Genomic DNA, 117,577 nt, shown 5'->3' with positions numbered 1-117,577 from the left:
GCACTTTCTCTGGCTCTGTCTCCCTCCCCCATCCCTGGTTCTCTATTTCAGAGACTGAACCTCCGAAACCCCTAGCATTCATTATCGTTTTTCTGTTTTTCTCAGCCTGTCACTCCAAATCCCTCCAGTCCCTCCCTCCTCTCTTCCTCCCTCCTGTCTCCTTGCTCAGATGAGTAATGGAGGATGGTAGTGAGGAGGTCTGCAGCATTCAGGGCCCAAGCATAGAGTCTTAGAATATAGTCTGAAGAGGAGAACTGTCCATTAGGGTGCTACAAAAGGCCCTAGACTTCAGCTGTGGTCTTGACTTCCCACTGCAAACTGATAGTGCAGATGTGTAGTTATCTATGTACATACACATCTAGACATCCAGGGTGTAGGCACTGCAGTGGTGTAGTGAAGGGTATAGAGCCCCACGGTGGAGGTGTCATAATACCCATAAAACTTAGCGGTCAAACAGGGAAATGGTTCCAATCGTTTTTCCACTATTCATTTTTCCCCATAGGGGATTTTGCTAATTAGCATTTTCGATTCTGAGAGTAAATAGAGGCAAATATATTGATAAAAGTCACCTTGTCCGAGAGATATTTACACGGTTATCAAAACGTCACGTCAGGGTAAGAATACACGAAACAAAGACCAGGCTATCAAAACATCATGCCAGGGTAAGAAGACACGAAACACAGACCAGGCTATCAAAACGTCACGTCAGGGTAAGAAGACACGAAACACAGACCAGGCTATCAAAACATCATGCCAGGGTAAGAATACACGAAACACAGACCAGGCTATCAAAACATCATGCCAGGGTAAAAAGACACGAAACACAGACCAGGCTATCAAAACATCACGCCAGGGTAAGAAGACACGAAACACAGACCAGGCTATCAAAACATCATGCCAGGGTAAGAAGACACGAAACACAGACCAGGCTATCAAAACATTACGCCAGGGTAAGAAGACACGAAACACAGACCAGGCTATCAAAACATCACGCCAGGGTAAGAAGACACGAAACACAGACCAGGCTATCAAAACATCACGCCAGGGTAAGAAGACACGAAACACAGACCAGGCTATCAAAACATCACGCCAGGGTAAGAAGACACGAAACACAGACCAGGCTATCAAAACATCATGCCAGGGTAAGAAGACACAAAACACAGACCAGGCTATCAAAACGTCACGCCAGGGTAAGAAGACACGAAACACAGACCAGGCTATCAAAACATCACGCCAGGGTAAGAAGACACGAAACACAGACCAGGCTATCAAAACATCATGCCAGGGTAAGAAGACACGAAACACAGACCAGGCTATCAAAACATCACGCCAGGGTAAGAATACACGAAACACAGCCCTTATTTTAAGTGTTTCTGAAACCCCCTATGGGGAAAATGAATGGTGGAAAAACGATTGGAACCATTTCCCTGTTTGACCGATAGATTTTATGGTTATAATGATTCATACTGTGGTACTCTATATGCAGGTATATACACACCTTTTCTTCAGTGAGCATTGCATATACACACTTCATAATTCCCACTGATGTGTATCAAAGTAGTGTAGTGGAGGTATATGCTGTATCAATTAATAAGGTTGATGGAACAGATGAGAATGTTTATCTTAAAATGTTGATAACCTATTATTTCTGCACATGTAAGTGCAGCGATGTGCACATGGTGGTTAAGCCAACATGCCAATGTTCCAGAATGTCATCAGCTGGAAAACACTGTTCTAAAACGTACACCACACATGCAACTGTTTTCAGATGGAACGGCTTCCCCAAAACCTTCTCAATGAAATGTTAACTAAAGTAGCCTATGTCTTCCTGTCCAAATGATATCATGATCCAGTGGCCATTTGTTCTGCTCCATCTCATGTGTGCTACACAAACCCTGGTTGCCTGTACACTTTCATTAAAGGATAACGACACAACAACAAAAAATATACATTTCTTCGATTTTACCCAGTCCTCAAAAGTGGTCTCCTGATGTGACTTAAGCATCCAATGTTGTTGTTTTTCTATTTAAAAGCGTGACTTTAAGAGCTAAAACCTGAAAAAATTGGGAACAATCAGAAACCTGTTCATTTCTGACTCATCTATTTTAATGGTAGTCTACTATTAGCCTACTCACCGGCACAGCTTGGGTTGGTCTTACTGTGAAAGACCAATATGGCATTGATCATTTTAGGTCATTCAGAGTACAATTCTCATATGATTTTTCACACAGGCCGCCATTCCTTCGCCGTGCGGTCCGTTTGGGAAATGTTTTGGCAAAATGAGAGTAAACCCACTTCTCCACCACTACACCAGTGATCACTTCAATGAAGCATCTCCATTGAAAACATTTAAATGTCCAAGAATAGGTAGAATCTGAGTCCCAGAAACTGTCCCAGGAAGTGCAAGCACGGTAACACACACATAGACATCACCATTGAAATGTGCGGTCATATTGATGTTCCACTCCACTGCAGGCTTACCATAATAGACTAGAACCAATGAACACCGAGCATAGAGGTCCCCATTAATCTCATCCTGTTTAAATACCTGAATGAGTGAACTCCTGTCAGTGACACACCCAGCCACTGCCTTTTGGGTAAAGGGCATCTGTCATTGTGCTCTCTGCTCTACTAAAGTCCATTGAAATTGTCCTGATCCATCTTCCTCAATAAAAGCCCTGCATTCAGCTGACGGGATTAGCAGCCCTGCTGCCTCATATTCCAATGATGGATCGCAGTCGTTCAATTATTTATACTGTAAAAGCACTAACTGCCAGGTGAAAGCGATGTCAGCATCCCTGTGCAACAGTGTGAGCAGAGTGGTGGACGGTTTGTTTTTTTATCTATGATATGCATGCACACAGGGACTCTCAATGGAACTGACGGAAGCTTTTATGTTGCAATAGCAGCGTGTGTATGCATGCACTTTACCACTATGCAACATGGGCTGGGATGATACGGTGATACGCCGTGTGTGTGTGTTTACTGCCACATAACATAGGCTGGTATGATAAGGTCATACTGTGTGTGTGTGTGTGTGTGTGTGTGTGTGTGTGTGTGTGTGTGTGTGTGTGTGTGTGTGTGTGTGTGTGTGTGATGGTAGGTTTACCCCCCAGAGATGCCCACCAGGGTCCTCACCAGCAGTTGTTAAATATTTACACCTCAGTCAACCATGCAGAGATAAGCAAAATGCCTGTGTGTGTGTTGGTGCTACATGTCTTGGTCTGTGTTTTTGCATGAGCTCTATCGTTAGTTTTTCTTTCACCTTATCTGAGCTCTCTCTCTCTGGCTCAACACGTAGGGAGAACATCTTATCTGAGCTCTCTCTCTCTGACTCAACACGTAGGGAGAACATCTTATCTGAGCTCACTCTCTCTGGCTCAACACGTAGGGAGAACATCTTATCTGAGCTCACTCTCTCTGACTCAACACGTAGGGAGAACATCTTATCTGAGCTCTCTCTCTGACTCAACACGTAGGGAGAACATCTTATCTGAGCTCTCTCTCTCTCTGACTCAACACGTAGGGAGAACATCTTATCTGAGCTCTCTCTCTGACTCAACACGTAGGGAGAACATCTTATCTGAGCTCTCTCTCTCTGACTCAACACGTAGGGAGAACATCTTATCTGAGCTCTCTCTCTCTCTGACTCAACACGTAGGGAGAACATCTTATCTGAGCTCTCTCTCTCTCTGACTCAACACGTAGGGAGAACATCTTATCTGAGCTCTCTCTCTCTGACTCAACACGTAGGGAGAACATCTTATCTGAGCTCTCTATCTCTCTGACTCAACACGTAGGGAGAACATCTTATCTGAGCTCTCTCTCTCTCTGACTCAACACGTAGGGAGAACATCTTATCTGAGCTCTCTCTCTCTGACTCAACACGTAGGGAGAACATCTTATCTGAGCTCTCTCTCTCTCTCTGACTCAACACGTAGGGAGAACATCTTATCTGAGCTCTCTCTCTGACTCAACACGTAGGGAGAACATCTTATCTGAGCTCTCTCTCTCTGACTCAACACGTAGGGAGAACATCTTATCTGAACTCTCTCTCTCTCTGGCGCAACATGTAGGGAGAGCATCTAATCTGAGCTCTCTCTCTGGCTCAACACGTAGGGAGAAAAATGGAGAGGGAGAGGTGTAGAGAGGAGGTAGAGAGAAAGAGACTGTGTGGTTACGTGTGTGCATGCGTGTGTTTGTCTGTGTCTCTGTGTCTGTGAGAGAGAAAAAGAGAGAGAGTGAGAGCTGAACGAGTCAAATGGATAAATGTCAGTCAGTGCTTCATCAGCTCACAGCGTGCTCTCCCTCCCCAAATGCCATGTGTAAGTCACACATCCAGGGCCGTCAACCAGCCTCCCAGAACACTGTAATAAGATTACGGCTCTGCTGCATGCCACCGTGTGTGTGTGTGTGTGTGTGTGTGTGTGTGTGTGTGTGTGTGTGTGTGTGTGTGTGTGTGTGTGTGTGTGTGTGTGTGTGTGTGTGTGTGTGTGTGTGTGTGTGTGTGTAAGGTAACTCAGTATAAACTAGACTGACACAAATCCAGGCAAATAAGCTCTGTTACTCACATAAAAACAGATGAGGTGAAAGTAGGCATCAGAATAGATTTCGTCTACCTGTTTTTAGTCTCCTGAGTCAATATATATATTAGGACAGCCTCAGTCTCATATACACTACCGGTCAAACGTTTGGACACACCTACTCATTCAAGGGTTTTTCTTCATTTTTACTATTTTCTTACTTTGTAGAATAATAGTGAAATACATCCAAATTACGAAATAAGACATATGGAATCATGTAGTAACCAAAAAAGTGTTTAACAAATCAAAATATATATTTTTTTGATATTCTTCAAATAGCAACCCTTTGCCTTGATGACAGCTTTGCACACTCTTGGCATTCTCTCAACCAGCTTCATGAGGTAGTCACCTGGAATGCATTTCAATTAACATTTCAATTGTGCCTTCTTAAAAGTTCATTTGTGGAATGTCTTTCCTTCTTAATGTGTTTGAGCCAATCAGTTGTGTTGTGACATGGTAGGGGTGGTATACAGAAGCTAGCCCTATTTGGTAAAAGACCAAGTCCATATTATGGCAAGAACAGCTCAAATAAGCAAAGAGAAATGACAGTCCATCATTACTTTAAGACATGAAGGTCAGTCAATGCGGAACATTTCAAGAACTCTTAAAAGTTCTTCAAGTGCAGTCGCAAAAACCATCAAGCGCTATGATGAAACTGGCTCTCATGAGGACCGCCACAGGAAAGGAAGACCCAGAGTTACCTTTGCTGCAGAGGATAAGTTCATTAGAGTTATCAGCCTCAGAAATTACAGCCCAAATACAGTGGGGCAAAAACGTATTTAGTCAGCAACCAATTGTGCAAGTTCTCCCACTTAAAAAGATTAGAGAGGCCTGTAATTTTCATCATAGGTACACTTTAACTATGACAGACAAAATGAGAAAAAAAAATCCAGAAAATCACATTGTAGAATTTTTTATGAATTTATTTGCAAATTATGGTGGAAAATAAGTATTTATTACCTAAAAACAAGCAAGATTTCTGGCTCTCGCAGACCTGTAACTTCTTCTTTAAGAGGCTCCTCTGTTCTCCACTCGTTACCTGTATTAATGACACCTGTTTGAACTTGTTATCAGTATAAAAGACACCTGTCCACAACCTCAAACAGTCACACTCCAAACTCCACTATGGCCAAAACCAAAGAGCTGTCAAAGAAACAAAATTGTAGACCTGCACCAGGCTGGGAAGACTGAATCTGCAATAGGTAAGCAGCTTGGTTTGAAGAAATCAACTGTGGGAGCAATTATTAGCAAAATGATAACAAGGGGTCAAAATGGGGGTCAAAATGATCACAAGGGAGGACCTAGTGAATGACCTGCAGAGAGCTGGGACCAAAGTAACAAAGCCTACCATCAGTAACACAATACGCCGCCAGGGACTCAAATCCTGCAGTGCCAGACGTGTCCCCCTGCTTAAGCCAGTACATGTCCAGGCCCGTCTGAAGTTTGCTAGAGAGCATTTGGATTATCCAGAAGAAGATTGAGAGAATGTCATATGGTCAGATGTAACCAAAATATAACTTTTTGATAAAAACTCAACTCGACATGTTTGGAGGACAAAGAATGAGGAGTTGCATCCAAAGAACACCATACCTACTGTGAAGCATGGGGGTGGAAACATCATGCTTTGGGGCTGTTTTTCTGCAAAGGGACCAGGACGACTGATCCGTGTAAAGGAAAGAATGAATGGGGCCATGTATCGTGAGATTTTGAGTGAAAACCTCCTTCCATCAGCAAGGGCATTGAAGATGAAACGTGGCTGGGTCTTTCAGCATGACAATGATCCCAAGGAGTGGCTTTGTAAGAAGCATTTCAAGGTCCTGGAGTGGCCTAGCCAGTCTCCAGATCTCAACCCCATAGAAAATCTTTGGAGGGAGTTGAAAGTCCGTGTTGCCCAGCAACAGCCCCAAAACATCACTGCTCTAGAGGAGATCTGCATGGAGGAATGGGACAAAATTCCAGCAAAAGTGTTTGAAAACCTTGTGACTTACAGAAAACGTTTGACCTCTGTCATTGCCAACAAAGGGTATATAACAAAGTATTGAGATAAACTTTTGTTATTGACCAAATACTTATTTTCCACCATAATTTGCAAATAAATTCATTAAAAATCCTGCAATGTGATTTTCTGGATTTTTTTTTCTCATTTTGTCTGTCATAGTTGAAGTGTACCTATGATGAAAATTACAGGCCTCTCTTATCTTTTTAAGTGGGAGAACATGCACAATTGGTGGCTGACTAAATACTTTTTGCCCGACTGTAGATGCTTCACAGAGTTCAAGTTACAGACACATCTCAATATGAACTGTTCAGAGGAGACTGTGTGAATCAGGCCTTCATGGTCGAATTGCTGCAAAGAAACCACTACTAAAGGACACCAATAAGAAGAAGTGACGTGATTGGGCCAAAAAACATGAGCAATGGACATTAGACAGGTGGAAATCTGTCCTTTAGTCTGGAGTCCAAATTTGAGTTTTTTTTGTTTCAACCGCCGTGTCTTTGTGAGACTCGGTGGGGGGTGAGCGGATGATCTCCGCATGTGTATTTCCCACTGGGAAGCATGGAGGAGGAGGTGTTATGGTGTGGGGGTGCTTTGCTGGTGACACTGTCTGTGATTTATTTAGAATTCCAGGCACACTTAACCAGCATGGCTACCACAGCATTCTGCAGCAATACACCATCCCATCTGGTTTAGGCTTAGAGGGACTATCATTTGTTTTTCAACAGGACAATGACCCAACACACCTCCAGGCTGTGTAAGGGCTATTTTACCAAGAAGGAGAGTGATGGAGTGCTGCATCAGATGACCTAGCCTCCACAATCACCCGACCTCAACCCAATTGAGATGGTTTGGGATGAGTTGGACAGCAGAGTGAAAACCCCCTGGATGAGTAGGTGTGTCCAAACCTTTGACTGGTACTGTATGTTTGTATTACGGTGTCCATATTAGTGCAGCCTCAGTCTCAGCAGGACTTTTAAGTAAGATGCCAACAATCTTGTCTACATTGACTAAGAAAATGTAAGGTCTGAGGGTGAAAGGTTGAGTTAATTCTCACATGGGGAGTCTTCCTTCACGTCCTCTTTCAGAAGAGGTCATAGTGACAAGCACCTCTAACACACAATGGTAGTCTATTGTCAAACAAGAGTTATGTTCCATTCACACACTGAGGCGTATTCCAACAACTTCATTGCACTGAAGAATACTGTTATATACACTATATCCTGTTTACCTCACATAATGGGCCTTGTGTAAATTGGTGACCCCAAATGAGAAAGACACAGGGTATATCCTACATGTACTGCACAATGTTGGTTCCTTCAACAAACGCTCACAGTCTCACGTCACAATTAGACTTTCATCATTTTGAAGTTGTTCCAAACGCACCATTTTGAAGTGGTTAAGGTTAGACATGAACTTTGAATGATTAAGGGTAAAGGTTTGAGACAAAAATCTCAAAAACAACTTTCTATCATCGGATTCGAACATACAACCTGTTGCACTAGAGGGAGGTTAGTCATTAACTCCAAATGGTTAACGTAAGGGTTAAGGTTTGGGACAGGCTTAAAACAAAAGTCTCAAAAATTACTTTTATCACTGGGTTCAACTTTCTGCAACAGTAGCAGATGCTTACACCCCCATTCACCATCCCCAACACCCAAACAAAACGAAACCTACTTAAAAGGTAACAGCTCTCACAATTGCCCCTAGTGGCCTTTTCCACGTCATTTCCGGACTTCCTCACACATGGATGGATGTCGAATACAGACTTGTATCATGGGTGACCTGGTGCCTTCAAAGCAACTCCAAGGTCTGTGTTTGTCTTTCTAAATTCTTTGGTCTACTACTTTAGTCAGACGTAGAGTATATGGTTAATGTGTAGGTCTATAACCGAATATAGCCTGGTTTCCCTGTCTATTCGAGGAGCCCACGAAAACGACTAGACGTTTATGCTCTAACTTATTTTAGTAGACAGTCCGAGATGAGCCAATTACCATATTTATTTAGCCTCGGATAAATAGCTCACCTTTCAAACGTATATATGGCTTGAGTGACAGGGAGGGAGAGCCTATTGTGGTCCAATGATTTGCATATCTCCTCCTCTTACACACCTTAACCTGTCAAATCGCCCCTTTGGCGGGATCGTCAAAGCCATTTACCTTATATAGCCACGCACGAAGTTGATTGACAGTATGTACACGCCCCTCCACTCGCTACTCTCCTCCCCGTTTGTCTTGCGATGCCTGTAGCCTACTACCATCCTGCCCGAACATTTTCCTACGGAAGCGGAGCGCTGGGGAAAAGTCTAGTGGGGATGAGCAAGGTTACTACCTAGCAATATCCTACGGATACACATGGAGCCTCCATCATCTCTGCAAGTTTGCGTTTATCACCAAGTCTAAACTCGTTCATTAGAGTCTCCAGCAAATAGTGAACCTATATATTTCCTTCTTTCGGGTCTGTTTATGTTTCTTTCTATGCATTATATTTCCTGAAAGGCATGAACGTGGACATTTGATTAGGTGCAGCCGGATTCCTTTTTTTTCGTGGAACAGTCTCCTTTCTGCGCTCTGCACATAGAGTATCACCATGGACGTTTTGGCGAATCACGGTATTTTTCAGGAACTCCAGCTCGTGCATGACACCGGCTACTTCTCTGCGATGCCTTCGCTGGAGGAGAACTGGCAGCAGGTAACTATATAGTTTCGATCGTTAGCTATATTAATCGTTAACTGTAGCTATATTGCTGATGGTGGTTTGGCAAAGCCACCGAAGTGCGCCCGAATCACTGACATAGGCGTCAACTTTCCTCCAATATCTTGCATCACAAGTTCAGAGAGAGAGGTATTATAGCCTAAATGTAATAGTAACTTGTCAAATAGATGAGTCTATGAAAGGAAACCGCTGCGCTATTGCAATTAAATCTTCATACTAAGGCAATTTAATCTGCACGATGTATTGTTAGGCTATTGTTAAGAATATTACCCTGTGTGATTAACTTGAAGCATGTAGTCTAATATTAACAGTGTCGCAATGTAAACTTGTACTAAGTATGATTGTGTTATGATATTAGATCATACCGGCGGAGTGCTGTTCTGTGTTGAGCCGAGCGCAGGTTGTTATTCGCTGCCGCTAATGTATCCTTCACCGGTGCGCATGGTCTCAGCTGTCAACAGCAATTAGGGAAAAGCGGTCATAATTTCGACAGGGATGATGTAGATCTCTGAATAATAAAACCAGAGCTTTGTACATAAATAATACATCTGCTTCCGTCGGATTACTTGTTTTGAAACCCTCGGCGGCATGAGGCGAGGAGGTTCCCCATTCAAATGCATAATGTATTAACGCAGATGTATAGGGTTGCCGTTCGAGATAAGCCAGTGGTCTTTTTACAAGATGCTGTGGAAATGGGGAATAGGAAGAGGGGGATTATAATGGGGGAATGATATGGTCCAGGAGTCAAGCCTCGAGGTTTCCGAGTCACATTGTGTGATAGTTTTTATAAGCCCAGGCTCTATGGTGAAATGTCACGCCGGGGGACACATGGTGAAACCAACGTACTGCTCTACTCTCCGTAGGGCTGCAGGCGTTATTCAACTCTGGTCTGCTGGGAAGTAAACTGTTTCACTTACTATGCAAGAAAGACAACATATACACGTTCAGGTTTCTCTATGTGCATAAAGTCTCGATGTTTCTTGTTTTACGCGGTGCGTGTAAAGGCATTTAAAGTAGCACGCGGTTTCCATGCAGCATGCCATCCACCTGCGCTGATGGAAGAGGTTTGGGATGATCATTTTCGCCACCAGCATCGCTGGGCTGCAGACAACAGCAGTGCGTGGTCATTTGATGCCGGCTACTTGTGCCAGTAGAGTTTTTGTGTGTAAATGAAGGCTAGTGGTCCATGACCATGGCTTTACCCTCTCTAGTCACCTTCTTAATTGGCTTCCTGCTGTCAGCCACTCAAACATCCAGACTTCACTCAAGATCACTGTCCAGTCACACACCAGATATTACTGCAGTAATTTGAAAGACTATGTAACCATTGATAAATGTCATATTACTGTATTACTGACATGGCTCTGCTCTGGCCTGGAGAATAATACCTCTCAATCTGGTAGAATCCTGGTCTGGTGAATAAAACCTCTCATCAATCTGGTAGAATCCTGGCCTGGGGGAATAATACCTCTCATCAATCTGGTAGAATCCTGGCCTGGAGAATAATACATCTCATCAATCTGGTAGAATCCTGGTCTGGAGAATAAAACCTCTCATCAATCTGGTAGAATCCTGGCCTGGAGAATAATACCTCTCATCAATCTGGTAGAATCCTGGCCTGGAGAATAATACCTCTCATCAATCTGGTAGAGTCCTGGCCTGGGGGAATAAAACCTCTCATCAATCTGGTAGAATCCTGGCCTGGGGGAATAATACCTCTCATCAATCTGGTAGAATCCTGGCCTGGGGGAATAATACCTCTCAATCTGGTAGAATCCTGGCCTGGAGAATAATACCTCTCATCAATCTGGTAGAATCCTGGCCTGGAGAATAAAACCTCTCAATCTGGTAGAGTCCTGGCCTGGGGAATCAATAGAACCTGGCCTGGAGAATAAAACCATCAATCTGGTAGAATCCTGGCCTGGAGAATAAAACCTCTCATCAATCTGGTAGAATCCTGGCCTGGAGAATAAAACCTCTCATCAATCTGGTAGAATCCTGGCCTGGGGGAATAATACCTCTCATCAATCTGGTAGAATCCTGGCCTGGAGAATAAAACCTCTCATCAATCTGGTAGAATCCTGGTCTGGAGAATAAAACCTCTCATCAATCTGGTAGAATCCTGGCCTGGAGAATAAAACCTCTCATCAATCTGGTAGAATCCTGGCCTGGAGAATAAAACCTCTCATCAATCTGGTAGAATCCTGGTCTGGAGAATAAAACCTCTCATCAATCTGGTAGAATCCTGGCCTGGAGAATAATACCTCTCATCAATCTGGTAGAATCCTGGCCTGGAGAATAATACCTCTCATCAATCTGGTAGAGTCCTGGCCTGGGGGAATAATACCTCTCATCAATCTGGTAGAAACCTGGTCTGGAGAATAATACCTCTCATCAATCTGGTAGAATCCTGGCCTGGAGAATAATACCTCTCATCAATCTGGTAGAATCCTGGCCTGGGGGAATAATACCTCTCATCAATCTGGTAGAGTCCTGGCCTGGGGGAATAATACCTCTCATCAATCTGGTAGAGTCCTGGCCTGGGGGAATAATACCTCTCATCAATCTGGTAGAGTCCTGGCCTGGGGGAATAATACCTCTCATCAATCTGGTAGAGTCCTGGCCTGGAGAATAAAACCTTTGATAAATCTGGTAGAGTCCTGGCCTGGGGGAATAAAAGCTTTGATAAATCTGGTAGAGTCCTGGCCTGGGGGAATAAAACCTTTGATAAATCTGGTAGAGTCCTGGCCTGGGGGTATAATACCTCTCATCAATCTGGTAGAGTCCTGGCCTGGAGAATAAAACCTTTGATAAATCTGGTAGAGTCCTGGCCTGGAGAATAAAACCTTTGATAAATCTGGTAGAGTCCTGGCCTGGAGAATAAAACCTTTGATAAATCTGGTAGAGTCCTGGCCTGGGGGAATAAAAGCTTTGATAAATCTGGTAGAGTCCTGGCCTGGGGGAATAATACCTCTCATCAATCTGGTAGAATCCTGGCCTGGAGAATAAAACCTCTCATCAATCTGGTAGAATCCTGGCCTGGAGAATAAAACCTCTCATCAATCTGGTAGAATCCTGGCCTGGGGGAATAATACCTCTCATCAATCTGGTAGAATCCTGGCCTGGAGAATAAAACCTCTCATCAATCTGGTAGAATCCTGGTCTGGAGAATAAAACCTCTCATCAATCTGGTAGAATCCTGGCCTGGAGAATAATACCTCTCATCAATCTGGTAGAATCCTGGCCTGGAGAATAATACCTCTCATCAATCTGGTAGAGTCCTGGCCTGGGGGAATAATACCTCTCATCAATCTGGTAGAAACCTGGTCTGGAGAATAATACCTCTCATCAATCTGGTAGAATCCTGGCCTGGAGAATAATACCTCTCATCAATCTGGTAGAATCCTGGCCTGGGGAATAATACCTCTCATCAATCTGGTAGAGTCCTGGCCTGGGGGAATAATACCTCTCATCAATCTGGTAGAGTCCTGGCCTGGGGGAATAATACCTCTCATCAATCTGGTAGAGTCCTGGCCTGGGGGAATAATACCTCTCATCAATCTGGTAGAGTCCTGGCCTGGAGAATAAAACCTTTGATAAATCTGGTAGAGTCCTGGCCTGGGGGAATAAAAGCTTTGATAAATCTGGTAGAGTCCTGGCCTGGGGGAATAAAACCTTTGATAAATCTGGTAGAGTCCTGGCCTGGGGGTATAATACCTCTCATCAATCTGGTAGAGTCCTGGCCTGGAGAATAAAACCTTTGATAAATCTGGTAGAGTCCTGGCCTGGGGGAATAAAACCTTTGATAAATCTGGTAGAGTCCTGGCCTGGGGGAATAATACCTCTCATCAATCTGGTAGAGTCCTGGCCTGGAGAATAAAACCTTTGATAAATCTGGTAGAGTCCTGGCCTGGAGAATAAAACCTTTGATAAATCTGGTAGAGTCCTGGCCTGGAGAATAAAACCTTTGATAAATCTGGTAGAGTCCTGGCCTGGGGGAATAAAAGCTTTGATAAATCTGGTAGAGTCCTGGCCTGGGGGAATAAAAGCTTTGATAAATCTGGTAGAGTCCTGGCCTGGAGAATAAAACCTTTGATAAATCTGGTAGAATCCTGGCCTGGGGGAATAAAAGCTTTGATAAATCTGGTAGAATGAGTGGTAAATCCAGGCTGACATAGGCCTGGTGTAGTTTCAAAATGTTGTACTCTAGAGACACAGCCTATTGTACTTACAATGTATATGCTTGCAATATTTCCTAGATGTTTGTGTGAGTGAATGAAAAATGTCTCAAGGTCTGGAGTTGACATCCCCAGACCAGATAAGTCATTATAACAGACCTGTCTACCTGACGGCAGCCACTCAGGGACAAGCGACTGGCATTGTCCACCTCCATGGAGAAATATTGCCTGTATAAAACACATACAACTCTGCCTGGCACATGGAACAATGTTGTCTTAATGCTGTGGCCCACAGTAGACATGTGATGCTTTAAGTGATGCTGTGGCCCACAGTAGACATGTGATGCTTTAAGTGATGCTGTGGCCCACAGTAGACATGTGATGCTTTAAGTGATGCTGTGGCCCACAGTAGACGTGATGCTTTAAGTGATGCTGTGGCCCACAGTAGACATGTGATGCTTTAAGTGATGCTGTGGTAGAACCTTGGTTTTAAAGGGCACTGCATGTTAGTCACCACTGGCGTTGTCGTGGTGTTCCCTCCTCCCTGTCTACAGGGCATAAATCAGGTGGTTATGGCACCAGCTGCTAGGCCTACAAGAGGTGAGACTGCCCGACCATAGAACATGAATAGGACGTGCAATACAATACACAGATTCAGCACCCAACCATAACCTGAGTAGGAGCACATTGCCTATTTTGTCACATGACTGACTGACCAGCTGTCTTGATAGAATTTGTAGAGTGTTTTGTTATTCCCTGTCTACCCAGTTGGTAGATGTAGAATTATCACTGGCCACATCACATGGACCTCATGGCTACACTGTAATACTACAGCCACAACACAAGGGCTGGCTGACATTGACCTACAGACACAGTCTGTCTGCCCTCCAACACACTCACTTTGTCCTTCAGGGTTCACTCACAATAAGGGATGTCTAGTCAGTACTCAGGCAACATGGCCGAATATCACTCTACTGTATCAGAGATGTGCTTGGTTTCTAAATGGAGTGAAAGGGATATAGCATGTCTGTATAGAGGAGCTGTGTGTGTGTGCGTGCATGTGTGTGGAGATCACCAGCAACCGGGCAGGTAGCAGTGGTGGTTGATGATAAAGAGAGGAGGGAGGGAGAGATAGAGGGAGAGCAAGAGGAGTGACGAGAGGAGATGAGGAGAGGGCAGGAGAAGAAAGCTGAGAGGAGAGGAGAGGAGAGGAGACGAGAGGAGACAGAACAGACGAGACAGAACAGAACAGACGAGACAGAACAGAACAGAACAGGAGAGGATGGAAGAAGAGAGGAGATGAGAGAATAGGAGGAGAGGGAGTACAGGCAATAAGGAGAGGAGGAGAGGAGAGGAGAGAATAGAGGGAGAGAGAGTAGAAGAAAGAGGAGTGAGGATAGGAGAAGAAAGCAGAGAGGAGAGGGAAGGAGAGGAGAGGGGAGAAACGAGAGGAGAAACAAGAAGAGAACAGGACAGAAGAGGAGGAGGAGAGGATGGAAGAGAGAGTAGAAGCAAGGAGAGAGAGTAGAGGCAAGAAGAGGAGAGAAGGGAAAAGGAGGAGAGGACTGGAGAGGAGGAGAGAGTATGAGGAGAGGAGGAGAGAGTAGGAGGAGAGGGAGTACAGGAGAGAGGAGAGGAGGAGAGAGTAGAAGCAAGGAGAGGAGGAGAGAGAGTAGAGGCAAGAAGAGGCTGGGAGAGGAGAGAGGAGGACAGTGAGATAAAGGAGTGAAGTGCCAAGCATGCACATTTGCTACTGCAGGGTTTCACATTTCACAGTCCACTGGGCCAAGCCTGCAGGAGCAGATAGATGTAGATGTAGAGATAGAGAGTCAAAGAAAAAGGAAAGCATGAAGAGACAGACATGGAGCTGGACTGACTGACCGGCTTTCCCTTTGACTGACCAGGGAATCTGCCCCGGAGTATCTCTTGTGTTATCCTGACCCTGTCTTCAGCCAGCCGGCTGCGTGCGTGCGTATGTGTGTGTGTGTGTGTGTTGTAATCCTCAGTAGGGCCCCAGCTGCTTTCTCACACAGCATGCAGACTGGAGGAGGAGAGCACTTACTCTCCCTCTCTCCCTCCCGCCCTCCTCCCCTCTCTCCTTCTCTCCTTCCCTCCTTCCCTCCCTCCTTCTCTCCCTCTCTCCTTCCCTTCCTCCTTCCCACCCTCCTTCCCACCTCCTTAGCTCGTTCATATGAAATGAAGAATCAACTCCCAATGGGATTTTCAGACTGCAGCACTCTGGTTAGTGTGTAAGAGGACGTGTGAAATCACACACACACACACACACACACACACACACACACACACACACACACACACACACACACACACACACACACACACACACACAAATACACACAAACACACACACAAAAACACACACACGTGTGAGGACATGACCTCTGAGACTGTGTTTCTGATAAGCTCCAGTGTGTTGTGAGTGCATGTTCTGTATGGGGAGATACAGGATATATCTAGCTTATTCTATTTCTGTCTTCACCACCAAGCCTGCAGTCCTCTCTAACTTATTCTATATCTGCCTTCACCACCAAGCCTGCAGTCCTCTCTAACTTATTCTATATCTGCCTTCACCACCAAGCCTGCAGTCCTCTCTAACTTATTCTATATCTGCCTTCACCACCAAGCCTGCAGTCCTCTCTAACTTATTCTATATCTGCCTTCAACACTAAGCCTGCAGTCCGCTCTAATTTATTCTATATCTGCCTTCACCACCAAGCCTGCAGTCCTCTCTAATTTATTCTATATCTGTCTTCACCACCAAGCCTGCAGTCCTCTCTAATTTATTCTATATCTGCCTTCACCACCAAGCCTGCAGTCCTCTTTAACTTATTCTATATCTGCCTTCAACACCAAGCCTGCAGTCCTCTGTAATTTATTCTATATCTGCCTGCAGTCCTCTTTAACTTATTCTATATCTGCCTTCAACACCAAGCCTGCAGTCCTCTGTAATTTATTCTATATCTGCCTTCAACACCAAGCCTGCAGTCCTCTCTAACTTATTCTATATCTGCCTTCACCACCAAGCCTGCAGTCCTCTCTAACTTATTCTATATCTGGCTTCAACACCAAGCCTGCAGTCCTCTGTAATTTATTCTATATCTGCCTTCACCACCAAGCCTGCAGTCCTCTCTAACTTATTCTATATCTGCCTTCACCACCAAGCCTGCAGTCCTCTCTAACTTATTCTATATCTGCCTTCACCACCAAGCCTGCAGTCCTCTGTAATTTATTCTATATCTGCCTTCACCACCAAGCCTGCAGTCCTCTGTAATTTATTCTATGTCTGCCTTCACCACCAAGCCTGCAGTCCTCTGTAATTTATTCTATGTCTGCCTTCACCACCAAGCCTGCAGTCCTCTCTAACTTATTCTATATCTGCCTTCAACACCAAGCCTGCAGTCCTCTCTAACTTATGCTATATCTGCCTTCAGATATAGGAGCAGTCTTCAATTCAGCCTTTCACTTATGGAGGGATTCATTCAATTCAATTATAGTATTTTTCCATACATTTTTCATTAATTTCTCAATTCGTAGTGAGAAAACCCTGAAATATTGTCAGACGTGCAGTAACTTGTATGATAAATCACTATCGTCATCTGATATGATGCAGATCTCTACATTTCGAAGTAATGAAGCGACGTAATAGCAATTGTATCAAACCATCTCAAAGGAATCGGCAAGAAGAAAGAGGTTGGTGAGCAAAGCTTTGTCCCAGGAATCCAATAGATCATCACCATGTGGAGGAGAGGACAGAGATTGTCCTGAGATGACATCACTCATGACACACGCTTTATGAAAGGGAGCTTCATGTGGTTGAGCGTCATTTCTCAGGAGGGCGTTACTCAGCGCTCAGGAGACACTATCTTATGACTGAGCGGCCATTTCTTAGAAAACAGGAGGACAGAATTCAAGAGGAAATAGGCTTTGGTGACCTGGAGCAGAATAAAATAAGAATTTCCATCTCAGATGGACTAATGAAGTTCTATTCTAGTTGCTGTATCAAAGTCTAATAGAGTTATATTCTAGTTGCTGTATCTAAGTCTAATAGAGTTATATTCTAGTTGCTGTATCTAAATCAAAACAAATCAAATCAAATTTATTGATATAGCCCTTCGTACATCAGCTGATATCTCAAAGTGCTGTACAGAAACCCAGCCTAGAAGCACGGTGGCTAGGAAAAACTCCATAGAAAGGCCAAAACCTAGGAAGAAACCTAGAGAGGAACCAGGCTATGTGGGGTGGCCAGTCCTCTTCTGGCTGTGCCGGGTGGAGATTATAACAGAACATGGCCAAGATGTTCAAATGTTCATAAATGACCAGCATGGTCGAATAATAATAAGGCAGAACAGTTGAAACTGGAGCAGCAGCACGTCCAGGTGGACTGGGGACAGCAAGGAGTCATCATGTCAGGTAGTCCTGGGGCATGGTCCTAGGGCTCAGGTCCTCCGAGAGAGAGAAAGAAAGAAAGGAGAGAATTAGAGAACGCACACTTAGATTCACACAGGACACCGAATAGGACAGGAGAAGTACTCCAGATATAACAAACTGACCCTAGCCCCCCGACACATAAACTACTGCAGCATAAATACTGGAGGCTGAGACAGGAGGGGTCAGGAGACACTGTGGCCCCATCCGAGGACACCCCCGGACAGGGCCAAACAGGAAGGATATAACCCCACCCACTTTGCCAAAGCACAGCCCCCACACCACTAGAGGGATATCTTCAACCACCAACTTACCATCCTGAGACAAGGCTGAGTATAGCCCACAAAGATCTCCGCCATGGCACAACCCAAGGGGGGGGCGCCAACCCAGACAGGATGACCACATCAGTGAATCAACCCACTCAGGTGACTCACCCCTTCCAGGGACGGCATGAGAGAGCCCCAGTAAGCCAGTGACTCAGCCCCTGTAATAGGGTTAGAGGCAGAGAATCCCAGTGGAAAGAGGGGAACCGGCCAGGCAGAGACAGCAAGGGTGGTTCGTTGCTCCAGAGCCTTTCCGTTCACCCTCCCACTCCCGGGCCAGACTACACTCAATCATATGACCCACTGAAGAGATGAGTCTTCAGTAAAGACATAAAGGTTGAGACCGAGTTTGCGTCTCTGACATGGGTAGGCAGACCGTTCCATAAAAATGGAGCTCTATAGGAGAAAGCCCTGCCTCCAGCTGTTTGTTCAGAAATTCTAGGGACAATTAGGAGGCCTGCGTCTTGTGACCGTAGCGTACGTGTAGGTATGTACGGCAGGACCAAATCAGAGAGATAGGTAGGAGCAAGCCCATGTAATGCTTTGTAGGTTAGCAGTAAAACCTTGAAATCAGCCCTTGCTTTGACAGGAAGCCAGTGTAGGGAGGCTAGCACTGGAGTAATGTGATAACATTTTTTGGTTCTAGTCAGGATTCTAGCAGCCGTATTTAGCACTAACTGAAGTTTATTTAGTGCTTTATCCGGGTAGCCGGAAAGTAGAGCATTGCAGTAGTCTAACCTAAAAGTGACAAAAGCATGGATTAATTTTTCTGCATCATTTTTGGACAGAAAGTTTCTGATTTTTGCAATGTTACGTAGATGGAAAAAAGCTGTCCTTGAAATGGTCTTGATATGTTCTTCAAAAGAGAGATCAGGGTCCAGAGTAACGCCGAGGTCCTTCACAGTTTTATTTGAGACGACTGTACAACCGTTAGGATTAATTGTCAGATTCAACAGAAGATCTCTTTGTTTCTTGGGACCTAGAACAAGCATCTCTGTTTTGTCCGAATTTAAAAGTAGAACGTTTGCAGCCATCCACTTCCTTATGTCTGAAACACATGCTTCTAGCAAGGGCAATTTTGGGGCTTCACCATGTTTCATTGAAATGTACAGCTGTGTGTCATCCGCATAGCAGTGAAAGTTAACATTATGTTAAAGAGGTAAAATATATAGTGAAAACAATAGTGGTCCTAAAACGGAACCTTGAGGAACACCGAAATGTACAGTTGATTTGTCAGAGGACAAACCATTCACAGAGACAAACTGATATCTTTTCGACAGATAAGATCTAAACCAGGCCAGAACTTGTCCGTGTAGACCAATTTGGGTTTCCAATCTCTCTGAAAGAATGTGGTGATCGATGGTATCAAAAGCAGCACTAAGGTCTAGGAGCACGAAGACAGATGCAGAGCCTCGGTCCGATGCCATTAAAATGTCATTTACCACCTTCACAAGTGCAGTCTCAGTGCTATGATGGGGTCTAAAACCAGACTGAAGCATTTCGTATACATTGTTTGTCTTCAGGAAGGCAGTGAGTTGCTGCGCAACAGCCTTTTCTAAGTCTAATAGAGATATATTCTAGTTGCTGTATCTAAGTCTAATAGAGTTATATTCTAGTTGCTGTATCTAAGTCTAATAGAGATCTATTCTGTTATATTTGCTGTATCTAAGTCTAATAGAGTTATATTCTAGTTGCTGTATCTAAGTCTAATACAGTTATATTCTGTTCTAGTTGCTGTAGCTAACTCTTGTATCGTCGTCAGACACTGGCATGACAATGAATTGACAGAGAGGGACTGGCTAAACCTAACACAGACTGGACCACCAGGCTAATATAATGTATATAAACTAACACAGACTGGACCACCAGGCTAATATAATGTATATAAACTAACATAGACTGGACCACCAGGCTAATCTAATGTATATAAACTAACACAGACTGGACCACCAGGCTAATCTAATGTATATAAACTAACAGACTGGACCACCAGGCTAATATAATGTATATAAACCAACACAGACTGGACCACCAGGCTAATCTAATGTATATAAACTAACACAGACTGGACCACCAGGCTAATCTAATGTATATAAACTAACACAGACTGGACCACCAGGCTAATCTAATGTATATAAACTAACACAGACTGGACCACCAGGCTAATCTAATGTATATAAACTAACATAGACTGGACCACCAGGCTAATCTAATGTATATAAACTAACACAGACTGGACCACCAGGCTAATCTAATGTATATAAACTAACAGACTGGACCACCAGGCTAATATAATGTATATAAACTAACACAGACTGGACCACCAGGCTAATATAATGTATATAAACTAACATACACTGGACCACCAGGCTAATCTAATGTATATAAACTAACACAGACTGGACCACCAGGCTAATATAATGTATATAAACTAACAGACTGAACCACCAGGCTAATATAATGTATATAAACTAACACAGACTGGACCACCAGGCTAATCTAATGTATATAAACTAACAGACTGGACCACCAGGCTAATCTAATGTATATAAACTAACACAGACTGGACCACCAGGCTAATATAATGTATATAAACTAACACAGACTGGACCACCAGGCTAATATAATGTATATAAACTAACATAGACTGGACCACCAGGCTAATATAATGTATATAAACTAACACAGACTGGACCACCAGGCTAATATAATGTATATAAACTAACATAGACTGGACAACCAGGTTAATCTAACGTATCTAACACTGAACAATAGAGTTCAGAGTGCAATTCAGACCAGATACAAAGACTGACAGCAAGGAGATTCTTAATGAGATTCCTATTGCACTGTCAGGGAGAAAAATGACATGCAAACAAGCATTAGAAGGCTGTTGCTAAAAGCAAGCCCTCATTATTCAACTGGCATTCAAGCACTCCACTGTGAATAGTTTCATAATCATCATTTTGTGTGTGTGTGTCTGTCTGTGTCACCCTCTGACCTCAGAACACATCTTTTAAGTGATCAGACCACAATGCACTCTGCCTGCTCCTCCAAGAGGTGAGCTCGTCATTCAACAAGCGAGAAGATGATTGCGAGTGATGGGTGGGTGATGCATTGAAAAGGAGGCGACGGAGAGGTGGAGTGTTGATGAAGTAAAGAAGAGGATGGAGGGAGGAGACGATGCGTTCATTTGTCTGGCTCGTCTCATTCAGAGGAGTGACTGTCACGTCAGTAGCACCCTCTTGGAGAGACGATGAGAGGAGAGGGTGGAAGAGGGGATGAGGAGGAGGAGGAGAAAAGGGGAGGGAAAGCACATCTTTATGTATGGATTCTGTCATCTCCGCGCTGGACGAGCACGTTGAGCATATTTGGCAACCCTGCCCTGGGGGGATTTGATTAACAGTGGGGAGAGGGAGCCAGTCATTTATTCTCACACCAGACTCACACATGGCCAGGCAATGACTTTCACATCATTTGAGTGGAGATGGGAAGCTGTTACAGTGCTTTAGAGTGATCCGACATGCCTCGTCGCAATTCATCCTGGCATTGCAACCAGAGCGAGAGAGAGGGCTCAGACATTTCCGACATGTCCTTAAAATTTGGCATTTTGGCAATTCTTCTATCCTCTCTCGGTCTCGGTCTGTCTTCCTGCCTGTCTGTCTTCCTGCCTGTCTTCCTGCCTTCCTGTCTGACTGCCTGTCTCTGTTTCGTTCTCTCTCCTGTCTGTCTCTCACACTCAGCATCGGTGAGGAACTGGAAGACTGAGAAGGTTCATCATTGTTGTTATCTAAGACCATGGAGTTTTGTTCCAACTGAACACAGTGTACCAAGGATACATGGTACTTTACTTGTCTGCCCTATTCTTCTATAACCTTTAACCCCAGACAAACGTTAGTGGAAGGTGTCCTAGCATGCCAAATCAGTGATCAACCGCTGTTGACAACCAAACACAAATCAACCTCAGATCTCTCTAGTCTAGTAACACCTGTTGCTAAGCAGCCGGCACCGAGCACCAGGCAGGTTTAGGATCATTTGTTTGTTTAGTCTGGAACAATAATCCCACCTACCCATGGAACATCGAGGTCTAGAGAAGGGAGATGTCAAATCTGTTTTCTCCATCCTCGTTTATTCCATTCCTCACCTTTCTGGTAAAGTGGATTGGAGGAGAGGATCCCAGGACCCTGCCCTCTGACCTCCTCCTCCTATGCTCTTTGAGAGAGAGGAGAGGAATGGAGGAAACAAGGACGGAGGAAGCAAGGATTGACATCTAGTAACAGCCAAAGAGTCCTTTACTGTGATGTGGAAGGAGAGAGTTAAACAGTAGTGCACTTTAGATCAGAAGTAGTGCACTTTAGATCAGAAGTAGTGCACTTTAGATCAGAAGTAGTGCACTTTAGATCAGAAGTAGTGGATATGAAAAGGGATGCCCTTTCAGATGCACCCAGAGACAGAATGGGGAAGCCGTACAGACAGGAACATAGTGCAGGATAAACGTCTGTGGCTTAGGCACGGTTCAGCCTCTGTCATATTGGTAGTTACCCATGGATGACGGTGAGGGAGATTGGGATATAGAGTTACCCATGTATGACGGTGAGGGAGATTGGGATATAGAGTTACCCATGTATGACGGTGAGGGAGATTGGGATATAGAGTTACCCATGGATGACGGTGAGGGAGATTGGAATATAGAGTTACCCATGGATGAGGGAGATTGGGATATAGAGTTAGCCATGGATGATGGTGAGGGAGATTTGGATATAGAGTTACCCATGGATGAGGGAGATTGGGATATAGCGTTACCCATGGATGAGGGAGATTGGGATATAGAGTTACCCATGGATGAGGGAAATTGGGATATAGTTACCCATGGATGAGGGAAATTGGGATATAGAGTTACCCATGGATGAGGGAGATTGGGATATAGAGTTACCCATGGATGAGGGAGATTGGGATATAGAGTTACCCATGGATGAGGGAGATTGGGATATAGAGTTACCCATGGATGATGGTGAGGGAGATTGGGATATAGAGTTACCCATGGATGACGGTGAGGGAGATTGGGATATAGAGTTACCCATGGATGATGGTGAGGGAGATTGGGATGAATGAGAGAGTGAGGGACTGATCACATGAGAGAAAAGTTCAGTAATGGGAACATGGAGGCATGTGGTTAGGTTCAGAATGTAAAGAGACCTTGGCTTCCTTTACTGAGAAGAGGTAGGATGCTGAAGATGTGGTGGTTTTGAGTTGCCCAATAAGAGCAGGGTGTGTGTGTGTGTGTGTGTGTGTGAGGTTCCTGTGTGTGTCTTCAGCTCTGTGGCCCAATATGCAAACCCAGCGGTATTTCCATATGCTCTGAGTAATCATTTCCTCAGTTCCAACACGACCTGGCCGCTCTCCAGTCAGCCAGTGTGTGTCAGGACCTCGATGTAATGTCCTCCCCCCTCCCTCCCTCTGCTGTCTCTCACTCAGAGCAACGCAGGCTGCTGGCTGGACCCGGCTACTGGAATACAATATGCACCATCAGCTGTAGTGCATCAGTGGTGGTTAGGCTACGGCTATACTATAGACAGTAATGCCCAGGCTTTAGCTCAGAGGGCTAAGTTCAGACCTAGATTTGAACCCTGGTCAGTTACATTGTGGTTCACCACAATAGCAGCTACAGGCTGACTCTGCTGGGATTGAAGGATAGGAGGGTGGCTGGTTTTACAGAAACTAATGCTAGGCTGCTGAACTGGCAAATGGTCTCTATTTAGTCTCCAGACTATCTTCTCCCCCAGTGATTTGATGAATCCTGGGGCAAGTCATTCCTCACAGTCTTATTCTGACATCAGTGGCCTGGTTTTGATCAGAACTATTGGTCTGTCTCATTGCACTACCAGTATAGACCTATAGAAGGCCTATATTTGGCCAAAGAGGACCCCATTCAAGCAGTTGATCCTATTTACTGTAATCTTGTGACCCCAGTTCCTGTCCTGCAGCCATTTTAGAGCAAATGTATGTCTATGATGTTCTGTCTCCCAGGCAATATACAATAGACTGCATCCCCCACCTCTCCCTGGCCCACTACTGTACACTCTTGGCCTAGATAGACCATAAACATTTGGTTATTAAAAGGAGGAAATTAATTACCCAGTCAAACAAATGGCTTCGGTGTAACGTTGGGCGCCTCAGACAGTTCCAACAGGGGGAAGTTATTTGGGTCGCTAGATATTTTAGTCCCGGTGATGTTGCCGGGAATACCTTAGGGAACAGACTGGGTTTTATAAGAGAGACCATCAATAATTTTGAAGTGTGTGTGTGTGTGTGTGTCTGGAGGGGGAGACGGTGTGTGTGTGTGTCTGTGTGTCTGGAGGGGGAGGCGGTGTATGTGTGTGTGTCTGTGTGTCTGGAGGGGGAGGCGGTGTGTGTGTGTGTGTGAGAGAGAGAGTGAATGAGAGAGGGAGCTATAGCAAGGCAGTGATCTGTGTACATTATTACCTGTATGCTTCTACATGCCCTACTGTATAATGATGTGTTCTTGTCGTAGCCGGCTGGGACCACTCTGTCTATGAGGTTCAGTGGAGCAGGTCCCAGGTGTCTGCTGGGACCACTCTGTCTATGAGGTTCAGTAGAGCAGGTCCCAGGTGTCTGCTGGGACCACTCTGTCTATGCAGGTCCCAGGTGCCTGCTGGGACCACTCTGTCTATGAGGTTCAGTGGTGCAGGTCCCAGGTGTCTGCTGGGACCACTCTGTCTATGCGGTTCAGTAGAGCAGGTCCCATGTGTTCACTTAAATCGCAACTAGTCGGAATGATTTAAGCCTGAACTGGTGCAACCAGTGAACCCACAGCCAAGGGACTGTGGGCCGGTGTTTTCCTTCCAAACAGTCCCCCATAGCTCCAACCAACCAGGCAACATCAAGCACAACTCTGCACACAGTCCATTATGGGAAGCATTCATTCAAACACTCACCACAAGCACATGTGACTGATCTCTGTGTGCAAAGTGAATGGCGCTCTCTCTGTGAGTGGTGAACAAACACAGGTAATACTAGCCCAGATATGGCTCGTAGAAAGGTGAGTTGGGGGAAGGTTGTGTTTGGGTTGAGATGAGGTCGTGTGCTACATGACTAATGTGGGTAACAAAAGATCCCTGTACCATGAAAGAGTTGTTTTGTCTTGAGATGTGAACCTGTGGTTTAGATTGGATGGGGCTCTGGGACTGACTTTTCTACCTATATGAATGTATTAATGGATAGATAGTATTTGTCACATGCGCCAGATACAGGTGTAGACCTTACCGTGAAACTCTTACAGACAAGCCCGTAACCAACTATGCAGTTCAAGAAATAGTTAAGAATATATTCGCTAAATGAACTAAAGTAACAAAATAAAATAACAATAACGAGGCTATATACAGGGGGTTCCAGTACCGAGTCAATGTGCGAGGATACAGGTTAGTTGAGGTAATATGTACATGTAGGTGGGGGTTAAAGTGACTGTGCATAGATAATAAACAGCGAGTAGCACCAGTGTAAAAACATGGGGGGGGTCCAGTCAGGACGGTGCAGCTGTAGAAATTATCTTTATAATCTGGGGACCCATGCCAAATATTTTTTGTCGCCTGATGGGGAAAAGGTTTTGTTGTGCCTTCTTCACGACTGTCTTGGTGTGTTTGGACCATGATAGTTTGTTGGTGATGTGGACACCAAGGGGCTTGAAACTCTCGACCCGCTCCACATACGGCCCTGTTGATGTTAATGGGGGTGTGTTCGGCCCTTCTTTTCCTGTAGTCCACAATCGGCTCCTTTGTCTTGCTCACGTTAAGGGAGAGGTTGTTGTCCTTGCGCCACACTGCCAGGTCTCTGACCTCCTCCCTATAGGCTGTCTCATCGCTGTCGGCGATCAGGCCTACTGTTGTGTTGTCAGCAAACTTAATGATTGTGTTGGAGTCGTGCTTGGCCACACAGTCGTGGGTGAACAGGGAGTACAGGAGGGGACTAAGCACGCACCCCTGAGGGGCCCCTGTGTTGATGATCAGTGTGGCAGATGTGTTGTTGCCCTTATCAGATAAACTTTAGTCTCACCTTTCATACTATACTGCACTAATTTCCTTTTAAATGGGACCTGCCTGCCAATCCTGAACCAATCAAATACGAGCTTACAAAACAGGCTTCCAGGCCTGAACCAATCAAACACCGGCTTACAAAATAGACTTCCAAGCCTGAACCAATCAAATAGAGGCTTACAAAACCGAAATCCAGTCTCTTGTTTATTTTTACAGTGTCTGACTCATACTATGCCCTTCGTCCATGTGACAGACAGCTCACGCAGCACACACACACAACACACACACACACACAGAAGCAAACGTCTGGTTGTAGTGCTTCTATCTTCACTAAAAAGATACTCGGCTATTAGGAAGAGGCTCGGCTATTAGGAAGAGGCTCGGCTATTAGGAAGAGGCTCGGCTATTAGGAAGAGGCTCGGCTATTAGGAAGAGGCTCGGCTATTAGGAAGAGGCTCGGCTATTAGGAAGAGGCTCGGCTATTAGGAAGAGGCTCGGCTATTAGGAAGAGGCTCGGCTATTAGGAAGAGGCTCGGCTATTAGGAAGAGGCTCGGCTATTAGGAAGAGGCTCGGCTATTAGGAAGAGGCTCGGCTATTAAGAAGAGGCTCGGCTATTAAGAAGAGGCTCGGCTATTAAGAAGAGGCTCTGTTATAAAAACAGGTTTAGTTATAGGGAGGAAATTGGGATTAAAGTGCTTGCACTCTGTTTCAGTATTTCACTGAGGAGGCAGACTCTGGGCAGAGAGGGGTGAGCAGGTTCAAGCAGAGTAGCGTGCTTCCTTCCACGGCACAGTCCTCAATCAGCACAGAACACTAAACAGGCTTTTCTTCCGTTCTATCTCTGGAGGAGAGCCCACTGCAGTGGCAACAGAGGTATGTTGTTCAATATTTAAGCAGCTTGGCTAATCTGTGTTCCTGAGGTTTGTTTTAAAAGCGTTCCTGTGTGAATGAAGACGGGGGAGAACGACACATTATCTCTTTCTTCTGGCTCATACACCCTCCCAGTTAAATCTGGGGGAGGGAAGTTGTGCTCACACACACACACACACGTGTAAACAATTTTGACCTCATGAACTTTAACCCCGTCACCTGAGGCCCTAGCAGGGTGTGGTTACCTGCTTTCGAAAGATCCCGCCTTTTTTCCCTCTTGAACCTTAATTAACCTCATTGGAAGCGTTTCTCAATGCTGTAATCAGTGGTTGGTGGACTTCATCCTCTTGACCCCTAGTTAACCTCAGTGGGGGCATACCGCAATGCTGTGGTTGGTGGACTTGACCCTCTTGACCCCTAGTTAACCTCAGTGGGGGCGTATCTCAATGCTGTGGTTGGTGGACTTGACCCTCTTGACCCCTAGTTAACCTCAGTGGGGGCGTATCTCAATGCTGTGGTTGGTGGACTTGACCCTCTTGACCCCTAGTTAACCTCAGTGGGGGCGTATCTCAATGCTGTGGTTGGTGGAGTTGACCCTCTTGACCCCTAGTTAACCTCAGTGGGGGCATATCTCAATGCTGTAATCGGTGGTTGGTGGAGTTGACCAAATGCCCCCACTGAGGTTAACTAGGGGTCAATATCTCAATGCTGTAATCAGTGGAGATGACCCTCTTGACCCCTAGTGAACCTCAGTGGTTGGCAATAATCAGTCCCATGACTGGCTGTGAAATAGCCTTTCACAACCCCTTTCTTCAAACACTGCACATCTGTAGACATCACACCTCAGCCCTCACTACCAGACTGTGTTTGACCTGGGCAAATCGTTTACATGTTAGTCCTTTAGCAGATGCTCTTATCCAGAGCCACTTACAGGAGCAATCAGGGTTAAGTGCCTTGCACAAGGGCACATCTACAGATTTTTTAAACTAGTCTGCTCGGGATTTGAACCAGTGACCTTTCTGTTACTGTCCCAATGTTCTTAACCGCTAGGTGCCTTGCCGCCCGTAGCACCGTGCAGCAGACAGAAACAAAACCTAACAGGTCCTATCTGTACAGACCCAGTTTAGCCTGTTCTCCATTCTGGACGACGTGACTTGGGTGCCCATTCTGTATCTGCACCAAGCCTGTATGAAGAGGAAGCTGACTTTTTCCGGTTCGCTGTTCCCTTTATCTCTCCCCTCTCTCTCCTCTGCCTCTGTTATCCCCCCCCCCTCTTTCTCTCCCTCACAGCTCTTTTGTTTCGCCAAACTCATTTCCAGCCGAGTGCCATTCTCTCTGCCCTGTCATTGTGTGTGGTAATGAAGATTAGCTGGCTTGTGGCTCACAATGGGGTACCCAAATCCAGCATACAGATGACTCCAAATCCCCCCGCTAACTGTTAACCCTGGTGTAAAACGCTTGTCTCCCACCCAACCCCTATCCTAACCGACTCCAACCCTTTCTGTGAGCGTGTGTTGCGGGGGGGGGAGTAATACTCTTCGGCCGGTTCACTGGTTGAATGGGAATGGCTGTTTCCTGATTAGATTAGCGTGGATTTGGCCGCTGGTGTAGCGAATCTTGGCGAGTCGCTACACCGATAAACAGCAGCTCAACCAAAGCCAGTTAAAGAGACAAGGATCCTCTCCCCAGTGAGCTCCACTACTGTCACGCTAGTCTCTCCAGTCACTGGGATAATCCACTGGGCTTGGCTCCTCTCCCCACAACTTCTCTATTTCCCCAAAACTATCTCCTCTCCCTCTCCTCTTTTCTCCTCTCCCCCTTTCTCTCTCTTGTCTCCCTCCTCCTCTCCTCTTTCTCCTATTTCGCTCTTCCTCTCCTGTCTTCTAATCTCTCCTCTTCTCTCATGTCTTCCCCCCCTCCTCTCATTGTCACCTTTTCCTCTCGTCTCGTCTCCTCTCAAGTCTTGACACTCTTCCCCCTATCCTCTCTCTTCCTCTCCTCTCATTTCCACCCTCTGTTCTCACTCCTCTGCTCCTACCTTCCTCTCATCTCCCCTGTCCTCTCCATCCTCTCCTCTCATTTCCACCCTCTGTTCTCACTCCTCTGCTCCTGCCTTCCTCTCATCTCCCCTGTCCTCTCCATCCTCTCATCTCCCCTGTCCTCTCCATCCTCTCCTCTCATTTCCACCCTCTGTTCTCACTCCTCTGCTCCTGCCTTCCTCTCATCTCCCCTGTCCTCTCCATCCTCTCCTCTCATTTCCACCCTCTGTTCTCACTCCTCTGCTCCTGCCTTCCTCTCATCTCCCCTGCCTCTCCTCTCTTTCATCTCACTTCCTCTGCTCCTGCCTCTCCTCTCATCATCTCCCTGTCCCTCCATCCTCTCATTTCCACCCTCTGTTCTCACTCCTCTGCTCCTACCTTCCTCTCATCTCCCCTGTCCTCTCCATCCTCTCCTCTCATTTCCACCCTCTGTTCTCACTCCTCTGCTCCTGCCTTCCTCTCATCTCCCCTGTCCTCTCCATCCTCTCCTCTCATTTCCACCCTCTGTTCTCACTCCTCTGCTCCTGCCTTCCTCTCATCTCCCCTGTCCTCTCCATCCTCTCTTCATTGCCAGGACACACAGGCGTTTTCACAGCACGTCACAACCAAATTAGACTGCTGATCAGAAGAATACATTTGGTTTGCTTTTCTGAGGCACTGCATGATGTTGCCTCAGTAATTCTCCTAATCTTTAATTACTTTTCTTCTAGAAGGATTTGCATCTCGAAGCAGTCTGTCCATTTACTGTAGAATGTGTCAGAATGTATACTGACAATAGGTTGTATACTGACAGTTGTATACTGACAATTGGTTGTATACTGACAATCTCATTTATACTCAGTTATATCCTCTGACTCCTGGTTGTATAAAAACTGTATTTGATCCCCAATAGGTTGTATACTGACCTAGGATTTTGTCATACTTGTTGTTTACTGACAATAAATTGTTTCTCAATAGGTTGTTTACTCCTCTAGGTTGCCTTACTGACATAGGTTGTTTACTGACAATAGGTTGTATAATCCTGACAAAGGTTGTATACTGACAAAAATAGGTTATTTTACTGACAATAGGTTGTTTACTGACAATAGGTTGTTTACTGACAATAGGTTGTTTACTGACAATAGGTTGTTTACTGACAATAGGTTGTTTACTGACAATAGGTTGTATACTGACAGTTATATACTGACAATAGGTTGTTTACTGACAATAGGTTGTATACTGACAATAGGTTGTTTACTGACAATAGGTTGTATACTGACAATAGGTTGTTTACTGACAATAGGTTGTATACTGACAATAGGTTGTTTGCCTGACAATTAGGTTGTTTTGACCAGGGTTCACTGACAATATTGATACTGATCAATAGTTGTATACTACAATAGGTTTGTATACTGACAATAGGTTATATACTGACAGTTATATACTGACAATAGGTTGTATACTGACAATAGGTTGTATACTGACAATAGGTTGTATACTGACAATAGGTTGTATACTGACAATAGGTTGTATACTGACAATAGGTTGTATACTGACAATAGGTTGTATACTGACAATAGGTTGTATACTGACAATAGGTTATATACTGACAGTTATATACTGACAATAGGTTGTATACTGACAATAGGTTGTATACTGACAATAGGTTGTATACTGACAGTTATAATGACAATGGTTGTTTACTGACAATAGTTGATAGACAGTTATATACTGACAATAGGTTGTTTACTGACAATAGGTTGTTTACTGACAAAGTTGTATACTGACAATAGGTTGGAAATACTTTATATACTGACAAGATAGGTCACCAGGTTGTATACTGACAATAGGTTGTATACTGACAATAGGTTGTATACTACTGACAGTTATATACTGACAATAGGTTGGTTGTATACAATGGGACAATGTTTATACTGACAATAGGTTGTTTACTGACAGGTTGGTGACAATAGGTTGTTTACTGACAGGTTGTATACTGACAATAGGTTATATACTGCAGTTATATACTGAGGTTGTTTACTGACATGTGCACTTGTTTACTGACCCAGGCCCAACTGACAATAGGTTGTTTACTGACAATAGGTCATTACAGCCACCTGAAATGACTGACAATGGTTGTCATACTGACAAGAAAGTTGTGTCTGATAGTAGGTTGTATACTGACAATAGGTTCTTTACTGAAAAGCAATAGGTGTCTTACTGGAGTTTTTAGGTTGTATACTGTCAATAGGTTTGTCTTACTGACAATCCAATACTGACTGGTCTGAAAAGCAATAGGTTTAAATGTCTTTCCTCTACTGACCAGGTTTAGGTCAATAGGTTTCTGACATTTCTGACCCTAGGTTGCTCACTGCTGGTCCAAACAACAAAATGTTTTACTCTGACAGTTATACCAGGTCACCAGGTTGTAGGTCTGACATCTCTCTGCACCCTGTTGAGACAGTTATTACTGACCCTGGTTGGTGCATGTGTCAATGGCTTTGTTTTTACTTCCCCTAGTGTTCATGACTTTACTGATGACTGGTTGTCATAGTTTAGAGATGTCTGGCGGGGTCGTCTCTTTGTGTGCTTCATGAGAGGGCTGGAGTTTGTCTCTGACATCCAAACTGGCCAGAAAATGTGGGGTCTGTCGAGTATAGCAGGAAGCTTGACCTCAGCTCTTTCTTTGATTGAAGCTCCCCTTTCTTTACTCAGTGCTGACGGCACTTCACTGTCAACTTTTTGATTGGCTGCACCAGGAAGAGAAGGCCAGGTCACAGGTCACTCCTGTTAACTCCACACGTTGGTCCCTGTCTGACTGGTGGTATAACTCCTGTTAACTCCACACGTTGGTCCCTGTCAGACTGGTGGTATAACTCCTGGTGGTATAACTCCTGGTGGTATAACTCCTGGTGGTATAACTCCTGGTGGTATAACTCCTGTTAACTCCACACGTTGGTCCCTGTCTGACTGGTGGTATAACTCCTGTTAACCCACCAGTCCCTGTCAGTCACCTGGTCTGATAACTGGTGGTATAACTCCTGGTGGTATAACTCCTGGTGGTATAATGGCTTTAACTCCCACGTTGGTCCCTGTCTGACTGGTGGTCATAACTCCTGGTGGTATAACTTTGGTCTTCATCAGACTGGTGGACATAACTCCTGGTGGTATAACTCCTGGTGGTATAACTCCTGTTAACTCCACACATTGGTCCCTGTCAGACTGGTGGTATAACTCCTGGTGGTATAACTCCTGGTGGTATAACTCCTGGTGGTATAACTCCTGGGTGTATAACTCCTGTTAACTCCACACGTTGGTCCCTGTCAGACTGGTGGTATAACTCCTGGTGGTATAACTCCTGTTAACTCCACACGTTGGTCCCTGTCTGACTGGTGGTATAACTCCTGGTGGTATAACTCCTGTTAACTCCACACATTGGTCCCTGTCTGACTGGTGGTATAACTCCTGTTAACTCCACACGTTGGTCCCTGTCTGACTGGTGGTATAACTCCTGTTAACTCCACACGTTGGTCCCTGTCAGACTGGTGGTATAACTCCTGTTAACTCCACACGTTGGTCCCTGTCTGACTGGTGGTATAACTCCTGGTGGTATAACTCCTGGTGGTATAACTCCTGTTAACTCCACACGTTGGTCCCTGTCTGACTGGTGGTATAACTCCTGGTGGTATAACTCCTGGTGGTATAACTCCTGGTGGTATAACTCCTGTTAACTCCACACATTGGTCCCTGTCAGACTGGTGGTATAACTCCTGGTGGTATAACTCCTGGTGGTATAACTCCTGTTAACTCCACACGTTGGTCCCTGTCAGACTGGTGGTATAACTCCTGGTGGTATAACTCCTGGTGGTATAACTCCTGGTGGTATAACTCCTGATGGTATAACTCCTGGTGGTATAACTCCTGTTAACTCCACATGTTGTTCCCTGTCTGACTGGTGGTATAACTCCTGGTGGTATAACTCCTGGTGGTATAACTCCTGGTGGTATAACTCCTGTTAACTCCACACATTGGTCCCTGTCAGACTGGTGGTATAACTCCTGGTGGTATAACTCCTGGTGGTATAACTCCTGTTAACTCCACACGTTGGTCCCTGTCAGACTGGTGGTATAACTCCTGGTGGTATAACTCCTGGTGGTATAACTCCTGGTGGTATAACTCCTGATGGTATAACTCCTGGTGGTATAACTCCTGTTAACTCCACATGTTGTTCCCTGTCTGACTGGTGGTATAACTCCTGGTGGTATAACTCCTGGTGGTATAACTCCTGGTGGTATAACTCCTGTTAACTCCACACATTGGTCCCTGTCAGACTGGTGGTATAACTCCTGGTGGTATAACTCCTGGTGGTATAACTCCTGTTAACTCCACACGTTGGTCCCTGTCAGACTGGTGGTATAACTCCTGGTGGTATAACTCCTGGTGGTATAACTCCTGGTGGTATAACTCCTGTTAACTCCACACATTGGTCCCTGTCAGACTGGTGGTATAACTCCTGGTGGTATAACTCCTGTTAACTCCACACATTGGTCCCTGTCAGACTGGTGGTATAACTCCTGGTGGTATAACTCCTGTTAACTCCACACATTGGTCCCTGTCAGACTGGTGGTATAACTCCTGGTGGTATAACTCCTGGTGGTATAACTCCTGGTGGTATAACTCCTGGGTGTATAACTCCTGGTGGTATAACTCCTGTTAACTCCACACGTTGGTCCCTGTCTGACTGGTGGTATAACTCCTGGTGGTATAACTCCTGTTAACTCCACACGTTGGTCCCTGTCAGACTGGTGGTATAACTCCTGGTGGTATAACTCCACACGTTGGTCCCTGTCAGACTGGTGGTATAACTCCTGTTAACTCCACACATTGGTCCCTGTCTGACTGGTGGTATAACTCCTGGTGGTATAACTCCTGGTGGTATAACTCCTGTTAACTCCACACGTTGGTCCCTGTCTGACTGGTGGTATAACTCCTGGTGGTATAACTCCTGTTAACTCCACACATTGGTCCCTGTCAGACTGGTGGTATAACTCCTGGTGGTATAACTCCTGGTGGTATAACTCCTGTTAACTCCACACATTGGTCCCTGTCAGACTGGTGGTATAACTCTGTCTGAAAAAGATCAGCATGGTTGAGGAGGTAGGGAGCATACGTGTGGGTTATGATTGGTTCTTGTCTTGTGTTGCTATGTCTGTGAGCTTCTCTGTGCAGACGTATGATTTCTTGATTAGCACTGAAGTGTCTATGGACATTATTCAGACCTTCCCGGTAAGCAGGTTTCAGGGAGAGGCCACAAATCAAATGAATGTTCAATGTTGTTGACTGATCCGGGTACATGGGGTGAGCGCTTTGGCTTGAACAGCCAGCTGAAGTGTGTCATCATCAGGAACCATGCTTGCCAAGCCCTTTAAACCTTCCCTGAATGACCTGGGAGCAAAGCCCTTTAAACCTGCACTAAATGACCTGTGAGCAAAGCCCTTTATACCTGCCCTGAAGGATCTGGTAGCAAAGCTCTTTAAACCTGCCCTGAAGGATCTGGTAGCAAAGCTCTTTATACCTGCCCTGAAGGATCTGGTAGCAAAGCCCTTTATACCTGCCCTGAAGGATCTGGTAGCAAAGCCCTTTATACCTGCCCTGAAGGATCTGGTAGCAAAGCTCTTTAAACCTGCCCTGAAGGATCTGGTAGCAAAGCTCTTTATACCTGCCCTGAAGGATCTGGTAGCAAAGCCCTTTATACCTGCCCTGAAGGATCTGGGAGCAAAGCTCTTTAAACCTGCTCTGAAGGATCTGGTAGCAAAGCCCTTTATACCTGCCCTGAAGGATCTGGGAGCAAAGCCCTTTAATCCTGCCATTAAGGATATGGGAGCAAAGCCCTTTATACCTGCCCTGGAGGATCTGGTAGCAAAGCCCTTTATACCTGCCCTGAAGGATCTGGGAGCAAAGCCCTTTATACCTTCCCTGAAGGATCTGGTAGCAAAGCCCTTTATTCCTGCCCTGAAGGATCTGGTAGCAAAGCCCTTTATACCTTCCCTGAAGGATCTGGTAGCAAAGCCCTTTATACCTTCCCTGAAGGATCTGGTAGCAAAGCCCTTTATACCTTCCCTGAAGGATCTGGTAGCAAAGCCCTTTATACCTGCCCTGAAGGATCTGGTAGCAAAGCCCTTTAATCCTGACATGAAGTATATGGGAGCAAAGCCCTTTATACCTGCCCTGAAGGATCTGGTAGCAAAGCCCTTTAAAACTGCCCTGAAGGATCTGGTAGCAAATCTCTTTATACCTGCCCTGAAGGATCTGGGAGCAAAGCCCTTTAATCCTGCCATGACGGATATGGGAGCAAAGCCCTTTATACCTGCCCTGAAGTATCTGGGAGATGATATTGTGAGGGTAATGTCGTCTGATAAGGGCTGTGTGTGTGTAATTATCTCACATCTCTGCTCTGCTTGGCTGCACCGGTCTCTAATGCCTCTTAAGTGGTGGCAGAAGGTGTTAGATCTCGTTGAACCCAACCTCTGCCACCCCATGGATCCAGAGTGGCACAGTGGTCTAAGGCACTGCATCTCACTGCTAGAGGCATCACTACAGACACCCTTGTTCGAATCCAGGCTGTATCACAACTAGGGTTTGCACATTTTGGGGAATATTCAGAGGTGGACACTTTCCGTGGGAATTAATGGGAATATATGGGAATTAATGGAAATATATGCTAATTAATACCATTTAAATGTAGATGTTTTCGCATTGGATATATTTACCATAGAGACAGAAACATAAACCTTTTACCTTATCATAAGTAGACATGATTGCAAATGATTAAATCCTTCCAATAGAAATCTAAAAAACTGTTTACTTAAGAATTTAACTTTAATTAAATGAGTTGACTCTTCACATGGGATGATTTCACTTAACAAAAGAAAGGGAATATTGAATGATCCCCAATGATCCATCGCATCTCCCAAAAACATTTTCAACATTCATCTTCTGTAAGATGATAGTCTAGAAACTAAAGCTTTGGTTGGTTTCCTCTCAGGCTTCCATGTCTTCTCCCTGGATCTCCTCAATGTCCACCTCTTGATCATCAGACTCTGAGGCCTCATCTTCACTGTCACTTTCCAACCCTGTTGAGGATGGCTCGTTGTCAGGCTCAAAAAGCCTCAAATTTGCCCGGATGGCCACCAATTTGTCAACCCTTGTATTGGTCAGCCTGTTGCGTGCTTTGGTTTGTGTTCCCAAACAAGGACCAGTTGAGCTCTGAAGTGGATGATGTTTGTGGGATTTGGAGGATGATGGAGGCAACAGGGGAAAGAGCCTCAGATCCACAAATTCCCTTCCACCAGGTAGCTGATGAGATACTGTATGTTGGCACGACTGCCATATTGCTTATGGCATATCTCCATCCCAAAGCCCTTGCTTGGAAGTGTACTTCGCCAGACTGCCAATAACATTTCCCTCATCCAGGCCAAGGTGGTGAAATATGGTAGTGATGACACCATAGGCCTTGTTGATCTCTGCACTAGACAGGATGATCTTACCAGCATACTTGGGGTCCAACATGTACGCTGTGGCGTGTATGGGCTTCAGGCAGAAGTCTTTACGCTTTTTGATGTATTTCAGAACTGCAGTTTCCTCTGCTTGGAGCAACAGTGAAGTGGGCAGGGCAGTACGGATTTCTTCTCTTACATCTGCAAGCAGAGTCTGAACATCAGACAGGATGGCATTGTCTCCCTCAATCCATGCAATGGCTACTGCTATAGTTTTCAGGAGTTTCAGGCTACTTACCGCTCTCTCCCAAAATACATCATCCACGAGGATCCTCTTGATGGGGCTGTCCATATCGGCAGACTGTGATATGGCCATTTCTTGGAGAGACTCCTTCCCCTCCAGGAGACTGCACCCCAATGGGTGTTGCTGGGCAGCTTCAATGTGGTGCTCTTATTCTTCTCACTTTGCTTGGTGAGGTAGATTGCTGCTATAACTTGATGAAACTTCAAATACCTAACCATTTCCTTGGCTCTCTTGTAGAGTGTATCCATTGTTTTCAGTGCCATGATGTCCTTGAGGAGCAGATTCGATGCATGAGCAGCATAGCCAATGGGTGTGATGTGAGGGTAGGACTTCTCCACTTTAGACCAAGCAGTCTTCATGTTCGCAGCATTGTCTGTCACCAATGCAATACCTTTTGTGGTCCAAGGTCATTGATGACTGCCCATCTCAGCCCATCTGCAATGAAGAGACCGATGTGTCTGTTGTCCCTTGTGTCTGTGCTCTTGTAGAATACTGGTTGAGGGGTGGAGATGTAGTTAATTATTCCTTGCCCATGAACATTCAACCACTTCTCAGAGATGATTGCAATATAAACTGCTTTCTCTATGATTTGCTTGACCTTCACTTGAACTCTGCATCCAGCAAATTAGTAGATAAAGCATGTCTGGTTGGAGGGGTGTATGCTGGGCCAAGAACATTCAGAAATCTCTTCCAATACACATTTCCTGTGAGCATCAGAGGTGAACCAGTTGCATACACAGCTCGAGCAAGACATTCATTAGCATTTCTCTGACTACGTTCCTCCATTGAGTAAAGAAACGTATGATTCCAGGAGGACATGAGCTGTTGTTATCGATAATGTGTCTGATTCCAGGAGGACATGAGCTGTTGCTATCGATAAGGTGTCTGATTCCAGGAGGACATGAGCTGTTGCTATCGATAAGGTGTCTGATCCATCATTTTCACCTCGAATAGAAGTAGAGGGACATCTGTCAGAGGTTGCTTGTTGTGAGCGCTGAGGGAACTTTATGCACTTGGCCAGATGATTCTGCATCTTTGTTGCATTCTTCACCTATGATTTGGCACAGTATTTGCAAATGTACACAGCTTTTCCTTCTACATTAGCTGCAGTGAAATGTCTCCACACATCAGATAGTGCCGTGGCATTTTCCTGTAAGGAAAACATGAGTTTAAAAAACCATACAATTCCATGTACAGATAAATAGTTAAACAGTTAGATTAAACAACTCCTTTGTAAGATAAAGGTTTTAAATAAAGCATGTATGGAAACAGGTGAATTAACACTCCTCAGTTAGCAGGCTCAAACAAGCTAAAACCCACATGGTAGCAAAAACTAACTAGCAGAAATTGTTAACAAGTTAGAAATGATTTAAACACACTTTGCTGTAGGCTACTATATACTAGTTAACTAAAAATGATGTATGTCATATAAAATATATTCACCCCACCCAGTATTGTAATCACAATGTACCAGAAAGCATGTAGTCCTTGGCTCTGACAAGGTAGTAGTGTGGGCTCAATAGCATCTCATTAGTGTGAAAGATCTTGAGAATCAGCTGTAGATATGATGGAATAATTCACTGTGCATGAAGAGGGTTGCAATTCCATTGAATTGTAGCATATTTTGGTTAAACTATCCCCAAGACCTAGAATGTTCCGACCCTTTGCAACCCTAATCCCTTTGCAACCCTAACAGCCATAGGGCGGCACATAATTGGCCCAGCGTCGTCTGGGTTTGGCCGGTGTAGGCCGTCATTGTAAATATACATTTGTTCTTAACTGACTTTCCTAGTTAAATAAAGGTTCAATAAAATAAAAAAATGAATGTGAAATATTTGTTTAGGCTTGGCTCAGTAGTTTAAAAATGGTAATAAACAGAGGCTATAGTCTAAGTGTTCTCTCACTCAGATCAGTACGGAAAATGGAGTACTGTCTTCTTTCCTGTGAACAGTCAAGTCAGTCAAACCTGTGCTACTGCTAGTAAACTATATTTACAAAAGTATGTGGACACCACCTCAAATTAGTGGATTCAGCTATTTCAGCCACACCTGTTGTTGACAGGTGTATAAAATCGAGCACATCGCCATGCAATCTCCATAGACAAACATTGTCAGTAGAATGGCCTTAATGAAGAAATCAGTGAATTTCAACGTGGAACCTTCATTGGATGCCACCTCTCCATGAAGTCAGTTTGTCAAATTCCGGCCCTGCTATAGCTGCCCCAGGCAACTGTAAATGCTGTTATTCTAGAAATGTTTAAGAGCAACGTCTAGGAGTAGAAACATCTAGGAGAAACGTCTAGGAGCAACAACGGCTCTGCCGCGAAGTGGTTGGCCACATATGCTCACAGAACAGGACTGCCGAGTGCTGAAGCGTGTAGTGCATAAGAATCGTCTGTCCTCAGTTGCAACACTCACTACCGAGTTCCAAACTGCCTCTGGAAGCAACGTCAGCACAATAACTGTTCGTCGGGAGCTTCATGAAATGGGTTTCCATGGCCGAGCAGTCCCACACAAGCCTAAGATTACCATGCACAATGCCAAGCGTCGGCTGCCATTGGAGTGATGAATCACGCTTCACCATCTGGCAATCCGACAGATGAATCTGGGTTTGGCTACCTGTCCCAATGTATAGTGCCAACTGCAAAGTTTGGTGGAAGAGGAATAATGGTCTGGGTCTGTTTTTCATGGTTCGGGATAGGCCCCTTAGTTCCAGTGAAGGGAAATCTTAACGCTACAGCATACAATGACATTGTAGGCGATTCTGTGCTTCCAACTTTGTGGCAACAGTTTGGGGAAGGCCTTTTCCTGTTTCAGCAGGACAATGCCCCCATGTAAAAAGCGAGGTCCATACAGAAAGAGTTTGTCGAGATCCGTGTGGAGCCCTGACCTCAACCCCATCAAACACCTTTGGGATGAATTTGAACGCTGACTGCTAGCCGGGCCTAATCGCCCAACATCAGTGCCCGACCTCACTAATGCTCTTGTGGTTGAATGGAAGCAAGTCCCAGCAGCAATGTTCCAACACCTAGTGGAAAGCCCTCCCAGAAGAATGGATTATGTTATAGCAGAAAAGGGGGGATCAAGTCCATATTAATGCCAATGATTTTGGAATGAGATGTTCGACGAGCAGGTGTCCACATGCTTTTGGTCATGCAGTGTATCTCTCTGTTCTCTACAGCTTCTTAGATCTTCACCTGGCTGAGGTGGCATTCAGTGCAGGTGCAGGCAGGAGGAGAGGGGCTGAGGAGCATGGGGAAGGGGATAGGATGTGGGGAGGCAGGAGGGACATTTCTAAGTATTGCTCAGCGAAGTCATAAATCACCCTCTGGGAGGGTCACACACACACACCCACACACAGGGATGGAGCCAGGCGACCAAACGATTCTGCTTGAGTCAGGCTGCTGGAGAATAGTCATTTGGCTGGTGTCACATCAGAGTGAGGCAGCACATCAAAGCTTCTCATTGGTAGACAGAACAGTCACCTGACTTGACAGATGACCCATGTCGTTGCAGATTTCATGGAGCTAATAGTGATGCCACTATACACTCAGTTTATTAGGTACACCACCCTGTTCACGAAAATGGTTCTCTCCCACGGACTCTCTAGGGTTCACCGAAAATGGTTCTCTCCCACGGACTCTCTAGGGTTCACCGAAAATGGTTCTCTCCCACGGACTCTCTAGGGTTCACCGAAAATGGTTCTCTCCCACGGACTCTTTAGGGTTCACCGAAAATGGTTCTCTCCCACGGACTCTCTAGGGTTCACCGAAAATGGTTCTCTCCCACGGATTCTTTAGGGTTCACCGAAAATGGTGCCACAAACAAAAAACATCCAGTCAGCGGCAGTTCTGTGGGTGAAAACAGCTCGTTGATGAGAGGTTGAAGGAGAATGGCAAGAATCGTGCAAGCTAACAGGCTGGCAACTAACAGGCTGGCCACTAACAGGCAAATAATTGAAGCAACAGGATTAAATCTTCACAACGTTAATGACCCATATCCACCTTATCTCACTTAAGTGTCTTGTGTTCTGGCCTCAAGTCAGGGGTCTATGAAATCTGTGTGTTTTTATAGGCTAACCTGTGTTTTTACCAGCCTCTCCAGCAGTTAGCCAGGCAGCCAACTGTGGGTGGTAGCTTAGCTAGCACTTTGATACTAATGACATGCTGTGTGCTGGGCTGAGGGGAGGGATGCTAAAGGGGGCGGGAGGAGGGATAGCCTGTGTTGGCAGGCTTGCTATCTGCAGGGAGGGCACTAGTGGTGCCCATGTGGGTGGGAATTAATATTGGGGGAAGGCTGTGTTGAGATAGATGAGGTAACAGTTGTACTGCAGTGGTAGAGGCTAAGACAGAGGCAGGATACGCTACTATATGTATCAGTTAGATAGGATATATATAGGGGAACAACGTTGTTATCTGTATCGTTCACCCCAGCCTGACGATTGGCTCTGTGGTGTTTTGTTCTCGCTGCCTATTTCACTCTGCTATTCTGAGCTGCTCTCACTTCAGCGTGTGACACATGACTCACTCAGTCTGGGTAAACCACTGACTAGCTTGGTGTGAGAAAGGAAACAAAAACTAGTATTGGAGAGAGCCTCTGTCAAGCATAAGAATACTAGATAAGTACTAGCATAAGAATACTAGCCATTGAGGGGTTTGTTCAACACATGTTGCCATGGGGCAGAGAGAAACAGGTCAGTTCTCCAGCCATAAATAATATCCCTGGTGGCTTGGTGACTAACTCACTAACACACAGCTCAGCTCCGCCCAAAGGCTTTGTTATCATGGCAGCAAAATGTCATATCACGGAACGTTTGTTTGCCCAACATGCTGACTCAGACAGGGTCATGGCTGAATCCAACTGTTGGCTGTGGGCATGTCTTCACTGTTAGCACTAAATGGGCCGCCAGGTTGGAGTGGAAAGATCCGTCTTTGGACAACTTTGCTTGTGCAGCAGGTCATTGGATAACTTCTCCTCAGTTCCGCTCCAACTTGGCGGTCCAAAGAGGGTTTCTCTTTTCTTTTAAGTCATGCATAGAAAAGGAGTCTGCTTTAAACCTGAAAGACTTAAAGACATCTTTGTGTGGAGACGATCCATGTTGACTTTTTAGATCCGTGTCAGTCAATTATTCTGTCAGTCCAAGTGGCCTGTTAAGTCCTCTTTATCTTTTGTTTTACCTTTATTTAACTAGGCAAGTCAGTTAAGACCAAATTCTTATTTTCAATGATGGCCTAGGAACAGTGAGTTAACTGCCTTGTTCAGGGGCAGAACGACAGATTTCTACCTTGTCAGCTCAGGGATTCGATCTTGCAACCTTTCGGTTACTAGTCCAAAGCTCTAACCACTAGGCTACCTGCCGCCCCATCTTGCCCTTTGGGAGAAATCAGCCTCCGAGGGATGCCAGAGCGCTGCTTTTAAACCTGACAAAGAGAGGAAAACCACACACATTGCAGAGAAAGATACACAGACAAGTGAAGAAAATTCTGAATAACTCCTCTTGAACAACATTCCTTTAGTGAGAGAGAGAGTCTGCTGTCTCTCCCAGCCCTCCATCTTCTCTCCATCTTCTACCTTCCAATAAACTCCTCAGACACCCTGTCTGCATCCCAATTCTCTAACCCTTGACTAGTGTGCACTGTTCACTTCCCTTCCTGGGTTTAAAAGGAAAGTTGTAAGAAATATGGTGGAAAGTCCTTCTAGCCCAGGCTTATCTCACACCAATCATAATGCTTTTAAACCTCTCCACTGGCAAACAGTCTCCTCCTCAACACCAATCATAATGCTTTTAAACCTCTCCACTGGCAAACAGTCTCCTCCTCAACACCAATCATAATGCTTTTAAACCTCTCCACTGGCAAACAGTCTCCTCCTCAACACCAATCATAATGCTTTTAAACCTCTCCACTGGCAAACAGTCTCCTCCTCAACACCAATCATAATGCTTTTAAACCTCTCCACTGGCAAACAGTCTCCTCCTCAACACCAATCATAATGCTTTTAAACCTCTCCACTGGCAAACAGTCTCCTCCTCAACACCAATCATAATGCTTTTAAACCTCTCCACTGGCAAACAGTCTCCTCCTCAACACCAATCATAATGCTTTTAAACCTCTCCACTGGCAAACCGTCTCCTCCTCAACACCAATCATAATGCTTTTAAACCTCTCCACTGGCAAACAGTCTCCTCCTCAACACCAATCATAATGCTTTTAAACCTCTCCACTGGCAAACAGTCTCCTCCTCAACACCAATCATAATGCTTTTAAACCTCTCCACTGGCAAACAGTCTCCTCCTCAACACCAATCATAATGCTTTTAACCCTCTCCACTGGAAAACAGTCTCCTCCTCAACACTGATCACCTGACATCACTGACCTACACTCACATTCAATACATCGAATGTGTTTCATAAAGCCCTTTTTACATCAGCATACCAGGTAGAGAGAAATCAGTCTCAGAGGGGAGACCAGTCCTCTTCTGGCTGTACTGGTTAGAGACCTACACTTACTGATACGGAACCGCTACAGTGTAGTCTCATCCCACCTTGCCCTGAGGTGGGTATTCAGAGTGCAGTCTCATCCCACCTTGCCCTGAGGTGGGTATTCAGAGTGCAGTCTCATCTTTCCTTTCCCTGAGGTGGGTATTCAGAGTGCAGTCTCATCTCTCCTTTCCCTGAGGTGGGTATTCAGAGTACAGTCTCATCTCTCCTTTCCCTGAGGTGGGGATTCAGAGTACAGTCTCATCTCTCCTTTCCCTGAGGTGGGGATTCAGAGTACAGTCTCATCTCTCCTTTCCCTGAGGTGGGGATTCAGAGTACAGTCTCATCTCTCCTTTCCCTGAGGTGGGGATTCAGAGTACAGTCTCATCTCTCCTTTCCCTGAGGTGGGGATTCAGAGTACAGTCTCATCTCTCCTTTCCCTGAGGTGGGTATTCAGAGTACAGTCTCATCTCTCCTTTCCCTGAGGTGGGTATTCAGAGTACAGTCTCATCTCTCCTTTCCCTGAGGTGGGTATTCAGAGTGCAGTCTCATCTCTCCTTTCCCTGAGGTGAGGATTCAGAGTGCAGTCTCATCTCTCCTTTCCCTGAGGTGAGGATTCAGAGTGCAAGGCTCCTGGACGTATGTTAGTTAGCCTGCTGTGAGGATACCGTTACGGTGAATGTCACAGGCCCAGGATTGGTTTTACTTCCCACTGTGAGAGCCAAGGCAAGCCCTCGTTCCCTCTCTCGCTCTCGGCCTCCCCTTTTTTCACACCCTCGCTCCCTCTCTCGCTCTCGGTCTCCCCTTTTTTCACACCCTCGCTCCCTCTCTCGCTCTCGGTCTCCCCTTTTTTCACACCTTCGCACCCCTGGTTATTCTCGGTTTTCCTCAGCCCCTCCTTCATCCATCTGTTTCTCTTCCATACCTCATTTCTGTCCCTCATGTCTCTCTCTCCATCTCTTTTCCCCTCCTCCCTCTTCAGCCGTCTCTCTTCCTCGTCCATTTTTACTTCCCCCTCTTTCTTTCTTTACTCATAACCCCATGAGTAGGGAGGGAGGGAGGGAGGGAGGGCAATAGCTTGAAATGAATCATGAAAGCTGAACATGTCTACATCATGAACTATACACTGCATGAGCATATTGAGCTCACTAGTGTTAGCAGACTCAGACGGTGACCAATGGCTGTATGGATGATTGTTCTCCCTTTTCAATTCAGTGAAGATTGAAGCAAACCATTTTCTTATCACTTCTTAATGTCGCCAACACTTAAATTGCCTCTCTCGTAAATTCAGTTCATTCCAATTACATTTTACAATGACCGCAGCAATCAAGGGAGCAGTAAAACCACGGAAAAGGTTATTGTTTTTAAAGCATCTTAAAATAAGTCCCCATTATAACAGGTAAGAAAGACATTTCCGCAGCATTTCTCTATTGACACACTCTTGGGGGTGCTTACAATTTTACGTTAATATGCAAATTAGTTTAACAGCCCCCCCCCCCCCCCCCAAAAAAGTATCACCTAGCAACAGATACAAATAATAAAGAACTGTAGTATTTTTAGAGTGCAGAACACAGAAACAAGAGTTCTATGAACTTCATCTGTCAGATGGATGCCGTCTGTACAGCCTCCACCTCCATAATGGAGCTGTCTGTCATTCTCCTCTGGCTCAGTTGAAATGGTTGGTATAAGGCCCGGCGGCAGGGCTGTTTTCTCCCATTGCCACTGTCAGAGTACTTTAGCCTCTACATGCCAAACACAACTCACAGCTATCAGAGAGAACGAGAGCGGAGGAGGGAGGGGGAGGGGCGGCCCTGCCGTCAGACAAAACGCCTTTATGGTTTTGTGTGGAGAGCACTGCTGTGCTGAACAGCGTCTGAACAGCGTCCCTACATCTCCAACCCAACACGTCCCCTCTTGAACAGAGCCAGGCTTTGTCTGATGGAGTTGGTCTACTAGGTAAATGCAGGTGGTTCATGATGGAATATTCTGTTATTTTTAGCATACGGCCAAACCAGAAGGAAATCCCCAGACTGATGACTTAATAAATATGTCCTCTCCTGGCCTCATCTGAGGGTTGTAAAACTGCACGCGTGGCTTATCTGTGCTCAATAAAGAGAGACCTGTGCTTGTGTGTGTGTGTGAGAGAGAGCGAGAGAGAGAGAGAGCGAGAGAGAGAGAGAGGTTAGTCGGTTCAGGGCTCCTCTCCCCACTCCAGCCATTGTAATCAATCTGTGTGTAATGAGCCATCTCTGCAGAGCTGCCAGGCCTGGTAATGTGGGGCTGGTTCCACCATCTACTATCCTCCCTGGGGTTCTAAAAATACAGCAGCAGTCTTTCTCCATATATATAAAAAGGTTTGATGGGTCCACACTCAAAAAGATGTCGCATAAAATGTGTTTTTTTAAAGGATTTTCACTGCATCAGGGGACAGCGTACACAGACATTTCGGCTCGGCAGCCTTCAGTGTGTAGGTACAAATCATTTTCATTCACAACAACATTTGGAGGGAACACAGGTGAACAACCAATGAGCAGCAGGTGCTTCTAATCAGGGTGGTCACTCATCTGCCAATCAGGGATGTGACTTCTCTGATCTACCTGTATACAGTCACAAAGACATACAGAATGATGAGGGTATGGGAGTGGGCTCCACAGGAGGCTGCTGAGGGGAGGACAGCATCAAACAGAATGGCATCCATGTGTTTGATGTATTTGATACCATTCCTCTGATTCCACTCCAGTCATTACCACCAGCCCGTCCTCCCCAATTATGGTGCTACCAACCTCCTGTGGTGGGCACGAAGGGAAATTAAGGGCATCAGGGTTGAGCTTATTCATCAATCAATTGCCTTAGTTGCCCGCTCACTTGGATACATTATATCAGTTGATGAGAGAGCTCCACATATCACCCAGCTCTGACTGGTGTAGTAATTATGGGAGTTGTCAGGTTGTTTTAATTGAATGATGTGATCTAGTGAACAAATCCGAACAGGAAATATCCACTCAGCTTTAGAGGGATGTTCACCATCAGCAGCACAGTATTCCATTATTCCACTGAAATCTGCACTGTAGTGATTCTATGTAGCATGTGCTTCAGCCAAGGTTATGAGTACACCAGTCTGGGAATAGCAGTACCGCTATACGAGTACCTGTATATCAATGTTAAGACATAGGGTTTATGTGTGAGTCTGACCCCTGTCTCTCCCTTCAGACATGCCTGGAGTTGGAGCGTTATCTACAGACGGAGCCCAAGAGGCTGTCGGACCTCTTTGACGAGGAGCTTGACTGCCTGCTCACCCCGGCCTACCTGAAGGAGGACAGTGAAGAAGAACTACTAGACCCCCTCCTCCCCAGCCTCCCGGACCCCCCCAGCCCTCCTCTACCGCCCCTGCTCTGCCCCTCTCGGAAGCACCTCTCTGGGGCCTTGAAGTCTGCCAAACTTCGAGACGGGATGGGGTTAGGGTCTGGAGGGGGAGGGGTACACCCAGCCCAGTTGAGAGCCGTCACCTCCCTGACGCCACCCTCGTCCCCGGAGCTGGGACGCCACCTGGTCAAGCCCGACCCCCACCAGACTCTGACGGCATCCGCAGACGGCACGCTCACTCTCAAACTGGTGGCGAGGAAGGTGGGGCTGAGCACCGCCATGCTGGCAGCGACAGACGCGCCACCGCTGCCCACAAGGCGTGACACCACAGGCGGGCACAGCGACGGCGAGCAGGGGGGCACGTGTGTGATGGACGTGGGGGGTATCTCTGAGAACAAGAAGAGGGTCCACCGCTGCCAGTTTAACGGCTGCAGGAAGGTCTACACCAAGAGCTCCCATCTCAAGGCCCACCAGAGGACACACACAGGTGACACTCATCAGCACTACTCTGCAGTCTACAGCACAGTCGAAATTGCATTGGTTTTTATTTCAGATACTTTGAGCATCAGATTGAGCCTGCCTTGAATACCAAATGGACGGCACTTTTGGGACTATTCTGTTCCATCCCACTGCACTAGGCAAGCTTAATTAAGTTTGTGATAGGAAATAAATATTAGGAAAATACTGCTCACTTTTGCTCAGGGAAATACTGCTCACTTTTTCTCAGGGAAATATCAAATCAAATGTATTTATATAGCCCTTCGTACATCAGCTGATATCTCAAAGTGCTGTACAGAAACCCAGCCTAAAACCCCAAACAGCAAGCAATGCAGGTGTTGAAGCACGTTGGCTAGGAAAAACTCCCTTGAAAGGCCAAAACCTAGGAAGAAACCTGGAGAGGAACCAGGCTATGAGGGGTGGCCAGTCCTCTTCTGGCTGTGCCGGGTGGAGATTATAACAGAACATGGACAAGATGTTCAAATGTTCATAAATGACCAGCATGGTCAAATAATAGGTCTGGGACAGGTAGCACGTCCGGTGAACAGGTCAGGGTTCCATAGCCGCAGGCAGAACAGTTGAAACTGGAGCAGCAGCACGGCCAGGTGGACTGGGGACAGCAAGGAGTCATCATGTCAGGTCCTCCGAGAGAGAGAAAGAAAGAGAGAAAGAGAGAATTAGAGAGAGCATACTTAAATTCACACAGGACACCGGATAAGACAGGAGAAGTACTCCAGATATAACAAACTGACCCCAGCCCCTCGACACAAACTACTGCAGCATAAACACTGGAGGCTGAGACAGGAGGGGTCTGCTCACTTTTTCTCAGGGAAATACTGCTCACTTTTTCTCAGGGAAATACTGCTCACTTTTTCTCAGGGAAATACTGCTCACTTTTTCTCAGGGAAATACTGCTCACTTTTTCTCAGGGAAATACTGCTCACTTTTTCTCAGGGAAATATTGCTCACTTTTTCTCAGGGAAATACTGCTCACTTCATCCCAGGGAAATACTGCTCACTTCTGCCCAGGGAAATACTGCTCACTTCTGCCCAGGGAAAGTCACTTAATCTGAAAACATAAGTATGATTTATCAAAGGGGTAGATCATCTGAGTCGTTAACAGGCAGGGCGAGCTCTCAGACAGACTAGACCACCAGACCATCAGAACTACTACACATCATACCTTACCTTCTTAGACGTCCATCCATGGTTCATGTTTCTTACTTTTAGCACAGCTTCTCTTTAATCATACCTGGTACTCATCATGGCCTTTTCTGTTAATGGAGCCTCATTTATCAGTTAAAGACCAGATCTTCTTTATCATCCCCTACCTCCTACTCAGCCTCTTCATCCTCTTCCTCGTCTAACCCTAATCCTACTCAGCCTCTTCATCCTCTTCCTCGTCTAACCCTAATCCTACTCAGCCTCTTCATCCTCTTCCTCGTCTAACCCTGACCCTAACCCTGACCCTAACCCTAACCCTACTCAGCCTCTTCATCCTCTTCCTCGTCTAACCCTAATCCTACTCAGCCTCTTCATCCTCTTCCTCGTCTAACCCTAATCCTACCCAGCCTCTTCATCCTCGTCTAACCCTGACCCTAACCCTGACCCTAACCCTAACCCTACTCAGCCTCTTCATCCTCTTCCTCGTCTAACCCTAATCCTACTCAGCCTCTTCATCCTCTTCCTCGCCTAACCCTAATCCTACTCAGCCTCTTCATCCTCTTCCTCGTTTAACCCTAACCTTGACCCTAACCCTAACCCTGACCCTGACCCTAACCCTACTTAGCCTCTTCATCCTCTTCCTCGTCTAACCCTGACCCTCACCCTAACCCTGACCCTAACCCTGACCCTAACACTACTCAGCCTCTTCATCCTCTTCCTCGTCTAACCCTGACCCTAACCCTAACCCTCTTCATCTTCTTCCTCGCCTAACCCTAACCCTAACCCTGACCCTAACCCTAACCCTCTTCATCCTCTTCCTCATCTAACCCTGACCCTCACCCTGACCCTAACCCTAACCCTTTTCATCCTCTTCCTCGTCTAACCCTAACCCTGACCCTCACCCTAATCCTGACCCTCACCCTAATCCTGACCCTCACCCTAATCCTGACCCTCACCCTGACCCTGACCCTAACCCTAACCCTTCATCCTCTTCCTCGTCTAACCCTAATCGTACTCAGCCTCTTCATCCTCTTCCTCGTCTAACCCTGACCCTAACCCTACTCAGCCTCTTCATCCTCTTCCTCGTCTAACCCTAATCCTACTCAGCCTCTTCATCCTCTTCCTCGTCTAACCCTAACCCTAATCCTACTCAGCCTCTTCATCCTCTTCCTCGTCTAACCCTAACCTTGACCCTGACCCTAACCCTACTCAGCCTCTTCATCCTCTTTCCCGTCTAACCCTGACCCTCACCCTAACCCTAACCCTCACCCTAACCCTAACCCTCTTCATCCTCTTCCTCGTCTAACCCTGACCCTCACCCTAACCCTGAGCCTCACCCTAACCCTGACCCTAACCCTGACCCTAACCCTACTCAGCCTCTTCATCCTCTTCCTCGTCTAACCCTGACCCTCACCCTAACCCTAACCCTCTTCATCTTCTTCCTCGCCTAACCCTCACCCTAACCCTAACCCTCACCCTAACCCTAACCCTCTTCATCCTCTTCCTCGTCTAACCCTGACCCTCACCCTGACCCTCACCCTAACCCTGACCCTAACCCTAACCCTCTTCCTCATCTAACCCTGACCCTGACCCTCACCCTAACCCTAACCCTGACCCTAACCCTAACCCTTTTCATCCTCTTCCTCGTCTAACCCTCACCCTCACCCTAATCCTGACCCTGACCCTAACCCTGACCCTAACCCTCACCCTGACCCTCACCCTAACCCTCACCCTGACCCTGGGCCAGTGCTCACTGGCTCCTCAAATGTTCAACTGCTTGAGTACCAATTACAGAATATTGGCCCTAAAATATAATTACCACCTAAACTTAGAGTGCTGGCACCAGCAGCCAAAATGAGTACTTCAGTACTGTTCAGCACTGCCAGGGCCCTCAGTATACTCTGCTATCAGTATTCTTTCTCAAGGTTACCACATTACTTCCTCAGCAGATTTCCAGAGGGGGAAATGGCCATAATTCTCATTCTCCTCAATCTCAATCCCAAACCACTCACACCTCTGTCAGGAAACTGTCCGCTGAGTGACTAACTGCCCCGTGATTGATGGATTGACCTGGATAAGCCGTGGTTTCCCAGTTTATTTTAGTCTGCCTCTACGTACCCTTTCTATAGGCTAAATCTGGCACTTCTCAAACACCTGTATTATAACCAGGTTTGTGGTCAATTTCATTTAAATTCTAGTCAATTCAAAAAGTAAACCAAACCAATTCAGATTATTACAACAACAACAAAAATCTTATTGAAAGACATTGAGGAGAATTTGAATTAGAATTTGAGTTCACTTCCTGAATTGAAATGGAATGGACCCGGACTCTAACGCTCCATGTCAGTTCTACAGCCTCAACTGGTCTGCTCCAATATCCACACTAGCTTCCCATTTAGAATGAAGCTATGCATCGGCCATGCATTTTGAGTAGTATGTGGTCAATGAAACACATGAAAGAGAGTGAGGGATATAGCTGAAACATGTGAAAGAGAGTGAGGGATATAGCTGGAACATGTGAAAGAGAGTGAGGGATGGAGCTGGAACACGTGAAAGAGAGTGAGGGATATAGCTGGAACGCGTGAAAGAGAGTGAGGGATATAGCTGGAACACGTGAAAGAGAGTGAGGGATAAAGCTGGAACACGTGAAAGAGAGTGAGGGATATAGCTGGAACACGTGAAAGAGAGTGAGGGATATAGCTGGAACAGTTGTTTTAGTCACTCAGAGACATAAAGCACCAAGACAGTGACAGAGTGAGGAGAGGTAGAAACATCTCAGTCCACCTGTACTGTTACGTGACATGCTGGCTCTAAAAGCACAGGGTCACTGTTATAACTAGCTGAAATAGTTACTTTAGTGACAGCACCAAGACAGGGACCGAGCACTGAGGAGGAGAGGTAGGAACATCTCAGTCCACCTGTACTGTTACGTGACATGCTGGCTCTAAAAGCACAGGGTCACTGTTATAGCTAGCTGAAATAGTTACTTTAGCCACTGACAGCACCAAGACAGGGACCGAGCACCGAGGAGGAGAGGTAGAAACATCTCAGTCCACCTGTACTGTTACGTGACATGCTGGCTCTAAAAGCACAGGGTCACTGTTATAGCTAGCTGAAATAGTTACTTTAGTGACAGCACCAAGACAGGGACCGAGCACTGAGGAGGAGAGGTAGGAACACTTCAGTCTGAGACATAGTGCCATGGGCCTCCACTCGTTCAATCATCAGGACAGGACTTAAGAGACGGTGTTACTCAAACCCTTCTTTTCTTCACTTGTTATTCCCATAAATGACTGTCAGAGAAGAGATTAACAATAGAGCTGGAATCAAGCAGACTTTGGAAATTACACGTCCCTGCAGTGAGTTTTATGAATGGAGGTTTGAACGCAGATAAGGAATTGTGCAATTCAATTTTGAAGAGGGGAAGAGTAAAACACGTCCCTCTCTGTCCTGCCTCCTCCCCTCCTCTCTCTGTCTCCTCCATCTCTCCCTTTCTCTCACACACACCCACACACTCTCCCTCTCTGTCCTGCCTCCTCCCCTCCTCTCTCTGTCTCCTCCATCTCTCCCTTTCTCTCACACACACCCACACACTCTCCCTCTCTGTCCTGCCTCCTCCCCTCCTCTCTCTGTCTCCTCCATCTCTCCCTTTCTCTCACACACATGCACACACACCCACACACTCTCCCACTCTGCTCATATAAAGGGAGCCAGCATTGACTAGTGTAACAGTAAACGTGTAGGAGTGAGTAGTACTGGTCAGTAAAGTGCTTTCCCAGTGCCCCCATAATGACCTCAGAGACCACGATACCCCGGTCCATCTCCAGCTAATGGAGGAAATGCAGTTAACCACAACTCAGCCACCTGAGCGGCTGGGTTGTGTGTGTGTGTTGCTAGGCAACCATAGCCTATCAATGGAGGAGTGTGTAGCTGGAGTGGTTATCTTCTGTGCTCTAGGCACTGGTCTCAGCCTGTATCGATGCTGTCTCCACTATGCCTCCCCCCTCACAACCACCACACCCCCTACCCCCATCAAGAATGTACAGCGTTACAGTGCAGGTTGCTAGGCAACTGCATTCTCTTCTGCCAGCGTGAGTGGTAATTGGCTTGTGGCACAGCGGCGTGTGCTGCCAATGCCAGATCCAGCCAGCTGCACTAGCTGCCTCCTCCTCGTGTTTCATCCCTTACCCGGTTGCTAGGAGACTGAGTCAGGCATCCATGCCTCCCGGGACTATAATTGGCCGGTGTGAGGGAGGGAGGGAGTGGGCCAGACCTAAATCTGCCTCTCTTGTTTTTAAGGCTAGAGGAGAGGAGAGGGGAGGATATGGCTTGAGGAGAGGAAAGGACAGAGGGGAGGATGGGGCTAGAGGAGAGGAAAGGACAGAGGAGAGGAGAGGAGAGGAGAGGAGAGGAGAGGAGAGGAGAGGAGAGGAGAGGAGAGGAGAGGAGAGGAGAGGGGAGGATGGGACTACAGGAGAGGAAATGACAGAGGGGAGGATGGGGCTAGAGGAGAGAAAAGGACAGAGGAGAGGAGAGGGGAGGATGGGGCTACAGGAGAGGAAAGGACAGAGGAGAGGAAAGGACAGAGGAAAGGAGAGGGGAGGATGGGGCTAGAGGAGAGGAAAGGACAGAGGGGAGAGGATGGGGCTAGAGGAGAGGAAAGGACAGAGGAGAGGGGAGGATGGGGCTAGAGGAAAGGACAGAGGGGAGTGTGGGGCTAGAGGAGAGGAAAGGACAGAGGAGAGGATGTGGCTAGAGGAGAGGAGCGGAAAGGACAGAGGAGAGGAAAGGACAGAGGAGGAGGGGAGGATGGGGCTAGAGGAGAGGAAAGGACAGAGGAGAGGAGAGGATGGGGCTAGAGGAGAGGAAAGGACAGAGGAGAGGGGAAGATGGGGCTAGAGCAGAGGAGAGGATGGGGCTAGAGGAGAGGAAAGGACAGAGGAGAGGATGGGGCTAGAGGAGAGGAAAGGACAGAGGAGAGGAAAGGACAGAGGAGAGGAAAGGATGGGGCTAGAGGAGAGAGGAGGATGGGGCTAGAGGAGAGGGCAGAGGAGGATGGGGCTAGAGGAAAGGACAGAGGAGGATGGAACTAGAGAGGAAAGGACAGATGAGAGAAGAGGATGGGGCTAGAGGAAAGGACAGAGGAAGAGAGGAGAGGAGAGGTCAGAGGAGGAGAGGAAAGGACAGAGGAGGATGGGGCTAGAGGAGAGAGGAGGATGGGGCTAGAAGACAGAGGAGGATGGAGCTAGAGGAGAGGGGAGGATAGGGCTAGAGGACAGAGGAGGATGGGGCTAGAGGAGAGGGGAGGATGGGGCTAGAAGAGGGGGAGGACAGAGGGGAGGATGGGGCTAGAGGAGAGGGGAGGACAGAGGGGAGGATGGGGCTAGAGGAGAGGAGATGGGATGATGGGGCTAGAGTGGAGGAAAGGACAGAGGAGAGGATGGGGCTATAGGAGAGGAAATGACAGAGGAGAGGAGAGGAGAGGGGAGGATGGGGCTACAGGAGAGGAAATGACAGAGGGGAGGATGGGGCTAGAGGAGAGGAAAGGACAGAGGAGAGGGGAGGAGAGGGGAGGATGGGGCTTCAGGAGAGGAAGGGGAGGAGGAGAGGATGGGGCTAGAGGAGAGGAAAGGACAGAGGGGAGGATGGGGCTAGAGGAGAGGAGAGGGGAGGATGGGGCTAGAGGAGAGGAGAGGGGAGGGTGGGGCTAGAGTAGAGGAGAGGGGAGGATGGGGCTAGAGGAGAGGAAATTACAGAGGGGAGGATGGGGCTAGAGGAGAAGAGAGGAGAGGAGAGGGGATGATGGGGCTAGAGTGGAGGAAAGGACAGAGGAGAGGAGAGGATGGGGCTATAGGAGAGGAAATGACAGAGGGGAGGGGAGGAGAGGGGAGGATGGGGCTTCAGGAGAGGAAGGGAAGGAGGAGAGGATGGGGCTACAGGAGAGGAAATGACAGAGGGGAGGATGGGGCTAGAGGACATTTAACATTTACATTTAAGTCATTTAGCAGACGCTCTTATCCAGAGCGACTTACAAATTGGTGCTTTCACCTTATGACATCCAGTGGAACAGCCACTTTACAATAGTGCATCTAAGTCTTTTAAGGGGGTGAGAAGGATTACTTTATCCTATCCTAGGTATTCCTTAAAGAGGTGGGGTTTCAGGTGTCTCCGGAAGGTGGTGATTGACTCCGCTGTCCTGGCGTCGTGAGGGAGTTTGTTCCACCATTGGGGGGCCAGAGCAGCGAACAGTTTTGACTGGGCTGAGCGGGAACTGTACTTCCTCAGTGGTAGGGAGGCGAGCAGGCCAGAGGTGGATGAACGCAGTGCCCTTGTTTGGGTGTAGGGCCTGATCAGAGCCTGGAGGTACTGAGGTGCCGTTCCCCTCACAGCTCCGTAGGCAAGCACCATGGTCTTGTAGCGGATGCGAGCTTCAACTGGAAGCCAGTGGAGAGAGCGGAGGAGCGGGGTGACGTGAGAGAACTTGGGAAGGTTGAACACCAGACGGGCTGCGGCGTTCTGGATGAGTTGTAGGGGTTTAATGGCACAGGCAGGGAGCCCAGCCAACAGCGAGTTGCAGTAATCCAGACGGGAGATGACAAGTGCCTGGATTAGGACCTGCGCCGCTTCCTGTGTGAGGCAGGGTCGTACTCTGCGGATGTTGTAGAGCATGAACCTACAGGAACGGGCCACCGCCTTGATGTTAGTTGAGAACGACAGGGTGTTGTCCAGGATCACGCCAAGGTTCTTAGCGCTCTGGGAGGAGGACACGATGGAGTTGTCAACCGTGATGGCGAGATCATGGAACGGGCAGTCCTTCCCCGGGAGGAAGAGCAGCTCCGTCTTGCCGAGGTTCAGCTTGAGGTGGTGATCCGTCATCCACACTGATATGTCTGCCAGACATGCAGAGATGCGATTCGCCACCTGGTCATCAGAGGGGGGAAAGGAGAAGATTAATTGTGTGTCGTCTGCATAGCAATGATAGGAGAGACCATGTGAGGTTATGACAGAGCCAAGTGACTTGGTGTATAGCGAGAATAGGAGAGGGCCTAGAACAGAGCCCTGGGGGACACCAGTGGTGAGAGCGCGTGGTGAGGAGACAGATTCTCGCCACGCCACCTGGTAGGAGCGACCTGTCAGGTAGGACGCAATCCAAGCATGGGCCGCGCCGGAGATGCCCAACTCGGAGAGGGTGGAGAGGAGGATCTGATGGTTCACAGTATCGAAGGCAGCCGATAGGTCTAGAAGGATGAGAGCAGAGGAGAGGAAAGGACAGAGGAGAGGGGAGGAGAGGGGAGGATGGGGCTTCAGGAGAGGAAGGGAAGGAGGAGAGGATGGGGCTAGAGGAGAGGAAATGACAGAGGAGAGGATGGGGCTAGAGGAAAGGAAAGGACAGAGGAGAGGAGAGGAAAGGACAGAGGAGAGGATGGGGCTAGAGGAGAGGAAAACGACAGAGGAGAGGAGAGGATGGGGCTAGAGGAAAGGAAAGGACAGAGGAGAGGGGAGGATGGGGCTAGAGGAGAGGAAAGGACAGAGGAGAGGAAAGAGGAGAGGATGGGGCTAGAGGAGAGGAAAGGACAGAGGAGAGGAGAGGAGAGGATGGGGCTAGAGGAGAGGAAAGGACAGAGGAGAGGAAAGGACAGAGGAGAGGATGGGGCTAGAGGAGAGGAAAGGACAGAGGAGAGGAGAGGAAAGGACAGAAGAGAGGGGAGGATGGAACTAGAGGAGAGGAAAGGACAGATGAGAGCGGAGGATGGGGCTAGAGTAGAGGAAAGGACAGAGGAGGATGGGGCTAGAGGAGAGAGGAGGATGGGGCTAGAAGAGAGAGGAGGATGGGGCTAGAGGAGAGGGCAGAGGAGGAGAGGAAAGGACAGAGGAGGATGGGGCTAGAGGAGAGGGCAGAGGAGGATGGGGCTAGAGGAAAGGACAGAGGAGGATGGAACTAGAGGAGAGGAAAGGACAGATGAGAGCGGAGGATGGGGCTAGAGGAAAGGACAGAGGAAGAGAGGAGAGGAGAGGACAGAGGAGGAGAGGAAGGACAGAGGAGGATGGGGCTAGAGGAGAGAGGAGGATGGGCTAGAGGAGAGGGGAGGATGGGGCTAGAGGGCAGAGGAGGATGGGGCTAGAGGAGAGGGGAGGATGGGGCTAGAGGAGAGGGGAGGATGGGGCTAGAGGAGAGGGGAGGATGGGGCTAGAGGAGAGGGGAGGATGGGGCTAGAAGAGAGGGGAGGATGGGGCTAGAGGAGAGGGGGGATGGGGCTAGAGGAGAGAGGAGGATGGGGCTAGAGAGGAGGGGAGGATAGGGGAAATGTGAACCTGTTTTGGGGAATGAGTTGGATGTGACTGATAAGTACTCTGTTACACACCTTGTACCTCTGTTACACACCACAAAGCTAGCCTCTAAAGATAAGAATGGGCTTTCTTACCAACCACTCAGCTAGCCTCTAAATATAAGAATGTCCTCTGTTACCAACCACTCAGCTAGCCTCTAAAGATAAGAATGGCCTCTGTTACCAACCACTCAGCTAGCCTCTAAAGATAATAAGGGCCTCTGTTGCCTACCACTCAGCTAGCCTCTAAAGATAAGAATGGACTCTGTTACCTACCACTCAGCTAGCCTCTAAAGATAAGAATGGCCTCTGTTACCAACCACTCGGCTAGCCTCTAAAGATAAGAATGCCTATGTTGCCTACCACTCAGCTAGCCTCTAAAGATAAGAATGGACTCTGTTACCTACCACTCAGCTAGCCTCTAAAGATAAGAATGGCCTCTGTTACCACTCAGCTAGCCTCTAAAGATAAGAATGGCCTCTGTTACCTACCACTCAGCTAGCCTCTAAAGATAAGAATGGCCTCTGTTACCTACCACTCAGCTAGTCTCTGAATATAAGAATGGCCTCTGTTACCTACCACTCAGCTAGCCTCTAAAGATAAGAATGCCTCTGTTGCCTACCACTCAGCTAGCCTCTAAGATAAGAATGGCCCCTGTTACCAACCACTCAGCTAGCCTCTAAGATAAGAATGGCCTCTGTTACCAACCACTCAGCTAGCCTCTAAGATAAGAATGGCCTCTGTTACCAACCACTCAGCTAGTCTCTGAATATAAGAATGGCCTCTGTTACCTACCACTCAGCTAGCCTCTAAAGATAAGAATGGCCTCTGTTACCAACCACTCAGCTAGTCTCTAAAGATAAGAATGGCCTCTGTTACCAACCACTCAGCTAGCCTCTGAATATAAGAATGGCCTCTGTTACCTACCACTCAGCTAGCCTCTGAATATAAGAATGGCCTCTGGTATTTTAAGTAGTTGAGTAGTGAATTCCTTATGGACAACATCAGAGTAACACCAAAGAAGGCTGGCCCCAGGAGGAAGAGGGGGCTAGTCCTCCTAAATATATCTTCACCTGCAAACACACGTCATCCCATTTGCTTTATTATGGTAATGTACCTTTCCGTTCTTCAGCAGCTCGGTTGGGGAGATAGCAGGCAGGTCATTATAAAAGCACTGCAAACCACAAAATGCTTCCTTCCTTTCTTAATTGCATTCTGAAAGCTGATGAAGCAAGTGTTATGTGGACTGGATGAAGCTCTTGAAGAGAGATATAAAACGTGTGACAACTGCTGGAACAAACCGTGCCTCATTAAACCATCCAAACACACCAGGGAGCTATTATATATATTATATACCTTATATTATAGTATATATATTATATAGGCTATATTATATAAGTTATATTATAGTATATATATTATATAGGCTATATTATATAAGTTATATTATAGTATATATATTATATACGTTATATTATAGTATATATATTATATAGGCTATATTATATAAGTTATATTATAGTATATATATTACATAGGCTATAGTATATAGATTATATAAGTAATATTATGGTATATATATTATATAGGCTATATTATATAAGTTATATTATAGTATATATATTATATAGGCTATATTATATAAGTTATATTATAGTATATATATTATATAGGCTATATTATATAAGTTATATTATAGTATATTATATAGGTTATAGTATATATATTATATAGGCTATATCATATAAGTTATATTATAGTATATATATATTACATAGGCTATATTATATTATATAGGATATATTATATAAGTTATATTATAGTATATATATATATTATATAGGCTATATTATATAAGTTGGATTATATTATATAAGTTATATTATAGTATATAGATTTACATTATAGTGTATATATATATATTATAGTATATATATTATATTATAGTATATAGGTTATATATATATATATATATATATATTCTATAGGTTATATTATAGTATATATATATATATATTATAGTATATAGATTTTGATATATATGTTATATTATAGTATATAGTTGATTTTATATAAGTTATATAATATAAGTTATATTATAGTATATAGAGGATATTATATTATGTAGGTTATATTATAGTATATATATTATATAGGTTATATTATAGTATGTAGATGATATTATATAGGTTTTATTATACTACATATATTATATTATAAAGGTTATGGTATATAAGTTATATTAAAGTATATAGATTATATTATATAGGTTATATTATAGTATATAAGTTATAGTATATATATATATTATTGTATATCTATTACACAGGTTATATTATAGTCTATAAATATCTATTATATAGGTTATATTATAGTATATATATTATATAGGTTATATTATAGTATATAGATTATATATAGTGTTGTAGACTAGTACAAACCAACAAACACTGACACGCATGTCATCAACTACTTAAAAGCATTGCCCTCCTGAGTGGCACAGCGGTCTAAGGCACTGCATTGCGGTGCTAAAGGTGTCACTACAGATCTGGGTTCGATCCCAGGCTGATGCACAGCCGGCCGCACACAATTGGCCCAGCGTCGTCCGGGTTAGGGGAGGGTTTTTCCTTGTCCCATAGTGTGATGTCTCTATGAGACTGAGTTTAGTCTGATGTCTCTATGAGACTGTATTTAGTCTGATGTCTGTGTTATGCGGTCTAGTTGGGATGATTGGTGGATGTGTGTGACATCTCCTTAGAGAGGGAGGCAGCTGGCAGATTGTAAATATAGAGTAACTCCCATTAAGCAACACCATTGGCCTAATTACTACACACCTCCCACCAGTATCTCTGCCCCTCTCCTCCTCCTCTTCTCCTCCTTTTCGTTTCTGCCCCTTCAGCAGGATAAGAGACCACTGGGAACCCCTCCGCATCCATGAAAACACACTACACACACACACACACCTAACATGTGTGTCTCTCTCTCACACACACACACACACACACACACACACACACACACAGGGGCAGACTGGCACCAGAATCAGCCATGGCGTTTCTAACACAGCGGCTCATGTTTTCCTTAAGACGCACATTATTTGACAAATTATAATTTTGCACAAAAAAAAACCCAAGTCAGACAGGCCCAATGGGCAAAAAATGGACCAGCCCTTATGGCATTTGCCCGAAATGCCAGATGGCCAGTCTGCTGCTACAGACACACACACTCACTCCTAAATGGAAGTCTCCTATCAACATAGCTGCATGTGAAACACAGTACGGTGGGAATATGCCCCCATCTAGTTGACTGAGCCCAATGTTAATGTTTGATTTGATGGTGCCATGCAGCCGCTCTGTACAACGTCGATCCTGTTCATCATAAACTCTAATGGTTATATCAGTTTACCCAGGTGGTAATAATCAGGCTCTAATGGTTATATCAGTTTACCCAGGTGGTAATAATCAGGCTCTAATGGTTATATCAGTTTACCCAGGTGGTAATAATCAGGCTCTAATGGTTATATCAGTTTACCCAGGTGGTAATAATCAGGCTCTAATGGTTATATCAGTTTACCCAGGTGGTAATAATCAGGCTCTAATGGTTATATCAGTTTACCCAGGTGGTAATAATCAGGCTCTAATGGTTATATCAGTTTACCCAGCTGGTAATAATCAGGCTCTAATACGTGAGATGGGGGCGGTGGGATTGGGGGATGCTTGCTATAACCATCCGTATGATTGGTGGATAAGTGTTAAACATGCGTGTGATTGGTGGATGAGTACTGAACAGGAGTGTTTGTTTCTGTCCTCAGGTGAGAAGCCCTACAAGTGCTCATGGGAGGGCTGTGAGTGGCGGTTCGCCCGGAGCGATGAGCTGACGAGACACTACCGCAAACACACGGGTGCAAAGCCTTTTAAGTGTGACCACTGTGACAGGTATGTCAAAACACAAGGGCATCACACACACGCACGCACGCACACACACACACACGCACGCACGCGCACGCAGCAACACAAGCCTGTTAAGTGTATCGACTCTGAAGGCGAGGCATGCGTTACTCACGCTCAGTGTTTGGCAAGGCAGTTACAGTACTTAACAGGCTGATGCAGCCAGCCCTAGTAAGCAACACTGTAGAACAGGGCATATAGTAGTGATGTTAAGTCCAGACCATAAAGATCAGAAAGGCACCCGTCATGTTGGGAGGACTTGAACGCCTTAAAAGAGGCCTAAAAAAAAGACTACAAAAATTAACTTTACTAAGAAATTAATTTCAGGGTCCCGTCTAGATTCCAATGTGTTTGCATTCTGCTCCCAACTGTTTGATTTGTTTTGATAAGGATGTATTTTAGCCCACCGGGAGCTGGTCTTCCAGTCCTTAAGAAATGTAAAGACTTACATAAATGTAGAAAGACAACAGAAGCGTAGTAAAAACACAGAGATCCACCGTCCAACTGTTCTGAAACCTCAAGTTATACTGTTGTCTCAAGGAGCCTATATTACCATGACAACTGTTCAGAGCCCTCAGGTTATACTGTTGTCTCAAGGAGCCTATATTACCATGACAACTGTTCAGAACCCTCAGGTTATACTGGTGTCTATAGAAGACTATATTACCATGACAACTGTTCAGAGCCCTCAGGTTATACTGTTGTCTCAAGGAGCCTATATTACCATGACAACTGTTCAGAACCCTCAGGTTATACTGGTGTCTATAGGAGACTATATTACCATGACAACTGTTCAGAACCCTCAGGTGATACTGTTGTCTCAAGGAGCCTATATTACCATGACAACTGTTCTGAAACCTCAAGTTATACTGTTGTCTCAAGGAGCCTATATTACCATGACAACTGTTCAGAGCCCTCAGGTTATACTGTTGTCTCAAGGAGCCTATATTACCATGACAACTGTTCAGAACCCTCAGGTTATACTGGTGTCTATAGAAGACTATATTACCATGACAACTGTTCAGAGCCCTCAGGTTATACTGTTGTCTCAAGGAGCCTATATTACCATGACAACTGTTCAGAACCCTCAGGTTATACTGGTGTCTATAGGAGACTATATTACCATGACAACTGTTCAGAACCCTCAGGTGATACTGTTGTCTCAAGGAGCCTATATTACCATGACAACTGTTCTGAGACCTCAAGTTATACTGTTGTCTCAAAGAGCCTATATTACCATGACAACTGTTCAGAGCCCTCAGGTTATACTGTTGTCTCAAGGAGCCTATATTACCATGACAACTGTTCAGAACCCTCAGGTTATACTGGTGTCTATAGGAGACTATATTACCATGACAACTGTTCAGAACCCTCAGGTGATACTGTTGTCTCAAGGAGCCTATATTAACATGACAACTGTTCAGAACCCCCAGGTTATAAGGTGTCTATAGGAGACTATATTACCATGACAACTGTTCAGAGCCCTCAGGTTATACTGTTGTCTCAAGGAGCCTATATTACCATGACAACTGTTCAGAACCCTCAGGTTATACTGGTGTCCATAGGAGACTATATTACCATGACAACTGTTCAGAATCCTCAGGTTATACTGGTGTCTATAGGAGACTATATTACCATGACAACTGTTCAGAGCCCTCAGGTTATTCTTTTTTTATAGGAGACTATATTACCATGACAACGTGTGAGGAGCTTGGGGCACCAGTGTTTGCCTCATCTTGTCTTAGCTGTACAGTAATACAGTATGTTGATGTTCACAACAACACCTCATCTGTGTGTCACCTCACCTCCCTGTCCTGTGTGTGTCTAACATCTCCATTCATCCAGACGTATGAGTCAGACAGGGACCTGTGTGTCTAACATCTCCATTCATCCAGACGTATGAGTCAGACAGGACCTGTGTGTCTAACATCTCCATTCATCCAGACGTATGAGTCAGACAGGACCTGTGTGTCTAACATCTCCATTCATCCAGACGTAGGAGTCAGACAGGACCTGTGTGTCTAACATCTCCATTCATCCAGACGTATGAGTCAGACAGGACCTGTGTGTCTAACATCTCCATTCATCCAGACGTAGGAGTCAGACAGGACCTGTGTGTCTAACATCTCCATTCATCCAGACGTATGAGTCAGACAGGACCTGTGTGTCTAACATCTCCATTCATCCAGACGTATGAGTCAGACAGGACCTGTGTGTCTAACATCTCCATTCATCCAGACGTATGAGTCAGACAGGACCTGTGTGTCTAACATCTCCATTCATCCAGACGTATGAGTCAGACAGGGACCTGTGTGTCTAACATCTCCATTCATCCAGACGTATGAGTCAGACAGGACCTGTGTGTCTAACATCTCCATTCATCCAGACGTATGAGTCAGACAGGACCTGTGTGTCTAACATCTCCATTCATCCAGACGTATGAGTCAGACAGGACCTGTGTGTCTAACATCTCCATTCATCCAGACGTATGAGTCAGACAGGACCTGTGTGTCTAACATCTCCATTCATCCAGACGTATGAGTCAGACAGGACCTGTGTGTCTAACATCTCCATTCATCCAGACGTATGAGTCAGACAGGACCTGTGTGTCTAACATCTCCATTCATCCAGACGTATGAGTCAGACAGGACCTGTGTGTCTAACATCTCCATTCATCCAGACGTATGAGTCAGACAGGACCTGTGTGTCTAACATCTCCATTCATCCAGACGTATGAGTCAGACAGGACCTGTGTGTCTAACATCTCCATTCATCCAGACGTATGAGTCAGACAGGACCTGTGTGTCTAACATCTCCATTCATCCAGACGTAGGAGTCAGACAGGGACCTGTGTGTCTAACATCTCCATTCATCCAGACGTATGAGTCAGACAGGACCTGTGTGTCTAACATCTCCATTCATCCAGACGTATGAGTCAGACAGGACCTGTGTGTCTAACATCTCCATTCATCCAGACGTATGAGTCAGACAGGACCTGTGTGTCTAACATCTCCATTCATCCAGACGTAGGAGTCAGACAGGACCTGTGTGTCTAACATCTCCATTCATCCAGACGTATGAGTCAGACAGGACCTGTGTGTCTAACATCTCCATTCATCCAGACGTAGGAGTCAGACAGGGACCTGTGTGTCTAACATCTCCATTCATCCAGACGTAGGAGTCAGACAGGGACCTGTGTGTCTAACATCTCCATTCATCCAGACGTAGGAGTCAGACAGGGATCTGTGTGTCTAACATCTCCATTCATCCAGACATAGGAGTCAGACAGGACCTGTGTGTCCAACATCTCCATTCATCCAGACGTAGGAGTCAGACAGGACCTGTGTGTCTAACATCTCCATTCATCCAGACGTAGGAGTCAGACAGGACCTGTGTGTCTAACATCTCCATTCATCCAGACGTAGGAGTCAGACAGGACCTGTGTGTCTAACATCTCCATTCATCCAGACGTAGGAGTCAGGCATAAATATTTCCTTATTTGTTGCAATGAGGAAAGTAAAGAAGAAAAAGTAATGAATATGATTGAATAAAATCTACATATTTAGTACATAATGTGATTTCATGTTTTACTCTGTTGACGTGGGTCTCGAACAAATATATGAGTCCAATTTCAATATGTTGTACTAATTTAGTTCTAATGTTGTTTGTGTTGCATTTCTTATACAGGCAGACAGCTCAACTAATTGCGCCTTAATGGTAGAAGAAACGTTGTTTGTGTTGCTTCTCCACCACTGGTTGAACAGATCCATGTACAGATTCCATTCCTATTCAGAATGCAGCTGCAGTCATTACCAGCCCTGTTGAACATGTGGATTGAAATGTTGATTATGAATTACATGTTTAATTGCATGTGCATTAGAATTGCCTTGACGCACTAGCGGCTAGCTAACAGCAGCAGTTAGACTGTTGACTCAACAATAGTTCCTCCTACCATGGCAACAAGCTAACGACATCATTTCTGTCCGTTCTGCAGGTGTTTCTCACGGTCGGACCATTTGGCGCTACACATGAAAAGGCATATCTGAGGAGGTGGAGGGAGAAGAGAGGGAGAGGAGGAGAGCGAGAAGAGGAGAGGTGAAGATGGAGGTGAACGTCACGCCTGTCTCTGTTGTGTTGAAAAGGGTACTGAGAGAGAGAGTTCAATCAAAATCTTGGTTGCATCAGATCAAGGATCGGATCAGTCTTGGGAGAGAAAGACAAACAGACAGGGTCTGTGGGGCTGCATTGGGCACGTAATCATGGTGTTTGTGTACAGACAGATAAACAGACAGTCTGGTCTAATGTTGTTCCCAAAGCAGCTCTGCCTCACCCGAGTCCTGGAAATCTGATACTGCCAGATTGGGATTCTGCCTGGAGACAGTAACACAATACCGGCTCACGCTTGTGTCGTATAAAGAGTAAAAGAGTTGTCGTCCCATTTTCTGTTGCTCTTTCAAAGGTTATCTTAGTGTTTGGACAACTGCAAACAACCACAGGACATGGCTACTTTGCAAAGCCAACTCCTCTTGTAAGGAGTCAAAGGTCAACCGGAAGACATTGACCCAGTCCCTGGTCAGACAACTGATGACCACATTGAACTATAATATTCATACTCCTATTCTCCAGATGCACTCCTCTCTGTCTCCTCTCTGTCTCCTCTCTGCCTCCTCTGTCTCCTTTCTGTCTCCTTTCTGTCTCCTCTCTGCCTCCTCTCTGTCTCCTCTCTGCCTCTGCCTCCTCTCTGCCTCCTCTCTGCCTCCTCTCTGCCTCCTCTCTGTCTCTTCTCTGCCTCTTCTCTGTCTCCTCTCTGCCTCCTCTCTGCCTCCTCTCTGTCTCTTCTCTGCCTCCTCTCTGTCTCCTCTCTGTCTCCTCTCTGTCTCCTCTCTGTCTCCTCTCTGCCTCCTCTCTGCCTCCTCTCTGCCTCCTCTCTGCCTTCTCTCTGTCTCTTCTCTGCCTCTTCTCTGCCTCCTCTCTGCCTCCTCTCTGTCTCTTCTCTGTCTCTTCTCTGCCTCCTCTCTGCCTCCTTTCTGTCTCCTTTCTGCCTCCTCTCTGCCTCCTCTCTGTCTCCTCTCTGTCTCCTCTCTGCCTCCTCTCTGTCTCCTCTCTGCCTCCTCTCTGCCACACCTCTGTCTCCTCTCTGAGTTCCCCTCCACAGCTGCGCAGCGACACTTTTGAAACTTTTGTAAAAAATGTAATTTGTAAACCCTTCGGTCTTGAACTGGAAAGTCTTGAAACTCACCAAACGTTGGCTTGGACACATACTGTTCTAGTGTGGACTGCCATATGCACACGCAAAAGACAAGTAGCAAAACAGCTACCGAAGCACAGACTGCAAAGGATATCGTAAATGATGTGTACAGGTTACTTAATTTATTTTCTAAAATCTCTTCCCTTTCCCTATATGTTTTGCTGAGAACAGTTCATTTCGGAGCGCACAGATCCTGAACATCAAAGTACCAAGCCTATGAACTCTTCAACATGCTTGAAATGACACATTGGTCTATGAGAGTACTTGGCCAACACCCCTACAGAACTACGGAGGGCAACTACCAGACAAAAGACAGAGTCAAAAGCATACAGACAGAGACTTTGTCGGGCCCTCACATTTCTAACAGAATTCTGCTCATGTCTACAGTTAATTTCAATAGGCCGAGATGCTTCTACTCAAGGTGGGCTGTGGGAAATGTATTTTATGTGGAGGGAGGATTCTTCTTCTTACGGTTAAAGGTTTTTTGGAGGGTGAGTGAGTTATTGTGATTGTACTGTTGTCTGTGTGCATGGCATTAGCACCCAGAAAGGTCCGTGGGATTGTTGTGCAGTCATATCGGTGGTACTGGTAAGCACAAGCCAGGCAGTGGGATTCACTTTCATTTGTCTTCTCTTCATTATTATCATCACCGTCATCTTTCCTCACCCTGAACTGTGTAAGAATTGGAAGGTGCAGAAACGCACACATCACTTGGCGAGAAGACAGACAAACATTAGCTCGCTGTTGACATTTCTTTGCTAGCCCCTTGCCAATTGCCATATAGACATCTGCTCCGTTAGCTGTTAGCATCATCCAGCGCTAGCCCTTCAGAGCTGCCCACTGAATTGGCTGACATTGGCCAATGGGAGGGCACGTTGACAGCAGGGTCATCGAGGTAATGGGGAGTGAATTCTGCTCCCTTATTAGTGCCGGTCAGCCCTCTAACGGGACTCAATGGAGTGAGACTTCCCAACTTCTCTCTCTCTCTCCTCTCCTCTCCTCTCCTCTCCTCTCCTCCTTTCTCCATGGAGTGAGACTTCCCAACTACTCTAGTTTGCCAGAAAGTGTCAGCCTCCTGTCCTGCTACTCGCAAACTCCAGGGTCATGTTCAGTAGGGAGGAAATGAATGTGTGAAACAAGCTACCGCATGGACGTTTTAAAACCTTTTGCTACAGTGGTCCTGGATGAACACAACCCAGACCTCCAGGCCCATCTAGATTAACTGTGCACAAACACACGCAGGGAGGTTGAATGCATTGCACACGACATCTCAATGATTTGTATAAACTACTAGGAAGACACCAAAAGAGGAACCTGGTAATAATGTTCTGTGTATATCAAACCTTTACCACACTCTCCCTTGAGGCCTACTGTCCAATATCCATGTGTCTGATTGGTTCCAATAAACCAGCATGAAAGACCAAAAAATGCACAGACAACGGTGGTTGATCAGAATCAAAACCCGTTTTATTGTAGGAAACACAGCAAGAAACAAGCAACAAAGGTTTTAGAGTAGTTGGGACTGTGATTGTTTCCTCCATTGGCAGCTCGCTGTGTTCAGACCTTTCAGTATTCCAGGGTGAAACCGTCAAGACAACAACTTAACTAAATGGGCTCATGTAAGTTTTCTCTGTAAATGCTAGCTACCAGTTGATTACTGAGATGTTGTGATATAATCTTTTTACATTTTTTATCGTACAACAAGATTCACTGTGTACTTGAACAGAGTTCACTTTTGGGGAGGCTTATCCAAAGCAGAGTCAAAATGAAGCTTCATTCTGGCCTGCCGAGTGGCGCTGCAAGAGGTGTTACTACAGACCCGGGTTCGTTCCCAGGCTGTGCCACATCTGGCTGTGCCCGGGAGTCTCATAGGACAGTGCACAATTGGCTCAGCATCGCCCGGTTTAGGGGAGGGTTTGGTTTAGGGGAGCTTTACTTGGCTCATCGTGCTCTGACGGGCCAGATGCCTGCAGGCTGACCCTGGTCACCAGTTGAATGGTGTTTCCTCCGACACATTGTTGCGGATGTTAAGGAGCGCGGTTAGGCGGGTCATGTTTCGGAGGACACATGACTCCACCATTGCCTCCCGAGCCTGTTGGGAAGATGCAGCGATGAGATAATATCAAAATTGTAGAGAAAAAAGGGAGGTAAAATTTGAAAAATAATGAATCACCTCATATTCAGTCGGTATAATTCAGCACTACAATTTGTTACAACATTTAAAAGTGACAGAAAGACAGGCATTTGGATTGTCTTACAGTTGTGGGTAGATATACACTGCATCTTGATGTACTGTATGACAGGTGTTTGCTGTGCACTCGGTCCTCATCTTCAAGCCCGCTCCCATTTCAGCTGTCTGACCACCACATGAACTTTGGATGTTACGTCCCAAATTCGTCTCCCTGAAACATCATTATGCACACACCAGTGTTGATGTATTTCCTGTTTCCAGTTTCCTGTCAGAGACGCATCATGTTTCCTGTTTGTGATCAGAGACACATCAGTAAGTTAGTAAAAACATTCAAAGAACTACTGAAACAGAGAACATTTCACATTTACTTTGTGTCTGCAGTCGACACGTCATTTTTACTTGTCTTTGTGCATCAGAACTTGGTTATACAACAATGGCTTTCACTGCTTTGTGTGGGAGTAAATCACTGCTTTGTGTGGGAGTAAATCACTGCTTTGTGTGGGAGTAAATCACTGCTTAGTGTGGGAGTAAATCACTGCTTAGTGTGGGAGTAAATCACTGCTTTGTGTGGGAGTAAATCACTGCTTTGTGTGGGAGTAAATGACTGCTTAGTGTGGGAGTAAATGACTGCTTACTGTGGGAGTATATCACTGCTTTGTGTGGGAGTATATCACTGCTTTGTGTGGGAGTAAATCACTGCTTTGTGTGGGAGTAAATGACTGCTTAGTGTGGGAGTAAATGACTGCTTAGTGTGGGAGTAAATCACTGCTTAGTGTGGGAGTAAATCACTGCTTAGTGTGGGAGTAAATGACTGCTTAGTGTGGGAGTAAATGACTGCTTAGTGTGGGAGTAAATGACTGCTTAGTGTGGGAGTAAATGACTGCTTAGTGTGGGAGTAAATGAAAATGTATTGTACACCATCCTTAGTGAAACAGCACTTCAAAAAACGTTCCCTTTTTCTACCAGCGCCCCCCTCCCATATTACCAACTCTACTCTCTTTCTCATTCCTTTTCTTTGCTGTACAAAGTGTTTGCAAAATTATTATTTGTATGATGTTAGTATGACAATGTTCTTTATTATGGAAAAAGGAAAGATTTATTTTTGTTACTGGTTTGTTTCATAATTCTTTTTTAAATTGGTATTGTAATATCTCTATGCAAGAACTGTTGAGTGAATCATTTGTATTTAAGAATGTAATATGTGTAATAAATAGTAGAATCACACAGTGGTCTCTCTTTACAGTCCCTGTAAATACATATACACAGTGGTCTCTCTTTACAGTCCCTGTAAATACATACACACAGTGGTCTCTCTTTACAGTCCCTGTAAATACATATACACAGTGGTCTCTCTTTACAGTCCCTGTAAATACATATACACAGTGGTCTCTCTTTACAGTCCCTGTAAATACATACACACAGTGGTCTCTCTTTACAGTCCCTGTAAATACATACACACAGTGGTCTCTCTTTACAGTCCCTGTAAATACATACACACAGTGGTCTCTCTTTACAGTCCCTGTAAATACATACACACAGTGGTCTCTCTTTACAGTCCCTGTAAATACATACACACAGTGGTCTCTCTTTACAGTCCCTGTAAATACATATACACAGTGGTCTCTCTTTACAGTCCCTGTAAATACATACACACAGTGGTCTCTCTTTACAGTCCCTGTAAATACATATACACAGTGGTCTCTCTTTACAGTCCCTGTAAATACATACACACAGTGGTCTCTCTTTACAGTCCCTGTAAATACATACACACAGTGGTCTCTCTTTACAGTCCCTGTAAATACATACACACAGTGGTCTCTCTTTACAGTCCCTGTAAATACATACACACAGTGGTCTCTCTTTACAGTCCCTGTAAATACATACACACAGTGGTCTCTCTTTACAGTCCCTGTAAATACATATACACAGTGGTCTCTCTTTACAGTCCCTGTAAATACATACACACAGTGGTCTCTCTTTACAGTCCCTGTAAATACATATACACAGTGGTCTCTCTTTACAGTCCCTGTAAATACATATACACAGTGGTCTCTCTTTACAGTCCCTGTAAATACATACACACAGTGGTCTCTCTTTACAGTCCCTGTAAATACATATACACAGTGGTCTCTCTTTACAGTCCCTGTAAATACATACACACAGTGGTCTCTCTTTACAGTCCCTGTAAATACATATACACAGTGGTCTCTCTTTACAGTCCCTGTAAATACATACACACAGTGGTCTCTCTTTACAGTCCCTGTAAATACATATACACAGTGGTCTCTCTTTACAGTCCCTGTAAATACATACACACAGTGGTCTCTCTTTACAGTCCCTGTAAATACATATACACAGTGGTCTCTCTTTACAGTCCCTGTAAATACATACACACAGTGGTCTCTCTTTACAGTCCCTGTAAATACATATACACAGTGGTCTCTCTTTACAGTCCCTGTAAATACATATACACAGTGGTCTCTCTTTACAGTCCCTGTAAATACATATACACAGTGGTCTCTCTTTACAGTCCCTGTAAATACATATACACAGTGGTCTCTCTTTACAGTCCCTGTAAATACATTGGGGATTTCTTTTTTCATAGAAGAAAGGTTGCACCCTGTTGGAGTCATGTCTAACCGGGACATCAGGAGGGATCAGCCAATCGAGAAGAAGAAAATGTACTGTCATAGACGTCATAATGGCACAGATACAACAAATCTTCTCTCTATGCTCACACCTTGGCGGCCATTTTGGTTCCTCTTCCTAATCACGTTCTCTCACCTGCTTACAGTGACAGGTTCATTATTTGACCAATCAACCATCAATATGGGAGTAGGCCTACAGGCACTCTCATCAGTTCATTTAATTTCAACATTCAATGTGGAGACGTTGCAGTCCATTGTCTTGTTGAGGCAATGGAAATTAATTTTGTTCTACTTTCAACCCAAGACCCATGATGGATGAATTACAACGGTTAGTAACCAAGGTGATGACATACCTGCCATTTCTTCTCCTTTTGACTGTGACTAAATGATAAAAGGGTACTCAAATAACTAAATGGTTCATTAGGGTGCAATTAACATGCTAGTTAATGAGCCTGTGCAGTGTATTAATTCTGCTTATGTCTGGCAGGGAGCTACTCTATAAGGTTTTCTCATTTAATGTCCTTAATTGAAATGGGCACCCTCATCAAGCAGCCTCCATGTATCTGTCAGACTTAATGTGCCTCTGTGTGTAATTACAGACAATCACCACACACACCCCTCGTACCTACTGCCCATTGCACCTACACGAGATCAATCTATCGGACAGGTTATGAAATTAGAAATGAGTCATTTTTCACCCACCGTCCCTTATATCCCATGAGTAGTTTTTAATATTGAGGGAAACCCCGATCACGTCATAAGATTCCCAGTGATGAAATGGGAATGACAATGAGTGTGTTCATGTTAATGACAATGAGTGTGTTCATGTTAATGACAATGAGTGTGTTCATGTTAATGACAATGAGTGTGTTCATGTTAATGACAATGAGTGTGTTCATGTTAATGACAATGAGTGTGTTTATGTTTAAAAAGAGGGGAAAAGATGCGTACAGTCGCTGGTGAAAGTCTACACACCCCTTTCACATTCTACTGCCTTAAAATTACATTGAAAAAGGGATTCAAATGTACATTTTTCCTACAGATCTGCACAACCTACTCCACATTTCCAATGTGAAAGAAACTTATAGAAAATGTTCCTAAATTAATACACATTAAAATAACATTTATATTTATTTAACTAGGAAAGTCAGTTATTAATAACAAATTGTTATTTACAATGACGGCCTACCCCGGCCAAACCCTCCCCTACCCCGGCCTACCCCGGCCAACCCCTAATGACGCTGGGCCAATTGTGCGCTTCCCTTTGGGACTCCCAATCACAGCCATTTGTAAATACAGCCTGGAATCGAACCAGGGTCTGTAATGATGCCTCTAGCACTGAGATGCAGTGCCTTAGACTGCTGCGCCATTCGTCTCTGGTCTCGGATTGCATATGTCTTCATACTCCAGACGTAATACTTGGTGGAAGCACCTTTAGCAGCCATTACAGCTGTGGATCATTCTGAATAAGATTCTACCAACCTTGTACAACTCGTATGTCAACACACATGTATCCAAGAGGTGTTGAGTGTTCCTGAGGGGTCCAGTCTCAATCCTGACTTAAATTTGCTTGAAAATCTGAAACAAAATTTGAATATTGCTTCCATCAATGACCCCCAACCAAATGTAATGAGCTTGAGCAATTTTGACAAAAACAATGGATGTATGTTGCCATAAGAGTTTGGTAGAATCTTATTCAGAATGATTTCCCAGCTGTAACGGCTGCCTAAAAGACTTTCAACGAGAAGTAACTCTGGGCTGTGAAGACATACGTAATCATGAGTGGGGCCTCCCGAGTGACACAGCGGTAGAGGTGTCACTACCGATCCGGGTTTGATCCCGGGCTGTGTTGCAGCCGACTGCACTGCACAATTGGCCCAGCGTCCAGGTTAGGGGAGGGTTTGTCCGGCTGGGATGTCCTTGTTCCAGCGTGCTCTAGCGACTCCTCATGGCGGCCGGGGACATGCACTCTGACTTCGGTCGCCAGCTGTCCGGTGTTTCCTTTGACTGGTGCGGCTGGGATGTCCTTGTTCCAGCGTGCTCTAGCGACTCCTCATGGCGGCCGGGGACATGCACTCTGACTTCAGTCGCCAGCTGTCCGGTGTTTCCTTTGACTGGTGCGGCTGGGATGTCCTTGTTCCAGCGTGCTCTAGCGACTCCTCATGGCGGCCGGGGACATGCACTCTGACTTCAGTCGCCAGCTGTCCGGTGTTTCCTTTGACTGGTGCGGCTGGGATGTCCTTGTTCCAGCGTGCTCTAGCGACTCCTCATGGCGGCCGGGGACATGCACTCTGACTTCAGTCGCCAGCTGTCCGGTGTTTCCTTTGACTGGTGCGGCTGGCTTCCGGGTTAAGCGATCAGTGTGTCAAGAAGCAGTGCGGTTCGGCTGGGTCGTGTTTCGGAGGACGCATGGCTTTCGACCTTCACCTCTCCCGAGTCCGTGCAGGAGTTGCAGCGATGGGACAAGACTAACTACTAATTGTATATCCCGAAATTGGGGAGAAAAAGGGCAAAAAAATAATAATAATAATAATTTCTAAATAAAATCTGGAGTAGGTTGTGTAGATCTGTAGGAAAAATATCAAATCCGCAAAAATGTGAAGACAAGGTGCAAGGGGTGTGTAGACTTTCACTAGGCCCTGTAGATGTGTGAGATATCCCAAGACGTAACAAACATTGCCCCAGGCTGGACAAGACAACCCGTGAGATAAAACAGTTTGTTCCAGTTGAGAATGCATCGATGTCATTTTCCCACCAACATACATATTCCCTCCCTGCCTCACAGAACAGTCAGATCCTCAATAACAAACACAGAAGCTCCAAAGAAGGGTTTTTCACCACCCAGTTTACCCTGCAGTCCTTCTGCAGTTCTCTAATGGTGTCTGGCAGCTTGGAGAAACAAGCTAATGCATCGAGGCATGGAAAGAAACAGAGGGGGATTCCATCTTCAGCTTATTGAATTCGAAGCTGGGGATTCCTAATGGGCAGAAATGCATTATCTATACGTACACTACCGTTCAAACGTCATGTTGTAAATGACTATTGTAGCTGGAAACGGCAGATTTTTCTATGGAATATCTACATAGGCGTATAGAGGCCCATTATCAGCAACCATCACTCCTGTGTTCCAATGGCACGTTGTGTTAGTTAATCCAAGTTTATCATTTTAAAAGGCTAATTGATCATTAAAAAAACCTTTTGCAATTATGTTAGCACAGCTGAAAACTGTTGTCCTGATTAAAGAAGCAATAAAATGGGCCTTCTTTAGACTAGTTGAGTATCTGGAGCATCAGCATTTGTTGTTTCGAATACAGGCTCAAAATGGCCAGAAACAAAGACCTTTCTTCTGAAACTCATCAGTCTATTCTTGTTCTGAGAAATTAAGGCTATTCCATGCGAGAAATTGCCAAGAAACTGAAGATCTCGTACAACGCTGTGTACTACTCCCTTCACAGAACAGAGCAAATTGGCTCTAACCAGAATAGAAAGAGGAGTGGGAGGCCCCGGTGCACAACTGAGCAAGAGGACAAGTACATTAGAGTGTCTAGTTTGAGAAACAGATGCCTCACAAGTCCTCAACTGGCAGCTTCATTAAATAGTACCCGGGAAACACCAGTCTCAAAGTCAACAGTGAAGAGGTGACTGGCCTTCTAGGCAGAGTTGCATTGAAAAAGCCATATCTCAGACTGGCCAATAAAATAAAAAAATGAAGATGGGCAAAAGAACACAGACACTGGACAGAGAAAGATTGGAAAAAAGTGTTATGGACAGACAAATCTAAGTTTGAGGTGTTCAGATCACACAGAAGACCATTCGTGAGATGCAGAAAAAAATGAAAAGATGCTGGAGGAGTGTTTGACGCCATCTGTCAAGCATGGTGGAGGTAATGGGATGGTCTGGGGGGGGGCTTTGATGGTGGTAAAGTGGGAGATTTGTACAGGGTAAAAGGGATCTTGAAAAAGGAAGGCTATCACTCCATTTTGCAATACCATGCCATACCCTGTGGATGGCACTTAATTGGAACCAATTTGCTCCTACAACAAGACAATGACCCAAAGCATAACTCCAAACTATGCAATAACTATTTAGGGAAGAAGCAGTCAGCTGGTATTCTGTCTATAATGGAGTGGCCAGCACAGTCACCGGATCTCAACCCTATTGAGCTGTTGTGGGAGCAGCTTGACCGTATGGTACATAAGAAGTGCCCATCAAGCCAATCCAACTTGTGGGAGGTGCTTCAGGAAGCATGGGGTGAAATCTCTTCAGATTACCTCAACAAATTGACAACTAGAATGCCAAAGGTCTGCAAAGCTGTAATTGCTGCAAATGGAGGATTCTTTGACAAAAGCCAAGTTTGAAGGACACAATTATTATTTCAATAAATAAAAATCATTATTTATAACATTGTCAACGTCTTGACTATATCTCCTATTCATTTTGCAACTCATTTCATATATGTTTTCATGGAAAACAAGGACATTTCTAAGTGACCCTAAACTTTTGAACAGTAGTGTAGCTACATTACATTGTGTCCCTAATGCTTTGGTGTTCTTGTAAAGAAGATGGCTGTAGCATAACATTGTCCGAAGCGAGCAGTCAGTTTGATGTCAGAGCTGTACATCAGGTAATGCCCACCTTTAACCCACAACACCAGACCAGGGGCGTTATTCAGATTGGTCAATAGGCTACATGATGAATATTTCCTAGTTTGATCCAAGTGAAGAGTCGATTGAAGAAGTGTTTAATTGATGAAGTGTTTTTCACATGGACCCAGGTGTGTGTTCTCCCTTTTCACTTGTCTCTCTGCCAGGTTCTATAAAATGTGACAGGGAAAAAAAGCTAGCTAGCTAGTGTTTACCTCTCCCAGTCGTTCCTTACCTGCGGGCATGTTGGCTCGTGTGTGACTCATCCTCTGTCTAGACCAGACTATTCAACACACCAACACCCCAGGACTGTATTGGAAATGTTGACATCGATTCAAAACAGGCTGCCTCATCACAGTTCTCAGCCACTGAGAAAAGGCAGCTTAAACATCTACGTTACAAATGAAACTATTCTCTACATAGTACACTACTTTGGGTGAAAAGGATGCCATTTGGGATGCAGATATATAGAAGTCTGCAATGTGCATTGTGGGAAATTGTGAATGATCAGAATGAGTAGTGTGACCGTGCTAGAGACAAGCTACAGAAAGAGTCAAATAATACACTACACATCTACAAAGACATCCCTGGTAAAAACAGCAACAACTGCCCTGATACAAACCCTTGAGCGGTGCCAGGTGTCTGCAGGATGTTGGCAGCGCCAGCGGTTTAGGGGACATTATTGTCACATCTGGCAGTGTTGATCAGCCTACCAAGTGGGAGGTGGAGTTGAGATTTCCCCTCCCTGTAGCTCCTTCCAGGTTACAGCTTCATTATGTCTTGACACTGGTGTCTGGTGTTCATTATGCTCTGGCACTGGTGTCAGGTGTTCATTATGCTCTGACACTGGTGTCTGGTGTTCATTATGCTCTGGCACTGGTGTCTGGTGTTCATTATGCTCTGACACTGGTGTCTGGTGTTCATTATGCTCTGGCACTGGTGTCTGGTGTTCATTATGTCCTGACACTGGTGTCTGATGTTCATTATGTCCTGACACTGGTGTCTGGTGTTCATTATGCTGACACTGGTGTCTGGTGTTCATTATGCTCTGACACTGGTGTTCATTATGTCCTGACACTGGTGTCTGGTGTTCATTATGTCCTGACACTGGTGTCTGGTGTTCATTATGTCCTGACACTGGTGTCTGGTGTTCATTATGTCCTGACACTGGTGTCTGCTGTTCATTATGTCTTGACACTGGTGTCTGGTGTTCATTATAATCTGACACTGGTGTCTGGTGTTCATTATGTCCTGACACTGGTGTCTGGTGTTCATTATGTCCTGACACTGGTGTCTGGTGTTCATTATGCTCTGACACTGGTGTCTGGTGTTCATTATGTCCTGACACTGGTGTCTGGTGTTCATTATTCTGACACTGGTGTCTGGTGTTCATTATGTCCTGACACTGGTGTCTGGTGTTCATTATGTCCTGACACTGGTGTCTGGTGTTCATTATGTCCTGACACTGGTGTCTGGTGTTCATTATACTCTGACACTGGTATCAAGATGATTCGCTGGTGAACAGTACCATTAGGCCTGTAGGGAACAATAAAGATAGCATTATTGAAAAGGATGATGTGCATGAGCTGTCTAATAAATGTATTGCGTTAAAAACATGCAACAAACATACGTACAAGAATAAACTTCTTGGCATTCGCATTGTATTGAGTATCGGTAGTCTATTCAGTGGTTGCTTTGCTAGAAGGGTGGATTTTGCCTGTCTGTGACCCCCGCTTAGGAAGTCTGTGAGACGGTCATCCTCCTCACCTCACAGCTTTGGATTTCATCACCGACTCCAATGGATTATTTTGTGCCCCGCTCGGGGCAACGGGAGCTCTTAGACATATCCAGTTATTGGGAATATGTCTGCGTGGCCCTCTGTAATTAAAGCCTAATCATCCCGGTGAATTCTGAGCGTGAACCTCATCAACGTTTGATTAGTCTCCACCTGGCTCTCTGACGCCCCTCCCCAGCCCTCCTCATTCTGCTGCTTTAAACCTGCAATATGTCACTTTCTGGGCGATCTGACTAAATTCACATAGAAATGTGCCTAATAAGCGATGGGTCTGTTCTATCTGCACTATTTCTATGCTTCCCTTTCATAAATTTTGTTTTGACTTTTGGTTTTGTACACCAGGTTTAAACAGCTGAAAATACAATATTGTTGGTTATTGAAAAGATATTTCACAGCGGTTTATCAATCAAATGTATTTATAAAGCCCTTTTTACAACAGCCGATGTCACAAAGTGCTGTACAGAAGCCCAGCCTAAAACCCCAAACAGCAAGCAATGCAGATGTAGAAGCACGGTGCCTAGGAAAAACTCCCTAGAAAGGCAGTAACCTAGGAAAAAACCTAGAGAGGAACCAGGCTCTGAAGGGTAGCCAGTCCTCTTCTGGCTATGCCGGGTGGAGATTATAACAGTACATGGCCAAGATGTTCAAATGTTCATAGATGACGAGCAGGGTCAAATAATAATCACAGTAGTTGTAGAGGGTGCAACAGGTCAGCACCTAAGGAATAAATGTCAGTTGGCTTTTCATAGCCGATCATTCAGACTTAGTGACAGCAGGTGCGGTAGAGAAAGAGCGTCAGAAACAGCAGGTCTGGGACAGGTAGCACAACCGGTGAACAGGTCAGGGTTCCATAGCCGCAGGCAGAACAGTTGAAACTGGAGCAGCAGCACAACCAGGTGGACTGGGGACAGCAAGGAGTCATCAGGCCAGGTAGTCCTGAGGCATGGTCCTAGGGCTCAGGTCCTCGGGGAGGGAAGGGAGAGAGAATTAGAGGGAGCATACTTAAATTCACACAGGACACCGGATAAGACAGGAGAAATACTCCAGATATAACAGACTGACCCTAGCCCCCTGACACAAACTATTGGAGCATAGATACTGGAGGCTGAGACAGGAGGGCTAGGGAGACACTGGACGTGCAGTAGGAGATGGTAGCCACCTGCATGTGCAGTAGGAAATGGTATCCAGTTGGATGTGCAGTATGAGATGGTATCCTGGATGTGCAGTAGGAGATGGTATCCAGCTGGATGTACAGCAGGAGATGGTATCCTGGATGTGCAGTAGAAGATGGTAGCCAGCTGGATGTGCAGTAGGAGATGGTAGCCAGCTGGATGTGCAGTAGGAGATGGTAGCGACCTGGCTCTGCAGTAGGAGATGGTAGCGACTTGGCTCTGCAGTAGGAGATGGTAGCCACCTGGATATGCAGTAGGAGATCGTAGCCTGGATGTGCAGTAGGAGATGGTATCCTGGATGTGCAGTAGGAGATGGTAGCCACCTGGATGTGCAGTAGGAGATGGTAGCCACCTGGATGTGCAGTAGGAAATGTTATCCTGGATGTGCAGTAGAAGATGGTAGCCATCTGGCTCTGCAGTAGGAGAATGTAGCCACATGGATGTGCAGTAGGAATGGTAGCCACCTGGATGTGCAGTAGAAGATGGTAGCCACCTGGATGTGCAGTAGGAGGTGGTAGCCAGATGAATGTGCAGTAGGAGATTGTATCCTGCATGTGCAGTAGGAGATTGTAGCCAACTGACTCTGCAGTAGGAGGTGGTAGCCAGCTGGATGTGCAGTAGGAGATGGTAGCCAGCTGGATGTGCAATAGGAGATGGTAGCCAGCTGGATGTGCAGTAGGAGGTGGTAGCCAGCTGGATGTGCAGTAGGAGGTGGTAGCCAGCTGGATGTGCAGTAGGAGAGGGTAGCCAGCTGGATGTGCAGTAGGAGGTGGTAGCCAGCTGGATGTGCAGTAGAGGATAGTAGCCAGCTGAGTGTGCAGTAGGAGGTGGTAGCCAGCTGAGTGTGCAGTAGGAGATGGTAGCCAGCTGGATGTGCAGTATGAGGTGGTAGCCAGATGGATGTGCAGTAGGAGAGGGTAGCCAGATGGATGTGCAGTAGGAGAGGGTAGCCAGATGGATGTGCAGTAGGAGGTGGTAGCCAGATGGATGTGCAGTAGGAGGTGGTAGCCAGATGGGTGTGCAGTAGGAGATGGTAGCCAGATGGGTGTGCAGTAGGAGATGGTAGCCAGATGGATGTGCAGTAGGTGGTAGCCAGATGGGTGTGCAGTATGACGTGGTAGCCAGATGGATGTGCAGTAGGAGGTGGTAGCCAGATGGGTGTGCAGTAGGAGAGGGTAGCCAGATGGATGTGCAGTAGGAGGTGGTAGCCAGATGGGTGTGCAGTAGGAGATGGTAGCCAGATGGATGTGCGGTAGTTGGTAGCCAGATGGGTGTGCAGTATGAGGTGGTAGCCAGATGAATGTGCAGTAGGAGATGGTAGCCAGATGGATGTGCAGTAGGAGATGGTAGCCAGATGGATGTTCAGTAGGAGATGGTAGCCAGATGGATGTGCAGTAGGAGATGGTAGCCAGATGGATGTGCAGTAGGAGAGCTGGTGGGTTGGTGGATGAAGACAAGGCAGTGCTGCTGCACTGAGGGGCCGCCTGGCCTTCATGCATTATGTAGGACCCTGTCACCATCTCACCACCTCTCTGCAGTAAATATAGATCAGCGACTGTCTTTTTCTCCCACCACCTCTGTGTTGACTCTTTCCCAGGTGTAGCAGTCTATGGCTATTAGGCCTACCTCAAGAGCTAGATGATTAGGGTCATTTCTCCTCTGCATTCTTGTAGCGTTATTAGGTAAAGCACACGTTTATGTGTGTGAGTGTGTTCCAAATGCAGCGGATGTGGAAAATTTGACAACAATTTATGGATTTAAGATTTCAAGCATCATCCAAACAATGAAGTTAAGTTATTTTTTAAGGTAAACATTTCATTTCCTGTAGGCTCCTCTTTTTACAATGAGTGGACTTTGTGCAATAGGCAAAGTCTATAACAGCACAGATTAGAAGAGCAGACTGGCTTCATGCTGAAGGATACAGTATTGCTGAGTGTTGGAGTGAAGGCTAGAGGGAGTTCACACACGAACACAAACACGCCCTCCTGGAGGAGTTGCACAGTGGGGGGCTCGTCGGAGAAACACTCCAGTCTTCCACTCACTGACAGCTCAAGGTCAGTCACTGTTTGCTGAATGCGTGTGGGGGTGTATAGACTAAATGGTTTGATCAATAAAAATATAGATTTTTTTTAAAGCTAATAAAGATGATTGTCATAAATTGGTTTGAAGTGTAAGTTTCCCTTAGGATTTGCAACAGCTGCCAAAGCCGAGGGTTAATTTCTTTTAAAACACAGCTAATTTTGTGTCTGCAATAAAGGGATGTTTTTTTATGGCTTGTGTAAGATGGAGAAGAATACTAGACAGATAAAGAAAATGCAATGGGCATCTTGAGCATTATAAAACGAACAGAAACTCAATAACCCCAACACAGCATTTCCCACAATACAAGATCAGGGATTTCTCTGTTGGAATAACAAAACATGCCTCCTTTCTCACTCAACGTGATCACTAATCAGAGATTAAATAAGTGAAAGTACCTAGCCAATAATCACAATAACACTATATTGGGTATTGCTTTAGTGGAGACCTTAATCAAAACCTATCCCTGTCTTTCAAAAGGGAAGATGGAAGTATGTATTTCAACAGGGCCCAGATTGTAGAAGCTTCCTATTGCTGATTTGCAGCTTGAGTGTGGCAGCAGATCTATACAGCATGCTCACAGACAGTGTTCTACTGCCCCCACCTGGGACTCCCTAAAAACATGCCCCTTCGATACAGCTACGACCGGAAGTGACTTCTCGTAGCAGGTTAGGATGAAAAGTCCTAACCTTAACCTAATTCTCCTAACCTGCTGTGTACGTTCTCTTAATCTGCAATAGCACCCTCATAGATATCATCCTAACCAACCTGCCCTCCAAATACACCTCTGCTGTCTTCAACCAGGATCTCAGCGATCATTGCCACATTGCCTGCGTCCGTAACGGGTCTTCGGTCAAACGACCACTCCTCATCACTGTCAAACGCTCCATAAAACACTTCAGCGAGCAGGCCTTTCGAATCGACCTGGCCCGGGTATCCTGGAAGGATATTGACCTCATTCCGTCGGTAGAGGATGCCTGGTTATTCTATAAAAGTGCTTTCCTCACCATCTTAAATGAGCATGCCCCATTCAAAAAATGTAGAACCAGGAACAGACTGCCCTTGACCAGCACAAAAACATCCTGTGGCGTACAGCATTAGCATCGAATAGCCACCGCGATATGCAACTTTTCAGGGAAGTTAGGAACCAATATACACAGGCAGTTAGGAAAGGCTAGCTTTTTCAAACAGAAATTTGCATCCTGTAGCAAAAACTCCAAAAAGTTCTGGGACACTAAAGTCCATGGAGAATAAAAGCACCTTCTCCCAGCTGCCCACTGCACTGAGGCTAGGAAACACTGTCACCACCAAAAATCCACGATAATTGAGAATTTCAACAACAATTTTTCTACAGCTGGCCATGCTTTCCACCTGGCTACCCCTACCCCCAAAGAGAGATCCCCTCTTCAAAAGGGGGAGACACTCTAGACCCAAATTGCTACAGACCTATATCTATCATACCCTGCCTTTCTAAGGTCTTCGAAAGCCAAGTTAACAAACAGATCACCGACCATTTCGAATCCCACCGTACCTTCTACACTATGCAATCTGGTTTCCGAGCTGGTCATGGGTGCACCTCAGCCACGCTCAAGGTCCTAAACGATATCAGAACCGCCATCGATAAGAGGCGCTGGTGATTCTCTGATCCACCTATACGCAGATGACACCATTCTGTATACCTCTGGCCCTTCTTTGGACACTGTTAACTAACCTCCACACGAGCTTCAATGCCATACAACTCTCCTTCTGTGGCCTCCAACTGCTCTTAAATGCTAGAAAACTAAATGCATGCTCTTCAACCGATCGCTGCCTACACCTGCCCGCCCGTCCAGCATCAATACTCTGGATGGTTCTGACTTAGAATATTTGGACAACTACAAATACCTAGCTGTCTAATTAGACTGTAAACTCTCCTTCCAGACTAACATTAAACATCTCCAATCCAAAATTGAATCTAGAATCGGCTTCCTATTTTGCAACAAAGCCTCCTTCACTCATGCTGCCAAACATACCCTCGTAAAACTGACTATCCCACCGATCCTTGACTTCAGCGAAGTCATTTACAAAATAGCCTCCAACACTACTCAGCAAATTGGATGCAGTCTATCACAGTGCCATCCGTTTTGTCACCAAAGCCCAACATACTACTCACCACTGCAACCTGTATGCTCTCGTTGGCTGGCCCTCACTTCATATCCGTCGCCAAACCCACTGGCTCCAGGTCATCTATAAGTCTTTGATAGGTAAAGCCCCACCTTATCTCAGCTCACTGGTCACCATAGCCGCACCCAACTGCAGCACGCGCTCCAGCAGGTATATTTCACTGGTCACCTCCAAAGCCAATTCCTCGTTTGGTTGCCTTTCCTTCCAGTTCTCTGCTGCCACTGACTGGAATGAACTGCAAAAATCACTGAAGCTGGAGACTCATATTTCCCTCACTATCTTTAAGCACCAGCTGTCAGAGCAGCTCACAGATCACTGCACCTGTACATAGCCCATCTGTAAATAGCCCATCCAACTACCTCATCCCCATACTGTTATTTATTTTGCTCCTTTGCACCGCAGTATTTCAGCTTTTAATTGCTATATTGTAATTATTTCGCCACTATGGCCTATTTATTGCCTTACCTCCATTATCCTACCTCATTTGCACTCACTGCATATAGACTTTTTCTATTGTATTATTGACTGTATGTTTGTTTACTCCATGTGTAACTTGGTTGTTGTTTGTGTCGTACTGCTTTGCTTTATCTTGGCCAAGTCGCAGTTGTAAATGAGAACTTGTTCTCAACTGGCCTACCTGGTTAAACAAAGGTGAAATACAAAAATATAAAGAAATAAAAAAGTGGTAAGTTTTTAGGGAAATCTCGCACCCATCTGGGCTAAGAAGCTGGTTCCCCTTTCTTTGGAATCATATGGCAAAGCACAGTCTTTGGTTTCATTTAATAATTTCCAACACCCTCACAAAAATATATCCCTCACAATGATGCTAAAATATATCTAGCCCATGAGAAAATTGGTTAGGGAACATTTGGAATATACCTCTTGATTTATCACTTGTGACAATTATGTACAAAATAGTCTATTTAAGATTCTAGAATCAGTTCTACTGGCAATACAATACTGTTTTTAGCATACTGCTCATGCTTCCTAATATATAACAAAGATGTTCTAGTTTCTGTTTTATAAGACGTCTTTGATTGACAGCTGTTCATGTTCTCAACTGACACATGTTTGACATGCGCACTTTTATTTAGGCCTACATTTCGTACACTTCCGCCAATGTTCGTCATTGTCGGTATTCTTCGTGTGGATTTCGTCATTTTCCGTTCGAATTCGAGCCCTGTCGATAGAACTGATTTTCGTCGTCTCCCTCGTTCTCCGTGTTGTTGTTCATCTCGGTGACGCGACAGAGGTGTAGCCTGACGCGGTCTCTTACGTGTCGGTCTGAATAAAAGTGGAGCTCGGAGGACCCGGGAGTGACGAAGCGAGTCTGTGTCGGGTAAGCATCCGATGCGGAGAGGGGGATAGAAGAAAGCCCTGGTGTGTTGGAGAAATCGCTCCAAATCTAACAAAGAGATCATGGCGGCGGTGTTGCAGAGCCACACGATGTTGAGTCAGTCTACAAAGCTAGCCAGCCAGCTGTGTGAGAATGGTACTGGAAAAATGGGAGTGAGGCTTGAGTCCTCGAGTAAAGATTGCAACCACAGTAATTAATAGCATCAGCATGTTGGCTAACATACCTAGTTTGGCCATCTAGCTACATAGCCAGCTGGCAATCACAAAAAAAACATGTAGGTTCGAATGCCTAACTTGCTAAGCTAACTAGCGGTATAGAATGATAGCCCAGCCCAATAATATTTGGCTTAGCTACAGACATTTCCCTCCCAAAGAACTAGCTAACGTTAGCTTGCAAGATAGTCCGTCTGCAAACACAGCGTGGTTGTCTTGGATAAGCACACTACATTAGCAAACTTAGATAAAGACGTCAATTAAAGTGTCATAGCTAGCCAACGTTGAATGAACCATATGCAAATGAATTGATTAAGCTAAAACTTTTGATTTTTACCGCATGGGACACATTTGTATATTTACGTTAGCTAGCTAGCAGCTATAGCTAGTTAGCCAGGTTGTCGATATTAGCTAGCTAACACAAATATTTAATATAACGAGCAACAATATGAACATGGATACATTTCGTACCATTTGGTTGAAAATGTGTTTTTTCTTGTATATTAGTATAACTAGGCAAGTGTCAGCTAGCTACTGTTTTCTTTGTAGCTAACAATGCTATATACTTGGCTAGCTAACTACTTGGAAAAGGGCGGCAATAACAGGGTATCGTGTTAGGAAATTATGTACTGCATATTATACTGTGAATTGAAAATACACTTAAAACTAGTGTTGTCAAAATCATTACGTTCATGCAATGTTGGAACTTATTAGATAAACATTGAGCAACACATTTTTACCTTAGGAACGTTACTTATGGTTTGGAATAGTATCTCCCATACTTTCAGATAGTCACACGTAATACTGCATGTCTGGTGTAGCCTACAATCACTTCAACAAACCTGGTCTGGTATGAATAGAGGCACAAAAGCCACGACCATCCTGTAAGGTTTCACCAACCTTCTTCCTGAAACATCACAGTCAGTGCATAACTGTAGGGTTTCACACCAACCTTCTTCATCCTGTAGGGTTTCACACCAACCTTCTTCCTAATCAGTAGGGTTTCTCCAACCCTGTTCCTGGAGAGCTACCATCCTGTAGGGTTTCACACCAACCTTCTTCCTGGAGAGCTACCATCCTGTAGGGTTTCACACCAACCTTCTTCCTGGGGAGCTACCATCCTGTAGGGTTTCACACCAACCTTCCTGGAGAGCTACCATCCTGTAGGGGGAGCTACCATCCTGTAGGGTTTCACCAACCTTCTTCCTGGGGAGCTACCATCCTGTAGGGTTTCACACCAACCTTCTTCCTGGAGAGCTACCATCCTGTAGGGTTTCACACCAACCTTCTTCCTGGAGAGCTACCATCCTGTAGGGTTTCACACCAACCTTCTTCCTGGGAGCTACCATCCTGTAGGGTTTCACACCAACCTTCTTCCTGGAGAGCTACCATCCTGTAGGGTTTCACACCAACCTTCTTCCTCTACCATAGGGTTTCACACCAACCTTCTTCCTAGCTACCATCCTGTAGGGTTTCACACCAACCTTCTTCCTGGGAGCTACCATCCTGTAGGGAACCTTCTTCCTGGGAGGTTAGGGTTTCACAACTGGCTACCATGGTTTTTAGCTCCAACTGTAATCCAATGCACCTGATTCTAATAGTTAGCTGGTTGATAAGCTGAATCAGGTTAGTTACAACTGGGGTTGGAGCGAAACCCTACAGGATGGTAGTTCTCCAGGAACAGGATTGGCGTGAACCTACACAACTTTATATCTCCAGAAACAGGGTTGGAGAGCCCTGAATTAAATCCACCCCCATACCAATATTTTACATTTTGTGTAAAAACGTACATTCACAGGCTCTCCAGAGTTCTCCACCCGCCATTCCAGCCAACTAAATGACCATGGAAGCGGGAGCCGATACACAGCAGGGTGGTGACACAGCTGTTTCTGAGTCTGAGGCCCAGCAAATCACACTGGCCCAGGTACAGTACCCTCATCAACATTGCCAGACACTTGAATCAAATTAAACTTTATTGATCCTCTGGTGGAAATTCTTTACGAGGCCCTACTTTTGGTGTACATGTATGAGTCTGTATGGTTGTGTTTACACTGGCAGCCCAATTCTGATGTTTTCCCCACCAATTTGTCTTGACCAATCACGTCATATCTTTTTAGAGCTGATATGATTGGTCAAAAGAAAGCTCAGAGTTGGGCTGCCTGTGTAAATGCAGCCTATGCGTGTAGGGAGCTTCCATATGTGGGCTGCATTCAGCAGGGCACAACATTGTAGAATGTTCATAAATAAATGTGTTGTGTAGAAGAGCAGAACTGTTCACTGACATGAAGAACAATCAATCACTTCTATTCATGGTCTTTGATTGTAACCATTATGTGGATTTTGGGCTCCCGAGTGGCGCAGCGGTCTAAGGCATTGCATCTCAGTGCTAGAGGCGTCGCTACAGACCCAGATTCGATTCCAGGCTGTATCACAACCGGACATGATTGGGAGTACCATAGGGCGGCGCACAATTGGCCCAGCGCCGTCCGGGTTAGGGTTTGGCTGGGGTAGGCCGTCATTGTAAATAAGAATTTGTTCTTAATGACTTGCCTAGTTAAATAAAGGTTCAAATAATGGACCAGTTTCCCAAAAGCATCTTAAGGCTAAGTCCATTGTTAGAGCCATAGGATCCTGTTGTGCTAAAATGGACTTGGCCTTAAGATGCTTTTGGGAAACCGGGCCCTGGAACGAGCATGTATAGCCCACACTCATAAGCCGTTTCTAAATCTGCGTCTCTGCTGCAGGTGTCTATGGCAGCAGGACAGGTCTCCTCCAGCGGCTCCACAGTCACCCTGGTGCAGCTACCCAACGGTCAGACGGTTCAGGTCCACGGGGTCATCCAGGCCGCCCAGCCCTCGGTCATCCAGTCGCCTCAAGTACAGACTGTTCAGGTGAGCCCCACTCCCTCCATTACAGTAGTCTATTGTGATATACATAGTAAGTTACATGCAATAGGCCTTGGTAGTAGGCAGCAACAGGTCTATATTTGACCTGTACTGTTAGAGCTTTAAGAATTTCACTGTACCCTTAAATTACATGTGTGCCCCTGTGCATGTGACTAATGAACTGATCTAATCTATAGCAGAGAATCTCTCAGATAGCAGCTATTTGAGGGTTGGTATGGGTCACATACAGTAATATAACAGATCAATGGAACATTATTGGATGTTGTATAGGTATTACTGCATTTCCAATAAACTGCAGGGTGTCAATGTACTTTGGTGATGAAATTTCACTTGATGTTATATCCCTGTAAAATGAATTACTGGGAGTTTTATATATATATATTAGTGCCTGACTCTCTATTTTCATAGCTTATTTGCCGTTAGTCAGCAACTCCACACAAAATCATTTTCTCTGGGTGTGTGCCAGCTATGCTTTTTATTAGACTTGTGTTATAAAACCCATTTTACCAAGACAAGTATGATTCTTCATGTTCTGAATGGTTCAGTTGGGTCTTTCTCTAACATATCATTAACATATCTAAAAGGTTGGATTTCATAACCTAATACATCTGATAATAAGCAGCAGTGCAAGTGTCCTGTAATGACTTTTGAGAATTTTACGTTTTGTGGTCAAAGTTGTTTCCGTGGGTCGCAAAAAACTCAATTAGCATGAGACAAGCTGAAATAAATGTAAAAGGCTTTGGTAAAAACAACAAATTGGGGTATATGCTTATTGCTCTGACATTTCAGAGCTACGCTTGTTTTTGTGCGGTATCTTGGGGAAATGACAGGAATTTTGAATGAATATGAAAAGTGGATATCCATCTTACCTCTGTTTCATGTCCTTTGGATTCTAGAAGAAAGATCAGTTCAACAGGAAAGTGATTTTCCAGATTTTTTGCCACTTTTTTTCTCTCTGGCCTCGATTGATTTAATCACCCTAATTCTGACCATCCTACAAGGGTCAAATCTTTCCAATGGATTATATTATTTTACCCATTGGTCAAAAAAAAGTGTTTTTGATTGGACACCCTATAAACTGCACCTCTTGTGTTTGATGCTGTCAGATTTCAACAGTTGCAGAGGATTCCCAGGACTCCCAGGAGTCGGTGGACAGTGTGACAGACTCTCAGAAGAGGAGGGAGATTCTGTCCAGACGTCCTTCCTACAGGTACCGCTCCTCCACAGGGCCACTGTCTCAGCCTCAGGGTGGCGGGGAAAAAATCCCAATCTGGCAACATGACTATCATGTTGACTCAGTGTTGCGAAATTGGGATTCTTAAAAAAAAAAAGTGCAGATTGGGTGCCATTTTGGATCTGATTGGGCTGTGAATGAAATCTGATGGCACATTGTTGACTGAGAGTCCGAGACATTGATTGGGATTGTTATCCCTTGCAGGAAGATCCTGAACGACCTGTCGTCTGACGTGTCTGCGGTCCCGCCGATCGAGGAGGAGAAATCGGAGGACGACTCGACCCCCTCCATCACCACCGTTGCCATGCCCACGTCATGCCCCATCTATCAGACGGCCAGCGGCCAGTACAGTACGTAACCCCTACCTATTCAACCCTCAGTTTTATCGCCCCGGGGGGGTCCTGTAGGTACAGATCTAGGATCAGCTTTCCCTCCACCAATCCCCTCTACATGGGAAAATGCTTAACTGGCCCAAGATCAGCATCTAGAGACAACTTCACCCGTACTCCAGTTTCATCATGGCCATATGTGAAGAGTGCCTGCTTGTTCTGGTTTGGACAAGCTTAGTTGGCTTTCTTACTTTATATTTGATGAGTAGTGTATGGTCAATGACTATAGTGGAAATAGGGTCATGTTCAGTAGGGAGAAATGTTTGAATGAAACGGGAAGGTTCTACCTGAACATGTCCAATAATGACCATGTTAATTTTCCGTTTCGCTATGGTTTGCCTTGCTGAACATGACCGAGCAGACCGTAGTAATGTTCCTAACCTGACGATCATCCATTAACCCCTCTTCAGTTGCCATCACCCAGGGCGGCGCGATCCAACTGGCCAATAACGGTACAGATGGCATGCAGGGGATGCAGACCCTGACCATGACCAACGCGGCAGGCGCCCAGCAGGGCACCACCATCCTGCAGTATGCCCAGACCTCCGATGGACAGCAAATCCTGGTGCCCAGCAACCAGGTGGTAATGCAAGGTGAGAACCTCTTGGACCATGGGAGGCCCCAGCCTCAATCAAGTTTTAGTTCTTACTGGGTGCCCGTCAGTTGTTCTGCTCGTACATTCCAAACAGAACCGTTTTCCTGCCTATGCAGTCACACAACAACACAAACAACTCCTGTATGCCCACAATTTCTTGACGTAAACACCAACACGTAATGCTACGATCCCTTCTGTTTCCCAGCTGCCTCTGGAGAAGTGCAGACCTACCAGATCCGTACGGCCAACACCAGCAGCATGACTCCTGGGATGGTGATGGCCTCATCTCCCGCCTTGTCTGGCCAGGAAGGCCCAGAGGTTGTCGTCACCCGTAAGAGGGAGGTCAGACTGATGAAGAACAGGTAGGTGGAGTAGAGGGTATGGATACTGTTAACTAGGGTTGTGTTGATCACTTTAATGAAGGCTGTTGGGTGAAATGGTAGACTACATCCTATAATGTAGGTGTACATTTAGCATGTTGTTGATATGGAACTCCTATTTCTATACCTACACAATAAAGAAAGCTGAGGTAATGTTAAGTGAAAACATGATGATCGTGTTAAGATTTGCTGAGGCGGACATACTGTACTGACTGTCCGTGTGTGTGTGTGACAGGGAGGCGGCCCGGGAGTGTCGCCGGAAGAAGAAGGAGTACGTCAAGTGTCTGGAGAACCGTGTGGCCGTTCTGGAGAACCAAAACAAAACCCTCATTGAGGAACTGAAGTCACTTAAAGACTTGTACTGCCACAAATCAGAGTAGTGTCCCCCCTCCCCCATGTACAGAGACTCACCACAGAGCCATGCATCTGGCACCACCCTCCCCCATTTATCCTTTTCTTTTTAAAAAGCTCTACCAGTCTATAAGACCTACAGAAAGAGGAAAAAGAACACAATTTCTCCACTTTTTCACAAGTATCCCTTTAAAAGGATGACATGAGTACCCCTAAAAAGGATGGCCTCATAGGTACCCCTTAAAAGGATGATGAGTACTTTCCATCATGAGTACCCCTGTACCCCTAAAAGGATGAGGTGGAGCACACGGTTTCTCCACCAATAGAATGGAGCCCCTAGTGGAATCTTACAGTGGTAGGTATTGGGTCTGTCCACGACACTACTGCTGCTAACTAACCAGTAGTCTCCAGTCTGAAGATGTCAGATACCAGGAAAACAGCAGCCGTGGAGGACTAGGAAACCTCTGCCCACCATGAACTACCCTATACAACTATTGAGTTTGGACCGTCACCTGGCAACACACGTTGAAAAAGATGTCAGATACCAGGAAAACAGCAGCCGTGGAGGACTAGGACCCCTCTGCCCACCATGAACTACCCTATACAACTATTGAGTTTGGACCGTCACCTGGCAACACACGTTGAAAATGATTTTGGAAAAATGGTCATCTTTTTGAGTGCTACACTATTCAGTATTTAGGCTGATGATTGCTTTAACTCTTCTGTTACTTACTAACACTTTATGTGGACTGTAGATCCCAACCACTGTCAGATGAAATGTATTATCTTTGAGCTTGAGTTGGGTTATCATGTATTGAATTTTTCTGCTTGCCAACTTTTGTTATTCAGCATTGCTAAGTCGGGTGTTTTGGGGTAGGAGATGGATTGTGGGTGGATTGTCTGCAACAACTAACAGGCATTAAAAGGTAACCTCAGCGATATGACGTAGATGCAGAATGTAAACAGCATAGTGGGTCAGTTACCACAACTAAGAGTGTTGAAGCGAGAGGCTCAACTTCTCCGCTGTTTTGGTGCCGTGGCTACCACTACAACGTTAAGCGATACTGTGTGATGGCAAAGTGTTGCATCTCAATATCTCCGGTGCTGCTCGGGGGAAAGTCATTTCGCAGAGTACCTTTTTAAAGAGTTGTGCTAATGTAAACTGAGCTACCACACAGCTGACAGGAGGAGTTGTGAAATATGACTGAAGGGTAGACTATGGGTGTTGTATAGTGTGCTTTTAGGCATTCATGTAATGTATACGATGTCTGAGGCAGTGTGTGTTTGTTTCTCCATGGCCTGAACAGGCATAAGGCATAATCATATTGGAGGATATCCTAACTTCCACTTAACTTAATCATGCATTGACATCAATGGGATTGTAGAGTGAAAGTTAGGATTAGCCCCACAATCTCACGTTTTCATCTGTTGTGCCTCAAACACTTCTGATAGAACAAGGGAAGAAGCATTTTCTATCATGTAGTTAGTTAAAAGGGATAGTTTGCTTGGATCTGCAGTGATGACGTAGACCTCGATGTTGGGATCCATCGCTGACATTTAGACTGACAACTCATCAACAAACGTGGGATTACACCAGGGGCGCGTTCAGCAGCTCACAACGATGTGGAACAGATAAAAATGTTCAGCTAGAACTGTTTTGTAGAACAGACATGCCTTTCTGACATGTAAAATAAGGATTCGTGTCAACTATATTTCTATCGGCAATGTTCCATAACGTTTGCTTACTGAACCCGGTCTTCTGTTTGATTGGATAACGGAATGCCATATTGTATTATTTTGTTTTTATGTAGCCATCTGTCATAAATAACATATGCATCTTACTTTTAAAACACTTGCCATTTCTGTTCATATTTTGTAAACGTTGTATTTCTTAATGTCAGCATTCACTTGTATGAAAAAAGCAAAACAATTATATTACAGATTCTACTATTTGTTTTTGGCAGCTGTTAATAAATGTGTTTCTGGTATTATTTTTCAGATGTCTTAATTTGTTTTCAAATCCATTTTTATCAAAAAGGGATGAATGAAATTAAGACGATTACAATCACCCACAGTAGCTGGGTTGTAGCTCCATATTTTCTCCCTACTGGACACAACCCTGCATGAAACAAAACCATCCTCCATGAACCATCTCACTGACTGCCCATTCATGGGTATTAGCTCCCTGAACCATCAATGATTGACAGCACATTGATCCATCCACTGTGATGCACATCCCCCCATCAGTCACTGGTTCCTACAGATCTCTCCTTGCTGGAAGCTTCACAGCCTTGTAGATGTGAATGTCTCTTTCCTTGTCATAGTGCACCTCGTGTACTGTGAAGCGCTGCTTCAGCATGCTCAGGAAGTTAGCGTCTCGCTCGTAGCGGATCTTGCAGGCCAGTAGCACTACACTAATCTCTGAGCTGAGGTGCTCCATCGTTTGCAGTAATGATGGAAATGTGTCTTCCAGGTAAACAATGTCTGCTCCCAGCACTATGTCAAAGCCTCCTTTGGGATAGCGCTCCAATCCCTGGCCCCAGGTCAGTTCTGAGACCTCCACTGCTCCTAGCTGATCCGGGGGAATGTTCTCTTTCACATTGGCTGCAAGGAAGCCCAAGGCAGGCTCACGGTCTGTGATGGTCACTTTTTTGGCACCTTTGGACAGAAGGCTTGCACGGTTAGCACATGTAAAAATGTGACTAACAATTAGTAGTTCTAACAGTTGAGCCTGATCCACACTATAGGGCCAACCCAAACAGTTCTGGCTCTGATGGTTTATTTTCACATTGTCCTTTCCATAATGGTTTCAGCTCAACTGTATTGTAGTCAGGCCAGCCCACATCAGCTCAACTATATAGTAGTCAGGCCAGCCCACATCAGCTCAACTATATAGTAGTCAGGCCAGCCCACATCAGCTCAACTATATAGTAGTCAGGCCAGCCCACATCAGCTCAACTATATAGTAGTCAGACTAACCCACATCAGCTCAACTGTATTGTAGTCAGGCCAGCCCACATCAGCTCAACTATATAGTAGTCAGGCCAGCCCACATCAGCTCAACTCTATAGTAGTCAGGCCAGCCCACATCAGCTCAACTATATAGTAGTCAGGCCAGCCCACATCAGCTCAACTATATAGTAGTCAGGCCAGCCCACATCAGCTCAACTATATAGTAGTCAGGCCAGCCCACATCAGCTCAACTATATAGTAGTCAGACTAACCCACATCAGCGCAACTATATAATCAGGCCAACCCACTTCAGCTTGGTTTGGCCCTGTAGTGCAAGTCTCCTACCAGTTTCCCCTGTGAGTTCTTACCTAGAAGAGCTGCCACGATGCCCACCAGTCCAGTGCCTGCCCCCAGCTCGATGGCAACCTTCCCTGTCAGCTCGACCTGCCCCAGCTCCAGGTACATACACATCACTACCGCCTGACAGAGAAAGGAAAACAGATGTAAGGAGAGAACAGTATCGGTAAATTGTGGCAGAATCAATCGTACCATAGTTGGCTACATCTTTGTCACACTCAAGAAGACGACCGTAATTCAACAGATGATTGAATAGTTCATATTGGAATAAAAAATATATTTAAAAAATGCTGCAAATGTACAGTCGTACACCAACGATGGTCACTCACTGCATCCCAGACGACAGCAGCTACTCCGAGTTTATTCCAGTCCTGGGTTAGTCTGACATTGTGGTCAGCAAAATGGAACTCGGCAGACGAATTATGTAGTTTTGAGAGCACGGGCAAATAATTCCCATCATATGGTACAAGCGCCATAGTCAAAAGAAGACCATGGAAAAGTAATACAATATGTAACTTCTAGTAAGCTTGAAATTCATACCTCGCTGAACGATTTCTTATGAGGAAGTGGAAAAATCTATATTCTCGCGATAATAAAATCGTAGAGCTGACACTTGTCAAATGACAATGTTCACCAATCTCTGTCAAATAACAATTATTAATCTTGGTAAACAGCCAATGGTAATTGACGTGCGTCAAAATGGGCCGTTCTTGAGGGCGTTCCTTCCTAGTTGGCTTTGGCTGGAGTGGGAATCAGCTGTTAGCAGGCTAGCTAGTCGTCTCAAATCTGAGCATTATACATTTCTGTGTACGGTGAACGACCATACCTAGAACATTTGCTGAGACGAAGGAATTCGGCATATTCTCTGACTACAATGCATCGCAAGAACAGCTAGATCAAGTGGACCGGCATAAATAGCCAGTTAGCTGACGCCTGGATTAGCGTTAGCCGGGTGTAGGGCTAGCTAGCAAACTACGTCTGGTTTATGAAGACCAGATTCATGTTTTTTAACGTATCAGCTGTCTAGCAGCTTAAGCTAGGCTTTTTAAAACCGAGTATAACGTGTTGCCATTAACGGTTAAACCGGTGTCCTAGCGTTGCCAGCCTTTGGATTAGTTTAGTGGTCAAGCCTGTATCTGGCCGACGTATCAATGCGCTACTCGCCATGCCTTTGCGCACACGCCCTGAAAAAGATAGGGATTCAACTGTTCAGTTTGAATTGTGTGTTGTAGATATGAACCCCGATATGTGGCTGCTACTCATGTATTTAAAATTGAATGTGTCATTTTGAGACCAGGCATCACTGACAGTGGTTCTGTCTGATGTTATAGACGAGTGGACGGTTCTTTCAGATATCTGGGGTGTAGTCAGTAGTAGGACTTTAGTAAATTGTTCAATCATGGGGGCTACAGTGTCATGCTGCATGTCCCCCGGCGGGAGTCCAAAGCTTGCAAGGAGAGCAGTCGAGCTCGACGACTACCCAATAACCACCACTGGCGACGACGTAAGCGAGGACACGGGCACCTATCTGCAGCACATCAGCGATAGAGAGGTCCCGGATGGTAGGTGTACTTTTCGGATAAACTGGAGTGGAGGGGTATACGTCATGGTCACGCCTCTGAACAGCCAAGACATGCATGAAAGGGGAAATGAAGATATTGCTTGCTGTTAACCCACAATGCATACATCAGCTTATGACCTGTTGCACTATTGATTGTTCAGTCATATTGGTTCAGCTATTCCAAGATGTCCTGCAGAGTATCCAGCATTGTTTTTGCTTCAGCTATAGCCTGCAGAGTATCTAGCGTTGTTTTTGCTTCAGCTATAGCCTGCAGAGTATCTAGCATTGTTTTTGCTTCAGCTATAGCCTGCAGAGTATCCAGCATGTTTTTTGCTTCAGCTATAGCCTGCAGAGTATCTAGCGTTGTTTTTGCTTCAGCTATAGCCTGCAGAGTATCTAGCATTGTTTTTGCTTCAGCTATAGCCTGCAGAGTATCTAGCGTTGTTTTTGCTTCAGCTATGGCCTGCAGAGTATCTAGCATTGTTTTTGCTTCAGCTATAGCCTGCAGAGTATCTAGCGTTGTTTTTGCTTCAGCTATAGCCTGCAGAGTATCTAGCGTTGTTTTTGCTTCAGCTATAGCCTGCAGAGTATCTAGCGTTGTTTTTGCTTCAGCTATAGCCTGCAGAGTATCCAGCATGGTTTTTGCTTCAGCTATAGCCTGCAGAGTATCTAGCGTTGTTTTTGCTTCAGCTATAGCCTGCAGAGTATCTAGCGTAGTTTTTGCTTCAGCTATAGCCAGGTAGTTTAGTGGTTAGAGCGTTGGGCCAGTAACCAAATGGTTGCTGGATCGAATCCCCGAGCTGACAAGGTAAAAATCTGTCATATGGCAGCCCCCATTTCACTCAGAGGGGCTGAGTGAAATGCGGAAGAAATATTTCAGTTGAATACATACAGTTGGACAACTGACTAGGTATCCCCCTTTCCCAGAGTATAGTGAGTGTCATGTCAAGTCACAAGGTGCACCCCCAGAGGTAATGATCTGTAATCAGTCAGTAGTATACTGTATCTCAGTCTGGTTTCAGATACACATGGTGCATATAGTTGGGATACGTGTGCATTTCTTGTGGTGTTGGTGATAAAATAGGTGTGTATTTCTTGTTTCTTTCAGAATTGGCGCAGGAGTCCAACCCATCTGATAATGCCAGAGCCAGCACAATCTTCCTCAACAAGTCTCAGACTGATGGTAAGTGTGTAGCAGTATTGTTAGATGGGTAAATAAAATCATTTTTGTTCTGGCGCCAGGCAGGCAGGTATCAACCCTGCTGAAAGGCAAATAATAGGATAGATGGTTCTGCTACCAGAAACGCACATCAGCAGAAGAGACTGTCTAGACTGAAGACTGTTGGTCAGATGGCAAGTAGAAAGGATCAGACACCATATAAAACACATGTCACAGCACAGCGGTGACCCAACCAATAATACCACCTACAATAATAATGGCAGAGCAATTTAAAAGGCAACTTCATAGAAACAATTGACACAGAAAGAACCCACTCATAACCCTTAGAGAATTTGCAATATTCAGTATTACCTCCCAGTGAGGGGGGGGGTTGTTCTACTCTTCTCGGGCCAAATGTCAATAGTTCCACACCAAATCAATACAGTTCAAACAACAACCTCCCTTTAACTACAATGTCAACCCAAAGATGTCTGGCAGGTCAGTAGTAGTCCAGTGCCACTGAACATCAAAGGGACTGCATTGGGGAGAAGAGGAGTGCTGCAGTGTAGAGCACAGAGAGGAGGGGGTCTTAGCTGTTGCACGGATTGTCCGTCAGATACACCTGATGGTTGGTTTGTTAGTCAAAGCTTCGCAACAATGTTCCTACCACTCCATGTGATCAATGACAGAAGCGCTCCCAAAAGATACACCCCCCACCTAGAGAGCTCACACCGGCGTTCCACCCCCCACCTAGAGAGCTCACACCGGCGTTCCACCCCCTACCTAGAGAGCTCACACCGCGCGTTCCACCCCCCCCCACCTAGAGAGCTCACACCGGCGTTCCACCCCCACCTAGAGAGCTCACACCGGCGTTCCACCCCCACCTAGAGAGCTCACACCGGCGTTCCACCCCCCACCTAGAGAGCTCACACCGGCGTTCCACCCCCTACCTAGAGAGCTCACACCGGCGTTCCACCCCCCACCTAGAGAGCTCACACCGGCGTTCCACCCCCCACCTAGAGAGCTCACACCGGCGTTCCACCCCCACCTAGAGAGCTCACACCGGCGTTCCACCCCCCTCACACCGGCGTTCCACCTAGAGAGCTCACACCGGCGTTCCACCCCCTACCTAGAGAGCTCACACCGGCGTTCCACCCCTACCTAGAGAGCTCACACCGGCGTTCCACCCCTACCTAGAGAGCTCACACCGGCGTTCCACCCCCACCTAGAGAGCTCACACCGGCGTTCCACCCCCACCTAGAGAGCTCACACCGGCGTTCCACCCCCCACCTAGAGAGCTCACACCCACCGGCGTTCCACCCCCTACCTAGAGAGCTCACACCGGCGTTCCACCCCCTACCTAGAGAGCTCACACCGGCGTTCCACCCCCCACCTAGAGAGCTCACACCGGCGTTCCACCCCCACCTAGAGAGCTCACACCGGCGTTCCACCCCCACCTAGAGAGCTCACACCGGCGTTCCACCCCCCACCTAGAGAGCTCACACCGGCGTTCCACCCCCCACCTAGAGAGCTCACACCGGCGTTCCACCCCCACCTAGAGAGCTCCACCGCGTTCCACCCCCACCTAGAGAGCTCACACCGGCGTTCCACCCCCACCTAGAGAGCTCACACCGGCGTTCCACCCCCACCTAGAGAGCTCACACCGGCGTTCCACCCCCCTACCTAGAGAGCTCACACCGGCGTTCCACCCCCTACCTAGAGAGCTCACACCGGCGTTCCACCCCCTACCTAGAGAGCTCACACCGGCGTTCCACCCCCACCTAGAGAGCTCACACCGAGCGTTCCACCCCCTACCTAGAGAGCTCACACCGGCGTTCCACCCCCACCTAGAGAGCTCACACCGGCGTTCCACCCCTACCTAGAGAGCTCACACCGGCGTTCCACCCCCTACCTAGAGAGCTCACACCGGCGTTCCACCCCCCACCTAGAGAGCTCACACCGGCGTTCCACCCCCTACCTAGAGAGCTCACACCGGCGTTCCACCCCTACCTAGAGAGCTCACACCGGCGTTCCACCCCCACCTAGAGAGCTCACACCGGCGTTCCACCCCTACCTAGAGAGCTCACACCGGCGCGTTCCCACCCCCACCTAGAGAGCTCACACCGGCGTTCCACCCCCACCTAGAGAGCTCACACCGGCGTTCCACCCCCTACCTAGAGAGCTCACACCGGCGTTCCACCCCCACCTAGAGAGCTCACACCGGCGTTCCACCCCCTACCTAGAGAGCTCACACCGGCGTTCCACCCCCCACCTAGAGAGCTCACACCGGCGTTCCACCCCCACCTAGAGAGCTCACACCGGCGTTCCACCCCCTACCTAGAGAGCTCACACCGGCGTTCCACCCCCACCTAGAGAGCTCACACCGGCGTTCCACCCCCTACCTAGAGAGCTCACACCGGCGTTCCACCCCCTACCTAGAGAGCTCACACCGGCGTTCCACCCCCTACCTAGAGAGCTCACACCGGCGTTCCACCCCCTACCTAGAGAGCTCACACCGGCGTTCCACCCCCTACCTAGAGAGCTCACACCGGCGTTCCACCCCCTACCTAGAGAGCTCACACCGGCGTTCCACTTCAACACTTTACAAAGTACGCTGAAAAATAGTTCTACAGAGTTGCACACAGTGTCAAACTGCCGCGCCAACCGAGAGCTCTCCACAGAGCGCCGGAAGAGCTATCTTTATCTCCCCCTTCCTGACTGCTGATGCGCTCTTAAAGTGGCAGTGCACAGTGAAGGCTCCGTGCAGCATGTCGCCACAAGTGGCATGGGGATCTTCTACTTCTCATGGCTGTATCCTCTGGTTATCATGGAACGGCGCAGATAGAAATGTCATGAATAGAGTTGACATGATTTCTTATTCTACATGTCAGAGGGGCACGCTTGTTCTACGTAATATATTTCTTTATCTGAACGTCCCACAACGTTGTGCCATGCAGATCACGTCCCAGATCTGGTCTGGACAACAGGAGAGTCTAATGGTCACAGTCAGATAGTTATTCAACACGTTCAGGGAACTACCTGACCTAAGATTTGTCTGACTTCTTTCCCCTCCAGTGCGGGAGAAAAGGAGAAGTAACTACTTAAGTAATCATCACGTGAGTAAATCCATCTGTCCAGTCGAGCGTTACTATGGCTACCCATGGACATCCACTGATCCTAATGCAGAGATGTCAGGAAGTGATGCTATGTTTTTCCCTGTTCCATGGACTAACAACTACTCCCTTTTCCTAGACGTCTCCTGGGTTATCTAAAAAGTACAGCTCCTGCTCCACAATATTCCTTGACGATAGCACGGTCAGCCTGCCCAACCTGAAGAGTACGGTCAAATGGTGAGACCTCCTTACCTCCACACACACGGCAGAGCAGAAAAGAGGCGGTCATTGTAAGGACTCACCGTCTTGTCTCTCTCTGTTCCAGTGTCACGTTGGCGATATACTATCACATAAAAAACAGGTAGGTTTTAGCTGTCATTCATTTCATGAGGAAAATGATATAGAGACGTGGTGAGGTAAATGGAGGAGTTTTCTGTTGATGATTTGTCATGACATGGTATCATGGTAATGAAGGTGTGTTGATTTGTGATATGGTAACATGGTAATGAAGGTGTGGTGACATAGTAACATATTATGGGAGTGGTCTTTCTCTGTGTGTGTGGGCTTGTAGCAGTAGTTTTCAGTCTTTTTTTTCCCCTCAGGGATTCAAACCGTTCTCTGGACATTTTCGATGAGAAGATCCACCCATTAACGGTGAGTAGGTGGAAGAAGATACTGTATGTCTGTGTGTGTGTGTGCACACCAAACCTCCTGTCAGACTGACTGACCAGACCTCCTCTTCCTCAGAGAGAGAAGGTTCCAGAAGACTACTACAGCGTGGACCCTGAACACAAGCTCATCTACCGCTTTGTCCGCACGCTCTTCAGCTCGGCCCAGCTGACTGCTGAGTGTGCCATCGTCACCCTGGTACGTATGCCATCGTCACCCTGGTACGTATGCCATCGTCACCCTGGTACGTATGCCATCGTCACCCTGGTACGTATGCCATCGTCACCCTGGTACGTATGCCATCGTCACCCTGGTACGTATGCCATCGTCACCCTGGTACGTATGCCATCGTCACCCTGGTACGTATGCCACCAGTCAGTTGCCCTACCAGTCTGTTGCCCTATCACAGGGAGTTTCACTTTGGGCATGTTTAGTAGTTAAATGTTGTGGCGTGTTGAGAGCTGACGTGAGTAAAAGAGACGCTTGTTCTGCATAATAATCTATTGTCTCCTGCTGAACACCTGGCCCTGGTAACGGTGTTACTGTGTCCTGCTGAACACCTGGCCCTGGTAACGGTGTTACTGTGTCCTGCTGAACACCTGGCCCTGGTAACGGTGTTACTGTGTCCTGCTGAACACCTGGCCCTGGTAACGGTGTTACTGTGTCTAGCAGTGTCCTGCTGAACACCTGGCCCTGGTAACGGTGTTACTGTGTCTAGCAGTGTCCTGCTGAACACCTGGCCCTGGTAAACTGTGTCCAGCAGTGTGTGAACACCTGTGTCTAGCAGTGTCCTGCTGAACACCTGGCCCTGGTAACGGTGTTACTGTGTCCAGCAGTGTCCTGCTGAACACCTCCAGCACTGTGTCCTGCTGAACACCTGGCCCTGGTAACGGTGTTACTGTGTCCTGCTGAACACCTGGCCCTGGTAACGGTGTTACTGTGTCCAGCAGTGTCCTGCTGAACACCTGGTCCTGGTAACGGTGTTACTGTCTCCTGCTGAACACCTGGCCCTGGTAATGGTGTTACTGTGTCCTGCTGAACACCTGGTCCTGGTAACGGTGTTACTGTGTCCTGCTGAACACCTGGCCCTGGTAACGGTGTTACTGTGTCCAGCAGTGTCCTGCTGAACACCTGGCCCTGGTAACGGTGTTACTGTGTCCAGCAGTGTCCTGCTGAACACCTGGCCCTGGTAACTGTGTCCTGCTGAACACCTGGCCCTGGTACTGTGTCCAGCAGTGTCCTGCTGAACACCTGGCCCTGGTAACGGTGGTGTTCCTGTGAACACCTGGCCCAGCAGTGTCCTGCTGAACACCTGGCCCTGGTAACGGTGTTACTGTGTCCAGCAGTGTCCTGCTGAACACCTGGCCCTGGTAACGGTGTTACTGTGTCCTGCTGAACACCTGGCCCTGGTAACGGTGTTACTGTGTCCAGCAGTGTCCTGCTGAACACCTGGCCCTGGTAATGGTGTTACTGTGTCCAGCAGTGTCCTGCTGAACACCTGGCCCTGGTAACGGTGTTACTGTGTCCAGCAGTGTCCTGCTGAACACCTGGCCCTGGTAACGGTGTTACTGTGTCCAGCAGTGTCCTGCTGAACACCTGGCCCTGGTAACGGTGTTACTGTGTCCAGCAGTGTCCTGCTGAACACCTGGCCCTGGTAACGGTGTTACTGTGTCCAGCAGTGTCCTGCTGAACACCTGGCCCTGTGTCCTGCTAACGGTGTTACTGTGTCCAGCAGTGTCCTGCTGAACACCTGGCCCTGGTAACGGTGTTACTGTGTCCAGCAGTGTCCTGCTGAACACCTGGCCCTGGTAACGGTGTTACTGTGTCCAGCAGCAACACCTGTCCTGCTGACTGTGTCCACACCTGGAACACCTGGCCCTAACGGTGTTACTGTGTCCAGCAGTGTCCTGCTGAACACCTGGCCCTGGTAACGGTGTTACTGTGTCCAGCAGTGTCCTGCTGAACACCTGGCCCTGGTAACGGTGTTACTGTGTCCAGCAGTGTCCTGCTGAACACCTGGCCCTGGTAACGGTGTTACTGTGTCCAGCAGTGTCCTGCTGAACACCTGGCCCTGGTAACGGTGTTACTGTGTCCAGCAGTGTCCTGCTGAACACCTGGCCCTGGTAACGGTGTGTCCAGCAGTGTCCTGCTGAACACCTGGTCCACGGTGTTACTGTGTCCAGTGTCCTGCTGAACACCTGGCCCTGGTACGGTGTTACTGTGTCCAGCAGTGTCCTGGTGTTACTGTTGTCCAGCAGTGTCCTGCTGAACACCTGGCCCTGGTAACGGTGTTACTGTGTCCAGCAGTGTCCTGCTGAACACCTGGTCCCAGTGTCCTGCTGAACAACGGTGTTACTGTGTCCAGCAGTGTCCTGCTGAACACCTGGTCCTGGTAACGGTGTTACTGTGTCCAGCAGTGTCCTGCTGAACACCTGGCCCTGGTAACGGTGTTACTGTGTCCAGCAGTGTCCTGCTGAACACCTGGCCCTGGTAACGGTGTTACTGTGTCCAGCAGTGTCCTGCTGAACACCTGGCCCTGGTAACGGTGTTACTGTGTCCAGCAGTGTCCTGCTGAACACCTGGCCCTGGTAACGGTGTTACTGTGTCCAGCAGTGTCCTGCTGAACACCTGGCCCTGGTAACGGTGTTACTGTGTCCAGCAGTGTCCTGCTGAACACCTGGCCCTGGTAACGCCCTGGCAACGGTGTTACTGTGTCCAGCAGTGTCCTGCTGAACACCTGGCCCTGGTAACGGTGTTACTGTGTCCAGCAGTGTCCTGCTGAACACCTGGCCCTGGTAACGGTGTTACTGTGTCCAGCAGTGTCCTGCTGAACACCTGGCCCTGGTAACGGTGTTACTGTGTCCAGCAGTGTCCTGGTAACGGTGTTAATGTGTCCAGCAGTGTCCTGCTGAACACCTGGCCCTGGTAACGGTGTTACTGTGTCCAGCAGTGTCCTGCTGAACACCTGGCCCTGGTGTGTTACTGTGTCCAGCAGTGTCCTGTGTTACTGTGTCCAGCAGTGTCCTGCTGAACACCTGGCCCTGGTAACGGTGTTACTGTGTCCAGCAGTGTCCTGCTGAACACCTGGCCCTGGTAACGGTGTTACTGTGTCCAGCAGTGTCCTGCTGAACACCTGGCCCTGGTAACGGTGTTACTGTGTCCAGCAGTGTCCTGCTGAACACCTGGCCCTGGTAACGGTGTTACTGTGTCCAGCAGTGTCCTGCTGAACACCTGGCCCCGGTGTTACTGTGTCCAGCAGTGTCCTGCTGAACACGGTGTTACTGTGTCCAGCAGTGTCCTGCTGAACACCTGGCCCTGGTAACGGTGTTACTGTGTCCAGCAGTGTCCTGCTGAACACCTGGCCCTGGTAACGGTGTTACTGTGTCCAGCAGAACACCTGGCCCTGCGGTGTTACACCTGCTGAACACCTGGCCCTGGTAACGGTGTTACTGTGTCCAGCAGTGTCCTGCTGAACACCTGGCCCTGGTAACGGTGTTACTGTGTCCAGCAGTGTCCTGCTGAACACCTGGCCCTGGTAACGGTGTTACTGTGTCCAGCAGTGTCCTGCTGAACACCTGGCCCTGGTAACGGTGTTACTGTGTCCAGCAGTGTCCTGCTGAACACCTGGCCCTGGTAACGTGTACTGTGTCCAGCAGTGTCCTGCTGAACACCCAGCAGTGTCCTGCTGAACACCTGGCCCTGGTAACGGTGTTACTGTGTCCAGCAGTGTCCTGCTGAACACCTGGCCCTGGTAACGGTGTTACTGTGTCCAGCAGTGTCCTGCTGAACACCTGGCCCTGGTAACGGTGTTACTGTGTCCAGCAGTGTCCTGCTGAACACCTGGCCCTGGTAACGGTGTTACTGTGTCCAGCAGTGTGCTGAACACCTGGCCCCTGCTGAACACCTGGCCCCAGTGTTACTGTGTCCAGCAGTGTCCTGCTGAACACCTGGCCCTACTGTGTTACTGTGTCCAGCAGTGTCCTGCTGAACACCTGGCCCTGGTAACGGTGTTACTGTGTCCAGCAGTGTCCTGCTGAACACCTGGCCCTGGTCCAAGTGTCCTGCTGGTGTTACTGTGTCCAGCAGTGTCCTGCTGAACACCTGGCCCTGGTAACTGTGTGTTACTGTGTCCAGCAGTGTCCTGCTGAACACCTGGCCCTGGTAACGGTGTTACTGTGTCCAGCAGTGTCCTGCTGAACACCTGGCCCTGGTAACGGTGTTACTGTGTCCAGCAGTGTCCTGCTGAACACCTGGCCCTGGTAACGGTGTTACTGTGTCCAGCAGTGTCCTGCTGAACACCTGGTCCTGGTAACGGTGTTACTGTGTCCAGCAGTGTCCTGCTGAACACCTGGTCCTGGTAACGGTGTTACTGTGTCCAGCAGTGTCCTGCTGAACACCTGGCCCTGGTAACGGTGTTACTGTGTCCAGCAGTGTCCTGCTGAGTGTCCTGCTGAACACCTGGCCCTGGTAACGGTGTTACTGTGTCCAGCAGTGTCCTGCTGAACACCTGGCCCTGGTAACGGTGTTACTGTGTCCAGCAGTGTCCTGCTGAACACCTGGCCCTGTAGCAGTGTTACTGTGTCCAGCAGTGTCCTGCTGAACACCTGGCCCTGGTAACGGTGTTGTGTCCAGCAGTGTCCTGCTGAACACCTGGCCCTGGTAGCGGTGTTACTGTGTCCAGCACTGCTGAACACCTGGCCCTTACGGTGTTGTGTCCAGCAGTGTCCTGCTGAACACCTGGCCCTGGTAACGGTGTTACTGTGTCCAGCAGTGTCCTGCTGAACACCTGGCCCTGGTAACGGTGTTACTGTGTCCAGCAGTGTCCTGCTGAACACCTGGCCCTGGTAACGGTGTTACTGTGTCCAGCAGTGTCCTGCTGAACACCTGGCCCTGGTAACGGTGTTACTGTGTCCAGCAGTGTCCTGCTGAACACCTGGCCCTGGTAACGGTGTTACTGTGTCCAGCAGTGTCCTGCTGAACACCTGGCCCTGGTAACGGTGTTACTGTGTCCAGCAGTGTCCTGCTGAACACCTGGCCCTGGTAACGGTGTTACTGTGTCCAGCAGTGTCCTGCTGAACACCTGGCCCTGGTAACGGTGTTACTGTGTCCAGCAGTGTCCTGCTGAACACCTGGCCCTTACTGTGTCCAGCAGTGTCCTGCTGAACACCTGGCCCTGGTAACGGTGTTACTGTGTCCAGCAGTGTCCTGCTGAACACCTGGCCCTGGTAACGGTGTTACTGTGTCCAGCAGTGTCCTGCTGAACACCTGGCCCTGGTAACGGTGTTACTGTGTCCAGCAGTGTCCTGCTGAACACCTGGCCCTGGTGTGTTACTGTGTGTTACTGTGTCCAGCAGTGTCCTGCTGAACACCTGGCCCACCTGTGTTACTGTGTCCTGTCCTGCTGAACAACGGTGTTACTGTGTCCAGCAGTGTCCTGCTGAACACCTGGCCCTGGTAACGGTGTTACTGTGTCCAGCAGTGTCCTGCTGAACACCTGGCCCTGGTAACGGTGTTACTGTGTCCAGCAGTGTCCTGCTGAACACCTGGCCCTGGTAACGGTGTTACTGTGTCCAGCAGTGTCCTGCTGAACACCTGGCCCTGGTAACGGTGTTACTGTGTCCAGCAGTGTCCTGCTGAACACCTGGCCCTGAACTGTGTCCAGCAGTGTCCTGCTGAACACCGCTGGCCCTGGTAACGGTGTTACTGTGTCCAGCAGTGTCCTGGCCCTGAACACTGTGTCCAGCAGTGTCCTGGAACACCTGGCCCTGTTACTGTGTCCAGCAGTGTCCTGCTGAACACCTGGCCCTGGTAACGGTGTTACTGTGTCCAGCAGTGTCCTGCTGAACACCTGGCCCTGGTAACGGTGTTACTGTGTCCAGCAGTGTCCTGCTGAACACCTGGCCCTGGTAACGGTGTTACTGTGTCCAGCAGTGTCCTGCTGAACACCTGGCCCTGGTAACGGTGTCCACTGTGTCCAGCAGTGTCCTGCTGAACACCTGGCCCTGGTAACGGTGTTACTGTGTCCAGCAGTGTCCTGCTGAACACCTGGCCCTGGTTACTGTGTCCAGCAGTGTCCTGCTGGTGTTACTGTGTCCAGCAGTGTCCTGCTGAACACCTGGCCCTGGTAACGGTGTTACTGTGTCCAGCAGTGTCCTGCTGAACACCTGGCCCTGGTAACGGTGTTACTGTGTCCAGCAGTGTCCTGCTGAACACCTGGCCCTGGTAACGGTGTTACTGTGTCCAGCTGAACTCCTGGTAACAGTGTTACTGTGTCCAGCTGAACACCTGGCCCTGGTAACGGTGTTACTGTGTCCAGCTGAACTCCTGGTAACAGTGTTACTGTGTCCAGCTGAACACCTGGCCCTGGTAACGGTGTTACTGTGTCCAGCTGAACTCCTGGTAACAGTGTTACTGTGTCCAGCAGTGTCCTGCTGAACTCCTGGTAACAGTGTTACTGTGTCCAGCAGTGTCCTGCTGAACTCCTGGTAACATTGTTACTGTGTCCTGCTGAACTCCTGGTAACAGTGTTACTGTGTCCTGCTGAACTCCTGGTAACAGTGTTACTGTGTCCAGCAGAACTCCTGCTGACGTCCTGGTAACAGTGTTACTGTGTCCAGCAGAACTCCTTCAAAGAACTCCTGCTAACTCCTGGTGTTACTGTGTCCAGCAGAACTCCTGCTGAACTCCTGGTAACAGTGTTACTGTCCAGCAGAACTCCTGCTGAACTCCTGGTAACAGTGTTACTGTGTCCAGCAGAACTCCTGCTGAACTCCTGGTAACAGTGTTACTGTGTCCAGCAGAACTCCTGCTGAACTCCTGGTAACAGTGTTACTGTGTCCAGCAGAACTCCTGCTGAACTCCTGGTAACAGTGTACTGTGTCCAGCAGAACTCCTGCTGAACTCCTGGTAACAGTGTTACTGTGTCCAGCAGAACTCCTGCTGAACTCCTGGTAACAGTGTTACTGTGTCCCAGAACTCCTGCTGAACACCTGCAGAACTCCTGCTGAACTCCTGGTAACAGTGTTACTGTGTCCAGCAGAACTCCTGCTGAACTGGTAACTCCTGGTAACGGTGTTACTGTGTCCAGCAGAACTCCTGCTGAACTCCTGGTAACAGTGTTACCAGCAGAACTCCTGCTGAACTCCTGGTAACAGTGTTACTGTGTCCAGCAGAACTCCTGCTGAACTCCTGGTAACAGTGTTACTGTACCCCACAGAACTCCTGCTGAACTCCTGGTAACAGTGTTACTGTGTCCAGCAGAACTCCTGCTGAACTCCTGGTAACAGTGTTACTGTGTCCAGCAGAACTCCTGCTGAACTCCTGGTAACAGTGTTACTGTGTCCAGCAGAACTCCTGCTGAACTCCTGGTAACAGTGTTACTGTTCCAGCAGAACTCCTGCTGAACTCCTCCAGTGTTACTGTGTCCAGCAGAACTCCTGCTGAACTCCTGGTAACAGTGTTACTGTGTCCAGCAGAACTCCTGCTGAACTCCTGGTAACAGTGTTACTGTGTCCAGCAGAACTCCTGCTGAACTCCTGGTAACAGTGTTACTGTGTCCAGCAGAACTCCTGCTGAACTCCTGGTAACAGTGTTACTGTGTCCAGCAGAACTCCTGCTAACAGTGTTACTGTGTCCAGCAGAACTCCTGGTAACGGTGTTACTGTGTCCAGCAGAACTCCTGGTAACGGTGTTACTGTGTCCAGCAGAACTCCTGGTGAACACCTGGTCCTGGTAACGGTGTTACTGTGTCCAGCAGAACTCCTGCTGAACTCCTGGTAACAGTGTTACTGTGTCCAGCAGAACTCCTGCTGAACTCCTGGTAACAGTGTTACTGTGTCCAGCAGAACTCCTGCTGAACTCCTGGTAACAGTGTTACTGTAACAGTGCAGAACTCCTGCTACTCCTGTTGTCCAGCAGAACTCCTGCTGAACTCCTGGTAACAGTGTTACTGTGTCCAGCAGAACTCCTGCTGAACTCCTGGTAACAGTGTTACTGTGTCCAGCAGAACTCCTGCTGAACTCCTGGTAACAGTGTTACTGTGTCCAGCAGAACTCCTGCTGTAACAGTGTTACCAGCAGAACTCCTGCTGAACTCCTGGTAACAGTGTTACTGTGTCCAGCAGAACTCCTGCTGAACTCCTGGTAACAGTGTTACTGTGTCCAGCAGAACTCCTGCTGAACTCCTGGTAACAGTGTTACTGTGTCCAGCAGAACTCCTGCTAACAGTGTTACTGTGTCCAGCAGAACTCCTGGTAACGGTGTTACTGTGTCCAGCAGAACTCCTGGTAACGGTGTTACTGTGTCCAGCAGAACTCCTGGTGAACACCTGGTCCTGGTAACGGTGTTACTGTGTCCAGCAGAACTCCTGCTGAACTCCTGGTAACAGTGTTACTGTGTCCAGCAGAACTCCTGCTGAACTCCTGGTAACAGTGTTACTGTGTCCAGCAGAACTCCTGGTAACGGTGTTACTGTGTCCAGCAGTGTCCTGCTGAACACCTGGCCCTGGTAACGGTGTTACTGTGTCCAGCAGTGTCCTGCTGAACACCTGGTCCTGGTAACGGTGTTACTGTGTCCAGCAGTGTCCGATGAGACTGTCTCATTTACTGTGTCCATTCTTCCCCAAGGTGTACCTGGAGCGTCTGCTGACCTACGCTGAGATGGACATCTGTCCCTGCAACTGGAAGCGTATCGTACTGGGAGCCATCCTGCTGGCGTCCAAGGTGTGGGACGACCAGGCCGTGTGGAACGTAGACTACTGCCAGATCCTCAAGGACATCACCGTGGAGGACATGTCAGTGTCCCTCTGTCCTGTCCACTCACCTGTCCCCCTGACTGCTCACCTTCACAAGTCACCCCAACCTTTAGGCATTAGATCTGAGGGTTGGATAGGTGTAAGCGAGAGGGACGACTACCATCATCCTTACAGCTCTCCAATCCTCTCATATCTAAGTGCTTAGGGCAGGGGTATTCAACTCTGACCCTACGAGGTCTCGGAGCCTGCTGATATTCTGTTCTATCGGATCATTAATTGCACCCATCTGGTGTCCCAGGTGTCTCAGTCCCTGATTTAGAGAGAAGAATATAAAAGAAGCAGTGGGAAGTGGCTTGGAGGTCCAGTTGAATGTGAGGGGTGTCAGGGTAGTTTTAGGATTCAGGCTGTGGGTCTCCTGAGCCCCTGGAGTGGCATAAGCCCCCCTTCTTACCCATGGGCTTCGTGTGGCACATCCTTGTTCAAAGGACTATATTAATACAATATAATAGATTGATGCCGCTGACAAAGGTCTTCATAGAAGTGTGCAGGAATGTATTGTTTTGACTCACCCAAGAGTGAACTGTGAATAAAAATATATAAATCTCAATATTATGAGGCGCATTGTTAAATTGGAACTTTGCCATGTGGGTCAAAACTCATCTTATGTAAATCAATAAAGTTAGATGTAGATTTTGCCTTGCTGGCCAGGTACATCTCAAAAGTCTTCCCTGGATTCCTTGCGTCCTCAGTCCTCTCCCCGAGAACTCACTTCCCTCTGACGTTTTGGAAAGGAGGCTGGGAGAGTATGGAGGATAAGACTGCTGAGATTTAAGCTCTACCCCTCTCTCTACCTGTACCCCCTCTCTCTCTCTACCTGTACCCCCCTCTCTCTCTCTACCTGTACCCCTCTCTCTCTCTACCTCAACCTCTCTCTACCTGTACCTCTCTCTCTACCTGTACCTCTCTCTCTACCTCTACCTCTCTCTCTCTCTACCTCTCACAGGAATGAGATGGAGAGGCACTTCCTGGAGCTGCTTCAGTTCAACATCAACGTGCCGGCCAGCGTCTACGCCAAGTACTACTTTGACCTGCGCTCCCTGGCCGACGACAACAACCTCAACTTCCCCCTGGAGCCACTTGACAACCAGCGAGCCACTAAACTGGAGGTGAGGAGAGCTTCTAGGACAGCAGGAATGTAAACACTGCTACTTGGCAAGAGGAGAGTTTAATGGTTGTCCTGGTTGACTTGGTCCTGTTCAGAAACAACCCCAGCCCCTACTCCCCTACTATCATGTAGGTACTAAGTGTTGTTGTGTTCCCAGGCTATCTCTGGGCTGTAATAAGTGTTGTGTTCCCAGGCTATCTCCAGACTGTGTGAGGACAGATACAAGGATCTGGGCAAGGTGACCATAAGGAGGTCCCTCAGTGCAGACAATCTGGTGGGTGTCCGAACTACCCATGCCGTGCTGTCCTAAAGCTGACCTGCTACACACACAGGACAGGCTGAGGATGCACCGAAGGTCTTCCTAAACTAGACACTCACTGGCACCATCGACACACACAGCTGGTCCCAAATCACCCCCAGATCTGTATGGTGGCAGCTCCACCACTGATACTTACTCATACACTCCAGATCTGCAAGAAGGGTTGGAGTGACTGACACCACACACTGACCATGGTGACGAAGCCTCTAACTACCCTGTGGTGTAGTTTGGCGCACAGACAGACAGATGGTGACGTAGGACGGTTTTCTTTGCTTACTGTGTAGGCCCTTTAGCTGGGAAATGTATCGGTTTTTAATTGAACATATTTTCAGTTGCTGTTTATTTCAAATAAACCGTAATAAACTATCAAATCTGTGTATGGTGTCCATTTCTAGATAAGATGCGTGATGTTATGGTGTCAGTCCTGGGTTTACTTTAGCCTGTCTGGAGTGTCAGCTGGGTGGGGTTGGCAGTTCTGGGTTTACTTTAGCCTGTCTGGAGTGTCAGCTGGGTGGGGTTGGCAGTTCTGGGTTTACTTTAGCCTGTCTGGAGTGCCAGCTGGGTGGGGTTGGCAGTTCTGGGTTTACTTTAGCCTGTCTGGAGTGTCAGCTGGGTGGGGTTGGCAGTTCTGGGTTTACTTTAGCCTGTCTGTGGTGCCAGCTGGGTGGGGTTGGCAGTTCTGGGTTTACTTTAGCCTGTCTGTGGTGCCAGCTGGGTGGGGTTGGCAGTTCTGGGTTTACTTTAGCCTGTCTGTGGTGCCAGCTGGGTGGGGTTGGCAGTTCTGGGTTTACTTTAGCCTGTCTGGAGTGTCAGCTGGGTCGGGTTGGTAGTTCTGGGTTTACTTTAGCCTGTCTGGAGTGTCAGCTGGGTGGGGTTGGCAGTTCTGGGTTTACTTTAGCCTGTCTGGAGTTCCGGCTGGGTGGGGTTGGCAGTTCTGGGTTTACTTTAGCCTGTCTGGAGTGTCAGCTGGGTGGGGTTGGCAGTTCTGGGTTTACTTTAGCCTGTCTGGAGTGTCAGCTGGGTGGGGTTGGCAGTTCTGGGTTTACTTTAGCCTGTCTGGAGTGTCAGCTGGGTGGGGTTGGCAGTTCTGGGTTTACTTTAGCCTGTCTGGAGTGTCAGCTGGGTGGGGTTGGCAGTACTGGGTTTAAAGCCTGTCAAAGCTGGGTGGGGTTGGCAGTTCTGGGTTTATTTGCCTGTCTGGAGTGTCAGCTTGGGGTTGGCAGTTCTGGGACTAGCCTGTCTGGAGTGTCAGCTAAGTGGGGTTGGCAGTTCTGGGTTTCTTTAGCCTGTCTGGAGTGTCAGCTGGGTGGGGTTGGCAGTTCTGGGTTTAACAGCCTGTCTGGAGTGCCAGCTGGGTGGGGTTGGCAGTTCTGGGTTTACTTTAGCCTGTCTGGAGTGTCAGCTGGGTGGGGTTGGCAGTTCTGGGTTTACTTTAGCCTGTCTGTGGTGCCAGCTGGGTGGGGTTGGCAGTTCTGGGTTTACTTTAGCCTGTCTGTGGTGCCAGCTGGGTGGGGTTGGCAGTTCTGGGTTTACTTTAGCCTGTCTGTGGTGCCAGCTGGGTGGGGTTGGCAGTTCTGGGTTTACTTTAGCCTGTCTGGAGTGTCAGTACTGGGTCGGGTTGGTAGTTCTGGGTTTACTTTAGCCTGTCTGGAGTGTCAGCTGGGTGGGGTTGGCAGTTCTGGGTTTACTTTAGCCTGTCTGGAGTGTCAGCTGGGTGGGGTTGGCAGTTCTGGGTTTACTTTAGCCTGTCTGGAGTGTCAGCTGGGTGGGGTTGGCAGTTCTGGGTTTACTTTAGCCTGTCTGGAGTGTCAACTGGGTGGGGTTGGTAGTTCTGGGTTTACTTTAGCCTGTCTGGAGTGTCAGCTGGGTGGGGTTGGTAGTTCTGGGTAGAGCCTGTCTGGAGTGTCAGCTGGGGGGGTTGGTAGTTCTGGGTTTACTTTAGCCTGTCTGGAGTGTCAGCTGGGTGGGGTTGGCAGTTCTGGGTTTACAGCCTGTCAAGAGTGTCAGCTCAGTGGGGTTGGCAGTTCTGGGTTTACTTTAGCCTGTCTGGAGTGTCAGCTGGGTGGGGTTGGCAGTTCTGGGTTTACTTTAGCCTGTCTGGAGTGTCAGCTGGGTGGGGTTGGCAGTTCTGGGTTTTTTAGCCTGTCTGGAGTGTCAGCTGGGTGGGGTTGGCAGTTCTGGGTTTCTTTAGCCTGTCTGGAGTGCCAGCTGGGTGGGGTTGGCAGTACTGGGTTTTTTAGCCTGTCTGGAGTGCCAGCTGGGTGGGATTGGTAGTTCTGGGTTTACTTTAGCCTGTCAGTGTCAGCTGGGTGGGGTTGGTAGTTCTGGGTAAAACTTTAGCCTGTCTGGGTGTCAGCTGGGTGGGGTTGGTAGTTCTGGGTTTACTTTAGCCTGTCTGGAGTGTCAGCTGGGTGGGGTTGGCAGTTCTGGGTTTACTTTAGCCTGTCTGGAGTGTCAGCTGGGTGGGGTTGGCAGTTCTGGGTTTACTTTAGCCTGTCTGGAGTGTCAGCTGGGTGGGGTTGGCAGTTCTGGGTTTACTTTAGCCTGTCTGGAGTGTCAGCTGGGTGGGGTTGGCAGTTCTGGGTTTACTTTAGCCTGTCTGGAGTGTCAGCTGGGTGGGGTTGGCAGTTCTGGGTTTTTTTAGCCTGTCTGGAGTGTCAGCTGGGTGGGGTTGGCAGTTCTGGGTTTACTTTAGCCTGTCTGGAGTGTCAGCTGGGTGGGGTTGGCAGTTCTGGGTTTACTTTAGCCTGTCTGGAGTGTCAGCTGGGTGGGGTTGGCAGTTCTGGGTTTACTTTAGCCTGTCTGGAGTGTCAGCTGGGTGGGGTTGGCAGTTCTGGGTTTACTTTAGCCTGTCTGGAGTGCCGGCTGGGGTTGGCAGTTCTGCAGCTGTTCTTTTGGTTTCATGTGTCAGGTTAAGCTCAATCAAGCCCTGTATTTGAAATGACTTCAAATAAATTGGGCTGATTTTATATTTTCCCATTGGTTTTTCATAGATCTGACAGGACTAGACTGAGGAAGCGTAGACCATAAGTGGTCTGATGGTTTCTAGAATCAGACCAACCCACAACAGAACATACTCCAGATTCACACGTTTATTATTCTCTACCTGGGTTACAGGCTACATAGTTTAACATGCCAGAATTAGACAAGGCCATTTTTTAAAAAGAGTATCGCATGTACACTGATCCATTCAGTTGATTTATTAGGTATTTAAGACAAAGGCCATTGGATAAATGGGATGCTACAGGTAGATTATGGGTAACACATTTGCAGAGAAAAAACAAGATTGTCATTTCACAATATGTGCTGCTGTAATTACTAGAACCCACCACATGGAGGCAGAAGAGGCTACAACAGTGGTCTCTAAAGTGGGAAGTTGCACCTTTTAAAGAGGCACTTCAGTCTCAATAGGTGGTCCAGGTAAGTAATCACAGCACAAGTGGTGGTGGGGGGGGCTGTATTGCTCCTCAAGGGTGAGAACGATGAAATTCTGGATTCCAATCAGACCAACTCAGTTAACACTATTTTCCTCATGTTCACCCATTGTATACTTGGGATCTCAATTTAACAGGGAAAGTAAAACATTGTATACTTGGGATCTCAATTTAACAGGGAAAGTAAAACATTGTATACTTGGGATCTCAATTTAACAGGGAAAGTAAAACATTGTATACTTGGGATCTCAATTTAACAGGGAAAGTAAAACATTGTATACTTGGGATCTCAATTTAACAGGGAAAGTAAAACATTGAGTGGTGACACCTCTCAATTCATCTGGACTTTTTTAAAACTGACTTCATATTCAAATCTGCACATAAATGGGTAGTGAAATTCCTTCATCCTAACAAGGCGTTACTGTGTCCATAAACATGTCAAGAGTGAAATGTCCTTTTAGGAAGGCCACTTTACGTTTCAGGTTATGAACATACTAGCAAAACATGTCATTTAAAAATTCTAGAGACTTATTGAACTGTACCCCCCCCCCCCCCCCACAGATCTTTTAAAAAGTTCCAACTTCAGGGGAAATCTCCTGCAATGAGTCTAGGATGAGAACTAGGAAATATAATACAAAATACTCCTATATTGCCACAATTTGTTTAAACATGTCCTTATGTGAAGACAATAGTTGACATCATTTACAATCTGTTCAATAAGTTAAATTAACATCCATCTAGTTTCCGTCAGCCACTCTGTGGAGCACCATGAGTCTGACCAGCATCCATCCAGTCACTCTCTGTGGAGCACCATGAGTCTGACAAGCATCCATCCAGTCACTCTCTGTGGAGCACCATGAGTCTGACAAGCATCCATCCAGTCACTCTCTGCACCATGAGTCTGACAAGCATCCATCCAGTCACTCTCACCATGAGTCTGACAAGCATCCATCCAGTCACTCTCTGAGCACCATGAGTCTGAGCACCATCCAGAGTCTGACAAGCATCCATCCAGTCACTCTCTGTGGAGCACCATGAGTCTGACAAGCATCCATCCAGTCACTCTCTGTGGAGCACCATGAGTCTGACAAGCATCCATCCAGTCACTCTCTGTGGAGCACCATGAGTCTGACAAGCATCCATCCAGTCACTCTCTGTGGAGCACCATGAGTCTGACAAGCATCCATCCAGTCACTCTCTGTGGAGCACCATGAGTCTGACAAGCATCCATCCAGTCACTCTCTGTGGAGCACCATGAGTCTGACAAGCATCCATCCAGTCACTCTCTGTGGAGCACCATGAGTCTGACAAGCATCCATCCAGTCTGGTCACACAGATGGGTGCGACAGGGACTTGTGCTCAGACTGCGAGGGGAGCAGCCCGGTGCGTGTCGTGAGGGATGTGCTGGCCTCGCTGTATACTGACGCGCTGGACGGTTTGTGGCCCCAGCAGGGACATGAACAACAGCACCTCCCCAGGAACAACCTCCACGACTCCAGAGTCTTCGACGACCACACCCACACCCCAGAGGTGATCCCCACCACCAGGCTCATAAAGTACTTCAGCATGAAGACGGCGTGGTCTGGCCCTAGGCTTAGCCTCTCTCTCTCAGCCTGGCAGGAGCAGGAAAGACCCCTGTCCCACTGGGGCCTGAGGTGCTGCTCGTACACCAGACAGGCCACCACCACCGCGGCAGGGACCGTGTAGAGGACAGTAAAGAGGCCCAGCCTTAACATTAGCTTCTCCAGCTTGTCCGTCTTGGTCCCCCCCTGCTTGATGACGCTGCGGATGCGGAACAACGACACAAACCCCGCTAGGAGGAAGAGGGAGCCTGTGAAGAGGTAGACCACCAGGGGAGCAAGCACAAAGCCCCGCAGGCTCTCCACACTCTGGTTGCCCACGTAGCATATCCCTGCCACAGGGTCTCCGTCAGCAGCGCTCAGGGCCAGCACGGCGATGGTCTTGACGCTGGGCACCAGCCAGGCGGCCAGGTGGAAGTACTGCGAGTACCCGGCGATGGCCTCGTTTCCCCACTTCATACCCGCTGCCAGGAACCAGGTGAGCGAGAGCACCACCCACCAGATTGCGCCGGCCATGCCAAAGAAGTAGACCAGCAGGAACACCAAGGTGCACAGGCCGGCAGGGCCCGAAGCGTCGTACAGCACGTGCCCGCCGTCCTCGGAGCACGCCACCCGCTCGTGGCCCGCCGCCAGCCGCACCATGTATCCCAGAGAGATGAAGAGGTAGCAGGCAGCCAGGTAGACGATAGGCAGCTCGGGGGTAGGAGAAGCGGTCGCGGTCAATCAGGAACGTGACCACCGTAGTTAAGGTCGAGACGAAGCAGAGGACCGACCACAGGCCGATCCAGAGGGAGGTGAAGGCGTGTTCGTCCGGGGTGAAGTAGGGCTGACGGCAGGGCTGGGCGCAGTTCTCCACGGGGCCTGTGTGGACGCCACGGCCGTACAGTGAGCGGGCCTCATGCTTGACGGACACCAGGGGGTGGCGACAGCGGCAGCCGCGTTGTTCACAGTCCTGGTGGTGGTGACTGTGGTGGGGTTTGGGCAGGAGATGCGGCCTGCGGCGGGCTGGGTTGCGGTAGGGGGCCTTGGGGGTAGGCTTCGGGGGGAAGGCCGGGCCTGGGGACAGAGTAGTGGCGTCACTGCTGTTCCGGTCCATACAGAGGCGGTCAGCATCACCCAGCTCTGGCAGCCCCTCGCAGCTCATCCTCTCGGGCCATTCAAACCCATACTGGCTCATCAGGGGGGAGCAGCCGCGCTTGGCCCGCTCGCACACGGAGCGGCACGGGGGCAGAGGCTTGCGATAGTCCGGGATGCAGATTGGGGTGTACATGCTGCAGAGGAAGAAGAGCAGGTCAGGGGAACAGTGGATGCGCACCAGCGGCCAGAACTGGTGAACCTCCAGCCCCACCTCCTCCTGAGTGTCGTGGTTAAACTGGTTGGGCGTGTAGGTCAGGTTGTAGCCGATGCCTTTGCACATGGGGACCGTGATGGGTTCACACACGATGGCCTTGGAGGCAGCGCGCACCGGTAGTGCGCGCAGGAGCAGGCACAGAACGCTGATGTAAAGAGGGCAGATGTGCGTCATGGTCGCCATGGAAGCTCCTCCAACGCTGTGGATTCCCACAAAAAAAGATACTTGGGGTTATTGGACAGGAAATGCGCTGTGAACGTTTGAAACATTGTATTACTGTTTCTATGTTCTATCAATAATACATCCAATGCACTTTGGGTGTGAGTCATATTCACTCACACGTAAAGGCTAAGAAATACAGTGATGAAACAAGTTGATCAAATGTATAACTCACCAAGTCGATCACACGGGAAAATGTAAGCTAGCTCATCAATATGCAATGCCAATCAAAGAGAGAAGCGCCATCTGAAAAATCTTGCCACCACTAAATTCACTCCCAGTATACCTTTAGGAAACGCGCCTCCGGTGCAATCAAATAAAGTCCATTTCGACTCGATAATGTAGACGGAATTTTCAGGTAGCAACGCCTAATCCTTGCGCCACACTTTTTCTTTCAACAATATTTAGTGAAACAGCCTCCTATTCTCAGAAAAAAATCTACACTCCACGACTGTCTTCCCTCGTGCGTCTTCTTGCTCCGGCTCCTAACCATAACGAATAACAACACCTTGGCCGCTTACTCTGGACAGCCACGCCCACAGGGCTGCGTCCTCTCCAATAGGAATCTGCTTACACCCTGAACGACTCAATCAGTACATTCTTTACCCATAACCTACTTATCACATAAGGTAATATCATTCCTTATTTTTATAGGCCTACAATCTACGTAACATCACCAGTAAAGTTAGACAATGTTTAAAGTAGTGTTGTGACCAACTCAATCCATTCATTCCTTTTACCATAACCTTATCAGACAACTGAATACATTCTATATGACCTCACACCTACAATGTTTTATCAAAAGTAGTGTTTGATTACTAGTTAAGTCA

At 47.0% G+C, this 117,577-nt stretch overlaps 4 protein-coding genes and 1 pseudogene across 7 annotated transcripts; 3 read left to right on the top strand and 2 right to left on the bottom strand.

The window, feature by feature from the left end:
- Nucleotides 1–8,307: 8,307 nt before the first annotated feature.
- LOC115117444 (Krueppel-like factor 7) lies at nucleotides 8,308–69,417 on the top strand. 2 transcript variants are annotated; one of them, XM_065023228.1, is made up of 4 exons: nucleotides 8,308–8,389; nucleotides 46,666–47,305; nucleotides 60,619–60,742; nucleotides 64,749–69,417. In XM_065023228.1, the coding sequence occupies exons 1-4, from the start codon at nucleotides 8,330–8,332 to the stop codon at nucleotides 64,798–64,800; spliced, it is 876 nt and encodes a 291-aa protein (XP_064879300.1). In that variant the 5' UTR covers nucleotides 8,308–8,329; the 3' UTR covers nucleotides 64,801–69,417. The 2 variants fall into 2 exon arrangements, with proteins under 2 accessions (XP_064879300.1, XP_064879298.1); XM_065023226.1 differs by lacking the exon at nucleotides 8,308–8,389 and adding an exon at nucleotides 8,836–9,270.
- A 14,470-nt stretch (nucleotides 69,418–83,887) lies between these two features.
- LOC115121537 (cyclic AMP-responsive element-binding protein 1-like) lies at nucleotides 83,888–92,105 on the top strand. Of its 3 annotated transcripts, none has more exons than XM_065023214.1 (8): nucleotides 83,888–84,032; nucleotides 86,061–86,186; nucleotides 87,007–87,153; nucleotides 88,275–88,378; nucleotides 88,607–88,752; nucleotides 89,202–89,384; nucleotides 89,592–89,748; nucleotides 90,002–92,105. In XM_065023214.1, exons 2-8 carry the CDS (start codon nucleotides 86,100–86,102, stop codon nucleotides 90,144–90,146), a joined length of 969 nt encoding a protein of 322 aa, XP_064879286.1. In that variant the 5' UTR covers nucleotides 83,888–84,032; nucleotides 86,061–86,099; the 3' UTR covers nucleotides 90,147–92,105. The 3 variants fall into 3 exon arrangements, with proteins under 3 accessions (XP_064879286.1, XP_064879285.1, XP_064879288.1); XM_065023213.1 differs by lacking the exon at nucleotides 83,888–84,032 and adding an exon at nucleotides 84,039–84,185; XM_065023216.1 differs by lacking the exon at nucleotides 83,888–84,032 and having other exon boundaries at nucleotides 85,826–86,186.
- On the bottom strand, nucleotides 91,905–94,003 carry mettl21a (methyltransferase 21A, HSPA lysine). Its single transcript, XM_065023222.1, has 3 exons — nucleotides 93,756–94,003; nucleotides 93,438–93,549; nucleotides 91,905–92,775 (listed from the first exon to the last, which is right to left on the bottom strand). Exons 1-3 carry the CDS (start codon nucleotides 93,900–93,902, stop codon nucleotides 92,375–92,377), a joined length of 660 nt encoding a protein of 219 aa, XP_064879294.1. The 5' UTR covers nucleotides 93,903–94,003; the 3' UTR covers nucleotides 91,905–92,374.
- Nucleotides 94,004–94,138: 135 nt separating this feature from the next.
- Nucleotides 94,139–110,534, top strand: LOC115116534 (cyclin-Y-like protein 1). The gene is made up of 10 exons (XM_065023212.1): nucleotides 94,139–94,988; nucleotides 96,096–96,170; nucleotides 99,222–99,262; nucleotides 99,399–99,496; nucleotides 99,585–99,620; nucleotides 99,862–99,913; nucleotides 100,007–100,126; nucleotides 108,552–108,718; nucleotides 109,683–109,845; nucleotides 110,038–110,534. Exons 1-10 carry the CDS (start codon nucleotides 94,826–94,828, stop codon nucleotides 110,152–110,154), a joined length of 1,032 nt encoding a protein of 343 aa, XP_064879284.1. The 5' UTR covers nucleotides 94,139–94,825; the 3' UTR covers nucleotides 110,155–110,534.
- Nucleotides 110,535–114,596: 4,062 nt separating this feature from the next.
- Nucleotides 114,597–117,353, bottom strand: LOC115117563 (frizzled-5-like; annotated as a pseudogene).
- Between the last annotated feature and the right edge of the window lie 224 nt (nucleotides 117,354–117,577).

This window comes from Oncorhynchus nerka, linkage group LG2 (assembly GCF_034236695.1).
Source record: "Oncorhynchus nerka isolate Pitt River linkage group LG2, Oner_Uvic_2.0, whole genome shotgun sequence".
Lineage (NCBI taxonomy): Eukaryota > Metazoa > Chordata > Actinopteri > Salmoniformes > Salmonidae > Oncorhynchus > Oncorhynchus nerka.
The sequence above is the reverse complement of the archived record's forward strand: the minus strand, read 5'-3'. Positions and strand labels throughout refer to the sequence as shown.

Coding starts and splice junctions, on each gene's coding strand:
- LOC115117444 (XM_065023226.1), top strand. CDS start 9,169: ATGGACGTTTTGGCGAATCACGGTATTTTTCAGGAACTCCAGCTCGTG. Junction 47,306..60,618: donor CCACCAGAGGACACACACAG/GTGACACTCATC, acceptor TTCTGTCCTCAG/GTGAGAAGCCCTACAAGTGC. Junction 60,743..64,748: donor AAGTGTGACCACTGTGACAG/GTATGTCAAAAC, acceptor TCCGTTCTGCAG/GTGTTTCTCACGGTCGGACC.
- mettl21a (XM_065023222.1), bottom strand. CDS start 93,902: ATGGCGCTTGTACCATATGATGGGAATTATTTGCCCGTGCTCTCAAAA. Junction 93,550..93,755: donor CTGCTGTCGTCTGGGATGCA/GTGAGTGACCAT, acceptor TTTCTCTGTCAG/GCGGTAGTGATGTGTATGTA. Junction 92,776..93,437: donor CATCGTGGCAGCTCTTCTAG/GTAAGAACTCAC, acceptor TTCTGTCCAAAG/GTGCCAAAAAAGTGACCATC.
- LOC115116534 (XM_065023212.1), top strand. CDS start 94,826: ATGGGGGCTACAGTGTCATGCTGCATGTCCCCCGGCGGGAGTCCAAAG. Junction 99,497..99,584: donor CTGAAGAGTACGGTCAAATG/GTGAGACCTCCT, acceptor TCTCTGTTCCAG/TGTCACGTTGGCGATATACT. Junction 99,914..100,006: donor AGAAGATCCACCCATTAACG/GTGAGTAGGTGG, acceptor CCTCTTCCTCAG/AGAGAGAAGGTTCCAGAAGA.
- LOC115121537 (XM_065023214.1), top strand. CDS start 86,100: ATGACCATGGAAGCGGGAGCCGATACACAGCAGGGTGGTGACACAGCT. Junction 88,753..89,201: donor GACGGCCAGCGGCCAGTACA/GTACGTAACCCC, acceptor ACCCCTCTTCAG/TTGCCATCACCCAGGGCGGC. Junction 89,749..90,001: donor GTCAGACTGATGAAGAACAG/GTAGGTGGAGTA, acceptor TGTGTGTGACAG/GGAGGCGGCCCGGGAGTGTC.